The sequence below is a fragment of the Sus scrofa genome, chromosome 9 (genome assembly GCF_054392235.1).
Source record: "Sus scrofa isolate SSC_HxYL_T2T_F1_AM1 chromosome 9, Sscrofa_HxYL_maternal_Yorkshire_Landrace_v2.0, whole genome shotgun sequence".
Taxonomy (NCBI): domain Eukaryota; kingdom Metazoa; phylum Chordata; class Mammalia; order Artiodactyla; family Suidae; genus Sus; species Sus scrofa.
Window position 1 is genome coordinate 4,647,447 of NC_139391.1, and position 126,618 is coordinate 4,774,064.

The 126,618-nt window shown below is 45.3% G+C and overlaps 11 protein-coding genes across 11 annotated transcripts; 3 read left to right on the plus strand and 8 right to left on the minus strand.

The window, feature by feature from the left end:
• Positions 1-1,858: 1,858 nt before the first annotated feature.
• On the minus strand, positions 1,859-3,887 carry HBE1 (hemoglobin subunit epsilon 1). Its single transcript, NM_214447.1, is given in 3 exon segments — positions 1,859-1,987; positions 3,417-3,639; positions 3,743-3,887. Coding segments are annotated over 3 exon segments (444 nt in total). The 5' UTR covers positions 3,835-3,887.
• A 24,824-nt stretch (positions 3,888-28,711) lies between these two features.
• LOC100520259 (olfactory receptor 51B2-like) lies at positions 28,712-29,599 on the minus strand. The gene has a single exon (XM_021062377.2). It carries the CDS (start codon positions 29,597-29,599, stop codon positions 28,712-28,714), a length of 888 nt encoding a protein of 295 aa, XP_020918036.2.
• A 6,173-nt stretch (positions 29,600-35,772) lies between these two features.
• Positions 35,773-36,710, minus strand: LOC100520442 (olfactory receptor 51B2-like). Its single transcript, XM_003129531.2, is given in 2 exon segments — positions 35,773-36,125; positions 36,128-36,710. Coding segments are annotated over 2 exon segments (936 nt in total).
• A 5,247-nt stretch (positions 36,711-41,957) lies between these two features.
• Positions 41,958-42,890, minus strand: LOC100520626 (olfactory receptor 51B2-like). The gene has a single exon (XM_013999047.2). It carries the CDS (start codon positions 42,888-42,890, stop codon positions 41,958-41,960), a length of 933 nt encoding a protein of 310 aa, XP_013854501.2.
• An 8,544-nt stretch (positions 42,891-51,434) lies between these two features.
• On the minus strand, positions 51,435-52,373 carry LOC100622230 (olfactory receptor 51B5-like). Its single transcript, XM_003360630.2, has one exon. The coding sequence runs from the start codon at positions 52,371-52,373 to the stop codon at positions 51,435-51,437; it is 939 nt and encodes a 312-aa protein (XP_003360678.2).
• Positions 52,374-63,099: 10,726 nt separating this feature from the next.
• Positions 63,100-67,596, plus strand: LOC110255364 (olfactory receptor 51B6-like). The gene is given in 3 exon segments (XM_021062366.2): positions 63,100-63,667; positions 63,670-64,058; positions 67,408-67,596. Coding segments are annotated over 3 exon segments (1,146 nt in total).
• A 3,829-nt stretch (positions 67,597-71,425) lies between these two features.
• Positions 71,426-72,373, minus strand: LOC110255372 (olfactory receptor 51Q1-like). Its single transcript, XM_084978280.1, has one exon. The coding sequence runs from the start codon at positions 72,371-72,373 to the stop codon at positions 71,426-71,428; it is 948 nt and encodes a 315-aa protein (XP_084834406.1).
• Positions 72,374-85,903: 13,530 nt separating this feature from the next.
• Positions 85,904-88,415, plus strand: OR51M1 (olfactory receptor family 51 subfamily M member 1). Its single transcript, XM_084978252.1, has 2 exons — positions 85,904-86,939; positions 88,249-88,415. The coding sequence occupies exons 1-2, from the start codon at positions 85,904-85,906 to the stop codon at positions 88,413-88,415; spliced, it is 1,203 nt and encodes a 400-aa protein (XP_084834378.1).
• A 12,177-nt stretch (positions 88,416-100,592) lies between these two features.
• On the minus strand, positions 100,593-101,531 carry LOC110255373 (olfactory receptor 52A1-like). Its single transcript, XM_084978206.1, has one exon. The coding sequence runs from the start codon at positions 101,529-101,531 to the stop codon at positions 100,593-100,595; it is 939 nt and encodes a 312-aa protein (XP_084834332.1).
• An 8,707-nt stretch (positions 101,532-110,238) lies between these two features.
• On the minus strand, positions 110,239-111,177 carry LOC110258220 (olfactory receptor 52A1-like). The gene has a single exon (XM_021081408.2). It carries the CDS (start codon positions 111,175-111,177, stop codon positions 110,239-110,241), a length of 939 nt encoding a protein of 312 aa, XP_020937067.2.
• Positions 111,178-122,193: 11,016 nt separating this feature from the next.
• LOC146399681 (olfactory receptor 52A5-like) lies at positions 122,194-123,192 on the plus strand. Its single transcript, XM_084975012.1, has one exon. It carries the CDS (start codon positions 122,230-122,232, stop codon positions 123,190-123,192), a length of 963 nt encoding a protein of 320 aa, XP_084831138.1. The 5' UTR covers positions 122,194-122,229.
• The last annotated feature ends 3,426 nt before the right edge of the window (positions 123,193-126,618 follow it).

The window sequence follows — 126,618 nt, forward strand, 5'->3', positions numbered from 1 at the left end:
GCTCCGATTAGACCCCCAGCCTGGGAACCTTCATATGCCACGGGTGCGGCCCTAGAAAGGACAGAAAGACAATAAAATAAAATACACATTGTTCTCATTTGTTGACTGACTACCTGACTGTGAAAAGGTTAAGTGCCATGAGGAGCCTCTGTTTCCTCTGTTTAGAGGCGTAATGAGAGACTGCAGGGCTCCGAGACCGGTGCTGTTGACAGTCTGAAACTTGTAATCATGGATTCCTCATCCTGGTGGTGGAGACAAAAGGTCACATTCAAAAGAAATTTACAGGACTGATGATTCTTTCCTTTATAGTAGGATGATGTTTTATTTTTTAGTGATTTTCATTTTTTCCTTTGTAGTTGATTCTGACCAGTGTGCGGGGAGCAATGAAATGCATATTCATGTTCCATGTGCCAGTTATATGGCCCTCTGACTGCAAGTGTGAAGGTTTTCATCCTTGATATGAGAGTGTGACTCAAAGTCTGAAGGTCATGATTCCCTGAGCAACCTGGGAGTACCTCCCTCAAGAAAGAGTCAGTTAATGCCAGTCTTACCTGGGACTCCTCGTGCCCTTGCAGGCCTCTTCTTGGTAGACCCAGGCTGGGAGCTTTCCTGGCTAGGTGTCACCTGCCACACCTCCTTCCTCCTCATCCATCCCAACCAGTCAGAAGACAGGTCCGCTTACTCTCCTTTGCCCACCCCTCACTTTCTGCAGACCTCCCTGCTCTTCCTGGGTTCAGGCCATTATGGGTGTTCCCCTGAAGTAGCACCCACATCCATCTAGTCTCTGAAAATTTTAATTTCTTTTGTGTGCATTCCGTAGCTTCCTTCCCCCCAAATCTTATTCCTTGCGTCATTTAAAGGTCTAAGAATATTTGTTTACTCTTACCGGTAGCATAGTAAGAGCTTTTATTTTTATATTCAAGGCTTTGCACTATTTAGTCTTTCTTAATACGCTGCCTGTGTTTCCCTCTCTCCTCTACTTCCAGAGACCCTTTTTCTGCAAGTTACCGAGCCTGCCCTGAATGGCTGGTTTTAGACTATGAGCCCTTGTTAGTGCCTTATCTCCTACATGAGGTCTTGGTCATCAGTCCCCCCCCCAGTGCACATAATATCCTAATCTAACTTTATTTTAATGCATGTTACATTCAATCAGGATACAATGCACAGTGGGTTCAAGTGTACAGCTGTGGCTCCGTCCGGAGACAGCAGAATCCTTTAGACAAGAGTGCGCTTTTGTCAGTTCATGGAGACACTGGGGGGAGACCTCAGCCATCCCTCAACTCATCGCCTTATCTCCAAATCAGTCTCATAAGACAGGTGACAGTGTAGCTGATTCAAAGTGTATATGAGAGAAAACGGAAAGAGTAACCCTAGCCCAGACCATGGATCCCCACAAAGCGTTCATTTTTTTCTCTCAGCGGAGCCCCCTGACCCCACAGATCTGCCTTGTTTTGTCCCAGGCTCTGCTTACTACCTCCTTCCTTCCCCCGACACTAAGTTCTTGTCCCATAACTCCCTGCCCGCTGGACTAACCATTTCCCGCCTCATCTCAGTTGAAAAACTTCTTGTCCCGTCGTGGCATCTTCCCAATCATCTAGACTCCTTCCCTGCTGTCTCTCTTCTGTTGATGAGACCCCACACACATCTCAAAGGGCCCTCGTTTCTCCCCATGTCCACCCCCCACCAATGAGCCTCCTCTCCTGCAACACAGGAGTAAATGATGGAGACAACAGTAAGTTTTGATCACTGAACAGAATGTACTTTATTAAACAGAAGCTGTGTTCTCAAGGCCGAACCCCAGTCCCCATGTGCGGAAGGAAGGAGTTGGGGACACAAATGGCTCTGGGGCACTGAAGATTCAGTGGTACTTGTGGGCCAGAGCAGTGGCAACACCAGCCACCAGCTTCTGCCATGCAGCCTGCACTTCAGGGGTGAACTCTCTGCCAAAGTGAGAAGCCAGAATAATCACTATCATGTTGCCCAGGAGCTGTTTGGTGAAAGACAAAATGACAGTTAGGCATGTTGAGTAGAAGTTTCCAAAAAGAATTACAGAAAATAATGGCTTAGTACCTATACTCCCTCCTAACGCCACATCTTAAATTGCTCCAAGGGTCATATCTTTGCAATAAACTCTGCTAAACTAGTCCTTAAATTCAATCAAATTTTATGTGCCTTCCATTCAACATTCTGTATACCCATATCCCACCCTCCCTTCTCACTTCACCTTTTTTTTTTTTTTTGTCTTTTTGTCTTTTTAGGGCTGCACCCACAGCATATAGAGGTTCTCAGGCTAGGGGTCTAATCGGAGCTGTAGCCCCCAGCCTACGCCAGAGCCCCAGCAACGCCAGATCCAAGCCACATCTGCAATCTACACCACAGCTCTCGGCAATGCCGGATCCTCAACCCACTAAGCGAGGCCAGGGATCAAACCTGCAACCTTATGGTTCCTACTTGGATTCGTTAACCACTGAGCCACGACGGGAACTCCTCATGTCTCTCTCCCTCCTTTTCTCATTTACTGATTTTTATTTACCTCTCTCCCTCCCTTTCTCATTTACTGATTGTCTAATTCTTGTAATTACAGGATTTCAGGGCTGCATGAGTTCTTAGAGTGAGCTTAGTAAAGTTTCCAACCAATGCAAGACTAAGCCTCCACTTAATCACAGTAATGGCAGGTAATTTAATATACCTAGAGAAGTTATTGTACCTTCCTTCCTTCCTTCCTTCCTTCCTTCCTTCCTTCCTTCCTTCCTTCCTTCCTTCCTTCCTTCCTTTCTCTCTCTTTCTTTCTTTTTGGTCTTTTTACGGCCGCATGTGCAGCATAGGGCAGTTCTCAGGCTGGGGGTCGAATCAGAGCTACACCTGCAACCTACACCATAGCTTGGGATCCTTAACCCACTGAGCGAGGGCAGGGATGTAACCCGCATCCTCATGGATACAAGTTGGTTCTTAACCCCTCTGAGCCACAATGGGAACTCTGTGTTGTATTTATTTTTGAGACAAACTGCCTAAAAATTATTCTCCAAAATCTCTTCCTAAACATCAGTCATCCAGAAGCACATAAAATAAGACATTTTTCCTTCCTTGAGTCAGGACTTCATCTACGAAAAGCCAAATTCCATTTGTCCTTGAACAAATGACTGTTATTCTCTGATATTCTCTAGGGTAAATATATGCTGTTCCTACAGAAGTTCCTGAAAAGTTTTAAGCAAACTCAGGCTGCTAGTAGCCCTTTACTGTCACTAGTTCTGAATCAAGAAGGTCTTGATTCTGCCCACTGGAGGTCTGTCCTCCTGACAGCAAGGTTGACCTATGATTTCTGAGATCTTTGCTGGTCTTTCCAATCAGATGCAACTTCCACCATTATTCTAAAGTAGAAAGCAAAACAAGAACGCATGAACACGTCCTGAACTCACCCTGAAGTTCTCAGGATCCACATGCAGCTTGTCACAGTGCAGCTCACTCAGCTTCGCAAAGGTGCCCTTGAGGTTGTCCATGTTCTTGACCGCGTCTCCGAAGGAGGTCAGCACCTTCTTCCCGTGGGCCTTGACCTTGGGGTTTCCCATGATGGCGGAGGGCGAGGACATGTTGCCAAAGCTGTCAAAGAACCTCTGGGTCCAAGGGTAGACCACCAGGAGCCTGTGAGATGGAAAATCAGCCACTCTCAAAAATCCTGAAAAATGTCCTGGTCAACTCGCCAGGCTCCAATGCACCAACCTCCCCCATGAAGTCCAGCTCCTACCTGCCCACAGCCTCGCCTCCAGTCTCTTCCACATTCACTCTGCTCCACAGGCCAGTGATCACAGCCTTCTCCTCAGCAGTAAAATGCACCATGGTGTCAGGTCTCGGAGCTTGCAGGTGCTCACTGAAGCGTCAGAAGCAAGTCTGTGCTGCTGCTGGAAGGTGTGCCCTTTTATGCTGCACGGCTGGACTTCTGGCCCCTTGTTCCCCCTGGTACTTTGAAGTCATTGGTCAAGGCTGAGCTGTGTCCCTCAGGGGTGGAGTCAGATCAGGAAAGGGTCAGTGGTGAGGATGTACATTAAGTTTGTGATAACGTGTTGGCTCCTGGACCTTCCTGTCCTGGCTCCTCCTCCACTCTCAACACAATTGTCCCCTCATTCCCCTTCTTCTCTTCCTTCTCTCCCGTGTCATCCTCCAGGATGGCATCCAGATCTCCTGTTCTTCTGCCAGAAAGATCCAGAGAGTGTGGCTAAGCCCAAGATGAAGAAAGAGTTCCAGGTTTCATATTGGGTTAAGGATGCTAACACGGACCAAAACGAGGTCAAGAAAAAAAATACAATTGTTGACAGAGAACCAGTCAGTCTGGCTCCTTGAGGAGTGGATTACAACCAAGGAGTCTGAAATGAATTAAAACCAGGACGTTATGATCAAACCGATGAATACATTAGGTGATATAATAGGCTAGGAGTTGGGAGTATGTTGGATATTTGTTGTAGCCACAAGTGTCGGAGACTTCAGACGTCTTGGTGTCCTGTTTTGTTTTGTTTCGTTTTGCTTTTTGATGTCCTTGTGGGCTCTGGGCTTCCCTAAGAACTCACCATGAAATAGTGTCTGCACCTTGCAACGTTTTCACTTGTAATCCACTGTCACTATACTGGAACCCTGCTGATACAGGGGTAAGGAATGGTGAAGAAGCAGCATTCCATAATTGCATAACCAAGTCTCAGCCTGTAGTGGAGCAGGTTACCTGGGCTGTGACCTTCACAAGTGTTTCTCAGCTTTTTCCCCTATTAAGAAAGAGGAAAGACTCCCTGGGCTAAACTCTAGCCTAGGACGACAGAATTTTAGGTTGAGAGAGAAGATATGTGGCCCCTCAAGTAGAGGACCAATCAAAGGATGAGAAACAGCCAGCTACTAAGAAAAGAATAAGAGTTTCTTTCTTTCTTAAGCGTAGTTTATTTACAATGTTGTGTCAGTTTTGAATGTACAAGCAAAGCGATTTAGTTATCCGTGTGTGTGTGTGTGTGTGTGTGTGTGTGTGTGTGTGTGTATACACATATATATATATTTCAGATTCTTTTCCCATAAGGGAATATAGTGTATTATAGGGTATAACAAAATGTTGAATATAGTTCCCTGTGCCTTAAGTAGTTCCTTGTTCGATGTCTATTTTATACATAGTAGTGTGTTTATTTTGATCCCAAACTCCTAATTTACCCCCCTTCCACTTGGTAACCATAAGTTTCATTTCCAAGTCTGCGAGTCTGTTTCTGTTTTGTAAATGGGTTCATTTGTATCATTTTCCTTCAGATTCTGCATATAAGTGATATCATATGATATTTATCTTTATCCACCTGGCTATTTCACTTAGTATGATAATCTCTAGGTCCATCCATGTGGCTGCAAAATGCTGTTTATTTTGTTCTTTTTTATGGCTGAATAATATTCCCTTGAAAAATGTATCACATCTTCTCTATCCATTCACCCATACATGAACATTTAGGTTGCTTCCATGTCTTGGCTGTTTTTTAAAGAGTGTTACTGTGAATATTGTGGTGCATGTATCTATTCAAACAATGGTGGATTTTTTTAATCAATAGAGACAGGGCTGTAGGTATCCAAGGAAATTACTATCAATCCACAAGTGTGAGGACAGTGACCCTTTGCTTAGACCTTGGGTGTGAGATCAGACCTTGCCAAATTCCAGGGATCAGAACTAAGCCCCTTAAGACCAAGAGTTTGGGAAACCAACCTCCCCTGATGGAGGCAGTAAGAGTGCGTCCGATCTCCCTCCAGGTTAGAGTGTGGACGCAAATCTTCTCTTAAATTCAGAGGGTGGGGTTGAGCCCCCTCCCCTCCCCCACACCTATTTCAGGGCCCATACATCCTCCTCTAGCAACAGCCTTTGGGGACAGAGCTGGCTTGCCTCCAACCATCTGGACCATCCCTTATGTCTTACTAGAAAATGCGGTGGGAAGGGGCTTCAGGAAAGATCACAGATTGGAAGGAAGCATGCGTGTGGCCTGTGCAAGGCTTGTGAATTCTGATCCTGAGGTCACTCAGGCTGAATAGCGTGTCATTGTTGTTTAGGCACTCATTGGGTCAAGCTCCATTATCTCAGCTGCTCGTGTTGAAATATTTTGCTTATTTCTCCTGTGAAATCCCATGATGGTTGACTCTTGGATCTTGTTCTGGATGAAAAATCCAAAATTTAGAGCGATAAGTTACATGGTGAATCCATGAGATATCAGAAAGGTTAAATGGCTGGAAAACAAAACAAAACTGAGACTATTCGTTTATTTCTTTTAAAATTTAAATTAATAAAAATTGATTTTCTTTCAATAAAAAGTAGTTTTTAAAAGAAAATCCAAAATTTGATAAAGATTAACTCCTGCCTCTTAGGCATTTGTGCTTTGGTAAACTCTGTGCAGGGTTTTAGGAAATGTAAGATGACCGTTTTTAGCAGGGAAAAATAAAATATTTTTTCTTAAATCTTGCTAGCTAATTTATGACATATATATGCTAATCCTTTAAGTCAAATATTGTATTATCTTTAGATGTTACTAGTATGGATAATAGATGAAATAGGTCTTTGATCCCATTGCATATTTTTCATAGGACTAGATGAAAAAAAAATACTTCAAAAGTTATTCACCACCACAAATGAGGTCTTTTATTCTTAATTTGAAAATGGATAAATTATGGGTAGGATTTATAAAGCACTGAAGTACAAAAAGCTGCTAAGGATTCTTGATTAGAGAGGCTATAATTTAGTCTGATTTCACTATGCATCTGAATTTATCTTCTTAGACCAGAAATAGATGGGATCAATTGTTGCCTTAGCCTAAATTAAATTGGGTAACACCAGTAGCAGGAAATTCTAGTAGCTTCCTGGAAGCACTAATGATTATGGCTGGACTCCATCCATTAAAAAGATCATCCACCATGAGGAAGTATGAGAAGCCAGCACCCTTTGTACTACATGACCTGGTGGGGGCAGTTAATGATTGCTCCTCTCCCAAACCCCTTTGGCATAAATCTAGCCCCAGATGTGTTCTTTCTGAAACCAAATTTTCACACCCCCTATCTTCATGAGTCTGAGGTGTCTGTGAGAGAAAGGAAAACCCTTAGGTTCCTAGACCAACAAGCTCCTGTGACCCTTCTCTGTATTCTAGCCGCATTCAGGGCTTGATGTCACCAGTTATTTCCTGCACCTGTTCTGCTTTTCATTTGTTTTTCGTCCCTTCCCCTTTCTCCTTCCCCTTCTTCTCCTCTTCCTCCTTCTTCTCTGTACTCATTTGTTTTCTGGGACTTGGGGGCATTTATTTTATTTTGTTTTGTTTTAATTAACAGAGGTAGACAGATCCAGTGTTTTTCTCCTTCTGGGGATGCGGGCTGCTGATAGCTGGGTGGGGTTAGAAAATGTGGACATAGATAAGGGCTCAGGGCTGCCCTGAACCAGGGCAAACAGAGGACTAACTCAAGACAGTGAGAGCCAGAGTGCTCCTCTCACTGCCTTCAAAGAGTCTGTCCTTGGTTTTCATACAAGGAGATAAATGGAAGATACTGTGGCTCAGTGCTTGAGGGGTTGGCATGCTTACCTGCTCAGAAGAGCCCAGTAAACATGCTCTGTGTAACATATATGTGTGTGTCATGTGTGTGGGTGTGTGCCTGTGTGTCTCCACAATATGGGACTATTGCTAGAATATAAAGGCTACGATGACTAGATAACATGCAAGACCTCAAAACAAGGGGGACAAATTTCCCTCTAAATTCAGTTGAGATCAAAAGTAAATTAACTGATAAGAAAAGAGAGACTCAAAGTCACCTGAAAGATACAGAATGACTCCCAGGCTGGAAGCTCTTAACTATAACATGTGGAGTGTCCTGGTGTATAAGGAGAAGTGTGTTTATCATTGGGGAGTTAGCCAGCAGGAAAGTATGTGGAAAGGAAGGTTGCTCCCCTGGTTACAGTCTAGAGACGTTTTGAACCTCATGTAACATTTATGTCCTGGCCAAAACTCTCCTTCCCTTGAAGATGGAGGAAAAAGCCATACGTGACCCTACTGGCAAGATTCTTATTGCCAAGATTGCATCCAGCTCCTGCTTTGACACAATTGGTTTCCTCTACTTTGACCTAATCAATACAAGGAAAGAATTAATTGTGCACAAAGACATGAGTATTCAAGTTATGAGTATAAATTAATAAACACATACACTGGTTTTCTATTTTTAGACTTGTCTGCCTTTTATTTTGACCAGAATAAGCCTTCAAGGGTCAACCTCCTCCTGTGAAACAAATGGACCACATCCTGGCACTGAGTAATTCGAATAAGTCCTGCCCACTGAGGCCTCAAGGTCTCCAGTTGACAGACCTCTCTTAGCATACCTCTACTGGCGGCGGCGTGTGTGTGCGGCAGTGGACGCGTGTGTGTAGGTTGTTGTAATTGTAGGCGAGCATGTTTGGCTCTTCAGTTATTCATTCAACACTGCAAAAAATGCTAAGAATACAGAAGCAAAAAAAAATCAACAAAGTCTCTCTTTTTGTGGAGTTGACAGTGAGAGAAGCTAAACAATAAGTAGTAACCAAGTAAAAGATGTGGAAGATGCCACACGATGTTTGGTGCCGTGGAGGAAAAGAACCCTGGAATGGAGACAGACCAGGATGGGGACAGGCGTGGAAGGGCTTTGCTACTTGAGTGTCTGCGGCAGGGATTTCTTTACTGTAAGGGGATCCTTGAGAGCATGTCTGTAGACGATAAACAGCCAATGCATATGGATTAAATAGTTCGGGCACAGGGAACTACACATACAAATATCTGAAGGTGGAAGGATGCTTAGACTTGTCAGGGAATGACAGTGAGACCAGCGTAGGAACAGATTGAGAAGGAGAGTAGGTTTGTTCATCATGGAGATATTAATGTATTGAATTTGGGACAATAATAATAACACCTGTATCATTAGAGTCTGAATAAGAAAATGCATAGGACTATATATATTGTTTCTGCATATGTTTGTAAATGTATCATATCTGCACATATAATACCTGTATGTGTGTATATATATATGAAATACACACCTATATTTAAGGGTACACACATATACATTTGCAATTGTTGCTGTTATAGTGGGAAACAATTATTGCAGTAAATTTGGCCTTATTATGAGTCATGCAGGAAACAGAGAACTTTGGACAAAGAGGCTACTGTACATGATGTATACACTTTCACAAGTGTATGTTGACTGCAGTGTTGGGGAGAAGCTGTCAGAAGGCAGTGGTGGAAATGGAAAGATCCGTTAGGGGTCTGCAGTAAGAGTGGAGGTGGAGATCATGGTTGGTAGCAATGCTGGTTGGTAGCAATGCAGGTCGTGGCGAGGGGTCAGCCTCTAGATCAGTGTTTAAGGTAACGTCAAAAGGATTTTCTACAGTTAGGATGTAGAATTTGTGAGGGGGGTGTGTGTGTGTGCACATGCTCGTGTACAGGCTACCTTCTGAATGTGAGTATGTGTCACTGTGAGGATTTTGAAGCTGGACAAGGAGAATCCTTCTGCTGAGTTTTGTCAATTCCTTTGTCCATCACACTAATTGCTTTACAATGAGGAGAGTGGTTGGGTAGAGAGAAAAGCCAGAAAGCATCTCTGGAGTGTGTTCACACATCAGAACTTTAGCCAAAATGACAGGACAAGTGAGAGCATCTCTTGAATGCGGATCAGAGGCTTATAAGGTAAGACACTTTCCTACCAGAGTGGTGGCACCAAGACCGGCCTGAGATGTTTCCTTAAGTCAGGGGTTCCCAGGGGGTGTCCCTGTCACATGCCACAGGGACACTCACAGCATGTGAGTGTGGGCCCTCTAAGAACACAGGCCCTTTGTCACCAGATGTCTGGGGGGGGGGCAAAATGGTGAACAGTGCTTTCCTTTTCATCTGTTTTGTTCCTTCTTCCATCCTCATAGCTCAATCCATACCTGCAAGGTCCCTTGCAAGGTCAGGATGTGGGGTCTTAGCAAGGTGAGACCTGGACAAATTATTTAGCCATCAGCTCTGTCCCGTCTTTACATCCAGGAGGAAATTCTATTAAAGGTTCTGTCCTGGGTTAATGGTACATGAGAAACCGTCAGGAAGAGGTTGCGAGCAAAGGCCTTATGCTTCCAGTTACTCTGATCACATTTGATTAATGACTGCATACTTTGTAAATTAAAAATCCAGGAGTTCCCGTCGTGGCGCAGTGATTAACGAATCCGATTAGGAACCATGAGGTTGCGGGTTCGGTCCCTGCCCTTGCTCAGTGGGTTAACGATCCGGCGTTGCCGTGAGCTGTGGTGTGGGTTGCAGACGCGGCTCGGATCCCGCATTGCTGTGGCTCTGGCGTAGGCCGGTGGCTACAGCTCCGATTCAACCCCTAGCCTGGGAACCTCCATATGCCGCGGGAGTGGCCCAAGAAATAGCAGCAACAACAACAACAACAAAAAAAAGACAAAAGACAAAAAAAAAAAAAAAAAAAAAAAATCCACACACATGGGGTTTCCATCCTGGCTCACTGGTAATGAATCTGACTAGTATCCAGGAGGACGCAGGTTCGATCGCTGGCCTTGCTCAGTGGGTTTAGGATCTGGTGTTGCCATGAGCTGTGGTGTAGGACAGCAGCTACAGCTCTGATACAACCCCGAGCCTGGGAACCTCCATAGACCATGGGTATGGCCCTAAAAAGTATATTAAAATGAAAATATAAAATAAAATATAAAAATCCATGCACATGTACTTCTAAGTTTGGGGGGTTTTTTTGTTTGTTTGTTTTTTGTTTTTTTTCCTGCTTCGAGGTGTGAGAGACTAATTGTAAGATGAATGTTTAATGAACAATAACTGGCCACTCTGTGGAATCTGTGGGACAACCAGAAATACCTTTTGAATGAGAAGGGCACACCTTCTGAGACAGGGTACACTTTGCCTCAGGGTTCCTGTCTCTTCCTGAGGCTGGTTGGGGTGGAGTTACAGTCAGGCTGTCAACTTCTCCTTTCTTGTCATCTGTCCGGTAAGCCTCCTGCTGGGGACCCAGATAACAGTCATCATGCAAGGCTGAGGACATCTGGCCACACACCCAAAGCTTCAGCCTGACTCAGCATGACTCAGCAGGGCTGTGCTGGGGCCAGATCCTGGTCTATTAGGCTTCACAGACCAAGAAGATAGGGGGCAGGGCATTGACTCAGACTGGGGCCCTGGCAGAAATGGAGAAAAGGCAGCAATGGAGACTTAGACAAAAATGAAATGTGAATTAAGGGGACACTGGAGCTTATTTCATCAGCGAGGAGGTGGCTGGAGGGCATAGAGGGGTCTGTGCTCGCAGGCATGGCAGTCATCCAGTCAGTGGTTGCGGAGCAGCTGCTCTGTGCTAGACACGCATCCAGTGCCTGAATCAGAAAGAAGAGGAGATGGACCTTGCCTTCCAGGAGTCCTAGTCAGAGACAGGGGTCAGGACTTCCTGCTGTAGTGCAGCGGGTTAACGATCCGGCTAGTCTCTGTCGCGTTGCGGGTTCACATCCGGCCCAGCACAGTGGGTTAAGAATCCAGCACTGCCGTAGCTCTGGGGGAGGTCGCAGCTCTGGCTTGGATTCTGTCCCTGGCCCAGGAACGTTCATGTGCTGCAGGTACGGCCAAAAAAGAACAACAACAACAAAACAGTCGATAATTATATGTACTATTAGAATACCTTTTCCACACTTAAAAGAGAAATATATGGGAGGGGAAATTACCACCCTCAGTCTGGGTTCCTTTTAGGGAGGGAGTGAGCTACCAAAAGATCTCATGGAACCAAAGGAACATAAACTGGGCCTTGAAAGACGCAGTGGATTTTCCATAAGGCAGGATATACCTGTCCTCCACCTGCCTTAAGGCCGGGCGGGCAGAACTGGCTACAACGGACGACACCGTGAGACAGAGCCACGTAGCCTTGGAGGGGAGCCCCCCCGCCCCCCGTGTGTGCTCACAGACGCAGACTTCCTCGCTCCCCACAATCAGCCCTTCCTTCCTTCTCGCTGCTCCCTCAGAGGGTGCATAAGGCTTCTGGGGTCAGGGAGATCACAGAGGAATCGGGTGTCGGGGTCTGCGATGAATACGAGCCCATTCCTGATCACGCAGGGCATCAGCGATTTAGCCACATGTCGCCTTGCGGGGCTGGAGGGGGCTCTGTGATCCCAATAGCACCTCCTTCTTCTGCCACTTTGGGCAATTCCTTAAGACCTCCCTGTCTCTGAAATACAGGACGAGACTGTGGCAGAGCTCATAGGGTAAATCATGAGAATTATTTTAGTTTATTGTGTAAAGAGATAGAGCTATCATACATGCTCCCTAAATATTATTTGCAGTTACAATATTATGTCAAGCATGTACATGTAACTCTTAGGCTCACATCTCACCTCCAAAGGATGATTAGAAATATAGCTATTTTGAATACTTTCTTTTTTGATGCAACTCGTGTAATGCGAGGTGTATGACATGGTGATTGGATGTACACAGACACAGGGAAACGGCTCCTCAGTCAGGTTACTTAACTGTCTTTTCCTCACAGTTGCCACTTTGGGGGGGTGTGATGAGAACACCCGAAATCGTCCCTCTTAGCACATGTCCAGCGTTCGGTGCTGCGTCATTACAGTCCGTAAGCATTAGACCTCCACGTCTTACGTCACTGAAGATGCTGAAGACGTGTGCCCTTGACCCAGATCTGAGTGGTTCTCCCACTTCCCCATCCCTGCAGCCACCGTCTACTCGCAGCTCTATGTATTCAACTTTTTTAGGTGCCGTATATACGTGAGATCATGCTTTTTTTTAATTTATTTTTTATTGTTATTTCTCCCAACACACTTTTTTTTCCCCCCACTGTACAGCATGGGGACCCAGTTACGCATACGCATATTTTTTTTTCCCCTTTCTGTGTCTGGCATTTCTTGAGTGAAATGTTGATGGCAGATCCAGTTTCTTTTCAAACACTCCTCAGGCTTCGCAGAACAGTGCAGTGGGAGCTGTGTGGGCATCAGGCCATCATGTGGCAGCTTCATGCGGACATCTTGCTCTCGGACCCTTCTACCCACCACGCCCTGCACTGCCCTCTCATAGCGCCCTTCTTCCCAGGTCTCGCTTTGACCGATGAGTGTCTCCCCAGGCAATCTAAGACCTTCCGTTCTGACCTAGAAGGAAAAACACACATGGCTGATCTTTAAGAGGAAGTAGAAGAGCTTAGCCCCACGCGGGACACAGAGGACTTCTGGAGGATTGATGCTGAGCGCTTCCATTCCGCTTGTAGAAGAGGAAGACAATGTGAAGCCCAAACGGATTGGGGAGACATTGACATCGAAAGCCAGGTCCTGCAATGGGGACATTTGCCAGGATGCTCACCCCAAGCTCTGCAGAGGGAGGTACAGGGAACTTGCAGAACAACTTGTCACTTGCTGTATTCTTAACCCAAGACCACGGCACTGCCCCAGCACGGTAGAGTGCCCCAGTGCTTGGCACAGGTTAAGATGTCACACCGACTCAAGTAGACGCATATGCATAGGTTTTGGGCACAGTGGCTGTCTGGGTCAGCAGGGCAGAGAGGAAGGCAGTGGGTTAGGCCTGATACGTAACTAAAGAACCTAATATATTCTATTCCTTTGCCAAATGTGCTGCTTGGCCGAGGGGTGAAGTAGTCCTTTGGGCCAGTGCGGCCCTCCAGTGTTCTCGGAGACCTACACGAGACCTGAAGTCCGGCCATCCCTGTGGTCCAAGCTTAGAACCTCTTTTTATTCTGAACTTAGTTCTCAATTTTTTTTCTGTACCTTCTTTCTCTTTCGAACTTTCTCAAGGAGGTGAACCCATGTTGAGTAGGTATGGCCTCCATTTGTGGCTTGAAGCCTAAATCCAAGGTACAAAAGTGGGCAGTCGGGGTTGGTTTAACCTGCTCCTGTTTCTTGGGTCCGCAGGGGGTGTCTGCTGCTGTTTTGTTGGAGAAGGAGCACAATCTTTAGCAGCAGCAGACCTGGGCCTGCCTCCCAACCTCATTACTCACCAGCTCTGCGACCTCAGACAGTTATTTCATCTCTGACCCTCCGTCTCCCACACTGAAAGAGACAGTCACGTAGCCAGGAGGCGAGCCCAGACCACCGGGGTTCAAGGCGCACATTGGCTACTCAGTCAAGAAAGTTGCTTACATGTTCTGTGCCCTGGTGTCATCGTTAAAAAATATCATTGGACGTCCGCATACTGATATGAGGATAAACGAAGTTAACTCATGTAATGAACTTAAATTGTAACTTAGTATATACTAAATAATCGAGAAATATCCCTTCTTATTACAATGAATTACAATACGTTTCAAGATGTACATTTCACGGAATTACCGTATAAAATGAGATGATGACAGTACCCTAGAAGAGGACCTGACGTACAGAAAGATTTCCTAAAGCAGTCACTCCTACCCCTTTTAACTTCTCTCTAAATTCCTCTATTTCTTCAAGGGCCTCTCCTGTGGTCTCTAGTTTCTAACCCTCCTGTTTCCTGTTCAACTTCTGGTCAGACCCTTGGTGGACCCTCAGTGCTTCAGAATCCCGGGAGGTACATGTTCTGTGTAGGTGACATTTTTCTTAAAGTGCGACATTGTGGTCAGCTGCCTTCGTCTACATCTATGCGTCCGGGTGTTTCAGCCCTAAAGCTAAGTACTGGACTTCGACTACCACCCCGAGGAAGATGGCCCCACTGGGGACGGGAGGGTTCCTGCTGCACAACGTCTCAGGCCATTGTCAAGTGCTCTATTGGGCTCTGCAACCATTGCTGCATCGTTAAGAGTGGTTGGTGTTGTTTTCTAGAACCTGCTGCCTTGAGATATCTGGTCTCTCGGGAGCCTATAGCTCTGGCCTGAATTGCAGTCACCAGTCCAGACTGTGTGTCTCTCTTTTGAGCCTCAGTAGCCCCATAAGATGGATGCAGTGATCACCCTTGCTTTATAGACGCCAAGGCTGAGGTCAGAGGAGTCAAGGCAAGGGGAAGGGGAGTGCTATGAGGTGGGAGGTATGAGAGGCTGTGCCCCCCTCCCCTTTCCCGTGTTCTTCCCGCCCCCCCCCCAACTCGTAGTCTATCTGCCCTGAGACTCATGGCTCCACCCAGAGCCACCATCCTGACCCAACCACCTATCTGAGCCCACAGACCTGTAGCCTTGCTGGGCTCCGATAGCTGGCAGCTAGTCCTGGCCCTGCCCTCTCTGTGACCTCTGATAGACACATCTTGCACACCAGCTCCCAAAGTCCCTATGGGCACCTCAGGTTTGCTGAGTCAGTGTTCGCCGAACTCCAAGCCCTACGAAACTCCCACTCTCAAAGGTATAGTCGTGGACTTCTGCACGCCTGCCTCCGTCCTCCCCAGCCCAGTTCCCTGCTCCCCAGGCCTGTTCGTCTAATGCTCCTCAGCAGTGCAGCAAAGGGCCTGGGAGCAGGGGATTCAGAGTCTGACTTGAGTCCAAGCGTTACCATTGTCTCTTACACGTCTGACCTTGGACAAAGGCCTTGACACCTCTGAGCTTAGTCGTGTCATCTAAAAACAGGGATAATGATTGAATCCACCTTGTGGAGTTGTCAGGAGGTTGGAAGGAAATATGACACACTGTCTGTGATGAAGCAGCTTCATCGATTAGGCTTTAAAATATAAACGACCTCAGTAAATAGTGGAGATTGTACCAGCCGTTAATCCTGTCTGTTTTTTCCCACCCTCTCCTCCACCCTCTGCATCTCCTTATAACCCTTCACTCCCCTTCCTTCTCTCTTCCTTAGCGTGATTTCAGACATCACGAATGGGGCTTGGGGATACTCTGCTAACCAGTGGAGTATTTCTCAAAGAAGCCATAGTCATCAAAGGGACCATCTCAGCAAGGTTCGGGGAGAGGAGGGAGAATGAAGGTCAGTGGTTGGAGCCAAGGAAGGAACCTGGGGGACCAGACTCAGGAAGCTGAGCAGAGGATGCTAGGACCAGCCTCTGGATGCTGGGAGGGCCCCCACAGGGGACACAGACCAGGAAATACAGTTTCAACTCTAGGGACAGAGACCCGAGAAAAGGTTTCTGGAGGGAGGTGATGGCCTCCTGATGGGAGAGACGGAAGAGTGGGGCTCTGGAGGTTTGCAGCAGGGGCTGCCTGTCACATGCAGGAAAGCTGCTCTGGTCTCTGACTTCCCCAAGCCCTGAACGCCCATCTGCTGGAGCCCTGGACGGGGAGCGAGCTTTGCGGTTTTCCCTTCACTTGGGATTCTTCCTTGCTCTGCTTCCCTCTTTGCTTCAACACACCTGCTTGAGGTTGTTTTTTGTTTTTTGTTTTTTTAATTTTAGGAAAGTATAGGTGACTTACAATGTTGTGTTAGTTTCAGGTGAAGGCAAAGTCAGTTGGCGATACACATACGTATGTCCATTCCTTCTCAGATTATTTCTCCATATAGGTTATTACACAGCACAGAATAGACTTCCCTGTGCTACACCGTAGGTCCTTGTGGCTTATCTATTTTATGTATAGAAGCACGTATAAGTTAATCCCAAACTCCTAATTTATCCCTCCCTGTAACATTTCCTTTGTGGTAACCATACATTTGGTTTAAAAATCTTTGAGTCTGTTTCTGTTTTATGAATAAGTTCTTTCGCATCATTTTTGTTAGAGCCAACATATTAGTGACGTCACATGACGTTTGTCTTTCTCTGGCTCATTTCACTTAGTATGATAATCTCTAGGTCCATCCATATTCTGCACAAGGCTTTATTCCATGGCTGAGTCATGTTCCATTGTGTGGATGTACCACATCTTCTGGATCCACTCCTCTGTTGATGGACATTTAGGTTGCTTCCATGTCTTGGCTATTGGAAATAGCGCTGCAGTGAACAGTGAGGGGGTGCGTGTATCTTTTCAAATTAGAGTTTCCTCTGGATGGATGCCCTGGAGTGCACTTGATAATCTGATTCATCCCATCAAGAAGTGTGTGGAGAGCCTTCTCTCCTGTGCATCCATCGTTGTATGTATGATGGGGAAGCAGAGGATAAAATGTAATGATATTGTTACGGCAGATACCCAGCAGCCCTGCGCTGCAGCGTATCAGCTCTGGCGACAGCCCCGTGGCTGTAGGGTACCAGCTCTGGCAGCTTTGCGGCTGCAGTGGATCAGCTCTTTTACCCGGCGAGAAACCAAGCGAGCACTCGGAGAGTTGGAGAACTCAGTTTTATTACGCCGGCGGGCTCAGAGGAGATCGCCCTCCAGAGTCTGAGCCTGGAAGAAGGGTTTCACAAGGCTTTTATGGGCTACATCTTCCAGGTCCAAGCTTGGCTAGTTGGACTGGAGTGACGTCAGGCAAGGTAGTAGATGTGGAAACAAATTTACAGAAGCAGATGCATGGGGGAGGACTGGTTGGGGCAGTTGGCTAGACTTTGCTTAGTCATCATGGCTGGGGTCTCTCCTTTCTACATTTTATTGGGACATTTTCTCCTACAATATTGGCCTTCACAAAGCTATGGGAGTCTAGGAATTCATCAAGAACAACCTTCCACTTAGGGTAGGAAACCCCTCTGAGACACTCTTGTTTCACACAATTACGAGTGAATCACTTTCTGTCACAGGCAGGGCTCATCCCTTTTCTACAGAGCCTCTGTTTTTGTTAGCATGATATTTACAAAGTCTGAATGCAAATGAAAATCCTTTAACCTTGTGTCACATGGTATAACTCACATCTCCCTTCCAGAGGATAAGTTTTCCATGTTGGAATATTCATATATTTGTTAAAACCAAATTGCATGTACTGTAACATGTGCTGTGACATAACACGGTCCTGACACCACAGAGCCAACCGTTTAACCCAAGACACCAATCACAATGGCCGTCCTTTCTCCACTGACCTCAGAAGAATAAGTTAAATGATGTAAGTTATGCAAAAATCCTTACCGCAGTGTCTGGCACACAAGTAAGTCTTCAGTAAAATGTCAGTTATTTTATTATTACTGATATAAATGGACTGTTGTAAAGTGCAGAATAAAATGATTTCCAGCTGCAGCAAGAATGTTGGGCATTCCCATCATGGCTCAGCAGAAACAAATCTGACTAGTATCCATGAGCACGCAGGTTCGATCCCTGGCCTTGCTCACTGGGTTAAGGATGAGGTGTTGCCATGAGCTGTGGTGTAGGTCACAGATTCGGCTTGGATCTGGTGTTGCTGTGGCTGTGGTGTAGGCCAGCGGCTACACCTCTAATTCAACCCCTAGCCTGGGAACCTTTGCCCTAAAAAGACAAAGAAAAGAATAAGGAAAGAAAAGAATGCTGGCAGTTAGACACAATGAAAAGAGCAACGTTGATGGCGTGCTTAGCATACAAAAAGCCCTACTTTAAATCCTTTGCATATGTTAACTCACTTGATATCAGAACAACCTTGAGAGGATGTTAAAATCCCCTTTTACAGGTGAGAGAACTGCATCCTACAAGGACTAAGAGTCACAAAGCTAGTTAGGGTGCTGCAGCCCCTCAGGCCGTCTGGCCCCACAGTCTGTGCGCTCTAGGCGGCCTAAGCCTTCCCTGCACTTTGGGCCGAGTCGCTGAAATGAGCTGGGGAGACGGCTGCGTGGGGCGGGTGTCCCGTCGGTCCTCGAGGTGTATGAGAAATGAACAGAGAGGGGCCCCCTCTCCGCTCCCCACGCTCCCCAGGGCCCCGGTGGGCTTGGTTTAGGAAGAGAAGGCCCTCCCTGGATGAGAGGACCCCAGGATGTCGTGCAGGCGAAGAAGTGATAGATGTAGGGACAGTCCCGGTTTGAGCTGAGGGAGCCTGTGTGTTTCAGCAGGAGAAATTCTCCGGCGGCAGAGGGGCCCTTTGCAGGCCCTTTACAGAAGAGGGGGCTGAAGCGCAGAGAAGGACGGGGACTTTCTTGGGGTGATTTAATCGCCGTGGACAGGCCCTCAGCCAGGACTTGGGGCTTCTGACTTGCCTCCAGAGCTCTCTCACCGAGCCCCTTCCCTCCAACCATGCTCTTCCTGAGAGAAGGAGCAGACGCGGTCTGAAATACCCTAGCAAGCGTCTGTGCCGCAGCCTGGGCTGGGTGGCTGCCTGCTTATTTCTTTAAAAATAAATATGCCATTTAACTACAGGAATAGGCAGACCCTACTCAGGCGCTGGGAGGGAGAGGCTGCCCCTCCCGGGTCCTGGCCCTGCAGATAGGGCTATCGGAGCCTCTTCCGCGGCTGGGCCTTGGAGTGAGTCAGGCCAGCACAGGGGCAGGGCCAGGTATCCTTCCGACCTGGCTGCGGAGAGGGAGCAAGCAGAGCGGGCTCAGCGTCCACAGACTCAGGCGGTGACTCTTCTCCGCCTAAGAAAGGTGATGACACCCGGAGGCCTCGGGATGCGCTGCATCCCGTTCTGTGTGCCTGAGCCCCGGAGAGCTGTCTGCTCTCAAAGTGATGGCGAGGGCTTTGCTCCGCATGCAGTCACCTGCAAGCCCTCATCTCGGGGCCGCACCCGACACGGACAGCCGCCTCCTCCCAGAGGGCCCTGTGCTTGTCTTTGCATCAGAGTAGAGGGATCACTGAAACACATAATCTTTCTTTTTTTTTTTCTTTTGTTCCTCTTACTTCAGCAACTTAACGGGAAAAGCACATGATTTTCCCCCCAGGAATGGACAGTAGGTTTAATTTCACAACAACTTTGTTGTGTTTGTATAAATTCACGTTAGCTTTTAACTCTTAGTGTCTGGAAAAAGTTACATTAGGGCAAATAAAGGAAAGTCATATGAGTTCAGAAAATTAAAGCTATCACCTCTAGGCCTCAGTTTTTTTAAAAAAACAAACAGTAATATAAATATTATTAAACTAACGCAGTTATTGTGATAATGCATATTTAGCACCTGGTCCGAACCCTGGCACTGGTAGAAGATTGAGGAAAGGCACTGCAGGGGTTTTCGGGGCGGCCTGCTGACCCTGACCAAAGGAGAGTCCCGAGCAGACAATACCTAGTTGCTGTTTCTCCCCAAAAAGTGACTAGGGTAGGGTCTGGATGGAGATCAGAATTCAATTTTAATCATCAAGAAGAACTTAAATCAAGAACAGACGCTTGGGCCTCACAGTGGGGACTGGGGCGGACCGAGGAGTCGGCCCGGAGTCCAAGCCCCCTAGCTGCTGTTTCTCTGTCCTCAGGTAGGAACCCCTGCGAAGAACTGGTGGTCCCCAAGTCCCCTGCCGGGAGGTAAATATCAGTCCTACGGAAAGCGGAGACAAGTCCTTTCCCTGGAGTGGACAGAGAATGACCCCTGCCCACCCTCGGGGTGACAGAGGACTTGGGGAGTTTGACACCGTGACGTTGGGGGTTGACAAGCTCTTCTTTGTCCACCAAGTTCAACTCTCCTGTTTTCTTCCAAAGACTGTCACGGTTGGAGCAAGACACAAAGCACTGAGAACCTGGGATCTCAGCTTCAGGGAAAGAGGGTTTGAGCAAAAGCGGAAGTATGACTCTGCCGCCCCCTGGTGGTCGCTGTACTACCCTGCAAGGTTCTGGTCTTTGTCAACAGCTTAGCTTAATTTTGAGCTGCTTTAGAGGGAGTAAGCCCTAACGCCTTTGCATTTCAATAGCGTCACGGTAACAACAGAGTAATAATTTTCAAAATAGAAGAAGAGTGTCAAGTGTAAGAGGGTGGTATCTAAAACTGGACAAACTGCAGCCTGACTTTAGTCTTTGGAACATATGTAGGACATCGAGAGATTTAATTAATGTGTATGAGTCTGGAGTTCAGTAGGAAATTGGGTTAGTGTAGTGTCTCAATCAGAAAATGCAAAGACATAAAAGGAATCCAAATTGGAAAGAAAGAGGTAAAACTGTCACTGCTTATACATGACATGATACTATACCTATAAAATACTAAAGACACTAGCAGAAAACTGTTTAAGCTCATCAATGAATTTCAACAAGGAGCAGGATACAAAATTCATAGAAATAGATTGCATTTCCATATGCTATCAATGAAAGATCAGAAAGAGAAATTAGGGAAACCAAGGGAACCCTTCTGCACTGCTGGTGGGAATGTAAACTGGTACAGCCACTATGGAGAACAGTTTGGAGATACCTTAGAAATCTATACATAGAACTTCCATATGACCCCGCAATCCCACTCTTGGGCATCTATCCGGACAAAACTCTACTTAAAAGAGACACATGCTCCCACGTGTTCATTGCAGCACTATTCACAATAGCCAGGACATGGAAACAACCCAAATGTCCATCGAGAGATGATTGGATTCGGAAGATGTGGTATATATACACAATGGAATACTACTCAGCCATAAAAAAGGATGACATCATGCCATTTGCAGCAACATGGATGGAACTAGAGAATCTCATCCTGAGTGAAATGAGCCAGAAAGACAAAGACAAATACCATATGTTATCACTTATAACTGGAATCTAATATCCAGCACAAATGAACATCTCCTCAGAAAAGAAAATCATGGACTTGGAGAAGAGACTTGTGGCTGCCTGATGGGAGGGGGAGGGAGTGGGAGGGATCGGGAGCTTGGGCTTCTCAGACACAACTTAGAATAGATTTACAAGGAGATCCTGCTGAATAGCATTGAGAATTATGTCTAGATACTCATGTTGCAACAGAAGAAAGGGTGGGGGAAAAATATAATTGTAATGTATACATATAAGGATAACCTGACCCCCTTGCTGTACAGTGGGAAAATTAAAAAAAAAAAAAAAAGAAATTAGGGAAACCATCCCACTTACCAGCACATCAAAAAGGAACACATTACGACCTGCATGTTCCTCCAGCCAGAACCAGGCACGTGGCCTGCTTAATCCCCGGGGCTGAGGGAGCAGACAGAGGAGCACAGAGACTTCTGGGATCTTCACTGTCTCTGCCATTCTAGTCACTAGTGATTAGTGTTATCTCAAAACTTTACGTCCAAGAACAACAAGAGTGCTGACTGTGAAATCAAAAGCATAAAAAAGTATTTATTGTGCTTTAGGAGTGAGAATAAGACCTGAAATGCCAAAATATTACTGAATTCCATAGTATTTGGCTATATCGCTCTTCTCTCACCTCAAACTGTATCTTATTCCAGAACAAATAATTGAGGATTTGAAAAAGTTTCTTATGAGCTCTTATTGTAATAGAAGCATCCATTCTGTTGTTCAAAGCATATATGCTGGAGCAAATTAGGTGGGTTGGATTTTCCCTACACTATTTCTTACCTGCTTGATGTTGGGACATTACTCTGTATCTTTGTGCTTCTGTCTCCTCATCTGTAGAAAGGGGGGTTACAAAAATACCTGACTCACTGAGTTAATAACAAGTTAACATATGAGCAGTGCTTTGTACTTAGAGTCAGTCAGAATAATTATATTATGATTGCTGTGACTAGTGGTGTTGTTAGTATTATCGTCGAATCATCCTGACGTGTAAGCTGAGGGTCTGAGGAGTTGGAGCAGAGACATGAAGATCATATATGTGGGGAGACGAATAGAAGAATGGAACTGTACTGTCAAGTGTTTCACACAGGTCTTTCTCCGAAAAGAGAGAGAGAAGGTTAGTCCCCTCCAGAAAGTAGCATGGTGAAAATAACATTTTTTTTTTAAGAAAAGCCATTCATTCTGTATCCATGTGGTGAATAGCAGAATGCTGAGGAGAGCTCTGACCCAGAGCTTTTGAGAACCGTGTGCCAGTGGATCGATACGCCACTCTATTGGTTGGCTCATGGGAACATGTGAGATAAACCTCCCCTTTTTCCCACATATACCAAGACCTGGTTAGTCTAGATGTATTTAGAAGTCTAAGTTCTAGTTTTCATGGATATGTACTCTATGTTACAATCATTTGGAGCATACACACACACACACACACACACACACACACACACACACCACACACACACACACACACACACACACACACACACATTATGAGGAAGAATAAAGTTTTTTTTCCATAGAAATAAAGTTCAATGAAAATTTGAAAGAGTAGAGAACATATTGGGTTTATTCATTTGAAGCAGACTCTGGAAAGGACATTTCTAGCAAGTAAATAAAAAACAAGAGCTATTTCTAAAGAAAAAAAAAAAGCAGCAAGAACAAAGTCACAAATGGAAAATTTCCAGTAATGTGTAGAGATTTCTTTTTTTTTTTTTTTTTGTCTTTTTTTGTCTTTTGTTGTTGTTGTTGTTGCTATTTCTTGGGCCGCTTCCACGGCATATGGAGGTTCCCAGGCTAGGGGTCGAATCGGAGCTGTAGCCACCGGCCTACGCCAGAGCCACAGCAACGCGGGATCCGAGCCGCATCTGCAACCTACACCACAGCTCACGGCAACGCCGGATCGTTAACCCACTGAGCAAGGGCAGGGACCGAACCCGCAACCTCATGGTTCCTAGTCGGATTCGTTAACCACTGCGCCACGACGGGAACTCCGAGATTTCTTACTGGAGTATGACATATGTTAATATATAAAAATTGTGCCAGTAAATTAAGTCATGAACGATCTGAGAATCTCAGAGTTCATGAAATATTTAGAGGCTTTGTACAATTAGCTGCATTTTGCCTGGATATTTAAAATACTAGTACATAATTTTGCAGTTTTTTCTCAGGTATTTATGGTGGTGGACATAGCCTGTTCCATTAGTGTACAACTCTGTTGAAAATGTCTTTCCCACATTGATCTAAAAATGTACCCCCTTGTAACTTCCCACAATAGATTTTAGTTGTTTTATATAAAGGAATGCGGAATATAGATTATTATGTTTTCTCAGAATGCCACTTTTATACAGAGACATTCTCTACCCTTCTCATTTTCTTTACATAAACTTCAGTTCTTCTAATCCTTTCTCAGTCTTTATCTCCCTTGCTTTGCTTTCCTCCCTCCAATTCTCTTGTGTGTGTGTGTATATATATATTCTTACCTCAAGTCATACTTAGTAACAAGTTAATGAATGCATTTTTAGCAAAGACGGATGTATGTGAAAACATCTAACAAGCATAAATACTACCTTTTCAAATATAATGTATACCTGCGTAGGCACTAAGATTATAAAGTCCGCATCTTAATTTATTTGAGGAGAAGAATTTGAGTTAGGATGTCCATCTCATTGCAGGTATTATTTATGGGCAGTAGACGCTTCCACTCATGGTATGCTTGATGAAACTGTCCACTAGAAAACGTGAACATATAGAGAAAAGTCAATCTTCTTTAGAGTTATATAGCAATATTCCAGTGAACAGAGAGGTAAGAGAGGAAACGGGCTAGACACATGCAGAATGTTCTTTAGGAGTAGCAGTGATGGGTAAAACGTTATGTTAGTGAGCGGCTCCATCATGGCAACAGGTTGAGGAGACGTGGAAAGAGAATCTCCGTTATATTTTCTCTGTACAATCCCTTCGTATTAGTTAAATTTTTCTCATCTGCCCCGACAGTGCGAGCTTCTTTTCTGTGATCCCTAAAGCTTCTGATGAATACACTGCATTTCTTATAGCTCATGTCCACATGTTGGAATCCGCGGGTGCACACCTTTGTTGCTAACTAGCCGGCACAGCCCTTTAAATTAGGGATTATGTTTTATTCATCTTTGTTTCTCTAGGACCTATTGTGGGACCTGGTGCAATTTAGACACTTAATGAATTTTGGTGAGGGGATAAAATAATCTCTCAGGTATTTGTTACATATTTACTATGATACACACTCACCACTAAGATTCAGGAAAGTGAATAGAGACAGCCAGGCACAGAGATGTGGTAGAGGAATACACAGCTACGCACCAAACGTAGGTGACACTTCTGGGCACACCTGAGGACCCAGAAGCAAAGAGGCACACTTTCACACATGCACTATTCATAAATATGGTCCATCCACACATACGAGCACAATGTGAATCTTGCATATACTCTTCTAACTGGAGCCTTGCCCACCTCCTTCTCCTCTTCAGGGTCACCCGCTCTCAGGCTCCTCCCAGATGGAGCTTGAGTTATGTACCCCTCACCCATGCCATCAGCAGATGCGAAAGGTCCCTTTAAACGTGTGATAGATGGGCTGAATACTCTCCTTGTTTTCATCCACCCAGAACACCCAAGAGAGCAAACCCTCCTCTCAACTGCACTATAAACTCTTTTTGTGTGGATTTCTTTTATAAAGTTCCACAATGTATGATTTTGGACAAAATACTTGACTTGCCTAAGTAAGCTGCCTAAGCCTCAGTCTCTTTATCTGTGTATGAGGAGTTACCATAAAAAGTAACTCCATCTGTATATGAGGAGTTACCATAAAATGTAACCTAAAGTTTGTTTTGTTTTGTTTTTTTGCGGATCAATTCGATAAAAGTTTGAAGCTCCCCAACAATTGCTTTGAGTAGCAGCAGTAAGATCTCACCACCTAATTGACTTTATTCTATTATTGATATAACCTGAACGCATGGGAGCATCCAGCCTCCCTAACTGAGCTTTTCAAGCCGCCTTAAAAATACCTGTATGTCCCACTTAGAGTTATGGAGTTGAATCTTAATCAAGGGCGATCCCTACGCTTATCGCTATGACCGTTCATTTTGCTAGATTTGTTCCCCTGCCTCATCCACCAACAATACGCTTGGATCCAGCTGTTCAACAGTGATAACATTCGATAGTCCGGCCAAGAGGCTTGGGTGGGATCTCCGATGAGACAGGGCTAGAGAACGCCAGGAGGGACCCAGAAAGAAGTCAGATAGAGGGAGTGGCAGGGGAAGCTGTCTCCTGAACGAGCAGCCGTAAGATGGTCAGAAAATAAAGAAAGGAGGAAAAGGATAGACACACTATGGAGACATCAAGGTACATGTGGTCTCTATAAGGTGTGGGAGTAAGCGAGGTACAGAATTCGGAGGATCTGGCATCTAAGGTTTGGATGTGGGAGATGTCGGGCCGAGGGAAGTGTCTTAGGAGCAGACATGGACAAGCTGGTCACAGTGGAACTTATGTGGAGGTAACACCAACCAGTGGCCCCTTATCAGGAAAATGCAGGGAAAGTTCATATCCATGTGATGCAGCATCCGTCTGGGAAATGCCACCCAGTGGTTCCAGGGGAAGGCGCCGTTGATAAACACAACAACTTAGATGCTTTTCACAGGCACTTCGGAAGTGAGGGACATTAGTCTCAGAACATCACCCACCGTACGCTTTTTGTCACGTGATATTTTCGGAAAGAGCAGTGCGATGGGCAGGGGTTAGGGTAACTCTGAAACATAACGAGAGGGAAGTAGGTTAAGGATGTTGACAATGCTCTGCATCCTCAACAAGTCAGTTTTACGCTCTGCTCCTCAAGACAGAGAGACGGCTCGGGGGCCCAACAGCCTTGCGGCGTCGATGGAGAACCTGACCTGAGGCCCGGACAAGGTCAATGTCCAGGGAGTGATTCTGGGGACACCCCACCCACCTACACCCCACCTTCCTGCCACACACACACAGACACGCCCCCCCAAACACACACACTCACACACACATACACACCAAACACACACAGTCACACACGCATACACACCACACACACACACACACACACACACACACACACACACACACACACACACACACACACACACACTCCCAGGCCCGCAAACCACCCATGAAAGAAGACGGAGGGGACCAAACCCAGAAAAAGAAACTTTTAGGAGGCCTAGTAAAATGTTTGGAAATGTGGGGATTAAAATATATTTTTCAGATTCCAGGCAAAAATAAAAGGAAAAGGAGAGAAAACGTGGACATCTTCATTATCACGTTTAAGTTAGGAAATGCCTGCAATGACCCTCTTCATTCGTAAATCGGGACTGGTCAATATTGCCAAAGTCTGTGTCCACACACGGGACACCGTTTGAAGGTTGTGTGTTGCTTAGATTTTTGTTGTCGCGTCTTAAGAACTGCTAAGCGGGCAGGAGCATGTAACAAATTAATGCATGTAAAGCTCTTGGAACGATGCTTGAAAGAGGGTGTTTGCTATGACAGCAAGAAATTGAAGTCTGTCGCACTGAATTAGATGCACCAGCCCTCGCCACACCCCCTAAAGAACTCTGTTTATTCTTTAAAGGACTGCATTAACAGATTTGGAGGCTTAGAGAGTGGCAGGCAGGCATCTTTGGGAAGACCACAAGCTGACGGGGAAACACAACTGCTGCCTTGGCCGAACTCATGAGATGACGGAGGATAAATTGTTGGGACTTGATCATCCTCAGGAGGAAAGCAGAGATGTGACTCCTGCTTTCATGTTAGTACTAACTCTGGGTGGTCTGTGTAGGACAGACTGAGGTTTGGCAAACTCCGGGTAGAGGTCAGAGTGAAAATGGAGACTAAAAGCCTTGTCTCAAAGCTGCACTTGCTTGGAAAGATGCTATTTTTTACTAAAATTGTACTGGAAATATCCTTATATGTGATTGGATCAGTAGGTGAATTTATTGATTTATTAATAACAAGGTTTTTTTCAAAGCAAGGAATTATAAAAAGAATGCATATGGTATTTAAAATTGAAATCTATACACGCACATTTATTTTAAAAAATCAGTAATTTCAATGTTTGTCCTGTTGTTGTTCATCATTGAATTTTGACATTTGAAACAGGCTGTTTAAAGATCAGCAGAGTGTAAAATCCTGTTGTGGCATCCTTTGCACCTGCAAGAGTAAATCTGGGTTCTCAACTTGATCCCATTTGTTGATTTGTATTTAGATTCCTCAGTTTCTTTTTCTGTTCTTTTTTTTATGGTTGCACCGATGGCATAAGGAAGCAGGCCTACACCACAGCCACATCAACACCAGATCTGAGACGCATCTGTCCATTAGCAATAGACTGTAGACTATGGCTCAGCCAAAATGAGCAGCATAAAGACTTTGAAGACAGTGGAAGGAAGAACCTACTCCATTGGTGTATAATATTACTTTTGCCAGGTTTTCTGCCTTGATCAGCAGAAAAACTTCATAAAATAAAAAAAATCCCTGAGGTCTCATATGTGAAAAGCAAGGAAAGAGAGGTGGACACAGGAGGTGAGGCATCAGAAGTGACGTGGAATGCTAGAAAGAAGAGAATGTGGTGTGTTGAAGCTGTGCCGCCATTGGGCAGAAGGAAATGAGGGCTGGGGGTCCAGCTTCAGCTAGCTCACAGGAAGCTGGCTGGTTGCTGCTGAACCTGCTATTGTATCAGTTTCCCTTTTGAAATAAAATACAGGAATGTGCTACGGGAAACCGAAGTGTCAGGAGGAGGTTTCCTAGAGTTCTGTACATGGGCTGGTTTTCCTCACCAAGGCTTGTTTATTTATAAAGCAACATCATTGCCAGTACAGTTAGACTCAAAACATAGGTATGGGAAGATGATAAACACATCATTCTAATTCTGTTGGATGAAACACACAAAATGTACCTCCAACTGCACATCTTTTTTTTTAAGATCACCCAAGCTTGAGCCAGGCTATTTTGGTCAACTTCTCTTGACATTTTAGAAAATTTAGTAGAATTTCTTCTTCCTTTACATATAGAATCTGAAAAGGCCCATCTCACCATTTCTTATATCTCTTTCCCCAAGATCACTGGCATGTATTTTTTTATTAGAATCTATGTCCTGATATAGTATAGTATAATATATGCATAATCTGCTCAAGTCAATTTCTAGCTTTGTGTTATAGTTAAAATCTCATCTATCTCTGGAAAGAACATTTGAGCATGAAACCAAGATTCTCTTCCAATAATGGGAAAGACCAAAACATCCTAGAGATCTCAAGAGGCTGAAATGAAGGCTCAAGCCCTACCGCGCACAAAAAAGAGGCGAATGATGCGCCTCTGAATCTGCTTGGTCTTGACGCTGTATATCAGGGGGTTCATGAACGGAGGAAAGAGGAAGTAGACGTAGCTCATGGTCATGTGCACTGCATGCGGGGCAAAGACTAGGGCGCAGCTGACGTGGGAGACACACGTGTGGAGCGCCTTGGCTCTCTCCCCTCCAGAGGCGATGCCCATCACAGTCTTAAGGATGAGGATGTAAGAGACAAGGATAATCAGAGCATCCAGGAAGAAAGTCAGAGCAACCAGAATAACGGGGTACACACGATTAAAAGTAATATCAGCACAGGCGAGTTTCATGACATCTTGGTGGAGGCAAAAGGCGTGGGAAAGGACGTGGGAGTGGCAATATGGGAACCAATAGAGGGACAGAATAGGGGGCACGAGGGACACAAAGCCCCTCATCAGTACCCCTAGGCCTACCTTCACCACCCGGGATTTGGTAAGAATGGAGCTGTACCGCAGAGGGATGCAGATGGCAATGAAACGGTCACAGGCCATGGCGAGCAGGATGCCCGACTCGACGATGGAAAGGGAGTGAATGCAGTAGGCCTGCAGGAAGCAGGCTCCGTGGCTGATCTCTCGCTGATTCAGCCACAGGACACCCAGGACAGTCGGCATCGTGGCCAGTGTCACGGTCAGGTCCGTGCCGGCCAGCATGGCCAGGAAATAGTACATGGGTTGGTGGAGACTGCGCTCCGCCCTGATGAGGGAGAGGAGAGAGCCGTTGCCGAGAAGCACCGAGCTGTAGACCACCAGCAGGGGGATGGAGGCCCAGGGATGAGCTGCCTCCAGACCTGGGAAGCCAGTCAGCACGAAGGGGGCAGCACTGATGTTGGGCCACATGGTCTGTCCACAGCTGGGGGCAGCTTTCTAGAACCTTTTACCCAAGAACCCAGATGTTTCCGTTTGTACCCTCTCCTCCTAGGAGTGCACCACTGCAGCCTCAGTCAGAAGCTCAGATAGGATCGTCAATTTTGTGTATGGTTTTACAAGTATCTCCTTTAGGAAGAATAAGAGATCTATAAGCTGTCCTAAGGAAAGGAACGATGGCCTTTTCCTAAATGAAGTGCAATATTAAGTTAATTGCTAAAATGTTCTCAATTTAAAACAAAAAATTACAGAATGCCAGTACTCATTCTTATATATAGGCTGAAAGGTGTTTGAAGCTGTGAAGGTAACAAAAATAAGATAGACATATACAAATGGATAATAATATTGCTTCACTGGATTATCTTTTTGTCTGGCTATGCATTGTTGATACATGCAATCTTTATTTTACTTTTATATTACGCAATTCTGATAGAGGCACAGTTCTTGTAAGGAAATGGTTCCTTGTTTTGCTTGGAAATTGAGTGTCAGTGGTTTATGGAATTCTAACAAAAGCCATAAACCTTCTATGCTGAAAATGGACCAGAACAGACATGCCCCCTTTAGACTAAATGCATTCCCAGTTTTCCTGAAGCCTGCCCGTGGTTCCCCACTGGAACCTCCCCACCTGCCTGAACATGCTTGTCCTGATGAAGTCTTGGTCTCGGAGGTGACCATTCTGGGGGCGGAGGATAAGCCCCTCTACGCAGACCTCGAGAACAGTCTCTCTAGCTTCCTTTGACTGCATCTAGCCTCAGCAGGGAGAGGAGTCGTGTCCTCCCTCCTTCTGTGCCTGGTGCTCGTCCACACCGCAGTCGTGCTGCGGCAGTCCTTTGAAGGCTGAGTCCAGGTTCTCCCACCTCCAGCACCGAGGAAGACACGAGGTGGGAGAGACTTTGTCTGTAGAAATCACCTCCCCAGGGCTTTCCCTTTCCAGCCCCTGGGGAGAGTCTTTGATTTGCCTTCCCTTCCTTCTTATTCTGGGAGAAGCTGGGCTCCTCAAACAGTGCCTGCAAGTCTGCAGTTCCCTAGGGGTCTAATGAGAAAATGGAAATTCAAATGTTAACACAGGTGCGAGGAGGCCAGGCTTCCCCTGTGCAGGGTCACCACACAGGTGTGGGGATGTGGCTTGTGGTCCTGTCATCGGGACTTAGGAAACTGATGAATGGGTTCCCATTGTCTGTCTCAAGGTCAAGGTAGTAGTTTTACTCTCAGGAGTCATATGTGCCTTTGCTAATCCTGGAATTAGTGAATCCCAATTGCCTTTGTGTCTTTCTTGTTTCTTTGGGGAAATCTGTTCTGATCTACAGAATCCTCAATGGCTCTGTGCATAAAGGACATCTTATACTATGTCTTAAAAGTCCTTCATTGTCTGATTCTTTTTCATTTGTGGCAAGTTCAGGGTGATGGACTTGTTCTTTTCATTAGCAGAACTTAAAGATCTAGCTGGGGCTGGGCTGGAAATCTCCCCTTAAATTTACATATCACACTCATCACTGCGTGAAAGTCAGTGTGCTGGGGGAGGAGCATAGACGATATAGCTGGCATCCAGAAACCTTGAGAAAAAGTGCTATTTATGCCGAGAATTGAATAATGCCAAGAGTAAGGAATGTATTAGTTTTGGGCCCAGCACTCCTTTCATGCAGAGGAAAAATAAAAAATAAAAGACAAACAAACAAAAGCATCTGCCCTGGTCATGGGACAAGAGAAAACATGACGACTTTTGAAAACGTCATTTTGTATTAAATGTGTGTGGACGACTGAGGTATAGTATCATTAGAACAGGACATGGAACAGAGCTTGACCTCAAATGAATCTGTGTCAGCAGGTTCGGATCACATAGGGTCTTACAAATCGGGTCAGAAGTTTAGACTTTATCGTATTGGTATGAGTATGAAGGAAACGATAGGGCCAGGCTTGCGGTGGATGGGTCATTGTTTACAGCTCACGTTGCTACAGCATGAAGAGTCCATTGGAAAAGAAGTGGGAAAAGGGAGAAAAAGAGCAGACAGTCATCTACTGAGACATTGTGCTGGTGTGGCTGTGACTGGGTATTGTCCGTAGGGCTGGATGGCAGTTAATGCGGAGAGGGTCAGGACTTAGAAAGACTGGAGCCTGGTATTTGACTCAGGTGGTGGATTAAGGGAAGCGTGGCACCTGCATGTCTGATTTTAGCCGAGTGGGGGGCGTTTCACGGACTCAGGGAAGGAGCACGGGGGATCGTTACCTAATTCGTCGATGGACAGCTCTTGGTTGAGTGGCTCTTTTCCACTAAGCCTTGTTTCACACACTAGATTCTGAGAAAGAATGACCTGAACGCGTTCAGCTTGGGGCATTCCGTGCCTGTAAGCAGCCGTCCCGGAAGGCAGTTCCTCTGGGTGGACCTCAGCACCAAAGTTAACACGTCAAATGGGACGCATCTGGGTCGTCATTTTTGCTGAGGTCTTTAGGTGGACTGTAGACCTATGGGCACATGATGCGGGACAGAGGGCACCTGTGGGGGATCATCAGACTTTAGGGTTTTCGTATGTGTTCAGCTCAATGGCTCAAACATTTCACTCTGCGGTACATTTTCCCTTTATGAAACCAGTGAAGGAAACATCCAGTTCCCCAAGTAGATGGGTCTGAAAACCTTTCCTGATCAGCCATGCAGAAAACGCCTCCCAACCCCAGTGTTTTAAGCACTGCAGGGGTGATACCCCATTTCCTGCCGTCATGTTCTGTTGTCCCATAAGCTCCTTGTACAGACGGGATGAGCAAATATTTGTTGCAGAGAAATCATCCATTCCGCTCTGGCCTTGAGGGACCTGCACAGCGTCAATGTTTTGTGTTTTTGACTGGGGGTGGGGGGGCTTCTATTTTCTTCTCTCTTCATAGTCTTGACATTTCTTTCCTGGCATGAGGACGAGGGGAAGGTTGATGTAAATCATGGAGCAGGAAGGATTCTTCCTCCAGGAAGCATGTCGTGTTTTCTCTGTCAAGAGTCTAGTTTGCACAATAGAAGGTTCACCGTGGGAAGAGGTGCGGCAAGGTGTTTTCATAGCATCTGGATGGACATCCTGCGGTGAATGCTTCGACAACGTACAGAGGCTCTTTTTAACTTCTCTATCTGTACGTGACTCGTGACTTCTTTGGAAAATTTAATACGCGAAACATGGTCAGGGAGAGTCTCGGAACTCAGGCCAGAGGGTATTCAAAGGGTCATCCCGACACACTGATTTAAAAGTAAACTTAAAAGACTGATTTATTGTCATTAACTTTATCACAAGGGCCATAAGAGGTTCAAAATTAGAATTTACTTACAGAGAATAATGATCCCCCAATTATGTTTGCTCACAAGCATATGTGCATCAGCACCTGTACCCGCCACCGTGTATGCTCACAGGTGCACACACACAAGATGCACACACACACACACACACACACACACACACACACACACACAAACACACAAGACCCCCACACACACATGCACACACTGATGCAATGCTTCTTCCTTGGAGATGGATTGTTGTACTTGTTTTGAGAACTAAGGTGGCTTATCTCCCGGTGCACATGAAGTAAGGATTTTACATGACCGTTTCCAGTTCCGTGTGGTCTTCCTCAGAAACCCGTGACCAGGCATCCGTAGGCTGTGAGCCAACCCTGTGATAACTTGTTTAAGCCCTAGTGGAAAAATCCCTTCCAGTGTAACTCAGCTCTTTGCTCAGAGAGGAATCCAGGTCTTTCTTCTATCTTTGCATCTGTGCCTGTATCCAATGCTCCACCTCCAGCCCGTTGTTTCTTATCATAAGTTATGGATTTCTTGAGTATTTCATTTGGCTGTCGATTTACGACTGGCTCCTATTTTTTTTTTCTTTTTTGGAAAACCGCCAGTAAAAGCCACTCAGTAGAGACCCTAATCTATCCATTTCTCTCCCAAATAGGGTTGCAAAGACCTGTGTGTGCTGTGATTTTTTTTCGGTCAACGACTTCCGTTTTATTTCCATTGTCTTGTACTTCCTAAACTTTGAGCACATACTGAAGTAGTCCTAGCTTTTACTATAATTATTAAGAATTAGACAAAAAATACACATACTGACATTTATTTCTATATGTCTATTTAATGAATATGTTATTGCCTTCCCTTAAAAGCCTACAGTACAGAATATTTCCAAAGGTCATGTTCATAGGTCACCATTTCATCATTTGGATTTGGAATCATCTCCAAGTTTCCAGAATATTTTTTTAAATGGTAATTTTTTTTCTGATGCATGGATTTGATACATAGTAGATAATATTTGGGGAGTTAATGGCACTAATGTTCTTTAATAATCCGAAAATTTAATATCATATTTTTCCTCCCAAACTTTTATCTGCTGTTCTAAAACACCCACACGTCCTGTTAAATGGTAGGTCTTGACAGTATCTCATGTCTATCCACTCTGTTCACCTTCACTTTACATAGCTTCGCTCCTAGGCGCTCTTTCTCAAACTGGTACGCAGTCTTCTTTCTGATTCTCTTGGTCCCCTGTTGCCTCACTCAGGTCCACACAGTTCCTGAATTTACATCTTGTCACCATCACTGACGTCACCTCGCCCCCTTGCCTAGAACTGCTGGGTAGCTTCCCGAGGCTCCTGGGTGAACACCCACACCCTTGCTGTGGCCACCAGGATGCTCTTGTCTCGACCCCTTCTCCTCTCCACCTCCGCTTAGGACCGTCACCCTCTTCGTGTCAGCCACGTCCGTGGAAGCTTCCATCCTCCATCCCACGTCCAGCCCCCTCCCCCATGCTGCTTTCTGCTTAGAGCGTTCTTATCCCTGTTTACCCGTTATTTTCTAATCCATTTTCGGATCTGAGCTGAAGGGACACTGCTCAGGGGACTTTCCCTTTCCTCAGCTTGAATGTGATCCTTATTGAGTCCCATACCTCCAAGCAGTTTGCACTTTATGTGTTGTCACTAATCACAGGGATTATTCTCAATGTCATTGTTTTAAAATATTTGATTCTCCAGTGGGTTGTGATACACAGAAGGCAATATTTTACACCTGTTTGCTTGAGGTTAGATCACTTTTGTTTAGCATCATTCCCATCTCTTGTCTTAAAATGGAAAAACAGTAGTGCTGCTACCTTTGAAAATGGATACAATGGGGTTCCTACTGTGATGCAGTTGGTTAGGACTGCAGCAGCTCAGGTTGCTGCAGGTGCAGTCCTCAGCCCAGCACAGTGGGTCTAGCGTAGCTGCAGCTGTAGCTTAGGTTGCAGGTGCAGCTCGAATTTGATCCCTGGCCTGGGAACTTCCATATGCTGCAGGTATCGCCATGAAAAAAAAAAAAAAAAAGAAAAGAAATATATTGAAGTCTGATTTAAATTCTTTTCTCCAAATATTAAGTTACTATGAAATAGAATAAACAAAAGAATTTATGCACAAAATAAGAAATATATAAATCAACCTGGAATCAGAGAGGTCTTTAATCACATGGCCCCCAGATCTCAACAAAGTAAGTAAAATAAAGATATTTGTTTATGAAATTCCATATGTAATAAAGATGAAAAAGGACGTATTTTGGGATCCTCTTGTGGGTCAGCAGGTTGAGGACCTGGCATTGTCTTTGTGATGATACGGGTTCAATCCCTGGCCTCAGTCAGTGGGTTAAGGATGCAGCACTACCGCAGGCTGTGGTGTAGTTCTCAGATGTGGCTCAGACCCAGTGTTGCTGTGGCTGTGGCATACACTCCAGCCGCAGCTCTGATTCGACCCCTGGCTCAGGAACTCCCATATCACGGGTGTAGCCATTTAAAAAAGAGAGAGAGAGAGACAAGTCCAAAGTTAGACATGAAAATCATTACAAGCTGAACATTTTTCATGCTTTTAACAGTAAAAAGTAACTGAATATGCAAAAAACAAAATATCATATTGCACTGAATCCTCCAGACATTCCAAAACTGTTTCTAGCCTCTACTTAGCACTTGGACAGAAGAACACAGGCTAATGAGAAACGAAGCAACCCAGGAATTTAACAAATGGCATCTCCATCAATGATGTCGTCTCATCTGGGGAAGTGGAGGCTGCCATGGAAGTGCTGAGATGTAGCGGGATCCCGTGGCCCTCTGTGCAGAGGGACCTCAGATCCCCCCATCCGCCCTGGTCAACCCCCCAGAGCCAGGTTAACGTCCAAGCCTATGTTTAGATAAAAGGCGGAGAATGCCGTGCTGAATCTGCTTGGTCTTGATGCTGTAGATGATAGGATTCATTAAGGGGGGGAAGAGGAAGTAGATGTAGCTCATGGTCACGTGCACCACTTGTGGCACATTCCGCCCAAACCTGTGGACGAACGACAGGCCGATCACAGTGACGTAGAAGATGAGGACACAGCCGATGTGGGAGATGCAGGTATTGAGGGCCTTGGATCGCTCCTCCCCGGAGGCGATGCCCACGACTGTCTTAAGAATGAGGATGTACGAGAAGAGAATGATGAGAGCATCCAGGAAGACTGTGAAGGAAATGAGAACTACGGGGAAAGTCTGTTGAAAGTGGTGTCAGCACAGGCCAGGGTCATGACTTCCTGATGGAGACAGAAAGCATGGGCGAGGACGTGAGAGCGGCAGTATGGAAAAGAAAAAAGACGCAGGATTACAGGCAGGATGGATAGAAAACCTCTCACAAAAGCTCCCATCCCTACCCTGACCACGCGCGTGTTGGTGAGGATGGCCGCGTATCTCAAGGGATGGCGGATGGCAATGAAACGGTCACAGGCCATGGCGAGCAGGATGCCCGGCTCGACGATGGAAAGGGAGTGAATGCAGTAGGCCTGCAGGAAGCAGGCTCCGTGGCTTATCTCTCGCTGATTCAGCCACAGGACACCCAGGACAGTCGGCATCGTGGCCAGTGTCACGGTCAGGTCCGTGCCGGCCAGCATGGCCAGGAAATAGTACATGGGTTGGTGGAGACTGCGCTCCGCCCTGATGAGGGAGAGGAGAGAGCCGTTGCCGAGAAGCACCGAACTGTAGACCACCAGCAGGGGGATGGAGAACCAGGGATGAGCTGCCTCCAGACCTGGGAAGCCAGTCAGCACAAAGGGGGCAGCACTGATGTTGGGCCACATGGTCTGTCCACAGCTGGGGGCAGCTTTCTAGAACCTTTTACCCAAGAACCCAGATGTTTCTGTGATAATGCGTCACAGAGGCCTCCATCACAATCTTCATAGTTAATTGGTGTGATAGATGCAAGTGGAAAAGTATCTTCCTGCAGAACAAGAGTAGAGGTTTACAGGTTACACTGCAGATGAGTAATACCGGTCTTTTCCTAATTAGAAGAAAATAGTGGCTAATGGTTAAATTTTTCTCCACTTAGAAGAGTACGTTCATTAACTTTTCCTAAAACGTCAGACCCTAGTATTGTGTGTATGGTTAAAATTTTTTTGCAGCAATGCCGACAGCAACAACCGTAAGGGAATTAATTGCACATGGAGAGAGATCCTAGTTAACTGCTTTCTTGCGGTGATTGCCAACTTTGGGGACCCATTCGGTTTTGGTTTTGTTCTTCGATCTCTCACAGGCATGGTAACTACACAATCTGAGCTCGAAGAATTTTTCTTTTTTTTTTTTTTTTTGGTCTTTTTGCTATTTCTTGGGCCGCTCCCGCGGCATATGGAGGTTCCCAGGCTAGGGGTCGAATCAGAGCTGCAGCCACTGGCCTACGCCAGAGCCACAGCAAGGCGGGATCCGAGCCGCATCTGCGACCTACACCACAGCTCACGGCAACGCCGGATCGTTAACCCACTGAGCAAGGGCAGGGATCGAACCCGCAACCTCATGGTTCCTAGTCGGATTCGTTAACCACTGCGCCACCACGGGAACTCCAGAATTTTTCTTTGTTTTGGAACTTGAACACCAGCGTTTGATGGCGCGTGCTAAGTAGCACTGTCACTTCCAAGTGCTTTGCCACTCCAGTGATTATTACCCTTTTGTGGGCTTGGCCCCCAGAGGTGTGGGCCACTTACCAGCCACAACTCACCAGTATGAGGACTTGCTGGACACGCAGCCTTAGACTCCACTTCCAACTCAGTCAAAATGTGCCTTTTATTACAACCCCCAGGTGATTCAGGTGCCGGGCAATGTCTGAGAGGCCCCAGGCTAAGCAAGCCTTCTGTGGTCCATCTTTGGAGAGAGGTGCTTTTTCATTCTTCCACCGGATTGCTTACCTGATGCATGCCTCCAGATATCCTCACGCAATATTTTTCATTGCTCTCTCACCACTCTTTCTGCCTCTTGTCCTTTCTGCCTCTTGTCCTTTCTGCCTCTTGTCCTGTCCAAAGCTATTTGACACAGGTGAATGTTCAGGTTCCGTCTCATGTCCCCTCTTATCTCTCCTTTCCCTCTGGTGCTTAACTCCTGATGAGCGGTTGCTCATGTGACTGGTCACATTGCAAGGATCCCACGGCCTGAGGTGCCTCAAGACCGTCCCATTTCCGTTTGCTTGGTCGCCTCACTCAAAATAAAGAACCTGACACCTTTTGGGCTGAAGTCTTATTTTACCATAAATTCAGGAGCATCGAGGCATATCTCCTTAATAAGATACTCTTAATATCAGAAATATCAATATCAGAAATATCAGAAATACATCGGAATCAAGACCAATCACAAAGAATCTAACACTTGTGTAAGAAAATGCTTTGCCGCTGCCTCTGTGTGAGCGCGGTTCTCATTGAGATGGAAATCGCCAACACTGCAAGTTGCCCAGATTAAGTCACAGAGAGATTTAACCTGTGATTGTTGTGCAAATGCTGCTCTGCTCCTGAAATTTTCTTGCTTGACGATATGGATGAGAGAGTAACGTGTAAGAGGAAGAGAAAGACAGTTTGGTGAGGTAGCGAATTGGAGATATATCGATCCTGATGATGAAAACATGCAGAAATAATAAAGTCCTGGACTCACTTAAGAAAAGATACGCAGAATATATTTCCAGACTGTATAAAACTTCGGCCAGCTCCCCACTGAAAATTAAGTAGGTTTTGTAGATGATGCTAATAAAACATTCAAGACCAAAATGGATACATGTTTTTACTTTTTTCATGAGAAGAACGGTGTTTGAGAAACAGGGAGGCTGTATTTCTCTCTGTAGTTAGGTCAGAAAAATAAGAAATAGAGAAGGCCATGGTAGTAGCTCTAAGTATGTAAAAAGCAGGTCATGTCCCTGAGCCTTTTGAAATAAAGAGAAAACTTAACAGACCTAAGAGAGGACCCTGACATTTGCCCAGAAGTGGGTTTGTGGATTTCTAAGAGTACGAGGTACTGTCCTCAAGCTGAGACCCACTATAGTCAGATTCTTCAGACCTAGGACCACGCTGCATGCATCTTTCCAAGCTTATGTTATGGAGCAGCAATTCCAGGAACAAGGCTTGGCTGTGTATGGGTTTATTTATTGACACAGGCTAATAAAATTACCTCAGTGGCCTAAGAACCAGTCTGTCTGGCTATAGATGGGGGACTATGATCTTGAAATTGATCGACAGCTCCCAAACACATGTACTTTATTTAGCGACATCCTAAGATTCTCATCTTATCAACATCTGACGAGTTGTTCTATAAGGGATACCTTATTCATGAAGGTATAAACAGCCAGTAGAACTTCTCAGTATCCTGTGGGACTAGTAGAAAGATTACTATTTCAACTCTGCACAGAATTCATGAGCACCTGCCATGCACCTGCCAATGTGTTTATGAATGGGAAAACCACTTAAGCACAGTCTCTGTTCTGAGGAAGCTCACAGGTGAACAAGGAGTTTATAACGGGGGTATGATCATGCTGCAGTTTTATGCAAAGCGTTGTTCATATGTGTCTTAATAGGGTCTCTAATTCTAAAAGCATGAAAAAGCATAGGTAGATCTGAGCCATGTTCCTGGCCTCATTTCAGATCTCCTACCAACTTGATTTTCATGCGAAGGCATTTATCTAGGCAACACACAAAACACATCCATGGAAACAGCCCAAAGCACTCAATCCGAGAGCGTGAACTTGATGGGAGAAGAAGGGACGGAGAGGGGACTTTGTTGTACGAGGAAAGAAAGAGGAGGAAAGACACATGGCCCTCGAAAGAAAATAGAGAATCGACCACAGAATCCAAACGAGCACTTGGATGAAGAAGACAGAGTCACTTCTCCTCCCTCCCATTTCATCTTTTACATACACTCCAATCCTCTCAAACGGGGTGGAGCAGAGGCCCCCCATAGACTCGAGGGTGCGGAGCCAGGACCGGGGTCTCGGGGGTCTTCCTGCTGAGTCTCGCTGTCATTACCCGAGCCCTTTCTGAGAGTAGTTCCTCCAGTAAACACACAGACTGCTGTTAGGATCTAATAAAACCTATAACCCTACCCAGCAAGTGGATACGCGTCCACAATGTCACATTTAACTTGGGGCGCACGCAGTTATCCTGGTGCCAATCGGGGGTTCCAGATTAGAAAGCCGAATCTCTCCGGGTCCCTTGAATACCCTCTTTAGAAGGAGGGAGAGCTCTGTGCTGTAGCCTTTCCCACCTTAGCGGGGACCTGCCCTCTAGACCGGCTTCTGGAAAATGTTCACGTCTCCCTCCATTGCCTCTAACATCAGAAGGGAGAGGCGTCCCTTCCACACGTCTGCTCCTCACACTTACCCACCGCAGTCTTGTTGCAGGAATAGGGTCTCCTCACGGCCCTATTTGAAGACCCCGTCCCAGGGGTTCCTCACTTAGCCTCCTCCAGAGGCCCCATTAGAACGCTCCTGTATGCTGGGACACTGCCCCCGAGTCTCAGCTCCACAGCCACCCAGGGGACCCCCTGATTTCTCTACCCTCTGTCCTCTTTCTGGGAGAAGGTGGGTGCTCAGTCAAGGCCCTTGGGGCTTGATTCATGTCCTCAGGAGACAATCAGTTTCCCAAAGGGTGTGAGAAAAGCTGCAGACTGCAGTGCCAGCTGAGGTAGGGATGTCAGGACAGGCCCTGGCTCATCCCCTCCCCTCTCCCCCAGCATCCTCGGCCTCAGGATGGAAGAAATCCAGGCATGACCTTCCTGTTGTTTATTTCAAGCGTCAAACACTTGACAGTTTCCCTCAGGGATCACATGTGCTGTTGTTTATCCCAGAATTTAGGAGTCCCAGTTGCATTTTTGTCTTTCCTGTTTGTTTGGAGAATTAAGTTCTGGTCCAGGCGAACATCAGTGGATTTCTTCATAGCCGTGTGTATGGGCCCTGTCCACTTATTCTTACCATCACATTAGCTTTAGATCACTGGCCACTTCGTGTCAGGTTCACAGTGGGACGCACGGTCTCTTATGCACAGCGTGTGACCGTATAACCAGTTCTAGAGATAAAATATTCACCGTGGATGTTTGTAACATGCCATGGCTGTATGAACAGCGGGCACAGGAAGAAGCTATGAATGGCAGAACATGGGACAAAAACTCAGATGTGTGAGAAGTGGAACTTTATTATAGGTGATTTGGCGCCTCAACCCATTCGGTGGAAGACGCCAGGTGTCGTCACTCAGAATCTTTTTAGTAACCCCTGGCCGGCATCTAGGTTTCTGGTTTTGGCGGCAAGACCCCCTCAGACTGAGTATCGTACTCTCATCTGCTTGTCGTCCACTCTAAATCCATGTGGCACCAGGGGGGTTGCCTAAGACCCGGCCTCACATGATGCACCGCTGGGCATAGAGAACAGTCAGTTTAAACTGCTTGCCACTGAGTAAGGAGGAACTCTACCCAGCTCAGCCTCCTCTCTCTCTTTTAAATAGACTCTGCAACCATTTCAAGTGTAACTGACTTCGGGTAACTAGTAAGACAAGTGATTCTGCTCGAGTAGAAAATTATAGAATGAAAGAGACATTCTACCAAGTAGAACGATGGAACTCAGGTCAAAGTCATTGGCACTGAGCAAGGGGTCAGGGGCTGAGAGTCAGAGCAATGGTTCTGTGTCTTTTATGTACTTAATTAATTGGTTTATTTATATATTTTTCTTTTTACGACTGCACCCACGGCATACGGGAATTCCCAGGTTAGGGGTCAATCAGAACTGCAGCTTCCAGCTTACACCACAGCCACAGCGATGCCTGATCCAAGCTTAATCTGTGACCTATGCCGCAGGTTGCGGCATCACCAGATCTTTAACCCACTGAGCAAGGCCAGGGATCAAACCTTCATCCTCATGGGTACTATGTCGGGTTCTTAACCTCCTGAGCTACAACGGGAACTTCTGCTTTGTGTCTTTCAAAAGGCAGGAATCCAGCCTTCTGACTCTGAGCTGCACTGACACTATAGAGTCTCTTCTGCCAAGAAACCATCCTGCAGTGGGGAGAATGCCCAGAGTCAACACCTCATGCTCAAAGTCTCTGGAAAGAGAAAAGGCGAGTGAGACCATTCTGTATCTGCTTGGTCTTAACACTGTAGATTATTGGATTCATAAATGGGGGGAAGAGGAAATAGACATAGCTCATGATAATATGAACTGCTTGTGGCACGTATTTCCCAAATCGATGAATGAGGGTCAGCCCAGTCACAGTGACGTAGAAAACCAGAACACAGCTGATATGGGAGACACATGTATTTAGCACTTTAGCCTGCTCTTTACCTGAAGCAATTCCCATGACAGTCTTAAGGATTAGGATGTAAGAGATAAGAATGAGCACAGAGTCTAAAAATCCAGTCAGTGAGACCAGGACTATAGGGTAGAGTCTGTTGAAGGTGATGTCGGCACAGGCCAGTTTGATCACATCCTGGTGCAGGCAGAAGGCATGGGAGAGGCCGTGGGATCTGCAGTAGGGGAATCCAGAGAGGGTGGTGATTATGGGCACGACAAGTATAAATCCTCTCAGTAGAAGCCCTAGACCCATCTTCACCACCTGAGCATTGGTGAGAACGGAGGTGTATCTCAGAGGATTGCAGACGGCAACAAAACGATCATAGGCCATGACAAGCAAGACTCCAGACTCCACAATGGAGAGGGAATGGATGAGATAGGCCTGGAAGTAGCAGGCTCCGTGGCTGATCTCCCTGTGATCCAGCCACAGAACACCAAGCACGGTGGGCATCGTCGTCAAGGTCACTCCAAGGTCTGTGGCCGCCAGTATCGCCAGAAAGTAATACATAGGCTCATGAAGCGTGTGGTCTTCTCGGACGAGGAAGAGGAGGGTGCCATTGCTGAGGAGTATGGAGACATAGATGACAAAGAAGGAGATGGAAATCCAAGGATGAAACATCTCCAGACCTGGGAAGCCAGTCAGCAGAAAAGGGGCAGCACTGATGTTGGACCACATGGTGGGTCCCTGGGAGGAAAAAGTTAAAGCTTTCTCTAAATTAGCCCTGCCAGTAGACATGTAACTTGAGCCACCAAGGTGATTTTTAAATTTTCTAGCAGCAACATTAAAAATAGTAAAAAGGTAGAATTACAAATAATTTAATACACACTTTATCTGCTCTAAAGTAGTATTCCAAAATGTAATCAGTATAAAATCATGCATGAGATATTTTACATTTCATTGTACATTTCAAAATTCAGAAAGTAGGGAGGTCCCCCTGTGGCTCAGCAGCAACGAACTTGACTAGTATCCATGAGGATGCGGGTTCCATCTCTGGCCTCACTCAGTGGGTTAAGGATCCGGCTCTGATATAAGCTATGGTGTAGTTCACAGACATGGCTTGGATCTGGTTTTGCTGTGGCTGGCAGTTAAAGCTGACATTCGACCCCTACCCCTGGAACTTACATATATGCTGCAGGTGCAGCCCTAAAAAAAAAAAAAAAAAAAAAAAATCAGAAAGTAGTTAACACAGAAATTCCTAACTCAAGCTAACCATAGGGTACAATATTCAAAAGCACACATCTAGACAATAAAGTTATTTTGCCATATCATTTGAAAAATAGGAAATTACAGTATTTGTATAGAATTTTTCTCAACTTGTATCGCTTCATAAATTTTTCACCCCAGTTCTCTAATTCTGATTATTTTCTCACAGCTCATTTTCTCGGTCAGAATCCTCTGCTAAAGTTTACCGGAATATCTGACCTGATCTCACCTGAAATCCAAGATGTTTTGTCAATTTCTAGCTGTGTCTTCTAGTTTCTTCTTCTCTCAATTGTGAACATATTTTATATTGTAGGAAAGAAGTCAGCACTTTGCTTTTGGAAATATATATGTGCATTGATACTATGAATAAAAATGGATGATTCCTGCATAAATGAAGAGCCAACTGAGCATTAGGGATGCAAAGTTCATGACCTTGCTAGTAACAAAAAATAAGCTTTCTTCGGGTTAAGCCCTCTTTACTTAAATTGAAGATCACATTATAGTTATTTGTATGGATAAAACTGTTACATCACCCCACGGTGCCGACCCACTCAGGGAACCCCGAAGAAGGGTGCCTGATGTCTGTTCAGGTACCTGCTGATCTCATGGGATTGTTACTACTAAACTTACGGAGTTCACAATTTTACGCTTCAAGGAAGCATTGCCTTTGTCCATAGGGGACAGAAGATAGAAACTTGGAGATGATTCTTTTTTTCAACTTCTAAAATTTAAATGAGTGGCAATCATATTTGTCTCTGTTACTCAATGATGATATTCTTGCTTCTATGAATTTCATTGTTTGTGCTAAATGCAGTGAATATATTTGTAAAAAGGCAGATGTTTACACACTTATTAGAATGGCCAAAATCCTGAATGCTGACAACACCAAAAGCTGACGAGACTATGGGGCAACAAGAACTTTCACACATTGCTTGTGGAGACACAGAACAGTGTAACCACTTTGGAAGACAATTTGGTGGTTTCTTACAAAACTAAAGGTACTCTTACCGTACAATCTAAAACTTCCACTCCTTGGTATTTACCCAAAGGCGTTGGAAACTTACGTCCACACAAAACCTGCACCCAGATGTGTATAGCAGCATTATTCATGATTATGCAAACTTGGAAGTAAGGAATTCCCATCGTGGCTCCGTGGAAAAGAATCTGACTAGTATTCATGAGATGCAGGTTTGATCCCTGGCCTCGCTCAGTGGGTTAAGGATCCAGTGTTGCCAGGAGCTGTGATGTAGGTCATAGATGCAGCTCAGATCTGATCTGGCATTGCTGTGTCTGTGGAGTAGACCAGAGGCTACAGCTCCAGTTTGACCCCTAGCCTGGGAAACTCTATATACCATGGGTGCAGCCCTAAAAAGACAAAACAAACAAACAAAAGAAACCAAACACTTGGAAGCAAATGAGATATCTTTTAATGGATAAATAATTGTGATATATCTGACAATGAAATATTATATGGCACTAAAAATAGCTATTAAATCATGAAAAAACATGGAGGAACTTTAAATGTATATGAAAGTAGCTAGTCTGAAAAGTCTACATATTGTATAATTCCAATGCTATGACAGTCTGGAAAAGACAAAACGTTGGAAACATTATAAAGATGAGTGGTTGTCAGGAGTCAGGGTGAGGAGATGTGTAGGTAGAGCACAGAGGACTTGTAGAGCAGCAAGAATATTCTACGAAATATGTGAAACACATGAAATTCTAATGATGTATATTTGTTATTATTATTTTAGTCTGAACCCATGCAATGTACACCACCAAAGGTGAACCCTAGGTAACCCGATGATTGAGATGTCAATCAGGTTTATCTCTGGTTTTAAAAAAAATCATTTTGGTAAATGATATTGATCACAAGGAAGGTGATACATGTATGATAACAAAAAGCATGTGATTAACATCTGTATTTTCCTCTCAATTTTGTTGTAAATCTAAAAAATCTGCTCTAAAAACTAAAGTCATGTTTTTAAGAAAGCAGAGAGTGGAGTTCCCTGTGACTCAGTAGGTTAAGGATCAGCATTGTCACCGCTGTGGCTCTGGTTACTGCTGAGGCACAGGTTCAGTCTCTAGTCTGGGAACTTCCGCATGCCACAGGTGCTACCAAAAAAAAAAATGCAGAAAAGAGAATTTCCCTGAACTCTTACAGTTTATAGTCTAACGGGGTGGATGTCAGTAAACATTTGTCAAAACAGTCTTATATACAAAAAGGGACAGTGAATGTCGAGTGCTTAGGTCACAGTAAATGCAAACTAGATGTTGCCGAGCATTAAATGTAAATATCTTGCCCCGTCTTTCTTTTAAAAATGGTGTTTCTCCTCAATCTTGACAATTGAGCGTTTAGTTCTTGATCTATTCTGACTTTTACTTTTTCTAAAAACTCTCATTATTTCATTCTCAGTGTCTACTCTAGCTCATTCAGGCTCTTATTGCATAAAAAATAGAAAAATAAACATTTTGCAGGTACTGTATAAATAACACACATATTGGATGGAAACAGACGTCTCTTTCACTAACAGATGCAGTAGTCAGAATTCTAAAACTCCTTCCGCCACGCACATCTGCCAAGATTCTCTGTCCTAATCCCTGGGCTGTTAGGTTGTGTGTAGGATGAAATGCCGTGCTAGTGACTACGCAGATGAAACTAAGATTCCCGATCAGTTGACTTTTAGTTAATCAAAGGAGATTCTATGGGTAGACCTAATACAATTATATGAACCTTTAAAAGGACACAAAGCAATTCGAATTCGAGGACTTGACAGACAGTTACTGGTTTGAAGGTGCAAGGGGCCACATTTGAAAAAATTCAGGCAACCAGCCTCCAGGAGCAGAAAGAGGGTCTCGGCTGACAGCCTGCAAAAAAGTAGGGACCTCTGACTTATTACCACAAGGAACTGAGTTCTGCCAACATTATCAATGAGTTTGGAAGTGGAGTCTTCTCTAGATCCTACAGATAAGAGCCCAGCCCAGCCATTACCTTGATTTTGGCCTTAGGATGCTCTAAGCAGAGAACCCAATGAAGCCTACTGGATTTATGACCACAGAGTCACGCTATTATGAACGAGTGTGGTTTTGTAGTACTATAAATAGAAACCAGCACAGGTTGTAGTAATCTGTTGTTCAGTGATAAAAAACTAGTGCTATTTTCCATATTTTACTCTTAACAAGAAGTTCTCTTGTGGTGCAGTGGATTGAGGATCCAGCATCGTCTCTACTGCGGCTCAGTACGACCCCTGGCCCGGGAACTTCCACATGCCATGGGCAGGGCCAAAAAAACCCCGAATAAACTAATGTTTAGAGCGTTGATGTAAGTTAATTATTATGTCAATTAGATATAGCCACAGAGTTGGCACAGGACAAAGACCTCTACGGCACTGCACGTTTATTTCTCACTCATGTGCGGGGTTCCTCTCATTTTGCCTGGTCTTAGCTGGGTACCTCTGGTGAATTCTTTCCCTCTTGCTCATGCCTCTCACTCAGCTGGACGTCACCTCCATCCTATCATTTTTTGCTTCTTCCTCACGTCCATACCCTTTTCTTGAGTTTATTACAGTTGGACCCCTCACGTTGCCTTCTCCTTCCCGCTAAGTCCGCTAAGTCCTGGACGTCTTTGCTGCATCACCCAGTCTTCAGAACAAAACACAAAATGTTGTCTTTTACATTATATCACTTGTTTCTCAGGCCGAGGGGCTCTCATGAACTCATTCTAATTAAAATATGGATGAGCTCCCGGTCCATAATGAAAATAATGACGCCTTTTGACATACTGATGGTCAGCTCACTTATGAAATTTTAATTATTATTTTTTTGTGTGAAAACACCAATGCACTAACTGGCTGGTATGCTGATGGTTAAACTGATGCAGGTAATGACACTGAGTTCCAAATCATCATTCGTGATGCCATAATTGGCTAATGTATAAGCTGACTGATTCATACTTTTTTTTTTCCCAAAGAAATGTCCAGTTAAGAATCACCAATAACTCACAAACTGCCTGCGTCTTTAGTCATCATCAAGCCCTCCAGCCTCCATTTTTTTCCCCCAAAGGTAGACATCACTTTGTCTTTCTCTCTGGAGCTCTCATTGAATGATCATGAATGAAGTAGCAGCTCTTAAGTATTGGCATTGAAGCATGGACACGTGCACAGTTTTGTCCTGTAACTGAGACTTAGTCATATCACTGAAGGCAAATGGCATAAAGAAGGGAGACTGTGTAGAAAGGTAACACCCAGATATGTGAGAGAGAGAAAACTGGACGCAGAGAACAGCACTTGGAGGAGGAGATGTAACACAGAGACCTTCACGCGTCTTGATCACGCCCTGTCATCACTCAGCATCCACCTCTCTCCCCCTGCCTACCTCTTGTAAAGAATATAGCCCTGTTGGAAAAACAGCTTGATAGTCAGTCCTGGGTTAACAAGAGAGTCTATGTAGAAACTTGGATCTCTTAATTATTTATATAAATACTGGGGAGTTCCCATTGTGGCGCAGTGGAAATGAATCCGACTAGGAACCATGAGATTGTGGGTTCGATCCCTGGCCTCGCTCAGTGGATTAAGGATCCAACGTTGCTGCAAGCTGTGGTGTAGGTTGCAGACACGGCTCGGATCTGGCATTACTGTGGCTCTGGCGTGGGCTGGCGGCTGCAGCTCCGATTAGCCTGGGAACCTCCATATGCCGCAGGTGCGGCCCTAAAAAGACAAAAAAACAAAAAAAAATTATTCTTATAAATACTCATGACCAAAAAAAAAATCATTGCTTATTTCTGAAAGTCAGTATTTTTCAAGGAATTGAAATTTTACGTGATACTCTGTTACACTGGACAGAATTCATAAAGGCAAATAGCTTTCCTCAGTGTTCTATTTATTTTCTTGCAACAAGTCTTTGAAGAAAGTGTGGTCCAAGACAGGCAGTCAACTCTATTTTCCTCTCTAGTCTCCCCATTCCATTTTCCCAGGGTTATCAGAGCCTTACCTGCGGCATCAGGAATAAAAGGGAAAGGTAATTGCTGGGTCTTGATGTAGGACCTGGTATTATTTTTGACAACTGATAACAGCATCAACTGGTGAAGTTATTTGTATAGAAAAATGGTTCCCCAGGGTCCCTCTGGCTGCAGACACTTAGGCTTCTAAAATATCGTTCTGGTCGCCTCTGAGGAAGGGGAAGTTCCCCAGAGCTGTGTCCTACAATTACACACTTTTGTTGCATCCAGAAGGCATTATTATAACCACATCTAGCAGGTGGAAGGCATGCGGTCAAATCGCCTTTGTCCTTTCTGATCCCCACCTCAGCAGAGAAGATACCATCAAAACCACCCTTGACTTTGTTTTCATTCTTAAATCCTGGAGCGAGTAAGGGCACTAAACTCAGAAGAAACGTGAAAATTTTCTGATGCCTTTCTTTGGTTTCAGATGAGATCATTCACTGAATACTCAACATACATATTCTTAAAGTAATATTTTCTCACAAGTAAGTGCAATTTTTGATAAATTCCAGTAGGCAGTGAGGGTTTGTTTGTTTTTGTCTGTCTCTTGGTCATATACAGAGGTCACCATTCTTGCCTCTAGAACAAATGGTAAAAAATTCCTTTTACTCTAAGTATGAGATAGTAAGATGAAGTAGTGGACATGGAGAACATGTCCTTCTGACCTTGACTTTCTCCAACAGTTTGTACCTGAACAGAAGGGACTACCCTCACTCTCTGGCAGGGAAAAAGATCTGAGGGACTTTGTTGTTGTTCTCAGCCTGGTCTCCTGAATCTGTCCTGGAGCTTTAGCCCAACTGCAAGCCTTTCGCATGAGTATGAGCATCATGTGGTCAAACACGCGGGTCACATTTTGGCTTCTGACATTTCAGGTTCAGTTTAGCTCTTCCTGAACTCTCTCCTCTGCTCAAAAGTCCTTCTGAAAGCCAGTAAGGTGGGAATTCATGATCAGAGTCCGTCCCAGGGGATGACTTGGGTCTGAGAATGTCCTTGAACCTGGAAACTCTTTGTATTAAGTATGAATGTAGGGGTGCCTTGATTTGGGGGAGCTACGTCGAAAGCTCAGAATGAGGTGGAAGTAGATAGAGAGCACCTGAGATAACCTACAGTTTTAAACTGCCCCCCTCATTGCAATCGGAAGTAGACTTGCCCTCTGATTTTCATGGCTCTCCTACCCTTTATGTGTAGCACCGTTCCTGGCACCATGAAACTCCTATAGTTCCATCTCCTACTCGCCTAGATTTTTTTCTCTGCTCTGATTGAGCTCTCACGAAGACATAATATATACCCTTTGAGGATATCTTAAGTCACAAGTCCCTTTCTAAGTCATCAGAAAATTTCAGTCAAAAGAATAACGATTTATTCCTTGAGACATTCACACTTTTAAAATGCAATTGGGACACACTTATAGAAGGTGACTCTCCCGCCCCCACCCAAAAACACGGAACTCCCCTCCATTCCCTCAGGCCTTGCTCACAGCAAAAGGAAGGAAGGAGCTGGAACTACCTTTCCCACTCAGGTGGACTAGTTAGCCACTGGAAGATGCCCTAACGTCACAGCTAAAGACGGGGGAGTAGGGTAAGGATGAGGATGGAGATGGGAGGAAGTGTGCCACCTATGTCCACTTCCTCTCCTCTGTTCTTAAGCAGGTACTTGTCGGGAGACATGTTTCTACAATCTTTTCTTAGCCTCTTTGCTGAAAACTCCATCTTGTCCTGCTTTACTTTACCCCATCTTCCTGCTTGAAAAACAGTCCTAGTGCTGGTCAATGACTTAAGCTTAGGAACAAAGACCTAAAGGCATAAGTTATTCATAGGGTCGGCTGAATGAGGATATAATGTGTTGGTCTAGGCACGCCCGGACGTGTGCAGATTGGCTCGCTGTTTGCACAGCATGATAGGTCCTCTAAAGAATAAGAAAAAGGAACCTCAAGTGGTTTATGAGGGGTCATTAGCAGAATATGCTTTAGCAAGGAGAAGGAGGTGCAAACATAGGCACGCCAGGTTGCTGCCCATAAGCATACAGTTTTTTGGAAGCACAGTGATGATTCTCTAGATGCTATGCATAGATAGCTGAAGCCAAGCTTCCTCAAATGCTAATGATTGTTAAGTGCCTAAAGGTCAGAGTAAAAGCTTAACCAGCTATTGTGACTTTTAGAATAATAAAAGAACTTAAACAAAACAAAACAAAACAAAACCTATATCCCGCACCTACAACCCCCTCCTCATTTGAGGTAATCCTAAAGAGCACAATAAAAGCCATTTCTTGAGGCGGTGCTCTTGGTCCCTGAGACCCCGAGTCCCCTGGTTCCCACCTTTAATTAAGATAAATGTCTTGTTTTATGTTAACTTTTCCCTTAAGTTTCACAGCACCCGTTCTTTAGCCCTCACCTGCTGAGCTGGTCTCGGCAGGTACTGCCTTGGAAAATAAGTGTCATCTACCAGTTCCTGAGAAAAAATCATGATCATTTAATGTGGGGGGTGGGTAGAAACCGATGAGTTGGTTGAGAAGATCACATTTGTCAAGGAAGAATGCATATTCTTTTAGGGAAAACTCCTGCTTCGGGGACCAGTCATATGGGTTTCCACCATTTCTGTGGATGTCTGTGAGGGGTTCATGATTAGAAATTGAATCGTCTATAAATAGACTAAACTTGGTCCATTTTGCCCAAGCTGACGTATAATTCTGATCCCTGTAATCCCTTTCCCCTCTTCCACCTTTCAAACCCTGAATATATTGTATTTTACTTAGAGACACACCTCTGCACACCAAATGTATCATTATCACAAGAAGTGATGGTAAAGCAGACAGAGATACCTATATACAGAATTTTATGTTTTAATTGCACAAAGGAGACCAAAGATCTGGGCTTCCAGAGATCCCTTGGGCAATGTGTGCTCCACTTTGACAATTGTTTTATCAAGAGGTCTGATCATGGGTGGTTGATAGGAAACTTCTTTGCTCCCCTGCCAAAAACCAGAGTTACATTCTGTGTGAGGGATTGCAGTGCTCAGAGATCAGGCTCTAACTCTCCAGGTAGCAAAAAGGCGAAGAATGCCTCTCTGGATCTGCTTGGTCTTGGCGCTGTAGATGGCAGGGTTCATCAGGGGAGGGAACAGCAAGTAGACATAACTCATGATGAGGTGGACAATCTGTGGGACCTGCTCCCCAAACCGATGGATCAGAGACAACCCAGTCACGGTGACATAGAAAACCAGGACACAGCAGATATGAGAGACGCAGGTGTTGAGGGCCTTGACCCTCTCTTCTCGGGCGGCAAGGCTCAGGACAGTCCTGAGGATCAGCACATAGGAAACAAGGATGACCAGAGAGTCCAGCACAAATATAAGAGCTACAAGCACCACTGGATACAGTCGATTGAAGGAGGTGTCCGCACAGGCCAGTTTGATGACATCCTGGTGAAGGCAGAATGCGTGGGAAAGCTCGTGGGAGTGGCAATATGGAAAAAAGTACAGGGGCAAGACTGGGGGGACGACAGAGACAAACCCCCTCATCAGAATGCCCAGCCCCATCTTCACCACTCGAGTATTGGTGAGTATGGAGGTATATCTGAGGGGGTTGCGAATGGCAATAAAACGATCACAAGCCATAGCGAGCAAAATGCCAGATTCTACAAAGGAAAGGGAGTGTATGAAGTAGGCTTGCGAGAAGCAGGCTACGTGTCCGATCTCCCTGTGGTCCAGCCAGAGGACTCCCAGCACCGAGGGCATCGTGGTCAAGGTCAGCCCCAGGTCTGTGGCTGCCAGCATGGCCAAAAAGTAGTACATGGGCTCGTGAAGACTGTGGTCTTCCTTGACGAGAAGGAGGAGGGCGCCGTTGCCTAAAAGGACAGAGAGGTAGACGAGAAAGAAGGGTATGGAAATCCAGCGGTGAGCTGCCTCCAAGTCTGGAAAACCCGTCAAGAGGAAGGAATTGAAGCTGCTGTTGGGCCACATGTGGGGTTTATCCAGAAGAAATGTTCTTTTTTCTCCGTTATAACCACAGAAATGCAGCTCTACTTTCAAGGTATCACTCCAAAGATCCTGGCTTGGAATTCTCTCTTAAAAGTAAGAATGACATCCACGTAAGGCATTGTTTATGAAAACGTATTCTCAGGACAACCTGTATTTTTTGAGTTCTTATCCACTTATTCTAGGGGCCATCTCCTACCTACTTAATCAAATACTTGGAGTTTCATTGGTCATCTGCAGAGTAACAAGCTCCCCAAGGAATTTTTGAGGCACACTGCAACTTAGAAGCCATCTGCCTCAATGATGCTGATTTCACAGAAGACTCCATCCTTGAGGGATTTCAGGGAACCCAACTCTCACCTTATCCCGATCCACTATTTGAAGTTTAATTGCCTTTACAGTGGTGATTCCTGGCACATGTTATCCTGCATAGATGTATGATTTCTCTGAATTCTCAACAAAAGTCTCCAGATCTAAGAGAAAAGGCTTAGGAGAAGCCATACGACTCCCACTGTCGCTAAGTAGGTGGATGTGAAGAATAGACACTTGGCTTCTATTCCATGGATTCGGGCCGGGAAAACATGAAGGGTTTACTAGCCTTGCCTGGACACTAAGAACTAGTCACTGCTCACAACAATGGCCCAAACTAATTGGAGCTTAGATGATCCTGGAGGCCAGCCGAGGCCCTGGCTCCTCCTAATGTCTCCTCGCATTTGAACAGTTGATCTTCTCTTATTCCCACTTAGGTTCTTTCTCTTTCCCCATTATTTTTCTGTTGGCCACCGAAACAACTTCCCAGAGCCTGATCTCTCTCCTTCCTAGGTACCCGCTTGTACTGTAGAAAACGACTTCCTGGCCTCCTTGGCATCCAGCCGCAGGCTTCTGAGTGTGTCTTAACCAACACTCAGTGAGGGCTCGCTTGCTGTTTGAGCAGAGCCTTGTCCGTTAACGGAGAAGGACTTAGGTCCTCGAAGAGGCCTTTGACATCTCTTCTGCCATAGACAAAGGGCTTCTTGTTTTAGTGCCTTGCTCAAACCTCCTAAAATACGGAACGTATGTTTAGGCATAACATGTAGTCCCATTGTGGCTCAGGGGAAACAAAGCCAACTAGTATCCATGGGGATACGGGTTCAATCCCAGTGGGTTAAGGATTCAGCGTTGCTGTGAGCTGTGGCGTAGGTCACAGATGCTGCTCACTGCTCGGATCTGGCATTGCCATGGCTGTGGCTGCAGCTCCGATTTGACCCCTCGCCTGGAAATTTACATATGCTACAGGTGCGGCCCTAAAAAAAGCAAAAAAAAAAAAAAAAAAAAAAGGTATGTATACATCAATCATACATATATACAGGTATACATACATACCTCTATGTACATATGTACATCAGTGCATGTGCATATATATACACACACGCGTACATATATTCATTAATTTCCTCAATATTTTTTGAACACCCACTATTTGAGAGGCATAACATTTTAAGCATGGGAAGTAAATGGTAAAAAGACAAAGTCCTCAATCTTACAAACAATAAATTAAGTTTAAAAATAAGAAAATGTTATGTTCCTACAATTTTAAAATAAAACATTGAGCTGGCATTGCAATCAGAGTGGTTTGGGTGATCTGAGACTGCATCTCTGAAGACGTGACGTTTGAGCTGCGACCTGAGTCACAGGGAAGAGCAGGACAGGTGGGATTTGGAGGAGGATTCGTCCACGGAGAGGGCAAATTAGCATGCCTGGAGCTTGGTGAGCAAATAGAAGAGAGACAGCGGTAATATCAGAAACCCAGGCAGTGGTGAGCTTTCCTAGAGCCTCAAAGACAGCAATAGGAGTTTTGTTTTAGCTACAGCAGCAATGAGAAGACACTGAAGAGTCCTAAAAAATCTCAGTGGAGGAGGGGCAATGGCATAGTCTGATTTGCATTTGAAATTTTCACTCGGACTGTTAGGTGAAGAATGGATAATCAAGAAAAAAATAAAGGGAAGGAGAAAGCTATGAAATAATTCAAATAAGGGGAGATGATGACTTTGATAAAGAGAGCAGCAATGGAAATGGAAAAAAATACTTAAACAGGTAAGGAAGCGTTTTTCAGGTCCTGTAAAGATACTGACATGTTGGAAATGAGAATGAGGGAAAGATGAAATGAGACTGACTCTAGATTTCTAGCTGGAACTAATGGGAGAATGGTGAAGTCTTGTACTCAAAAGGGGTAGTCTGAGACAAGTATATATTTTCCTGTGAAAACAATCAGGAGTCATCTGTAAATATTACTGAATTAGAACCAGTGGATGTTCTGCTCTTTTCCTGTCACATACTAGAACGGTTTTTTCAAGCTTTTTTTTTTTCTTTCAAATTAAAACATGTTCTTATTCAAACCTGCTTTTTGGAAGGTATTTTGCCAATGTAAGCCACCACCTTAAGAGATTCCCAAAGAAAACCATCCTCTTACCTTGTACCTGTACAGGTGAGATCTATTGCAAGTTTCCAGCAGGGAAGAGGTGCCAGACAACTGGGTGAAGCTGTAATTCGGCACTTTTGACTTGACCCCAAGGGATGGAAAATTGACCGAATCACTTCTTGTTCTCCCTCCTCTGTCCCCAGGAATGAGAAACAAACCAACATTTAGTGCCGACTGAAAATATAAGTGATGTGTAGTCTTCAGTCCCTTTTGTAAAGATAACCCCGCATAGCTGCCCCTCCGTTGTGTTCTCAGTACAGCTCCATTCCCCTTTTTTCTCTGCCCCTTCAGCAATGATATCCTTTAATCCAATAGTTTCTGGCCATGTTGTAAGACTCCCCTTTTGTACAAGAATATGTAGCACAAGTAATGAATCAGTCCAGACAAATCTATGCAACGTGGAAGGATCACGTCTGCTCTGCTAATAACCTTCAAATCAGTTCCCTCTTCTCTAGTCCCAAGAATTTCATGCAGATTCTTAGTGTACTTCATGCTGTAGGAAATTCATATGTCTTCAACTGGGAGCTTCTCTAGGTTTATGAAAAGGAAGATCATGAAGGAAGAGACAAAAGGTGAGGAGAGAACATGAGGAAGGAAAGAGGTTCCGAAGGTGGAGGGTAGAACCAGGAGACTAGTCGATGCCCAAATTGAGGAAACCTAATGCCATTCACACCCATAACCCTGTCTGCAGCACTTAAAAATCTGGTAAATAAGAGGTGCCCCTGTATTCATCCCCTAGAAAGAATAAAAGACGATTGAAGAGGTCAGCCATATTTATGTCATGGGGTGTGGCACGTCTTAGATACTCTTGCCAAAATCCTTTCCAAGTGCTACAATTTCAGACTAAGATCTGTTCACTTCTTGAGAAGTGTTGGCTATGCAGACACTGCCCTTCTTCCCCTTATCTTTCTGGCCAGCTTAGAGAGGCGTTACAGCAGTGGAAATGAAAACAAAAACAAACAAAACCAAAAAAAGAAAGAAAAAAACCCCAAAACTTAAACAGGTAAGGATGCATTTTTCAGGTCCTATCAAGACACTGATATGTTGGAAATGAGAATGAGGGAAAGATGAAATGGGACTCACTCTAGATTTCTATCTTGGACTAATGAGAGCATAAAGTCCTTTGCTCAAAAGGGGTCGTCTGAGACAGGCATCAGTAGAGGAGACGTAGTGCCCTCTTTCGGAATCTCCTGGGTGTTTCCCACCCACACGTACCGCAGCTCGTTAGGGACGAGGACCAAGGTTTTGGGGTCCAGCCTAAAGACTCAGATATTATGACTGCTTCTCAAATCTGCTAAGAGAGCCAGCCAGTGAGGTTATTAATAAAGAAACATCTCCCTAGAGTTCTTCCTTTTCCAGCCAGTTGGGATCTTAAGAAATATCTTCTCTGTCTTAACCTTCCTGTGAAGGAAATGAGACACTTAATTAATCTCCCCAGGGTCTTAGGACATTTTCTCCAAATAATATATGAAGCTTATAGAGCCTCAGGGGACAGCCTTGTGTGTGAGGAGCTGGAAAGCTCGTCCTTATGGCCCCAGCAGACCCTGGGGTCACCTGTGGGAAGGTATTTATCCTCTATGTCTACCTTAAACATTATTTTTTTTCCTAGTTGTTCTCAGGAGGAAACTCAAGCCTCTTCTTGGCCTCTCTTTTGAATGCTAATTATGTTTTCTGCTTGGTTTATCCCAAAGCTAGCTTGGAAAGTGGGACTAAAGTCAATATGGTGAAAGCTTCTCCCAGAACCCATCATAAACCCACAGTCTGCAATACCCACCATTCCTTTGTTGTTTATCCTGCCAGAATTGTTCTCTTTTCCTAGAAATGCAGGGAACATGATCATAACACAGTATTTCAGCGGAGCACACCCCTCCCTTCAATCCTAGGGATGTTTGTTGTTCCCTCCTCCTCTTACAGAGACCATCCTGCCTCTTACCAGTTTTAGAGGAAAATAAACATGTATCACCGGAAGAGCAAATTTCCTATCCCTGAAGAAATGTTTTGGTTCTTATCAGGCTTTGTTAGGATTAAAGTAATGTTTATTGTAGGCCTGAGACTCAGCTAAATCTTGCTAGAATCATCAACTAGCTGTTATGGGCTAAACTGTGCCAACTCCCTAAAGTCCTACCCCTCAGCATCTCAGAATGTAACTATATTTGGAGAAACCACTTTGAGGAGGTGATTAAGTTAAAGGGAAGTTGTTAGAATGGGCTGTATCCAATCTCACTAGTGTTCTTATAAGAAGAGGAAACTTAGGCACACAGAAAGATACTAGTCAAGGAGTTCCCATTGTGGCTCAGTGGTTAATGAATCTGACTAGCAACCATGAGGTTGCGGGTTCGATCCCTGGTCTTGCTCAGTGGGTTAAGGATCCGGCGTTGCCGTGAGCCGTGGTGTAGGTTGCGGACGCGGCTTGGGTCCCGTGTTGCTATGGCTCTGTCGTAGTCTGGTGGCTGCAACTCCGATTAGACCCCTAGCCTGGAAACCTCCATATGCCAAGGGAGTGGCCCAAAAAATGGCAAAAAGACAAAAAAAAAATAAAAGATATCAATCAATATACACAAAACAAACAAACACCTGTAGACACAGGGAGACAGCTGCCATCTGCAGGTCCAGGAGAGGGGCTTCGAAGAAACCAACACTGTTGCCACCTTAAACCTGAGTTTTCAGCTTCCAGAACTTTGAGAAAATAAATGTCTGTTGTTTGAGCCATACCGTCTGTGATACTTTGTTAAGGCAGCCCCAGAAAAGTAATACTCTAGCAATGCAACATGAACAAGTTACATAACCTTTTAAATACTGAATGTGTATTTAGGCATAAACTTAATTTAAAAATATGCAGGAGTAGATGCTAAAAACTACAACATCAAGGAGTTCCTGCTGTGGTACAGCAGGATTGGCGGCATCTCTGGAGCACTGGGATGCGGGTTCAACCCCTGGCTGGGCACGGTGGATTAAGGATCCAGCGTTGCTGCAGCTGTGTCCTCGAACCTGATCCCTGGACAGGGAACTCCACATGCTGTGGGGTGGTCAAAAAAGAAAAAAAAATTACAAAGTCATGATGAACAATAAAAAGAAGATCTACCAGAACTGGAGACACATGCTGCGCTCATGGATCAGAAGACTCAATATAGAAAGATGTTAATTTTCCTAGAATAGAACTATAGGTTTCATGCAGTTCCTAGTAAAATTCCAGCAAACCTTTAAAAGACGTAGCTTGTTCTAAAATTTATATGGGGAAAAAGGAAACCCTTGTACACTGTTGGTGGGAATATAAATTGGGGCAGCCATTGTAGAAAACAGTACGGAGCATCCTCAAAAAATTAAAAATAGAGCTTCCTTGTAAAATTAAAAATGATCTAGCAGTCCCACTCTTAGGTATATATCCTAAGAAAATGAAAACACTAATTCAAAAAATATACACACACACACTACAGTGTTCATAGCAGCATTATTTATTACAGAGATATGAAAGGAACCTGTACTCAATAACAGATAATTGGAAAAAATGATGAATTATATGAAATCAAATATTAATTTAATTCCCTGTCTCAGCTCAGTGGAAACAAATCTGACTAGTATCCGTGAGGACGCAGGTTTGATCTCTGGCCTTGCTCAGTGGGTTAAGGATCTGGCATTGCTGTGAGCTGTGGCGTAGGCCAGTGGCTTCAGCTCTGATTTGACCCCCAGCCTGGAAACTTCCATATGCCGCGGGTGCGGTCCTAAAAAAGACAGAAAAAATTATATTACCGTATTACTCAGGCCATAAAAAGATTAAAATTTTGGAATTTCCAGTGACATGCATGGACCCAAAGGGTTATTATGCTTAGTGGAGTCAGACAGAGAAAGACAAATACTGTGTATTTTTACTTATATGTGAAATCAAATAAATAAAACAAAGGAATGAATGTTACAGAACAAAAACAGACGTAGATACAGAGAACAAACTAGTTCTTACTAGGTGGGGGGGGCATCGAGGGACAAGATATGCAAGGGAGATTAGAGGTACAAACTGCTAAGTATAAAATAAATAAGACATAAAGATGTAATATACAACACAGGGAATGTAGCCAGTGCTTTACAATAATTTTAAATGGAGTATAATCTATAGAAATATTGAATCCCTAGGTTGTACATCTGAAACTAGAATATAAAGCAACTATGCGTGAACTTAAAAAAATGTTCATTGAGTTAGACCTTTATGAGTCATTCACATTTCTTTATGTAAATTAACTTCAATAATATTTTTTTACTAAAAAACATGTTCGTTGAAGCTTTTCCTGATTGTCAGTTTAGGCGTATCTAAAAATACATTTTCTCAGTTCTGCTTTCTTTTTCATTGTATCAATAATTAAATAATTACAGGAAAGATTATTGGTAATTAATTTAAATTGAATCTCTAATTTGCTTAACTAAAAAAGGACTACCTCTGTGTGTTTATGTCTATATGCTCTATACATAGGTCTGTGGCTAAAATCTAATGTAGCAGATTAGCTGTTTGGCTCAAAAAGCTGTTTGGCTCAATAGAATGGTGTTTGTGAGAGAGTTGTTTTAAGAGGGAAATGAGGAGTTCCCTTCGTGGCTCAGTGGTTAACAAACCTGACTAGTATCCATGAGGACTCAGGTTGGATCCCTGGCCTTGCTCAGTGGGTTAAGGATCCAGCATGGCCATGAGCTGTGGTGTAGGTCACAGACATGGCTCGGATCCTGTGTGGCTGTGGCTGTGGCTGTGGTGTAGGCTGGCGGCTACTGCTCCGATTCGACCCCTAGCCTGGGAACCTCCATATGCCTTGGGTGTGGCCCTAAAAAGAAAAAAGACAAAAAAAAAAAAAAAGGAAATGAAAATTACTCTCCATCAATCAGACACATTGTAACAAATTGCCTGTGATATCATCCACCGCCAGTAGCAGCAGTCAGGGAATATGAGGTTGATTCTATGATTTAATCACTTGGACAGCTATGTGCCATTAAATGGTGAAAGATGGAGTCTATTTCTCAAACAATTCACTGTTCAGTAGGGAAGCAGACTAATTCCAAATGAGTAAGTGTGACTGATCCTGACAGGTGTAATAGCTGGGTACTTCTTACAGGTTGCGGACTCTTCTAAGTGATTTATATTTAAACGTCACAACAGCTTTCTGGGGTGTGAATCATCATGGCATGTATTTTGGCAACAATAAGGAACACAAAGTTCAGGGAGGTTAGACAGCTGGCCCAACGTGACATAGCAAAGCCACGGTCACGGCGTAAACAAGGTACTGGGGACCCAGCGTCAGTGCGCCCCATCTCATGTCCACTGGGCTGCCATTTCTCTGGGGGAGGATGGGAGGACCCCTGGCCTGCTGACAGCTGTCCCCCATGTCTTACTTATGACTCGACTCCAAGTGTGCCCAACCTTCCCTGTCTCCTTGTAGAGAAGCCAGGAAAAGAGGACACAGACAGAGGGAGGAGGGGAAGCTTGGGACTGGAAAGAGAAGCTCTCTTCCATAAGACAGGGCTCTGGGATCCCACTGGCTGCAGCCAGACATCAAAACTCGGGAAGAGAGGGTGGGGGGTGAGGGCGTTTACTTCACCGAAACCAACACCCTGCTCTCTAATGTGCACACACTCCTCACTTTACGGACAGAGTATGAGAGTTCTCATAGACGGCTGGGCAAAAGTGCTCCCTGAAAAACGCCATTTCAGAGTTCCCTGGCGGCTCAGTGGGTTAAGGATCCAGTATTGTCACTGCTGTCATGTGGGTTTGATGCTGGCCCTGGAACTTCCACGGGTCATGATGGGTGCCGCCAAACCTCTATTTCGTTAAAGATCCATAACTAGCCTACTCATTTTTCCCCCTGCGATGATAGATATAAGTGACTAATCACTCTCCTGGCAACAGGACTTAAGTAAAAGCTGGGACAGAGCCCTTGGGGACTGCTGTTCAAAGCCCCAGATCTCCAAAGCCAAGGGCGCAAATAAGGATGAAGAAGAGGAAAGAATAGAGGCATAAAAGGAAGGAGGGAGAGGGAGGACAGAGAGGGAGGACAAGGAGCTGCTGAAATCCAGAATGCGCCCCTAGAAGGCTTCTAAAGTGAATGTTCCCACCAGCCAGCATTGCGTGGAGATGATGCCAAGAAGGCATTTTGACTAAATCCTTGATGAGGCTAAGAGCTCTCTATTGCGTGACTATGGCCCTGAAGAAGGGGAAAGAACCAAAATTCAGGTCAGTGAAGGGACCTACAGCATCTTTCCGCTGAGGTCTCACTGCAGGCAGGAGGGTAGAGAGGGCAGAAAATGAGGATCGTGTTTCTCCGCAAGGAAACGCGGTACTCTTCCATGTCAAGAAGATGTGGAGCGTGGGCATGGGGCCCTAAGACTGTCCAGCATCCCCAAAACCTGGCTTCTTGAAGCTTTACCTCCTCAGATGTGTAACAAAGTCAAAGATAGATTCTGGAACACATGAGGCAAAGGAGAGTTTATGGGAGCAAACCAGGTGATGAGTGTAGACTCAGAGATCAATTACCCGTTTCTCCTCCTTGCTCTCCTCAAGCTGAACATTCAGCCTCGCTGGCTCCCACTCTAACCCTGTGAATTCCTGCATGGCTTTTTCTTTTTCCCTGGAGGTTCAGATACGCTCAAAAGATAGGCTCTCTTCCAAAAGTGTGAGGAGGGGTAGCTCCGTAATCATCAGAGACTGAAATACTTGGTGGAGAGAAGTCACTATTTGACTGTCGGCCAGGACTGATAAGCCCCATTAAATTAAAATGAATCTTGGATGGAGCCTGGGATGTATGTGCATTTAGATCAAGGGCAGTGATTTACATAGTTGTGTATCTTCAGCATCTGCAAAAGTACACAGCGTGCAAAACTTATTCAATACCACCTGAGTTGAAAATAGGGAGGGATTCTTCTTTCTATATCCTTTAGAACAACCCTCGAGGCATTCCCAGGTGCAGAGCAAGCAGCTGTGTCTTGAATCAATCAACCACTGGGTAGGGTGTGCCAGTCAACACATATGCTTTGATGATTTGAGAATCTGCTCAAAATCAGAAATTAATTGGCTGCCTGTTCTGGAGGATACCTTAAAATTTGAATGTTACAGTGCCTTCTCACTTTTTAAAAACCAAGATTTCTTTCAAAGTATGTGAGATGTGCAGTCCACACCAACCATAATAGAAAGCAGCCCCATTTTTCTCTGGCTGATGCCACCAGTGCACCCGCTTTTTTTAACTCCCAGAGATTGACTGCCTGTACCGGAGGATACCTTAAAATTTGAATGTTACAATGTCTTCTCACATTTTAAAAACTTCATCAGACTCCATAGCTTTTAAAAAATATTCTGCTGAACTTGCCTAAATAACTAATTTGTATCTTTGCATCTCCAAACAGGTAACTTGCCAACACGAATGTGTCTTGTGCTGTTAAAAACTACTGCTTTCCAGTGTCTATCATAAAATCTACCTTTTACAGCTAATTTTTGCATCTATATGCTAAAATGATGAATTCTTTGAGGCACAGCAGCCCCATAGCTAAGGCATTACGATGCTGGGCAACGTGGGTTGGTTTTCAGGTCTATGTGTTTGGGAGATGAACACATAATTAACGCATTACTTTTGCAGCTTCCCCAAAGTCTCCAGCGTGTCAACTGATTCCCTCCAGGAATACTGAATGTTAGTCATTCCCACAAATCAAATAAGTCTGCCTTATTTTATTTGTTGGCTTTTTAATCTATGTATTATTTGTTTGCGTGTCTTACCATGGGATGTCCATGCTTGCCCCTCTAATGTTGTGTAGAACTAATTTTTTCCTGATCTTTTAGGTCTCACACACTCTGGGGATTTTCCGTCGACCCTTGATGTCACCAGTCAAGATGAGCCCCATGAAGAATGCCCTGTAAGTTGCAAGGCTCTTATGGCCTTATTCAGATACACTGATTTGTTGTTGTTGTTGATTTTGTCTTTAGCTTTGGGCTCTGTGATCTATAAGGGCATCCACCAGGTCTATTCTGCACACACTGTTCCATCCCTAGTATTTTGTCCAAAGCCTTATCTATATAATCAACCCTGAATGATATGTAGATTTTTCTTTATACATTTTATTCTGCCATACCTTGGAATTGCCAGGGAATGACTGAATTACCTTCCTTGCTGTCACTGGAAGTCAAGACTGATAAATATCTTGTGAGCTGGTAGCACCGTCGAGGGCAACTTCTCTAGGACTCGAGTTTCTATTGCCTTATCTGAAGGAACTTGCTTCCTCTCTGCAAAGCTCACCATGTGGCTCAACAGCTCTGCTTCCCCCTTTCTGCTCACTGGCTTCCCGGGTCTGGAGAAGGCCCACCGCTGGCTCTCCATCCCGGTATTGGTGGTTTACGTCTCCATACTTCTTGGTAATGGCGCCCTTCTCTTTCTCATCAGGGCCGATCATAACCTCCATGAGCCCGTGTACTCTTTCTTGGCTATGCTGGCAGCCACTGACCTTGGAGTGACCCTGACCACGATGCCCACGGTTCTGGGTGTGCTGTGGTTGAATCACAGAGAGATTGGCCACAGGGCCTGCTTCTCTCAGGCCTACTTTATTCACACGCTTTCTGTCGTGGAGTCTGGTGTTTTGCTCGCCATGGCCTATGACCGTTTCATTGCCATCTGCAACCCCCAGAGATATGCTTCCATCCTCACCAACACCAGGGTCCTAAGGATTGGGGTGGGGGTCTTGACAAGGGCTGGTCTGTCAGTTATGCCGGTAATCCTTCGCCTTCCCTGGTTTCCCTCCTGTCGATCCCATGTCCTCTCCCATGCTTTCTGTCTGCACCAAGATGTCATCAAGGTAGCCTGTGCCAACGTCTCTACCCAGTGGTGGCTGTATTTGCAGTGGTCTCAGTGCACGTTCTCATCGTCTTCTTCTCCTACATTGTCATCCTCAAGACTGTCACGGGCATCGCTTCTGGAGAAGGAAGGGCCAAGGCCCTCGACACGTGCGTCTCCCACACCTGCTGCATCCTGGTTTTCTACATCACTGTGGTGGGGCTGACCTTTATCCACAGGTTTGGAAGGCACGCGCCTCATGTGGTGCACATCACCATGAGCTATGTCTGCTTCCTTTTCCCCCCTTTTATGAACCCTGTCATCTACAGCATTAAAACCAAGCAGATCCAGAGCGGCATGATTCGCTTCTTCTCTCTGCCTCATTCTAGAGCACTGCATTCTTTGACACACTGCCCTCTGAAGCATCAGGTGGGGAACCCAGACAGACTGACAGCTTTGTTGGTGGCAGCAACTAAAGAAAGCTGGATTAATGGAAACCAACCTCTCTGCTGTTTAGATCCTCGTACCCGGCCCATTTGTTTTGTTGCATTGTGTGTTAGTAGCATATACACAATATTAAGCATATGTCTCAAGGGCCCAGCTGATGTTTGTGCTTTTCCCAGGTAACTCGCCCTGTCTGGTGAGCCTATGGCACCTGATAGATGATTCTTGGATGTGCGATATGGGTCCCTAGTATTTAAGTCAAAGCTCATTATTTTTCAATATGTTCTGTATGTATCAGCTTTGATTGTACCTAGCAATAACACACTCTGGACCTCAGGCATGTATCTAGGTTTTTTCTTCTTTTCTTTTCTTTTAGCTTCTACAGAGCTAATGACTATTTCCAGAAAATTGCACTAACTGAAGCAATGAGCTTTTTATTCTGTCCTCAGTTCAATGACAACTCTAGGAAAAGTATGTATATCTAAGTCTTTTCAGTAAAAATTGGATGAACATTTATTAATATTATCATTGTTAATATATGTAAATGCATAAATAATAAAACAGATATGATTACATCTACTTATTATTAACAACAATAATAATAAACAGAAACTCAATTTCTCATCCAGAGAACCCCTGCCTTGATGAGTTAGTCTTAGGACTGCTGAACTGAGATAACGGATTTTCAGATGGAAAAGCGGTATTAAAGTTCCAGTTGGGAGCGCGTTGCAGATGCGACTGGACAGGTGTCCCTGGAACGCACAAAATACCAGAGTGGATGTAGAGGTGGCCATGTGTGTGGGGTGGAGAGAAAGAGAGAGGATGGAGGTAATGCTTGTGACTAGAAGGAAAAATGATCCAGCTCCAGATATCGGCCCAAGTTGATCTTGTTCACAGTCGAGGCATAAAGGGAGGGCGTTCCTGGTCCTGTGACCAGCTGAAGAGCCAGGACCCGTGACTCAAGCGGCAGGCTTTAAAGTGAACCAGAAACGCATGATTTTGAACAGAAGATAGAGGGTGACATGATAGGATTACCCAAGGGCATTGGAGGAACGGAAGAGACCACCAGTTGACCAGAAGGCTGGACCTGGGCAATCAGAGGTTTCTGCTTCTCGTACTTGGAAGCTGCATTCCTCCTGCCGTCCCCACACTAGGAGCTGCGTAAGGACGTAGGCCTGCGATAGCGATAGATGGTTGAGACTGTCCAGGTGGAATATGGCACTCAATCCAGTTAAGATTAGCCCTTAAGATCCTGGCAGATAGGTGCTGAGATCTACCCGTCTTGCAGCCACCCAGGACAAGCTCGCATGTAAGTTCCCGTGTCTACTAAACCTGCCACTTCCCGATCTGCAGTGCTTTGCCTTTTCTTCTGTCTCTCCCGCCCTTTGGGTGTGATGGCCAGTTTCAGAGTTTACCTGGGAACCTCCTGAGGTTGCGACCAACAAAGGGGCCACCCAAAGACTAGTCCCTTCATTCACATGGACAGACGCTGTCTCTGGGTTTTGTCAGCTGGCATTCACGGGGGTCTCTGACGCCTGTGCCTATTCTCGGTCCCAGAAAGGTCAAGAATTTCCCAGAACTTCTAGGACTTATAAGTAACAAGCATGAAACAAGATCTGTGGCCCCTTCCAGGCTAGCAGATAATCTTAAATGGATCAGCCCAAGGGACTATTTGATTTTTTTGCTTATTTATTTGTTTATCTTTGATCATCTCAGCTGTGTGTCTGCCTGTAATTATGTGTCATATTTGTGTTTCTTCTTTCCTAGCTTCTGGACTGTGTACTTTAGGAGAAGTATGATAACATAGGACTTATTTCCTCCTGTATTATGGGAACTGCTCCATGGATCATCTTTAAGAAAACACAGCTCTTTTCATAGAGACAGCTGTTTTAAAGTAGGAGCAGAGGGGCTAGGGTGTGGAGATTTCTTGATAAATCACTTTACTGTTCTTCTCTGATTCTTACATTCACATATATTTCAGTGTAGAGACAAAGTCCTCCACAAAAGCTGGAGCCAAAAGACTCTCCTGCCAACCTTTTCTTTCCTGCTTCTCTGTGATGCTTACAATTAATTGATTCCAGTGTACATATAAGACACCTGGAGATCTGAACTATCAATGCTCAGTTTTTGCACAGTAACATGAATGAAAATGAAGAAATAAGTAAGCTCCTGGTCCAGAGGAAAAGTTGTATTCTAAATCTTGATGAGAGGGAGCCAATTAGAAAGTCTGTACATTTCTGTGTGATCAGAGCCTGAAGAGGAAATTAATGCAGATTGGAACCATACATGAAGGGAACGTGGCGTGTCTTCGTCAAGTGTGCCGAGCATAGTGGTCTGAAGGGCAAGCTACGTGCGAACAGTTAGGTGGGAAAGAGAGAGAAGAAAGAGAAGAAAAGAAGAGAAAAAGATACGTACCAGGGGCAGAGGAAGGCCTGGGCTGCAGAAAAGGCTTTCTCAGCAGGTGGTAGGGTAGGTGTCAACCACCTGTCAGATGAGGGGGACTTCTGGGCCAGGGAAGACCCCGTTTTTACTGGTGTCGGGTGGTTACAGATTCAGTAGAGGAGGATGAGAGGGTAACACCCCCAGGGTTCAACAAGCTTTGTGCAGCCCACCCAGAGCAATGTATCTCCTTAAAATTGATGAAATCTGGTCCCTTGGTTCTGTCTAGACGTAGATGGACTTCTGACCTCTGCACACGCCTTTGCCCTTGAGAAGGAGAAGAACCTCATAGAATCCCTGGAATCTGGGGTCATATGGACCCAAGGCACACCTGCAACCATGGGGCTACGGCCAGCGCTCTGGGGGCAGTTTACAGGCTGCACGATGTGTCATGTCCTGACAGGCCAGGAGGTTGGCGTGTCTTTCTGTCTGGAGTACTTGTCACTTGAAACTCCCCTTCCACATTTAGCTCTTGCCTTCCCCCGAGGGGCTCTGAAACCCACTCCAAGCACAATGCTTTGAATAGAGTAGGACCTTAATCAAATGTTCTTTATTAAATAAAATAGTGCACTAAGAGTGGATGACATTCCTGAGTCCTTCTCTTGTTTCTGCATCTCCCTGTGTATCTCCGGATGCCTCTGTCACTCTGGGGCAGGGGTCCCCTCTAAGCTGTGTGTCCATCCGCTGTGTGACAGGAAAGTCTCCAAAGGGAATAACCAAAGCCCCTTGCGTCTGGGGTCTGCCTGTCCTTTCCTGAGCGTGTGTGTATTCTGAGTATACTGAAGCCAAGCTTTCCTACGTTTCCATCGGTGAATTTAATTTAATATAGTTCTGTGAAAGGGGGATGTTTAGTGAATGATTTTCAATGACTGTGGTCTGCACGGTTTCCTACGAGCTGCCGGCTGCCCATGGACAGAACAAGAGGTACAGAACCGTGGACTCCAGGGGGCGGCTCACGCTACTGCTGGCTGCTTTTCCTCCTTGTCCCAGCTGCCCACCCAGCAGGGAGCAAATCAGAGACCCTCCAAGAACCAAGAATGTCTTTAATAACGCTGGCAATACCCTTGATTTCGAGTGGAGGTGAACTGAGCGCCACATGTTTTATTTTTTGTCTGATGAGGTATTCTGTAGACATTTAGACCAACAGAGCCATCCACTGGGCCAGACCTCAACTGTGTCCCACGTCTCAGAAGCATCTACTGAACCTGAGGACCAGAGGTCACCCAGCAACAGCTCCAGTGCCTTGAGAGCTGTGTCATAGCTTGTTATTGGTGTTGGGTTGCTATAGAAACCATAGGATTAGAGCACACGGTGACGCCCAAGACAGAACAATGCCAGGCTGCTTCCAGCCTGGTCATGTCACCAAGGTCACCTTCACCTCCTCCCAAGAGGTAAGCATGTGCTAGAAAATACGGTAAAGACATGCCTTTAGATAAAGAATAACAACCCAATGAATTCTGACTTTCCAGTCAGCCGCCAGCTTTTTCTGTGATCACAGGAGTGGGTATAGGTTTACTCTCCTAAAAATGTCCTTCCCAAGCCCACTCATGAATTAACACATTAGCGAGATACCCATGTCACCTGGTGCCCTGACAGGGCTCTGGGTGTGACTGCGACTCCTGGCCTCACGCCTTTTCAAGGGTACTGAGACCCTGGAGAGACTCAATATTGACACAAAGAAGACATGATTTCATGCATCACAACCTTATACATTTAAATCATATTGTGCAGTTTTTAAAAAGTCTGCAGCAGTAACCTTTGAGGGCAGGCAGGGGTTATGGTCCAGGCACCACCTCCACTTCCATCAATATTCTCTAGCACATCAAAGATGCTCAAGGAGTTCCCGTTGTGGCGCAGTGGTTAGCGAATCCGACTAGGAACCATGAGGTTGCGGGTTCGATCCCTGGCCTTGCTCAGTGGGTTAAGGATCTGGCGTTGCCGTGAGTTATGATATGGGTCACAGACACGGCTCAGATCCTGCGTTGCTGTGGCTCTGGCATAGGCCTGCTGCTGTAGCTCCAATTGGACCCCTAGCCTGGGAACCTCCATATGCCACGGGAGCAGCCCAAGAAAAGGCAAGAAGACAAAAAAAAAAAAAAAAAAAAAATTCAAAATATGCTGGCTTGATGGCGGGATGAAGTTTATGTCCCTAACATTCGTGGAGGACCTCTGTCTGCCTCTCTGGGGGTCCGAGGAGTCTGAATGTGGCTGTAGAAACAAGAGAGGCTTGCAGACGGAGACCTAGCACCGCCACCCGCAGTGGGAGGCAGACAGGCTGAAGCACTGCTAGGAGCTGGGTCAAGGGGACTTCCAAGCAATCGCCGCCCCCCCCCCCCCCAGTAGAGAAGCATGTCTGTGGGCCAGGGGACAACACAGGCTCCCAGAGGGGCTGCGTTAATGCTTTGTGCCTGTGCTAAAGATTAGGTGGCAGAGGTCAGCCCAAGTGGGCAAGATACACCATGAGCAAACGGGACAGAGCAGACCTTAGGTGGGTGGTTTAAGGTCGGTGGGACAACGGGGAAAGGAAGTGAGTGAAAGAAGCACCGAAGACAAAGGAGGAAGGGCCCCCGCACCGGAGTGAGGATCAGAAAGGGCTCCGAGGGAAGGTCTCCCTGTGGGTAGGATGTCGGAGGGGTGATAAGGGGCTTCCTCTGGGCCCCCAAATCTCCGGGGCAGAATTTTAAATTCAGGACAATAATTGACTAACCCCTCTCCAGCCCCAGGCAGGAGATCCTGTGCAGGCTCTGGAGGGTTCAGGCGGGGCTCTTATCGGAGCCCTGAGACTCTGGCCCAAATGTTCGCCCCTCCCAGGACTCCGAGTCGTATCTCTTAGGCACAGACCCTGTGGTCTCCAGCCACTCCCCTCCCAGGCTTTGCCAGTAGAGCCCCTGCCCCTGGAGAGAATGAAGCAGAAGAACATTCTGGGAAAGCAGCATAGAACAGTCTCCAGAGTCTGAATAGGGTTCAGGTGGAGAGAAGCTCTGCTGTACGTAGGTCTGTGCACCTGCAAAGTCCTTTAACTGCTGGGATGTAGTTCTTTCATTGTTAACTGGAACGCAGTCCTTTTTAAAGGAGCTCTTTGAAGTGGAAAATGATGTTTCCGACGGGCCGGCCCCTCATGGTAGAGACCCTGGCACAATACGTGTTCGCAAGAGTTCTTTTCCTTAAGCATCTTCTCCTTGCACCTGTTCCCATCATCGAAGGCCTCACGGCCAACGCTTGACCAAGACTAAGCGTTTCCCATTCTTACTCAGCCATGGCTCAGGAGTCAGACATTCTTCAAAGCTTTAATTCTATGAAGGCAAAACTACTCTTCCAATTACACCTCACACGTCATCCAGGCTTCTCTTGGCTCTTTGCTTCTACGGAGCCCTCAGCTTGCTCTGGTTTGTTTCATTTTCAACCCACTTACTTCATTATGGCCCAGGCCGAGTAGTCCAGTTATAACGTCCTCAGCTGCCTAACACCTCGTCCTTTCCTGCTTCCTTGGACGTAAGCTCGTGCAGCAGTTTGGGAATCAGCGCTCTGGTTTAGAATGTGCCAGTTTCCACTTTGAGGCTGTGAACTCTGGCCCATGGTTCCGTCTTTCTCTGTGTTGGTCTGAGGTGTTGGATCTTTTTAATGATTAAACATATTCATACATGTAGTGAACCCCGTCGTTTCTGGCCCAGCGTAAAACAGTAGACGTTTTAACTGTTATTCTTCCTATTATTCTTACTAGACATTTTGTGCAAGGGGGGTCATTTTATGATCAGTGAGGAGAGAGCGGGTCTGACTTGCCGAAGCCAGCGAGGATGTTGTAAACACTTGTTTACCGCGTGAGGCTGGGTCGTCTGTAAGATGTTCCAAAGGGGAGACTAGTATTCTCTTCTCACAAGGACGCTGTGAGAAAACAGGACCTGCTGGAGGTTTTAGTTCTATTTATCAAAAGATGTTGAGGTTTCCAGAGACTGAGTGACTTAAGGTGTTATGCGTAGAAACAGGAAGAACCAAACACACAGAGCTGGTGGTGCCTTTCCTCCGTAGGCCAAAGTGCTCTTGGTCATAGAATGTTGAATTTGCACAGTCTCATGAGGATTCAGAGGCACTCTCTCCCAAGAATGCTGGAAGCATCTGCTCAGAACCCTCCGCCTCCCCCATGGCCCCACAAATCTGGTACCGACCTCCAAGAAGCCCACACGGTGGGTCAGACGAGTGGACCAGAAGCTTCTGGACAATCCCTGAGATTAAACCTTCATTTACCAATATTTGTTAAGTTCCTTTGAAGTAGAATCTGTGCTAGAGCGTTTGGGCTCTCAGACTATGTATGGCTAAAAGGTGACACAACTGATTTTTCTACCAATGGATGAATGGAAAAGGAATGGTGAGCTATCTATAAAATATAACATTATTCAGCTCTGGACAGGAATGATGCGCTGATATTTGTGACAGAGTGAATATAGCTCAAAAACAGTAACTGTGAGGAGGTGGTTCAGCTTAATTTAAATAACAAAGTCAGGAGTTCCCATCGTGGCGCAGCGGAAACGAATCCAACTAGGAGCCGTGAGGGTGCAGGTTTGATCCCTGGCCTCGCTCAGTGGGTTAAGGATCCAGCGTTGCCATGAGCTGTGGTGTAGGTCGCAGACGAGGCTCGGATGGGGCGTTGCTGTGGCTGTGGTGTAGGCTGGCAGCTGTGGCTCCAATTTGACCCCTAGCCTGGGACCCTCCATGTGCTGTGGGCATGGCCCTAAAAAGACTAAATAAATAAATAAATAATAAATAAATAAATAACAAATTCGGGGAGTGCAATCATGTATTTAACTTCCTTTCTTTTTTTGTGATTCATACATGACTAGACACCCAAAGCAGAATTTTCCAAGTTTCCCAAATTATTTTTTTTAAGGCGTAGTACCGAAAACCCACTGCTCCGGACTCTACTGCAACTGTCTGTGAGCACAGAGGTGAAGGATCCCCTGACGGACCTGTTTGGTTTTAACACTGTAGATGATGGGATTCATCACGGGAGGGGCCAGAAGGTAGATGTTGGCGATACTGATGTGTACAATTGGAGAGGCACGCTTGGCAAAGCGGTGCGTCATGGACACCCCCACCATGGGCACATAGAAGATCAGAACAGCCAAGATGTGGGACAGACAGTTATTGAGAACCCGCAGCCTTTCAAGCCGGGAGCCGATCCTCAGGACGCTTCTCAGGATGAGTACGTAGGAGAGCCCAATGAGCAGGGGGTCCAGTACGGTAATGAGCAGAGCTAGAACAAACCCGTGCCAGTTATTGCGAGTGGTGTCGGCACACGCCAGGCGAGTCATGTCTTGATGGAGGCAGTAGGAGTGGGAGAGACGACGGGAGCCACAGAAGGGGAGCCGTTTCAGCAGGAACAGCGGGGGGAGAACAGCCAGAAGACAGCGGCCGATGATGGCTAGACCTATCCTGCAGATCACCTCGTGGGTGAGGATGGTGGCATAATGCAGGGGGCGGCAGATGGCCACATAGCGGTCAAAGGCCATGGCCAGCAGCACGGAAGATTCCATGAAGGAGAAGGCATGCAGGAAGAAGAACTGGGCAAAGCAGCCCTCAAAACTGATCTCGCGAACGTCAAACCAGAGGAGCGGCATGACCGTGGGCAGAGTGGTGAGGGTGAGCCCCAGGTCGGTCAGGGCCAGCATGGAGAGGAACAGGTACATGGGCTGGCGGAGGGCTGGCTCTGTGCCGATGACCGCGAGGATGCTGGCGTTTCCCACCATGGAGATGGCGTAGAGGCAGCAGAAGGGGATGGAGATCCAGACGTGGGCGCTCTCGAACCCAGGGATGCCCGTGAGCAGGAAGGAGAAGGACACTTGAGTGGAGTTAGTGACCAAAAACATGACGGGAGGAGACAGCCGCAAGACCGGAGTTCACTGGCAAATCTACAGAAAGTGGAAAACACAAGGACCCGAGTCAATGCTCCACGGCCACTTGAAATCACTGAGTAAGAGAGCACCAGGGAAGACCTGGGAACGGAAATACCGGGGAGATGCGTTTACAAATGTTTTATTGTCCTTGCTTGTTTTACCTCAGAGCTTGTCATCTCTCCACCTGCCAGTTACTTAATTAAGATCATAGGTGATATATATACATGTATATGTATTTATCCAAGGATGTCTTTATCTGTCCTTTACAGCAGGAAGATGTCGGGGTGTTTCATGGCTATTGGGGACAACTGCTGCGGAGAGAAGGTGACTGTAGGACACTCTTCCCTGCCATTAAGCTAGGAAAAAGAGAGCTAAGACCAGCAATTGTACAAGGCAACCCTACATACCTTATTCACTCTTTTGAGTGGATTAAACCACAGAGAGAGAAAGGAACGGGGTGAGGAGTGGGGAAACATAATGCCCGAGGAACTGAGGAATCCTGAGAAACTCGGGACTCCTGAGAAAGAAGAACTTTTAGAGGCCAGGTGGTAAGGGACCTCTGTCGATAAACACACCAGCAGAGGACCTTAGATGAGCAAAATGTGTAAGGCTCTGGTGCCCAGACACCTGTCGGGAGGACCTATGTTAAAAAGCTGGGCTGGGAAGCACTCTCTGGAAGAGGCTGCAACCACAGGTAGGCGCATCTCTGTGGGAACAGCCTGGCAGAGCTGGATTCAAGCAAAGGTTCCTTTTGTTGCGTGAAGCAATTCAATCCTTTGCATCAACCAATAGTTTTCTGAAGATTTCTAAGTTCCTGAAGTGCAGGGGAGCAGAATTGCACCCTGAAGAATGCCTCTGTGGCATAAGGATTATCTTGAGCTGGTGATTTTTAAGAAACAGCAGGCATGGGAGATTCTCTGAAAACTGAGCAGCAGTTGTTCTTCTGGAAGAGATGTTGATATTTAGAAGGAAAAAGGTGGATTTGTGAAGATATCTTCTCTGCTCAGGGAAAAGGAGAGGAAATCTCTGCAAACTCTCATCAATGGGCGAGGCCAGGACCTAACGCTGCGTAATCACCTTCCTCTTACTGACCGTGACTTTCCTGATGACCCCCCAACAGCCTGCCTCCCAGCATCTCTGTCTGTCTTCAGCTTCAGCTGGTATTTAAGGTTATGGCTTGCGCTGTTTGAAGGAGTTACTCAGTTTTCTGCATATCTCCCGTGTAGACAGAAAGCATAAATACTATTAAACCTTATTTTTTGCCTGTTAATCTCTCTTTTATTACAGAGAGAACTCAGTCAAAAATATAGAATCATAAAGGGGAATTTCGTTTCCCTTCTCTACAGCTGTTTGGAGAAACTTTTTTTGTCTGTTTTTAATGTTGATAATCAGGTAAAATGTCCTTATATTTTCTCTAAACTTGCATTTGAGACACTCAGACTCTCTTGCTATGTCTGCCCTCCCCTAGAAAATACAAATTGGTACTTGGGGATCCCTAAGCGACTGGGGGTCATTGTAAGTATTACCCAGTGGCTGTGAAGACTGGTGGACTGAGGAAGCGGGAGAGAACAGGAAGGGAAGAAGTCTCGGGCTATGGAAACCGGAAACTCTTTCTGTTTGTCCATCACTATCCTGTCGCTATCCTGATGGTCTCAGAGCTCCAGTAGCTTTTCCATACTTTTTTTTTTTTTAATATTTCTCCAATACACTTTTTTTTCTCCTGTACAGCATAGTGACCCAGGTACACAGACACGGACACAATCTGTTGTCTCACATTAGCTTTTCCATCCTTAAGAAACCTTCTCCTCGGTGCCGTTTCTCCCCAAATAAAGTTACCCATAGACAACGCCCCTCCAGTAGCCTGTGCCTTGGCACCGTCCAGGGGAATTTGTAGGCCATGATCTAGGCAGCGCCTGTCAAGCTCCTCCAGCCCTGTCTCTCCTTCCCAAGGCTCTGCGGTGGTACATCTTTCTTTGTTCAGTTCAGAGAACTCACTCTTCCTATCCAGCCTCACTTCCTGTCCCATCTTTTTGGCCTTCTGTGGCCATGTACTTCACCTGTCTCTGCTGGCCAGTGCCTTCAGCTCTCTGTAGACCTTCTCAGCCTGCTGAGGAGAAGGATTTATGTGGGCTCCTGCAGGTCCTCAGGGAGGGAAGTAGCATCTTTGTGTACAGGATCCCAAGGGACAGAAGCAAGGAAGGTTTGTGTAGCATCAGCTGCTCTGGACCACATAAGGGACAAAGAGAACTGCATAAATCCCAAGCTGATTTTCCAAGGGCACTGTGAGCAAAATCAAAACCAAACCAACCAACCAACCAAACCAAAAGCCTTGTGCCCATAGCTTTTCTAGAGATGTTTCTGACAGAGGATTTGTGGAGTTCTTTCAAAAGGGAAAGTTTATTGGACAGAAATTCTCTTTATGAAGTATCTATCACATAAAACACTGAACCAGGAACTTTCCAGCAACCTTTTACATCCTGCGTCTTTATTTATTTTACCACTAATTGTAAAGTTAAATAGACTTAGAATCAGGCAAGTATACTGATAAAAGGTAACTATTCATTTCTTTATTCATTATGTAATAAAATAATGCTAGTGTTTTTCTTTGTAGAATAGAATTTAAAGAAAATGTAATATCCTTCTCCGTAATATAAACAGCAGTCTTCTGAAGAAAGCTCAACTGTTGCACTTAAAGATGATAGTCTGTTTGAGACTGTCCCTTATGCCTCTGAGGTTGTGTACATTTTTTAATATATTTTTGCTTTATTCAGTATTTCTATGTGGATGAATTATATTGATGTGTCTTCAAATTCCGTTAACGAGTCTTTCCTCTGTGTTGTTCAATCTACTCTGGATCCCATCCTATAAATGTTATTTTTTTAAATTTTTTCATTTTGTTGGTTTCTCTCTTTTTTTTTTTTTATTACTCAATGAGTCATCCAGTAAATTTTAGATTTTAGTTGTTTTTTTCCCCCTCTCCTAGGATTCTCCTTCTCTTTTTCTTTTTTACAATTCCCAATATTTCCTGAAAGTCCTCCTCTTATCTGTCGCCAAACCCCCCGCCCCTCCTAGCCATATGTTAGGGAACAAGACAGTGTTGGCTTAATGGAAGACGAGTGGCTAGGTTCCGTCAAACTTTCGAGCAAAACACTGCTTGGCTGGGGAGAACCAAGGCGTGGGCATTCTTGGGTATCACCCCAAATGCATTCCCTCTGGGTCGAGGCTGGCGTGTGGACTGCACCTGCAGATAGTCCATCGACAGCCGAAGAGAAGACAGTGGTCACCATCCCAAGACTCTCTTGGTGGCTCCTCGTGGCATCTCGTTTCCCTGTGGTCCTTCGGTGTCTACAGAATGAATGGTTTCCATGAGGTCTTCTGACGCCGGCTTCGGCGCTGGCTGGTTGGAAGGAGGCATTGTTCTCGAGGGGCTAGAACCGTAAACAGGAATGTGTGTGGACAGGTGGGAAAAGACAGAAGGTCCAGATGGACCCGTTAATGCTGGGAGCCGCCAGGAGGACTTTTGGCCTAATTCAGAGAAGGCCACTCTTGGTTTTCACAGCTTCATTTTGCATTTGTTGTGCCTCTACAGCTCGGATGTGACACAGTCATACTTCTGTAACTTAGAGGATCCAGAGCACAGAGACCTTAACGTTTCTGTTTGTTTGTTTGGCTGCACCTGTGACATGCAGGACCAGGGATCGAGCCTGAGCCACAGCAGTGACCACACTGGATCCTTACCCCACTGGGCCACCAGGGAACTCCTGGAGACCTTCACATTTATCCTTCACTGTATCCTAGAACCTCCTACAGGCTCTGCCATGTAAGAGGTGTTTAATAGACATTGTTTGGGTAAGTGGGTAAACATGCAGCTCTCTGAATATCCCCAAGGAAGTCTTCATGTCTCCGGGCATATGGGTGTGATCCGTTGAACTTGTCAAGTCTGACTAAAGAAGTATATTCATTTACCAACATTTAACAAAGGGTATTGTTCTTGTGGCACATATAGGCAGCTTCCCTAAAGTAAGTCCTCAGGGTCCCAGGTCGGCAGTGACGCTTGTTCCAAGTGATGAATAAAGACCATCAGCGTCAGCCTCAAAGTGCAGCTGCTGGCAGAGGCCAGCTGACCAACTGGAGCATCAGGATTGTGGATCAGGCAGGGCCCCAACAAGCCGTATATTGCTATTTTGAAGGCAGCCAAGAAGTTAAGCCTCAAGACAGGAGGAAAGATAATGCAAAGCCAGTTAGATAACAGGGTGACAAAATGTTGTCACAGAGAGGCTTGGTAACAGCCCAGTCCATTGTCGCCAGCACATAAACTCAGATCTTTCCTCTTCCTGTGAGACAGAGATGCCCTGTCTAAATCCTACCACAACTGCCTACTTAGTATAAAACCTGCATGGCTCAGATAAGAGAATTCACCCTCTGGGCTTCCTCATTGCTCTGAATAATGAAACACAAAATCAGTGTGAGAGTCTGGGAATTTTCTCAGGTTTCCCGAGAGGGTATATGTGGTGTATTTTAAGTTGGACACAGATAGCTCCTTTTTTCCCCCAGAATTAGTATGTCTTCGTCACACATGACCCTCTCAGTACGTGCCTGAGTCATGTACTGATATGAACATATTTTACTGAAGAGAGTGAAACTGGGAGAAGTTAAATCACTTGCTTGATGTCATATGGGTCCACCAAGTGATCAGACTCTGAATTTCAAAGTCCTGTGAACACCTGCTGTTTCATGCCATCTTCCAAGAGTCCTAGAAGACATTCCAGTAGCCAGCTGAAGGTCTGGAAAGCTCCAAGCTCCTCCTCTTCCTTCCCTGGCTAATGTGCTTCTGTAACACACTGATTTCTCTGATGACTCCTTTCCAAAGGTTTTTCCTGGGCCCTTCAGTCTGGTTTAACTCCTTATTTCTTTGGCAACACTAATATACTTGGTTATACCTGACTGTATCTCCGTCTGTCGCATCCAGGAACATTTGAGTCCCTAAGACAACATCGAAATCATTGCGTATCCTGAGCACCCTCTGTCACGAGCAGAGAGAGACCAATAAGAGAGACAGGCGAGCTTAGCTCATGTTTCCTGGGAGGAAGAGAGAGACGCTTGGCTTTCCAAAAGGCGGTGTCTCTGAAAACTTCCCACAGTAAGAATGAAAATCTGTTCCTCTTCAGAAAGACCGGACAGAGGTAGGACAGAGGGAAGGAAGCGCGTTCTAAAGGGATTGCTATGGAAGGATGCAGAGCCTTCCTCTATGAATATATTCCAGTCTTTCTGGATTATGGGTGTCTGCATTCACACCACAAATGCATTTACATCCATCCTCTCTGTAAGTGCAGACATCCAGGGAAGCAGGAACAGGGACCAGATTAACTACAGCTGGAAACGTCTTCAAAGGCGCTGGGCCAGGACAGAGGACGCCTTTGGCAATCTCAGCCTCTGAGATTGGACGTTTTCCAGTCAATTACAGGAAAGCCGAGTTCGTCCAGGGAGCACATCGTCCCACTGGCCTGGGCCTTGGATTAGGCGAGGAACGAGATGAGCCTTGCAGGCGAGGAAAAATGATTTTGCTTCTGCCCTTCTTGGTTCTTGGCAGAAACCCCCCACAATAAAAGATAGATTAATAGGAGAAAACCAAGCAGGCGTTTAACACGTACACCACCCATGTCCATGGGAGAGGCCGGGGAACACGAACTCCCTGAAGCGGCCCGAGCCACCACCTTCGACCCCAGCTCCAGCCGAAGCCGAAGGATGTGGGGTGTAGGCAGACAGCTGTGGGGGGGTCTGGAAGGGCAGAGAGAACGGGGTGAGGCGGTGAGGCAGATGTCAGCCCTGGCCTCCTGCAGGGCCGGGATCTAGAGGTTTAGTCCTTCCCCACTTGCAGATACGGAGGGAGGCAGCCGGACAGTCGGAGGCTCCCCTCACCAATATAATGTCCCTTAGGAAAGGCTGCCTTCTGCAGGGAACTCAGAGCTTCTCCTGCGTATGTATTTCTAAAAAATCATCACGCTTAAATAATGCTGAGGCCACAGAGGCGTATTTTAGGGAGACAGATTCTGCTCCCTGTCAACCTAGAGCCATTTTCTGGGACAGAAACCCTCTCACTGAGTCTGGATGAAGCGGCGAGAAGTCTGAGGGTTTTGTTGAGGCTTGTGTCCGTTCGGAACGGGGATCCAGAGGTTGGCCAGTATCCGCAGGACTTCCAAGTGCACTGAGATCTGTGTCCTGTGAAGTTACAGTCGTTACAGTTTGAGAAAACAAGGAAAATTATTTTCTCTCGCTGTCATTTTCAGGGATTCATGTGGGTTTGTGCAGGTGGTGTGTATGCCCCAGCCAGAGACCCTCGCCTTCAGAGGAGGAGCCAAGCGGCTGGCGGCTGTCAGGGCCTTTTGAGAGGTGTGGAGAGGGTGGGGGGCCAGCGCGGGAAGGAAAGCTCCCCTTTCTTGACCTGCTGGGGAGGGTGTGGGGGATGGGGGAGAAGACACTGAATTCAAGCCCATTTGGGGGCACAAGGCTCCCCCTGGTGGTTGTATGGAAAACTACAGAATGTATACTGACCCGGCTCTTTCATCTCTGCTTCAACCTCATACCCCACCAAGCCTGATCCAGTGGGCTAGGTATTGATTCTGGGTAGAAAGCCTCTAAACATAACTTGCACTGGGACCCAGAAAATCATTATAGGATCAAATATGTCTCTGTCTCCTTCTCCCTCAGGTTTCTTAATCTCTGATTCTGCATAGGCTCAGTTGTGCTCCTTGTGGAAGGGGCTGAGTGTGTCAGTCCTGATCTCACACACACACAGAGCCAGAGCCAAACTATCCCGCCGCTGTGTCTCTCTTACACACACACACACACACAGAGACACATGTGAAACAATATTACAAGCACTAAAATCCACCAGCACATATACAAATAGCTACACTCTTGTATTGCATTGATATTTTATTTTATTTTTTGTCTTTTTAGGGCTGCACCCATGGCATATGGAGGTTCCCAAGCTAGGAGTTGAATCAGAGCTGTACCACTGGCCTACACCACAGCCACAGCCACAGCCACACCAGATCGGAGCCGAGTTTGTGACCTACACCACAGCTCATGGCAACACTGAATGCTTAACCCATGGAGTGAGGCCAGGGATTGAACCTGTGTCCTCATGGATAGTAGTGAGATTCCTTTCTGCTGAGGCCCCGATGGGAACTCCTGCATTGATATTTTAGCGATGGATTTAGATGCTTTAGCAGCTGGGTTCTAATACATTCACACCCAAGGCCTGAATGACTCACCCCGACATATTGATACCCCATCTTCCCAGCCATCACATACCCATGCTCAGCCCATTGATACTTATAATATTTCATCGTTACCCAAGGACACAGAGGTGCAGCCATATTCTTTGTCATTCCCTGCCTCCAGCCTCCAGAAACCAACCGTCTTCCCAGCCTGGGCCAGTCACCCCTCTTTGGTAACCTCTGTTTAACAATCTGTTTATTTAACTTGAGCTTCATAAAGGCCAGACCGTATCATGCTTACCTATGTAGCCGCAAGGCCCTGCTCAGGGTTTTTTAGAGTGGACGCTTACTAGAGGCACAGTGAATGGAAACTGATAAGAAGGTTCAGTGCAGTTCAGTCTTCTTTCACTGAGGATTGTTTTGTAATATGACAAATCTAAAGATCTTTTACAGGTATAAAAGAGCAATAAGAGCGAAGAGTTCTATCTCTTATCTACAAGTGACTGTTTATTTGACTGTGGTCCTTTGATTCTCATATAACTCAGAGAAGCAGAATCCAGAGTTGATTATAGATGCCAGGTGAAAAAATACTCAGGCAGCTCTTCCAAGTTCCTCGAGAAGCGTAGTTGTGCATTAAACCACATCGCTACATGAAATTGCTAAGTATCCTTACTGAGCTCCACACAGCAAATACTGGCTACCCCCAGGCCAGACTTTAAATCTTTCCTGCATGTTGCTAACACTGTACTCTCCAAAAACATAAGGCCACTCCCTGCTTCCTTCAACCCAATGTTCATTATTATATCCTGTCTTTGACGTGTCATGTAAACCCTTCCGGAGTCTTATCCCCGACACCTCCCCTGTCTCATTCTATAGGAATAGCTCTCTTAGATTTTATATTTGAGTATGGACACTTTTTATAGTTCTCGGAGCACATAAAATTTTCTTTCCCCCTATGCCCTAGCTTCTACTTCTGCTACTCATTTTTCCTGGAAATTCTTCCTTTCTATTTGTATGTGTTTGTTTCTTTGTTTTTGTTTTTGTTTTTTTCCGGCTGCAGCCGTGGCGATGTGGAAATTCCTGAGCTCCAGCAGCTGTGACCTTTGCCCACTGTGCCCCAGCGGGAACTCCGGGAAATTCCTTCCACACAGCTCAGTTTGAGTGCCTTCCCTGTGACCCCCGGTGGGCTGGTTCCCACCCACCCAAACTCCCACAGTTGCTGTGTCCATCTCTCAGGTAGCACTTTTGATCATTGGTACATCGTCTCGAATGTGATGGATGGGCCCCAGATTATAGCAATAGTTGACGGGAGTAAGGGTAAGATTGTGGCTACTATACCATACCTATACCTCAGCAAGAGTCTTTCTAGGTCATGGCCAAAATGATGTTTCAATAAAGGTGGAATCTTCTCAATTTTTTTCTGATGGGGATTTCGTCTCCTACAAGCCTAAATGAGGCTTGTGCTCAAGCTAGAACCCTCTTTTTTTAACTAGCACTTAGTGAGACGTCCTGTGGCTGCCGCCCTGTCACCCTGACTCTGCCAGGCTGCACTCTGGCCAAGACCACTCATTATGTACTGGGTCAATGTCTGTGCCACCTCTGATCTGGATGCGTTTTGGACACATCTGCCCCGTTTGGGGGGGCTTATCCAAACGCAACTCTGGTCAATGATTCCCAATTTGAAGAATATAATAATGTGATGCCTTATTCATGGGAATCTGTGTGTGTGTGTGTGTGTGTGTGTGTAATGGTAAGAGAAATCTGTGTACAACCTGGTCACATGGATTCAGGCTCATAGACACAGGAGAAAAAAAATGGTTTTTCTAGGAGATGATGGTGCAGGCTGCTGAACAGTGAAGAAGGCAAGAGGAGAAGGAATGGTGGGGAAAGCTGGCGGATTTGAGGGCTTTTGAAAAACTGTCCTTAAGGGTAAATGAGTGATCTTTTAAAAGGAAATGCAGAAGTAGGCATGAAAATGAGGGCAAGAGTGAGAGGGCCTTGGGGCAGTGGGCACTGTGGGGCTGCAAGGAAGAGGAGCCCTTTATTTTGAGCTGATGTCGGGGTTGCATATCGTATATCATACAACCAGCACATCTAGCAAACTGTGGCTTTATTCTAATGAGCAAAGGAAGGGAAGAAATGAGGTGACAGGTGCGTGGACTTGCCGTCTTCATTAGCAGGCACAGCAGGTAAAGAAAGGACTGCCAGGTGCCTGCAGCCCGCATCTGTCAGCAGCCAGAGCCTGGAGGCTGCACCCTGCCAAGTTAGGGCTCCTCAGCCCCAGGGGAGGCCCTGAAGGGAGAGAGGGGCGAAGGCCAAGGAGAGGAGAGTCGTGAGGACTCCTGCCTTTGGGCCCCCAGCCCTGGGGAGTCCGTGCTTGTCCTCGGCTCCTCCCCGGTGGAGCCCTGCTGTGTCACCTGCACAGAGGAAGAAAAAGGATAAATCCTTCCCTGGCAGACACGGTCCAGGGCCCCCCACTGAGCCTGCTGTATCCTGCCACCCTCTTCCTTTCTCAGGACAGATGACCTGGCTGCACTTTTTAAAATCTAGCAGCTGCTGGTGATCCTTCGCTGCTGCCCTGGGCTTCAGCCGTGAGTGTTAGGGGGTCAGATGAGAAGAAAGGGAGGGACTGCAGGCAGAGGGGGAAGGTAGAAGCATCCATGAGAGCAGTGGTCCTGGGAGGAGGGGCCTCAGGTCTCGCCCTTGACTGACCTTCGACATGTATTTCCCACAATGCACCCTGCTTAGGTTTTTCATTTGCAAAGTGGGATCCGGGATGGCATAGAAACTCACTACAGATTCTCTCAGCGTGTTTGCATAGACCCAGAGGCAGACAAAGGATCGGGGCTCGCTCCCCTAAAAAGAGGAGCCACCGTCTGCAGTACTCTGTGACTCAGGCCAGGAGAAAGGGCTCCTGTGTCCTCTGGGCCAGGCTGTCCATGGCCAGGCCAGGCCTCCGTGCCTCCTGTCTGGAATCAGCCTCCCACTGCCCTCAGGATGCTCTACCCCGCTGGTCTCCATACACCCTGGCGAGCTGGCTGGTTCCCTCAGCCTCCCGTTTCCTCTCATCTGCCAAAGGGCCATGCGCTTAACCACACACATATTAGGTGCCTTTTATGTGCATTTTATGGGCCAGACCAGGTAACAAGGCAGAGGAGGTCCTGCCCCCAGGCTTTGTGTGTTAATACAGACACCCCTGTGCCTCCCCAGGGCCCAGGGCACCCCTCCCCCTCCCACAGCCCTCTGCCTCCCCAGTCACCAGAGCGTGTTGGCCGCAGAGTGGCCACTGCGGGAACGTTCTTCCTGGCTCCAGAGTGAGGTTCTGATCCAGGTCCTTGAGCCTAGGCCGGGCTCCATCTGAGCTTCTCCTGCGCGTAAGAAACAGTGGTCTCCAGCCCCAATCCATGTTAAAAATAGAATATGTTCGAAGAAACAGAGAATATTTAGAACATAAGATAGAGATCTAATTGCTCGCTTTATAGTGAAAACCTCTCTTTTCAGGAATTTCCTCTTTAGGTCTCCCCTGGATCGCCTCTGCTCTGAATACTGTAATTGCAGTGTCATCAGCCATGACCCTGTGCTGATGAAGGGACCCCTGTTTTTCAATAGAAGTGGAGAAGCTTCGCTTGTTCCCTTAGCATAGAGCATCGTCTTTCATTTCCAGGAGAAACTCACTGGCACCTCCTCTCCAGGAGGAATAAAGACCTGCCCTGTCATGGTCTCTCTATGAAAATTCTCATTTCCTCCAGACCCCTCTCCCTGTCCTTATTATTCTAAAGTCAGTGAAAATAGGACGCGACCCCAAACTCCAGGCACAGCTGATCAGGGCAGGAGGTAAGCACTTACTCAGTTTTTCATGCAAGTCAGAGTGGGGCCCACCTTGCGTTAGACACTGCACCGGGCCCCAGGGGTCTGGCTGGTACCACAGAGTGGGTAAAAATGATAAGTCATAACACACCCAAACACATATAAGGACTACATATGGTCATATACAAGGAATATTTACACTGTATATGATAAACACTTGTACAAATATATAAATACATTTTCTGGCATAATTTATGCTTATATCTACTTATATGCAAAAATCAGTGTAGTATATAAAGTATATATGTATTGAAAGAACATGTATTCTATGATGTAATATCACTATTCTATATAGGTAAATACACATAGATGTGTTTATTTTTATACATATATGTACTTCTATGTAAGTATGTATCATAGGATTCTATACAAAGTATAAGTATATATACATATATACACACACAAACACACACACACAATATACAGGATGTATGTGTGCGAAGTTACACATTCCTAGTGCTGTAGCAAAGGTACTTTGTGCTTTTGGAAAAGGATTTGCCTAACGCTACACAAGTAAGTCAACAGAGATTTGTCAGAGCAAGTGATAGTTGTGCTCTATTGAAGGATTAGCCAGTGTTCACAAGAGACAAGAATGTTTTCCGTTAGAAAAGCAAAAGATATAAGACAATATAAAGAATAGAAACAAGAAACGTACATGTGGAGAATTCTAGAAAGAGTAATATGGGTTTTACTCAATGAATTTTATTTATAGTTGTACAACGATCATCACAACCCAATTTTGTAGCATTTCCATCCCAAATCCCCACCCACCCCCAACCCCCAACCTGTCTCCTTTGGAAAACACATGTTTTTCAAAGTCTGTGAGTCCGTATCTGTTCTGCAAAGAAGTTCAATGTGTCCTTTTTTAAGATTCCACACGTAAGCGAGAGCATTTAATGTTGGTGTCTCACTGTCTGACTGACTTCACTTAGCATGATAACTTCTAGGTCCATCCATGTTGCTAAAAATGCCATTATTTCATTCCTTTTAATGGCTGAGTCATATTCCATTGTGTATATGTACCTCATCTTCTGGATCCATTCCTCTGTCGATGGACATTTAGGTTGCTTCCATGTCTTGGCTATTGTAAATAGTGCTGCAATGAACATCAGAGTACATGTGTCTTTGTGAGTCATGGTTTTCTCTGGGTAGATGCCCAGGAGCGGGATTGCTGGATCAAATGTTAACTCTATGTTTAGTTTTCTGAGGAATCTCCATACTGCTTTCCACGGTGGTTGTACTAATTTACAATCCCACTAAGAGTGTACTAGGGTTCCTTTTCCTCCACACCCTCTCAAGCACTTATTGTTTGTAGACTTTTGGATGATGGCCATTCTGGCTGGTGTAAGGTGGTACCTCATCGTGGTTTTGATTTGCATGTCTCTAATCATGAGTGATGTTGAACATCTTTTCATGTGTTTTTTGGCCATCCGTATGTCTGCTTTGGAGAACTGTCTGTTTAGATCTTCCGCCCATTTCTTGATGGGGTTGTTGGTGGGTTTTTTGGGTATTGAGCTGCAGAAGGTGTTTATACATTTTGGAGATTAATCCCTTGTCAGTTGCTTCACTGACAAATATTTTCTCCCTTTCCGTGGGTTGTCTTTTCCTTTTGTTTAGGGTTTCCTTTGCTGTGCAGACACTTTTAAGTTTAATCAAGTCCCATTTGTTTACTTTCGTTTTTAGTGTCATGTCTCGAGGAGGTGGCTCTGAGAAGATATTGCTGTGGTTTATGTTGGAGGTGGGTTTGTTGACTAAGGTAGAAAGAAGATGAATTTGGAAAGACGCCGAAGCAGGAAGGGGCTTGCTAAAAGGACGGAATCTCTTATTAGGACTGGACCCCTTTGGAATTAGGTAAACATGGGTTCAGATCCCATCCCTGATACTGATTCACTGATAACTCAGGGTGTGAGTTCACGTGAGGTAGGGGATTAGCTCCCTGATGAGAGGCTTGAGCAAGTTATTTGCCTTTTTTGTGGTTTCATCTTCTGTGAACTGGGAAAGAAATGCTTCATAGTCAAGATAAATACACCCAACTCCCTAAAGTTTGACGCGGTACTGCATCATGCACGGGTTTGGTAAACTGGAGCTGTTGCCATCGCTCTCTTACAAGCTGGGACTGTCTTCTGCGGAAGGGGGCGATACTGGAACAGTTCAGTTACTGAAGTAGCAGTTCGGTTACTCCCAGTACCCCTGTGACTGCGGTGGGGAAGGGACCTAGGAGAGGGGGATCAGGCTGTGCAGGTCAAGTGTCCGGGAGGTCAGTAAAGCAGGAGAAATAGGGGCGTAGTGGATGGGGTGTAGACCAAGGAAGGGATGCCAGCGATATGGGGGAAATACTTAAGTCACGCGAATACGCTCGAAACCGAAGGGTTAATAACCAGACACTTCCATGTAGTTTCAGCTCCGCCCTGAAATGCCAGCCCAGTACCCCCTCAGCCCTCACCTCACGCGCCTGTCCAACCTCACGCAGTTTAGTCCCACGCTCTACCTCACTGGCCTCCCTGGGTTGGAAGCCATGCAGCCCTGGATTTTCATCTTCCTTTTCCTCCTGTACCTCGTGGCCATCTCAGGCAACTGCCTCATCCTGATGATTATCAAGACCAGCCCTCACCTGCACGCCCCCATGTACCACCTCCTCTCCTTTCTGGCCCTCACGGACCTGGGCCTGTCCGTGTCCACCCTGCCCACCACGATGGGCATCTTTTGGTTCAACTCCCGTGGCATCTACTTTGGAGCCTGCCAGATGCAGATGTTCTGCATCCACTCCTTTTCCTTCATGGAGTCCTCAGTACTGCTGGTCATGTCCTTTGACCGCTTTGTGGCCATCTGCTACCCCCTCAGGTACTCGGCCCTCATCACTGGCCAGAGAGTGGTCAGGGCCGGCCTGGTTGTCATCCTCCGGGGACCTGTAGCCACTGTGCCCATTGTTCTCCTCCTGAGGACGTTTCCTTACTGTGGGTCTCGCGTCCTCTCCCATTCGTTCTGTCTACACCAGGAGGTGATACACTTGGCCTGCACGGACACCACCTTCAACAACCTGTACGGGCTGACGCTGGTCATGTTCACTGTGGTCCTGGACCTGGTGCTCATTGCTCTGTCCTACGGCGTCATCCTGCACACGGTGGCGAGACTGGCCTCCAAAGAGGAGCGGCTCCGAGCCTTCCAAACCTGTACTTCACACCTCTGCGCTGTGCTGGTGTTCTTTGTGCCCATGGTGGGGCTGTCCCTGATTCACCGCTTTGGGAAGCAGGCGCCACCTGCCGTCCACCTTTTTATGGCCAACGTCTACCTCTTTGTGCCCCCCGTGCTGAACCCCATCATATACAGTATTAAGACCAAGGAGATTCGCCATGTCCTCTGCAAGCTCCTGGGTCTTAGAAACCAGGCTGAGTCCTGGGGCTCACCAGTCTCTGGGATGCCCAGAAGAGGGTCCCGAATCAGGCCAAAGGGTTGCAGCAGGTAGTAACTATTTCCCTATGTTTCCCCAGTTCTCTTTCACGGCCCTAAATAAAACACGGGGGTATTTCTTGCTTGAGTTCAGGTTAGGAATGTGACCTTCTCTTGCTTAAATTATAATACCTCCTCCTTTATAGGAGGACTAGATATTTTGAGAGCAATTCTGCTTCTTGTAATAAATTGTATATTGCATTTCAGACTTGGTGCTAATGGTACATGGTGTGCCATTAAAACACATCCATCCTTTGATTAGGAAATACTGTTATCACTAAGGAAAACACAGCCATCCCTTGATTGAGTAGGAAGTACCGTTACCGTTCATTAAAACACAGCCATCCCTGGAGTAGGAAGTACCATTGTCTTTCATTAAAACACAGCCATCCCTTGATTGAGTAGGAAGTACCGTTACCGTTCATTAAAACACAGCCATCCCTGGAGTAGGAAATATCATCATCATTATTTTACTGGGGAGAATGTAGAGGCAAGTAACTATATCAGACCCTTAGATCCAGAATCGCAGGACTTGTCTTTGGAGCCTCCCTCCAGGCACCCCTGGATTTTAGTATGTAATAACCTGATCTGAGCAGGGAACAGGCTTTGTCGTTGTTTCTGCTTCAAGGTACACATACTGATCCGCACTTTTCGTCATACCTGCTAAGGAAACGTTGCTCTAGAGTTTACCTTGTTAAAGTTACACAAATGGTATCAGGCCTCCAGCCTGGTTTCTGACGGGGAGATATCTTTGAAAACACCGAGACCAAAATAAATAATAATAATAATAACTAAACAAACAAAAAAATGAAGGAGCAGATCAGTCCATCATTCCACTCTTAGATTAGACTTCAAAAGAAAGAAATATCAGGAGGTACAGTAAAGGAAGCGGCTTTAAAGATGTTGCTTCCGTAGAATGAACTAGTATGAGTCTGTGAGAGACACCCGAGGATGACCCCAGAGGGACCCGGGGGACCTGAGAAGATGCGTGACGCCTGGGGTTCCCAGTAGTGAGACCTGGTTCCATGAGGGGCTCAAGTTTAAAGAGGAGTAAGATAGCACGTCTCCTGGTCTACCGACATGTAGAGGGTTTCACGTGACGGCAATGAGGAGACCTTGGCTTCCCCAAGGGTGCACGAGGAAACTCTGTGGGCATCCTTCCCTGGTTAGAAAAATGAGCGGTAATTCCTTCTATAGGAAAGGCTTCACGAGGTAAGGTCGAAGAAGACAATTTGGGAGTGACTGTATTTCTGGGAACCTGGGCATTCTGTTAACGGTGCCTCCGTGCCGTGCTGCCCACCGCCTCCGCAGGCCAGCAGCTCCAGGCCTTCCGCACCTGCGTCTCCCACCCCCTGGCCGGGCTCTGCTTCTCCGGGCCCGAGCTAGGCCTGTCCATCATGCCTAGATTCGGGCACCATGGCCCAGCCCTGGCGCGCATCCTCACGGGCCCTGTCTCTGTGCTCTCCCGCCCCCGATGAGCCCCGTTATCTGTAGTGTCAAAAGACCCAGCAGATCCCCAGGGGTCACCCTCAAGGCGGCCTCGCTGGGGAGGCTCCAGGGAGACAACGGGGATGGACCACGGCGACGGAACCTGAGCAATGAGTTCACGCGTCTTTGCAGAGCGTTCTTACCACCAGGGGATTTCGGCTTGCTCATCTTATTTTGTTCAATTGGTCGTATATCATGAATTCACGCGAACGTTAAAATAAAGTTGACCTTTGTGGCTCCTTAGGGGTGTATTTCTAAATGTAAGTCACCATTTTCTTACACAGAAATGATGATTGTTTTTACCCACATGTTTGCAAGTTTAAAGAGGTTTGTATTTCCTCTTTTATGATTTATTGCAACACTCTTTCTACGGTCATATCATTAGTGACAAGTCACTCTGGTGATGTGGAAAGTTGAATCACTCCTTCGCATTCTTTGGATTCACCAGTGGGTTTACCAGCACGTCTCATGATAGGATATGTCCACTATATCCTTTCATCAACAACAAGGGGTCCTAAACGACACTCGGTGTATGAAGGCACCCTGGGAAGTATGATGGTTGCTGCGTCCAAATGAATCTCGGAAGCTGATGAAGGAAAACCTTGGGCGTTTCTCTGTGCAACCTGGCTGGGGCAGGGATCCGACTCAGGAGTCTGTGACTAAGGACACTGCTGGGAGAGGTCTCTTAGGCAACAGCGAGGCTTTCAAGAATTTGGTGGTAATTCAGACCACAGGAGCAACTGAGCCGCTGACAAGGAGAAAAATCAACCCAGTGGCTCTGGCTGCCAAGCTCTGCTTGGTCTGCGTGTGGGGAATTCTACCTGAGGGGAGGCTGGGTGAGACGGCATCTCTTGAGAATGCATCTCTCGAGAACGCCATCAGGACCAGACCTCAGAGTAGCAGAGTCAGGGCCTGACCCAAACAAAATCTCAGCGCTCCCATTGTGGTGCAGTGGTAACGAACCTGACTAGCATCCATGAGGATGTGGGTTCAACCCCTGGCCTCGCTCGGTGGGTTAAGGATCCAGCATTGCCACAAGCTGCAGCACAGGTAGCTCGTATCCCACGTTGCTGTGGCTGTGGTGTAGGCCAGCAGCTGCAGCTCCAATTCGACCCCTAGCCTGGGAATTTTCATATGCCACAGGTATGGCCCTAAAAATCAAAAAAATTAAAAAATATCAAGGGCCATTCCCAGGGGCAAGAGGAAGAGGAGAGTTAGAGAGGGCCAAGTGTTGTGTGTTTTTAAAATTTTTGATTATAGATGATTTACAGTGTTCTGTCAATTTCTGCTCTATAGCCAAGGGACCCAGTCATATATATATACACACACACACACATACTTTTTTTCACATATTTTCTTCCATCAAGTTCTATCTCAAATGATTGGATATAGTTCCCTGTGCTATACAGCAGGATCCCCTTGCTCATCCACTCTAAATGTAATAGTTGCATCGATTAACCCCAAACGTCCAGTCCACCCCCTCCCTCCCCCTGCACCTGCCCCTTGGCAACCACAGTCCGCTCTGTGTGTCTGTGAGACTGTTTCTATTCTGCAGATAGCATCATCTGTGCCGTATTTTAGATTCCACATATAAGTGATATCATAGGGCATTCTGTCTTTCTCTTTCTGACTTACCTCACTCAGTATGGGAATCCCTAGTTCCCTCCATATTGCTGCAAATGGCCTTCTTCTGTTCTTTTTTATGGATTAGTATTTCCTTGTGTATATATATCACCTCTTCTTAATCCATTCATCTCTTAGTGGACATTTAGGTTGTTTCCATGTCTTGGCTATTGTGAATAGTGCTGCCATGAACGCAGGGGTGCATGTATATTTTGAATTATAGTTTTGTCTGGGTGGATGCCCCGGAATGGGATGGCTGGATCGTATGGCAGTTCTACATTTAGTTTTCTGAGGACCCTGCACACGGTTTTCCACAGCGGCTGCCCACCAGCAGCGAAGGAGGGCTCGCTGTCCTGCACACTCTCGCCAGGACTCGCTGTTTGTTGATTCGCCACTGGTGGCCGTGCTGACCATTGGGAGGTGGCCCGCAAAGTAGTTTTGGTTTTCATTTCTCTAGTAATTAGTGACATTGAGCATTCTTTCATGTACCTGCTGGCCATCTGTATGTCTTTGGAGAAATGCCTATTTAGGTCTCTGCTGAGGTTACTTTGAAAGAGAACTGGGAAGGAGTTCTTCGACAGGGGGATTCCGCTGGGAAGAAAGATGCACACTCGATGGACATTTTGAGTCCCTGCTACTGTGTAGATTTATTCAATTAAGGTTTCAAATTATTACTATTATTATTTGCCCTTTGAAACAAATGCAATCATTCCCGTTTTTAGGGGGGAGGAAACAGGTCTGGAGGCCATTGAGGTATTCACAACGAAAAAGGTAAACTGAAGAGAGAAAACAGACAGTGAAATCAGGTGCTTTGACTTCAGGTTCTGTGGGCGACTCAGGAAAGGTCAACGCAGGTGCAAGACGTCCCGTACTCAGAGCCAGACGACACAGTGAATGAGGATCCTGCTTTCTGAGTACAAACAACAGGGGGCTTTTAACCAGGGGAGACGTTACTGAAGTGAGAAAAACTGTGATGGAGAGGCTAGCGGAGCGACAGGTGGTAATATGGCAGAGGTATGTCCTTACGTGGCCAACCAAAGGAACGGACCCCAGGTCCGAGTGGAGGGACAAATCTAAAGGGCCTCTTAGATCAGACGTTAGCCGCTTCCGCCCAAAGCATTTCTGCTGAGCTCACAGGACACAGGACTATCTCTGACCGATAAGGTTTAGGACACGAGACCATTATCAGAGTATTTTAGAAGGCTCTGCACGTAATCATACACTTTTATACAAGACATGTGTGTCTACAGAAATGCCATACATGCGTTCACAAACAGACATGACGGCACCATAGCTGATGATAAATGTCTGTGTGGGAAGACAGGCAAGCTTAGAGATTCACGCAACCTTCCGGCCTCTTTTCTACATATGGTTGTGCCCATACCTGCACTCTTAAGCATGTATGGACGTGTGTTCGTTAACATAGATTTACACACTATCATGTGTACATTAAAGCATGCTTACACACACATGTACATACACATACATGCCCCCACATACATCAGCTTATTCTTTGTTTTCTCAGAATTTGACTTACGGTTCCCCAGAGGGTTCCTCTGGGCTCTTCTTCTGTCGGCCCAGTTAACCCTACAGGCCCAGAGGCAGCATGCTTTTCTGAGGCTGGCTTGTCTGAATCCCCCAAGGGACAGACTGACAAAAATCAGGGAGGGAGAGGGCGAGTTAGGATCTCAGTGAATAAGAAGACCCGTCAACGCCTCCCTCCAGGCGGGGAGCTAGGGTCAGGCCTGAGACCACCGCACGCTGAAAAGCGGCTGGGCCTCCCTAGGGTGAGAACTGTGCCCAGAGGTCCAGCCTGTGGGAGCAGGAGGATGAAAAGGAGTTCAGAAGAGCGGAACCCGAGGGTTTTGTTCTGAGAGGCAGCTCATTCACGTCCAGCACATGATTCATCTCCTCTGTCCTCAGGTCACAAAACTCTCCTCGCTGGAGGACAGAGACTTTTGTCCAGAAAGTCTTATTTTGGCAGAGGAACATCTGGAATCTGTGTAACTATCTCCTCTCTGTTCATTCAGGAAACTTGAGGGCAGGGAAGCCTCCATCGTGTCCCCACCCTGGCTCTTTTATAAACTAGATGTGTCCCTCTGGTTTTAAACCGGTCTTCATTTCTTAGGCCTATTCGCCCTCCTCTTTTTCACCTTCCACACCAATGGTCTTGTCCCCCCTGGTCCCTCTCAGGCAGCTGCACGACCTTTAAGGCCTGGTCACTTTTCATCCGTCCCTCATTTCTCTCCGGCTGACCAGCCTCAACTCCACTCCCATCTCATTTGTTGTCAAGGGCTTCCCTGTATGGCTCTTCTTCCGGCCTCTTTTCTCTCCCAACTTTAGTTTCAGTTTCACCACTGTGACCTTGACAAGTCACTTGAAATGCCAATTTCTTTCTTTCTTCCTTTCTCTTTCTTTCTTTTCCTTTTCTTTTTTTAGGGCCACACCCTTGGCAGATGGAAGATCCCAGGCTAGGGGTTGAATTGGAGCTGCAGCTGCCAGCCTACACCACAGCCACAGCAACAAGGGGGCTGAGCCACATTTTCGACCTACACCACAGCTTGCAGCAATGCCAGATCCTTAACCCACTGAGAGAGGCCAGGGATGGAACCTGCATCCTCATGGATACTAGTCAGATTCGTTACCGTTGAGCCATGGTAGGAACTCCCTTGAAATGCCAATTTTTCACTCTCCGAAGTGGTAAATTGGGTATGATTAGGTCATTTTGAGTATCCGAAGGATCAATAAGATGACATACATGAAGATAACCTACACAGGACACACGTGCAGTGTGCATGATACATACATAGCACGAAATCCCTGTCTTTTCTTTTCCCATAATTCCTACTTGCCCTCTTCCCTACCAAACAGCAGGCTTTACCCTCTGCTGATAAGATTCCCCCTCAACCTGCACACCTTTTTCATTAGCATTGATCTCTGGCTTCCTACAATAACCACTTCTCACGCATAATGAAGTAAAAGGATAGTACCAGCTGACCCTTGAAAACCAGAGGGTTAATCTGAATATAACTTATAGCTGACCCTCTGCATCCAAGGTCCCGCCAATCTGCGGATGCAACCAAGCAAAGATGGTGTGGTACTGGAGCACTTATTATGGAAAAATATTCACATGGAAGTAGACACAGGCTGTTCAAGGGCCAGCTGTAAGGAATTTCCTCTCCTCCTAGAGACTCTCCTGTGATAAAAAGAAGACACGATCTTTGTCTCCCCAAACCCCAGCCTAGAACATCATCACGGGACATCAGCAGGCACCTGCTTCCCTGTGCGCTCCCTCCTGCCCTCCTGCCTATTTATTAAGCCCTGGCGATAAGCTTCAAGTACAGGTGTTAGGTCTTCTTTGGGAGGGCTTACGGATGACCAGGAGAAGTCACACAAACAGCCACATTGCAGCGAAGGGGACGGAGCACTAGACCAGGAGGAGGGAGGCTGCCGTAGAAAATGACTGCATGCGCCAGTGAGGAAAAGCATCACAGAAGGGACGTCTGAGCCATTTGTTATAAAACACTGATGGAGGTTGTGTCTGTTTTAAAACATGGGCGTTCACATCGTGGCTCAGCGTAAACAAACCCTGCTGGTGTCCCTGAGGATGCGGGTTTGATTTCCAGCCTCGCTCGGTGGGTTAAGGATCCAGTGTTGCCTTGAGCTGTGGCGTGGATCTCAGATGCGGCTCAGATGTGCTGTGGCTGTGGCTGGCAACTGCAGCTCCACTTCAATCCCTATCCTGGGAACTTCCATATGAGTCAGGTGTGGCCCTAAAAAGCAACACAACAAACCATAATTTTAAGTGGAACTGCATGTCAGAGTAGTTATTAAAGGAAAAGATAAGAAAAGAAAAAAAAGCAAACAGCAATAACAAAAACAAGACAAAACAAAAAAAATAGATACCATAAGAAGGATCAGGCGGAGAATGGCAAGGTGTTTCAGGATTTGTAGAATCAAGTGAGATAAATCTTCTCATTGGAGTTTCATAGGCATTAAGATGTAGTCATTCACAAGGATGTATGTCCTGGTTGTAAGGAATTTTCCTTCCATCTTTATCAGTGGCAGAAGGAACAAGGGCCACTGCTCCTCTTATTAATTCAAACTGATGGGTGATGTTCAGATACCACTGACTTCCTCTCCATCAGAAAATTTTCAGGTACTAGGAGATAGCATATATTTTAGAATCAGTTTCCTTCACTTCTTTCTTGATGTCTCTCAAATTAACACACGAGCCCACAGACAATGAGAATGACAAACCCAAAGTTTAGGCTGCATCCCAGACCACTTTTCTGTCCCCACAGCGTGTGCCATGGCCAAGCATATTCTCCCGCAAACTTCAGATGCTTCCTTTTACCTGGCAGGTGACATTCAGACCAATAGTTCTACATAGGGACTCACTTCTCATGCAAATATTTTTGTGTTTCTGTTTTTTATGAATGTGCAGAGAAGCTGTGGGAAGTATCAGACCTTTTTGGTATGTGTGAGATGAAGTGGCCCTGATGGGTCAGGAAGCAGGGTCAAATGATTTCTCGGACTCATTCCAGATACTTACAGGGACTCACTTTAAGAAGGCTGGGATAAAGATACAAGGTTGCCGTTGTCAACCAGAAGAATTAAAGCAATTAAGAAAGTGCTTACTTGCAAATGAAAAATGGAATATTATACACAAGAATTGGGAGAGAAAAGCTTGAATGAAAACTAATTTTATAAAAATAAAGGCCTGGCTTGGATTGATGATATTATTATTGGTATTAATTCATCATCAACAGTAACCTGTATTAAAAGTGCATTGTATGGGAGTTCCCTGGTGGCCTAGTGGTTAAGGATTTGGCAACTGTTATCACTGCTGTGTTATCACTGCTGTGGCTCGGGTTCGATCCCTAGCCCAGGAATGCCCCATCAAAAAAAGTACACTAACTGATTCATATAATGGTCACTTGTTTAAGCCTCAAAACAAGCCTAAAGAGCTACCTATTATAATTATCTCTGCCTTACAGTTCAAAGAATAGCCCACTAGAAAATTGAAATCAGGAGCTAAAAATCAAATGTCTGCAGATTCAATCATACTCCACCTTTCAATACCTCCAGCTTCCTCGTCTCCAATACATGTTCCCCTGCAGCACGTATTTTTTGTTTCTAGTGGGGAGTCCTACCTGTTTTCTTAACCCATGGGGAGAAACTGTATTTGTCTCTCCTATTTTTTTCTAACACAGAGATTTTAATTGACCTTCCATCCTGAGTGTGGAATCTGTTTCCTCATAGATACATCTCCTTGGTAGGCAGAATTATTTTCCTCTGTCCGAGCAGATATATGTCTCTTGGATAATGTAAAGGATACAGGCTGCCTTCCCAGGAAGGGTTTCAGAAGGCATCGGCGCTATTGAGGTGGGCCATCGAGGAGCAAAATGTTTGCCATTATTCCTGCAGTTTCGGAATTATGGTGTGTAGGAGACACCCAGCTCCTGTATTTCTGATGAAAGTAAAATGTTCCAGCAAAGGAAAAAAGACAGAAAGGAAACACAGTGTCAAAGACTCCCGCCCACTGAACCCGTAGACACAGCAGCCACTGACGGAGCTCACTGCAGTGCGTGCATCGACAACAGGAGAATTTTCCAGTGGGCAGAATGTCTCCTCCCATGAAGAAGAATTCTCATGGCAAAAACCTTCTTTTCATTCTCCCTTAGAACACTGGCCTTTCCCCACATGCTCTCCCACGGGTGTAAAAAACCAGGTCATCCCCCGGGAGGCTGTGGAAGAATCTGGAGATCTGGGCCCTTTCAGGATGTTTTCTTCAGTGAAGCTAGATAATTCTGTGTCTCCTACAGAGAGCTGGCTTGGATGCTGCCTGGAGGGGCAGGCCTGGCCGTTTGGGATCTGGACTCTAGATTCCCTACTAACACTGAAGCAGTTTTATTCTTCACCCCTGTTCCCAACAGTCACTTAAAATCCAGCATGCTCAGGGAATTTACAGAATAACTGATCGATTACGGCTTTCTTGATGCCGGTGTCTTTTCTTTAGATGCTATGTTACCACCTCTCCGTAGAGACAGACATCCCATTCTCACAGATACACCCAGTGGAACCGCAGTGGGGATTGGCTTTAGGTTCGAATGGTGAAATACTGCGCCAGGTCGTTTATTCTGGAACTCACCTATTCGCGATTTGACTCCACTCTTTGATTTGGTACCGAAGACCAAACGGACCTGCTCTTAGATGGGAGGAGGGTCACAAGTTGGCAGAGAGAACCAGGCAGAGCACTTTGCAGACTCCTCCGTCTCTCCTAACCTTTCTGCACCTCACCCCGGGCTACATCTCTGGCACTTACCTAGGTCAAACTCGCCAGACTCTAGACACATGAATGGTCAACAGCAGCCAGTTACTGTAGATGTGGCATATCTACACAATGCATACTGTGCAGCCATTGAAAAGAACCAAATATTGCCACTTGCAGCAACAGGGATGGAACTAGAGACTCTCATCCTGAGTGAAGTACGTCCGAAAGAGAAAGCCTAATAACATATGATGTCACTTCTATCTGGAATCTAATACATGGAACAAATGAACCTTCCCACAGAAAAGAAACACAGGCACTGGACGAACAGACTTGTGGGTGCCAAAGGGAGGCGGAAGCAGTGGGATGGACTCGGAGTCTGGGGTCAAGAGATGCAGACTCCTGCATTCACAGGGGATCAGCAATGAGACCCTGCTGTACAGTACAAGGAATTACATCCAGTCACTTTTGATGGAACACGATGGAGGACGATGTGAGAACAAAAATGTGTGTATACATGTATGACTGGGCCACGTTGCTGAGCAGGAGTAATTGACAGAACACTCTACATCGAGTATAACGGACAAAATAAAAATCATAAAAATAGATGAAATGTTCTGAGGGTCTGGGGTATCATAGAACAGTTACACAAAAGAATATCACTTTCCTTGGTAAATACAGGTAGAATTATTTAGGAAGAAAGAAGCACCATGTCTTCAACTTAATCATAAATGATTTGGAGCAAAAAAAAGCAAAAATCGATCTCTCTCTCTCTGATCATCTATCTCTCAAATGAAAATGGGGCAAAAGAGAAGTAATTTGTGACTCTGGCCAAGTGTTACATAGGAATCTCCTGACCTATTCTGCAATAGTCTATGCAATGAATGTTATATCAACATGAACCAATTTTGAGCACTGTTCTTGAAAATAACCTCAATTCAGAAAAGCTCACCATGAGTCACACACTTGACCCATCCAGAAATGTACTCATGTGCTTCTCATGATGGCCTGTACCAGTTCCTACTCAAGCAAAGTCCTAGGCATTGTCTCTTAAAAACAAAAGAAAAGAAAGCAACAACTCCAGTTATGATGCCCCCTCTCTATTAGTTCTTACTCACTCCAATAGTCAATCGTACAGAACGTCTCATGAGAAGGAAAATGTATTTTTCATGTTTTACTGCTTGGTATTTCTTACGTATGTCCTACTTTTCAAAATTACCAAACTTAGCATTCTAAGTCTAAACACTAGTTTAGCATCTTCATGTATTACACATTGCTTGTTTTCAGGGGGTGCTTTAAATTACTTGACTTTGTATAGAAAATGGGCTACTTGAGTATTCTGGACACTGTTCCTGCTATTATGTATAAAAACATGGGTGCTTCTTTGCTGGCCTAACTGCTGTCCAGCTTTTAGAACTTAGGTAGGTGTGTACGGGAATACAAGAACACTGGCCATTGTCATTCTTTTCTCATACCCGCTCCTAAAAGCTCCCACAACACATGCAACACTACCCGTCATTTTCAATTTATGTAACTACTTCATCTCCGTAGATCACGTCCAATTTATCTGTATGCTCCTGACCTCCATGGTATCTGACACTTGGTGACAGCATGTAGGAGAGGAAGACATGCGAGAATAACGACACATCATTTTAAGCAAATCTGTAAACTTTTTCTAAAAGTAAAGGATACTTTATTTACGATGTTTCTTCGAGTTTTGTTGTACAGCAACGGGACCCAATCACACACATTTCCCTGTGCTGTACAGTAGGGCCCCGTTGCCCATCCATTCCAAATATAACAGTTTGTATCCCCCAAATCCCCCAAATGCCCACCCATCCCACTCCCTCCAACAGGCCTCCCACTGCCCCCCATAACCAGGAACCCCAAGTCTGCTCTCCATGGCCATGCTCCATTAATTCTCACAGCAGGGTTATTTTTTAATTCAAAGGACATAGGAAGGAAACGATTATTTTGACATTTCAAACTCAAATACTTTGACCACAGACTATATTTATAGCCCCACAATAAATTTCACAAGGCCTAACATTAAAAACTGTTTAACCTAATTTAAAGTTCAAAACACCAGTCATTACAATCACAAATTCATTGGAGAAGGCCTTTATACAGCATAGTATTCTAAGTGCTTTATAGAGAGTAAGATCATTTAATTAACAGAACAAATATATGAAGCAATTATCAGAGGTATTTTCTACATGGCAGACATGTGGAAACAAAAGCAGAGGAAACGCAAAAGAAAAAAAAAACCCCACAAATTACATCACAGTTAGGGGCAAAATTCAGGTTGAAGGCTATAGTCCAATTCAAAAACTCATCTATATTTTCAATACTGTTGAAATGTAAAGCATGCAGGTGCTCCCCTTGTGCTTCAGAGGGCAAAGAATTGACTGGTATCCATGCGGATGCAGGTCTGAGCCCTGCCCTCACTCAGTGGGTTAAAGGACCCAGCACTGCCGTGAGCTGAAATGTAGGTTGCAGATGGTATCGGATCTGGTGTGGCTGGGGCTGTGGTGAAGTCAGCAGCTCCGTTAGACCCCTAGCCCTGGAACTTCAACATGGCACAAGTGTGGACATTCAAAAAATAAATGTAAAAAGGCATGTGAATACTGTTCATCACCATTATTAAAAAATGACCAATAAGCTGACGTTTTCAGGAAAAATCCACCGCTGGTAAGTTCTAAAGTCCTTAATCCTTAAACAGAGCAATCACATATTTACTGAAATTATAACTTAGCTGTTTAAAAGGCATGGTAATCAATATATGCTGGCACATGCCCAAGGAGATACACACAGAAACACACACACGTGTGTCCATCTCATAGAGAAAAGCTCTCATAGGAGACATAGTGGTTTTCAGAATAAAGTTCAACCATTTTGCACAATGTCCATGCCCATTCGTAATACTCATGTTGTTTCCTCAAAGTGCACCTTACATTGCAGAACACAACACAACACCACACCCTGTGCCCTGCCCTTCACCACTTTCTCTCGGTGACATCGCCTCGGTCCCGCACCTGGCATGGTGGGTCCTTCCGTCCGGGGTCACGGGTCATCCTGCCTCAAGAATCACACTCCCTACTTCAGAAACAAGAGCGAGGAGATCTATGACTGATGCTTTGGGCCAGATCCTCATGCTCCGTTCTCTTTGCTCGCTACACATTCTGTGGGGACAAGGACTACTTCCCTCCCCATTTCTCTGGCCCTCTCTCCCAGAAATGAGAGCTTACGACAGCTACAAACTCATGAAATAGACATACTGTGTCAAATGTACCACTAGGCCACTACTCTCTGGGAAACTATTTATAAGAGTATAGGCATGTGATAACCATGGATGAATTGATTAAGAAGGACAGGATGGAAGAACCAGAAAGAAGACTGAAGTTAAATGGGAACAAAGGGGGTTTCAAGGGTGTTGTGCTTATAACTACTTGAATGACCTTGGGAATGTAACGACACCTTCAGCCTTAACCGTCTCAGTAGATGCAAGAGTTTGGATAAGAATATGACGAAGATACACAGAGGCTGCTTTGTGTTTGTTGTTGATTTTTAAGATGAGCGATTGGATCAAGAAAGAAAGGGAGGCAGCTACTTGATTTCATGCAGCACCTGATTACTCTAGAACAATGAGTGTTTAAAATCACTGAGAAATCCATAATCTATGAAGCCTGCGGGAGGAGGGTGTTTGTTTTTTGTGTGGTTTTTTCGGTCGTTGCAGGTCTGCCTCCATGGCACATGGAAGTTGCAAAGCCAGGAGTCAAATCAGAGTTACAGCAGCCAGCCTAACCCACAGCCACAGCCACGTGGGATCAGAGCCTCGTCTGAAACCTACAGCACAACTCACGGCAATGCCAGATCCCTAACCCACTGACGGAGGCCAGGGATGCAACCTCTGTCCTCATGGATACTAGTCAGGTTCATCACTTCTGGGCCACAATAGGAACCCCTGGAGGAGGACTCTCAGAGAAGATAGCTCAACCTGGGATGAAAAACCACAGAGAAAAGGAAGCAAAACATGTGCACTGTTTTCCTCTTTCTGCGATTCTCACTCTACTTTCGCAGTGAGAATACAGAAACCCATTGCCGATTGGCCTCAGGGGCTATGAAACTCTGAAAACCAGCTTCTCGGAAAGCAATTACATAGAAACCTCAAAGATCTCAAGCAACGTGATTTCTGTAGCTTATTTTTCTTTGGAAAGATGGTTATCAGCACACAAAAAGGAGAGCAGAACAGTAGTAATCCTCGTTACTTTCACGAACAGAGCATTTTTGTCACTTGGATGCGGATCTGCTTGGTCTTTGCCCCATAGACAAGCGGATTGAGGCACGGAGGGACCACCAAGTAGATGCTGGAGAAGAGGATGTGGATGTAAAGGGGGATGTGCCCACCAAACCTGTGTGTGAAGAAGGAGAAGAAAGCAAGGAGGTAGAACTGCAGGAAGATGCAGATGTGAGGGACGCAAGTGTGGAACGCTTTCAGCCTGGCCTCCTTCTGGGGCAGACGAAACACTGCGATGAATATTTGGACATAGGACAGAGTGATGATGGTGAGGTCACACCCTACAACAGTGAAGGCCACAAACAAACCGTAGACTTTGTTGACTCGGACCTTTTCTGCAGCCAGCTTCACAATGGCCATGTGCTCACAGTAGGAGTGGGAGATGACTGTTGTATGGTAAAGGTGCAACCGACACTTTATCAGGACGAGGCATGGGGCTACAATAATGGCAGCCCTGAGTGTTACCGCAGCCCCAATCTGAGTGACTAGCTGCTGGGTAAAGATGGCAGCATGTCTCAGGGGAGAACAGATGGCCACATAGCGGTCCAGGGCCATGGCCAGCAGGATGCCTGACTCGATGCCCTGAAATGTGTGGATGAGCCACATCTGAAGCAAGCAGGCATCAAAATAAATCTCTGAGACATGAAACCAGAAGATTCCAAGCATCTTGGGCACAACGCTGGTACTAAGTGCGATATCCGTGACTGCCAGCATGCCTAGGAACATGTACATGGGCTCACGGAGGCTGCGTTCTGACCTGATGATGCTCAGAAGCCAGGAATTTCCCAGCACAGCAGTGAGGTACATGGCACAGAATGGAATCCCGATCCAGCTCTGCACAGACTCCAGGCCTGGGATCCCTGTTAGTGTCAACACAGAGGGCGTGAGGATCGTGACGTTGGAAATGGACATAGTGTCCTTGGACCTCCCGATGGAACCAAGAGAAGGTCGTCAGGGCTACTCTTCTTCTTCTACTTTCTAGGTTTATCGAACGCCGTCATAGTGTCAGAATTTTGTTGCACTCTACGATTATACCATACACTCCATCCACAGAACGAAAGGAAAAGACAGATCCTCAGAGATCCTTCACCATTCTCAGGAAGCGCATCCACACACACAGTCCTCAAGACGGCATGTGCAGGGCGAGCCACCTGCATCAGAACAAGCCAAACACCTGGGCAAGGGAGTAACTGCTGACTTCCGTTATGCTTTTCTGCACCTGAGGACAAAAGAGACTGGCTTGTTTCCTTTGTAAATCTCCTTTGAATATGAGTGAGTCTCTGTTCAATCTCTCCATCTCCCATAGCCAGGGACCTTAGGGCTCTATTAGTTCCTGTCGTCTTTCATTCACGAACTGTTGGTTTGGACTCGCAATTTCTCAGACTTCAGTAGTGTATTGGGAGAAAAGACTACCTATGTGAGAAAATAGAGATAGAAAAGTGGACACCCAAGAGTTCCCTCTGTCTGTCTGTCTGTCTGTCTATCTACGTATCTATTTGTATGGATAGATGTTCCTTCAAAAGCATGTGAAGGGAGAACTTTAGAGAAGATCATTCAAATCCATGTATTTTGGAGAGTATGGGTCACGGTGTTTACTAATTTTTACATGTCTAGTAAAATTACACTTCATTTTTCATGCACATTTCACACCTGAAACCCTTCAAACTAGTTGTGTCTTAAAATAGCTGGAATCCCATAATACACACTACAGAATATCCAGAGACGAGGAATCGCTAAGAAGCAAGAGAATGGGCAGCAGTGACATATGAGGTTACAGGACTCATGCTGGATGGCTATAGACTATGGGAGAACAGTGACGTGGGTGACCTGGCCAGATGGAGGCTGGTTCTTGGATTTAAACTGTTCAGAGCTACAATGAGCATGCGATTCAGCCAATGTCGTCTCATTCACTCTGAATGAAGTAGAGATCAAGAGAACCCTGGAATCATTTTATGAGCTGAGACAGAAGACATTAATAGAGAATAGAGGGCCCAGGGACAGGCTCCCCAAAAGGACAGGCTCCCTAAAAGGAGTCACATGTAGAAAGAGACGTGAAGGCAGAGCAGATCGTGGTAGACCTGAGATGACTCAGTACAGGGCTCCAGAGCAACTGACGACAACTGAATCCTTTCTCAATTCACGGACTACGGGTTTTTTTTTTCATAACACATGAACTCTTAGGCTTTACATGAAACTTCTTTTCTGACCAAACTTAGTACCTTTAAAAAATGACACGTTTTGAATCAAGATGCTAAAGCTATACACCTGAGAAATGGGTGTGATTATGTGAAACATAGAGTTAGGTTATTTTCTTGTTTTGTAAACTCTCCAGAGTGTGGCTTTGTGTCTGTAAGCTAATGATCCGCCAGCTGTTCACTGCATGTCACCAAACAAGCCGATGATGCAGGAAGCAGTTGGGATTTATGGTGCTTTAAGCCTTACATGATTGAATATAGTCAACGGGAGTCATTCTAAGACAGAAGGCTGGGCTGGTTGACATATATTTAGGACAGACGAGTCAGTTAAATAAGGACCTTGATTTCCACCGGTTTTCTCCCCAGAGCTTAATTCGATGATGCTGCAATTCATGGGTCATGGCCTCTTCCTGAGAGCAGTAGAGGTTTCCCTCTCCCAAGAGGGGCAGAATTAGAAGAGGAACCTTGAATAAAGACCACATTGTCCGACTCTCTTAAGGGGTCAGAAGATGACTTGGGAGCATTCCCTGCCAGGTACAGGTAGTGGGATGGCAGGTTGAGAGCACATCACTGAACGCACGGCTTTTGAGATGGAGTTACTAGTATTGTAAAAACTGGTAATGAAAACGCATGGGATTCCACGCGGGGACACCGAGAATTACTTGCCAGTTGCTGCTGGAACCGGGTCTCCTCCTACCTGACTCCCGAAGAGTAATCTTAGTTCTTCCTTTTCCTGTCACTCATCATGTCTCACTCAATTGCTCTTCTCCTGGGAGGTCAGCCTCACTTCCTTGCATTCCGTGGGCCGCGTGGCCTCTTCTATCTCTGCCCCCTCGGTAGCAGAACCCAGTGAAAGTCAGCAACTCCAATCCATTTGGCGCTGGGACCGTGTGCCCATGGGTGGACACCTCCAGCATCGGCTTTCAGGCGTCTCTTTTGCCTCCGCAAGACAGACACGCTCCACCTTCTGCACGTCTGCCTGAGGTCACGGTGGCATGTCCATCCTCTGACAGAACGCACAGCACTGGCTGTGCTATTCGGAGACACAGCATCAATTTAGGGAGCTCCAATTGGAGAAGAAAGCTGCTAGGCACCAATCTCAGGGTTCCCTGATGAGCAGGTGAAGAAGAGGGACTTAGAGGATTTATTAGCCCCTAAGGAAAACCACAAGGGACCCATCCGATTTTAACTGAACTCTCTGAAGCTCATCTGCACCAAATGTCCCTGATGTCATTTGTACTAGTTGCAGAAATCTCCTGGCTGTGCTTTTCTCCTTTCCCACAGCCTCAGTGCAGACACATTCATAATATACACAAGGTTTCTTTCCACAAGTGGTGTTCTTTTTGAGCTGCCCTTCTTTGCCGACCATTGACGTCCTCTTAAACGTAGACATGTTCCTGTGCCAGGAGAGCTCTATCTACATAAGTGCTCTTCTGACCCTTCCTTTTACTGAAGCACTTCTGGAAAGAACATGTTCTACCCGTAAGTGATCATGTGCTACATTTTCCCATCTAACTCTCCTGCAGGGTCATTACTCAGATCTGTTTAAATGAAGCCATTTCTGCAACTTCCGGCATTTCTCAGAACGACCAACTCTGGTGCCATTTCTGTTTCTTCCCATACTGAGCTCTGATCAAGGTGTGGCATATATGAACATTTTTCTCTGGCTCCCTCTTTTCCCCTTCAACAGACTCTCTGTATGAGTGACATACGTGGATGTACCTTGCAGTTTGAGAAGGAGAGGTGTTAGATCTTCTCTCAATGTTTGAAGGAATTCATCACGAAGCCATCTGGTCTTGGACTTTTGTTTGTGGAGAATGGTTGATTACTGAGTCCATTGCATGACTAGAAATTGATCTGTTCATATCTTCCATCTGCTTGCCAGTTCAGCCTCAGGAAATTGTATATTTGTAGGAATTTCTTCCTTTCTTCTAGGTTTTCCATTTCATTGGTGCATAATCGTGCATCACAATCTCTAACGATGCTTTGTGCTTTTGTGGCATTGGTTAGGACCTCTCCTTTTTCATTCCTGATTTTATCGATTTGGGTTCCATTCTTTTTTCTTGTGAGTCTGTCAAGCAGTTTATAAATTTTCTCTATTTTTTCCAAAGAAACAGCAGCTAGTTTCACTGATTTTTTTGTTTGTTTAGTTGTTTTGGAAGTCTCTATTTCATTTATTTCTGCTGTGATCTTTATTATCTCCTTCATTCTACTAACTTTGGGTTTTCTTTGTTTTATTTTCCTATTTTCTAAGGTGGAAGATGAGGGTGTTTATTGGAGATGTGTCTTGTCTCCTGAAGTATGCTTGTGTTGCTATGAACTTCCTCCTTTGAATGCTCTGCTGTAACCCATAGATTTTGAATCATTGTGTTTTACTTTCACTTGTCTCCACAACGAATGGGACTACATTGGCCAAATCTCATGATCTTCGTAGCTCTGAACAGGTGAAATCCAAGGAACAAGCCTCTGTCTGCTAAGCTGCCCATTCCACCACTTCCCTATATTCTGTAGTCATCAGGAAGGAAGCATCTTCCCACACAGGTGGCTGCTGCCTCTTCTCTTGCTTTGTAGCAATTCCTCCGCACAGACATATTCTGCAGTGTATACTGTAGAGTTTCATTTCCTTCAAGACACAACTCATTTTAAGGATTTAAGAAAACATTTAGGATTAATGCAATCCTTGAAGAATTAATGACTATCAAGGAGAAGGGGAGGGTTTGTTCAGGGTTGAGAAATGTTATGTTTCTCCATAAGACAGTTACACATTTAGTCTACCTTGTGAAAGGTATTTAATAAGTCATATCACATAGCATTTTTACATATGTTAGGATTCAACGAAAACATCTAAAAATGTAAGGTAAATAATTGCACAGAAACAAAGCCAAACAAGCAAACGAAAAACATAAGGAAGCAAAAGAAATTCAGAGGAGCTGCGGCAGATGAAAGAACTCTGAAGATCCGTCCCTGTTAAGTCACCGTGCGGTCCTGTGTTGGATGCTGGGCAACAAGAAAATGTCGCTAGAAGTAATGTTTGGACTCTTATCCAACTGTGACTTTGAACTGCCAATTAGCTTAGAGTATTATCTCAGGATTAACAGTTCTGATGTTACCATATGACCCAGCAATCCCACTCCTGGGCATATATCCAGACAAAACTTTCACTGAAAAACATACATGCACCCCTATGTTCATTACACCATAATTCACGCAGCCAAGACACGGAAACAACCCTGAATGTCCACCCACAGATAAATGGATTAAGAAGATGTGGCATATCTACACAATGCATACTGTGCAGCCATTGAAAAGAGCAAAATAATGCCACTTGCAGCAACAGGGATGGAACTAGAGACTCTCATCCTGAGTGAAGTACGTCCGAAAGAGAAAGCCCAATACCATACGATGTCACTTCTATCTGGAATCTAATACATGGCACAAATGAACCTTCCCACAGAAAAGAAACACATGCCCTTGACGAACAGACTTGTGGGTGCCAAAGGGAGGCGGAAGCAGTGGGATGGACTCAGAGTCTGGGGTCAAGAGATGCAGACTCCTGACTTCACAGGGGATCAGCAATGAGACCCTGCTGTACAGTACAAGGAATTACATCCAGTCACTTTTGATGGAACACGATGGAGGACGATGTGAGAACAAAAATGTGTGTATACATGTACGACTGGGCCACGTTGCTGAGCAGGAGTAATTGACAGAACACTCTACATCGAGTATAATGGACAAAATAAAAAACATAAAAATATACGAAACATTCTGAGGGCTAGGGTATCACAGAACAGTTACACAAAAGAGTATCACTTTCCTTGGAAAATACAGGTAGAATTATTTAGGAAGAAAGAAGCGCCATGTCTTCAACTTAATCATAAATGATTTGGAGCAAAAAAAAGCAAAAATCGATCTCTCTCTCTCTGATCATCTATCTCTCAAATGAAAATGGGGCAAAAGAGAAGTAATTTGTGACTCTGGCCAAGTGTTACATAGGAATCTCCTGACCTATTCTGCAATAGTCTATGCAATGAACGTTATATCAACATGAACCAATTTTGAGCACTGTTCTTGAAAATAACCTCAATTCAGAAAAGCTCACCATGAGTCACACACTTGACCCATCCAGAAATGTACTCATGTGCTTCTGATGATGGCCTGTACCAGTTCCTACTCAAGCAAAGTCCTAGGCATTGTCTCTTAAAAACAAAAGAAAAGAAAGCAACAACTCCAGTTATGATGCCCCCTCTCTATTAGTTCTTACTCACTCCAATAGTCAATCGTACAGAACGTCTCATGAGAAGGAAAATGTATTTTTCATGTTTTACTGCTTGGTATTTCTTACGTATGTCCTACTTTTCAAAATTACCAAACTTAGCATTCTAAGTCTAAACACTAGTTTAGCATCTTCATGTATTACACATTGCTTGTTTTCAGGGGGTGCTTTAAATTACTTGACTTTGTATAGAAAATGGGCTACTTGAGTGTTCTGGACACTGTTCCTTCTATTATGGGATAAAAACATGGGTGCTTTTTTGCTGGCCTAACTGCTGTCCAGCTTTTAGAATTTAGGTAGGTGTGTACGGGAATTCAGGAACTTTGGCCATTGTCATTCTTTTCTCATACCCGCTCCTAAAAGCTCCACAACACGTGCAACACTACCCGTCATTTTCAATTTATGTAACTACTCCATCTCCGTAGATCACGTCAAATTTATCTGTATGCTCCTGACCTCCATGGTATCTGACACTTGGTGACAGCATGCAGGAGAGGAAGACATGCGAGAATAACGACACATCATTTTAAGCAATTCTGCAAACTTTTTCTAAAAGTAAAGGATACCTTATTTACAATGTTTCTTCGAGTGTTGTGGTACAGGAATGGGACCCAATCACACACATTTCCCTGTGCTGTACAGTAGGGCCCCGTTGCCCATCCATTCCAAATATAACAGTTTGTATCCCCCAAATGCCCACCCATCCCACTCCCTCCAACAGGCCTCCCACTGCCCCCCATAACTAGGAACCCCAAGTCTGCTCTCCATGGCCATGCTCCATTAATTCTCACAGCAGGGTTATTTTTTAATTGAAAGGACATAGGAAGGAAACGATTATTTTGACATTTCAAACTCAAATACTTTGACCACAGACTATATTTATAGCCCCACAATAAATTTCACAAGGCCTAACATTAAAAACTGTTTAACCTAATTTAAAGTTCAAAACACCAGTCATTACAATCACAAATTCATTAGAGAAGGCCTTTATACAGCATAGTATTCTAAGTGCTTTATAGAGAGTAAGATCATTTAATTAACAGAACAAATATATGAAGCAATTATCAGAGGTATTTTCTACATGGCAGACATGTGGAAACAGAAGCAGAGGAAACGCAAAAGAAAAAAAAAACCCACATATTACATCATAGTTAGGGGCAGAATTCAGGTTCAAGGCTACAGTCCAATTCAAAAACTCAACTATATTTTCAATACTGTTGAAATGTAAAGCATGCAGGCGCTCCCCTTGTGCTTCAGAGGGTAAAGAATTGACTGGTATCCATGCGGATGCAGGTCTGAGCCCTGCCCTCACTCAGTGGGTTAAAGGACCCAGCACTGCCGTGAGCTGAGATGTAGGTCGCAGATGGTATCGGATCTGGTGTGGCTGGGGCTGTGGTGAAGTCAGCAGCTCCGATTAGACCCCTAGCCCTGGAACGTCCACATGCCACAGTGTGGACATTCAAAGAATAAATGTAAAAAGGCATGGACACCTTCACACATGTGAATACTGTTTAGCACCTTTATTAAAAAATGACCAATAAGCTGACGTTTTCAGGAAAAATTCACCTCTGGTAAGTTCTAAAGTCCTTAATCCTTAAACAGAGCAATCACATATTTACAAAAAATTATAACTTAGCTGTTTAAAAGGCATGGTAATCAATACATGCTGGCACATGCCCAAGGAGATACACACAGAAACACACACACGTGTGTCCATCTCATAGAGAAAAGCTCTCGTAGGAGACATAGTGGTTTTCAGAATAAAGTTCAACCATTTTGCACAATGTCCGTGCCCATTCGTAATATTCATGGTGTTTCCTCAAAGTGCACCTTACATTGCAGAACACAACACAACACCACACCCTGTGCCCTGCCCTTCACCACTTTCTCTCGGTGACATCGCCTCGGTCCCGCACCTGGCATGGTGGGTCCTTCCGTCCGGGGTCACGGGTCATCCTGCCTCAAGAATCACACTCCCTACTTCAGAAACAAGAGCGAGGAGATCTATGACTGATGCTTTGGGCCAGATCCTCATGCTCCGTTCTCTTTGCTCGCTACACATTCTGTGGGGACAAGGACTACTTCCCTCTCCATTTCTCTGGCCCTCTTTCCAAGAAATGAGAGCTTACGACAGCTACAAACTCATGAAATAGACATACTACGTCAAATGTACCACTAGGCCACTATTTTCTAGGACACTGTTTATAAGAGTATAGGTGTGTGATAACCATGGATGAATTGATTAAGAAGGACAGGATGGAAGAACCAGAAAGAAGACTGGAGTTAAATGGGAACACAGGGGGTTTCAAGGGTGTTGTGCTTGTAACTCCTTGAATGACCTTGGGAATGTAATGAGACCTTCAGCCTTAACCGTCTCAGTAGATGCAAGAGTTTGGATAAGAATATGACGAAGATACACAGAGGCTGCTTTGTGTTTGTTGTTGATTTTTAAGATGAGCGATTGGATCAAGAAAGAAAGGGAGGCAGCTACTTGATTTCATGCAGCACCTGATTACTCTAGAACAATGAGTGTTTAAAATCACTGAGAAATCCATGATCTATGAAGCCTGCGGGAGGAGGGTGTTTGTTTTTTGTGTGGTTTTTTCGGTCTTTGCAGGTCTGCCTCCATGGCACATGGAAGTTGCAAAGCCAGGAGTCAAATCAGAGTTACAGCAGCCGGCCTACCCCACAGCCACAGCCACGCGGGATCAGAGCCTCGTCTGAACCCTACACCACAACTCACGGCAAGGCCAGATCCCTAACCCACTGAGGGAGGCCAGGGATGGAACCTCTGTCCTCATGGATACTAGTTAGGCTCATTACCTCTGAGCCACAATAGGAACCCCTGGAGGAGGACTCTCAGAGAAGATAGCTCAACCTGGGACAAAAAACCACAGAGAAAAGGAAGCAAAACACGTGCACTGTTTTCCTCTTTCTGCGATTCTCACTCTACTTTCGCAGTGAGAATCCAGAAACCCATTGATTGGCCTCAGGGGCTATGAAACTCTGAAAACCAGCTTTTCCGAAAGCAATTACATGGAAACCTCCAAGATCTCAGACAACACGATTTCTGCAGCTTATTTTTCTTTGGAAAGATGGTTACTATCACACAAAAAGGAGAGCAGAACAGTAGTAATCCTGGTTACTTTCACGAACAGAGCATTTTTGTCACATGGATGCGGATCTGCTTGGTCTTTGCCCCATAGACAAGCGGATTGAGGCACGGAGGGACCACCAAGTAGATGCTAGAGAAGAGGATGTGGATGTAAGGGGGGATGTGCCCACCAAACCTGTGTGTGAAGAAGGAGAAGAAAGCAAGGAGGTAGAACTGCAGGAAGACGCAGATGTGAGGGATGCAAGTGTGGACCGCTTTCAGCCTGGCCTCCTTCTGGGGCAGACGAAACACTGCCATGAATATTTCGACATAGGACAGAGTGATGACTGTGAGGTCAAACCCTGCAACAGTGAAGGCCACAAACAGACCGTAGATTTTGTTGACTTGGACGTTTTCTGCAGCCAGTTTCACAATGGCCATGTGCTCACAGTAGGAGTGGGAGATGACTGTCGTATGATAAAGGTGCAATCGACACTTTATCAGGACGAGGCATGGGGCTACAATAATGGCAGCCCTGAGTGTTACCACAGCCCCAATCTGAGTGACTAGCTGCTGGGTAAAGATGGCAGCATGCCTCAGGGGAGAACAGATGGCCACATAGCGGTCCAGGGCCATGGCCAGCAGGATGCCTGACTCGATGCCCTGAAATGTGTGGATGAGCCACATCTGAAGCAAGCAGGCATCAAAATAAATCTCTGAGACATGAAACCAGAAGATCCCAAGCATCTTGGGCACAATGCTGGTACTGAGTGCGATATCCGTGGCTGCCAGCATGCCTAGGAACAGGTACATGGGCTCACGGAGGCTGCGTTCCGACCTGATGATGCTCAGAAGCCAGGAATTTCCCAGCACAGCAGTGAGATACATGGCACAGAATGGAATCCCAATCCAGCTCTGCACAGACTCCAGGCCTGGGATCCCTGTCAGTGTCAACACAGAGGGCGTGAGGATCGTGACGTTGGAAATGGACATAGTGTCCTTGGACCTCCCGATGGAACCAAGAGAAGGTCGTCAGGGCTCTCTTCTTCTTCTACTTTCTAGGTTTATCGAAAGCCATCATAGTGTCAGAATTTTGTTGCACTCTACGATTATACCATACACTCCATCCACAGAACGAAAGGAAAAGACGGATCCTCAGAGATCCTTCACCATTCTCAGGAAGCGCATCCACACACACAGTACTCAAGACGGCATGTGCAGGGTGAGCCACCTGCATCAGAACAAGCCAAACACCTGGGCAAGGGAGTAACTGCTGACTTCCGTTATTCTTTTCTGCACCTGAGGACAAAAGAGACTGGCTTGTTTCCTTTGTAAATCTCCTTTGAATATGAGTGAGTCTCTGTTCAATCTCTCCATCTCCCATAGCCAGGGACCTTAGGGCTCTATTAGTTCCTGTCGTCTTTCATTCACGAACTGTTGGTTTGGACTCGCAATTTCTCAGACTTCAGTAGTGTATTGGGAGAAAAGACTACCTATGTGAGAAAATAGAGATAGAAAAGTGGACACCCAAGAGTTCCCTCTGTCTGTCTGTCTATCTACGTATCTATTTTGTATGGATAGATGTTCCTTCAAAAGCATGTGAAGGGAGAACTTTAGAGAAGATCATTCAAATCCATGTATTTTGGAGAGTATGGGTCACGGTGTTTACTAATTTTTACATGTCTAGTAAAATTACACTTCATTTTTCATGCACATTTCACACCTGAAACCCTTCAAACTAGTTGTGTCTTAAAATAGCTGGAATCCCATAATACACACTACAGAATATCCAGAGACGAGGAATCGCTAAGAAGCAAGAGAATGGGCAGCAGTGACATATGAGGTTACAGGACTCATGCTGGATGGCTATAGACTATGGGAGAACAGTGACGTGGGTGACCTGGCCAGATGGAGGCTGGTTCTTGGATTTAAACTGTTCAGAGCTACAATGAGCATGCGATTCAGCCAATGTCGTCTCATTCACTCTGAATGAAGTAGAGATCAAGAGAACCCTGGAATCATTTTATGAGCTGAGACAGAAGACATTAATAGAGAATAGAGGGCCCAGGGACAGGCTCCCCAAAAGGACAGGCTCCCTAAAAGGAGTCACATGTAGAAAGAGACGTGAAGGCAGAGCAGATCGTGGTAGACCTGAGATGACTCAGTACAGGGCTCCAGAGCAACTGACGACAACTGAATCCTTTCTCAATTCACGGACTACGGTTTTTTTCCTTAACACCTCCACTCTTATGCTTTACATGAAACTTCTTTTCTGACCAAACTTAGTACCTTTAAAAAATGACACGTTTTGAATCAAGATGCTAAAGCTATACACCGGAGAAATGGGTGTGATTATGTGAAACATAGAGTTAGGTTATTTTCTTGTTTTGTAAACTCTCCAGAGTGTGGCTTTGTGTCTGTAAGCTAATGATCCGCCAGCTGTTCACTGCATGTCACCAAACAAGCCGATGATGCAGGAAGCAGTTGGGATTTACGGTGCTTTAAGCCTTACATGATTGAATATAGTCAACGGGAGTCATTCTAAGACAGAAGGCTGGGCTGGTTGACATATATTTAGGACAGACGAGTCAGTTAAATAAGGACCTTGATTTCCACCGGTTTTCTCCCCAGAGCTTAATTCGATGATGCTGCAATTCATGGGCCATGGCCTCTTCCTGAGAGCAGTAGAGGTTTTCCTCTTCCAAGAGGGGCAGAATTAGAAGAGGAACCTTGAATAAAGACCACATTGTCTGACTCTCTTAAGGGGTCAGAAGATGACTTGGGAGCATTCCCTGCCAGGTACAGGTAGTGGGATGGCAGGTTGCGAGCACATCACTGAACGCACGGCTTTTGAGATGGAGTTACTAGTATTGTAAAAACTGGTAATGCAAACGCATGGGATTCCACGCGGGGACACCGAGAATTACTTGCCAGTTGCTGCTGGAACCGGGTCTCCTCCTACCTGACTCCCGAAGAGTAATCTTAGTTCTTCCTTTTCCTGTCACTCATCACGTCTCACTCAATTGCTCTTCTCCTGGGAGGTCAGCCTCACTTCCTTGCATTCCGTGGGCCGCGTGGCCTCTTCTATCTCTGCCCCCTCGGTAGCAGAACCCAGTGAAAGTCAGCAACTCCAATACGTTTGGTGCTGGGACCGTGTGCCCATGGGTGGACACCTCCAGCATCGGCTTTCAGGCGTCTCTTTTGCCTCCGCAAGACAGACACGCTCCACCTTCTGCACGTCTGCCTGAGGTCACGGTGGCATGTCCATCCTCTGACAGAACGCACAGCACTGGCTGTGGTATTCGGAGACACAGCATCAATTTAGGGAGCTCCAATTGGAGAAGAAAGCTGCTAGGCACCAATCTCAGGGTTCCCTGATGAGCAGGTGAAGAAGAGGGACTTAGAGGATTTATTAGCCCCTAAGGAAAACCACAAGGGACCCAACCGATTTTAACTAAGCTCTCTGACGCTCATCTGCACCGAATGTCCCTGATGTCATTTGTACTAGTTGCAGAAATCTCCTGGCTGTGCTTTTCTCCTTTCCCACAGCCTCAGTGCAGACACATTCATAATATACACAAGGTTTCTTTCCACAAGTGGTGTTCTTTTTGAGCTGCCCTTCTTTGCCGACCATTGACGTCCTCTTAAACGTAGACATGTTCCTGTGCCAGGAGAGCTCTATCTACATAAGTGCTCTTCTGACCCTTCCTTTTACTGAAGCACTTCTGGAAAGAACATGTTCTACCCGTAAGTGATCATGTGCTACATTTTCCCATCTAACTCTCCTGCAGGGTCATTACTCAGATCTGTTTAAATGAAGCCATTTCTGCAACTTCCGTCATTTCTCAGAACGACCAACTCTGGTGCCATTTCTGTTTCTTCTCATGCTGAGCTCTGATCAAGGTGTGGCATATATGAACATTTTTCTCTGGCTCCCTCTTTTCCCCTTCAACAGATTCTCTGTATGCGTGATATACGTGGATGTACCTTGCAGTTTGAGAAGGAGAGGTGTTAGATCTTCTCTAAATGTTTGAAGGAATTCATCACAAAGCCATCTGGTCTTGGACTTTTGTTTGTGGAGAATGGTTGATTACTGAGTCCATTGCATGACTAGAAATTGATCTGTTCATATTTTCCATGTGCTTGCCAGCTCAGCCTCAGGAAATTGTATATTTGTAGGAATTTCTTCCTTTCTTCTAGGTTTTCCATTTCATTGGTGCATAATCGTGCATCACAATCTCTAACGATGCTTTGTGCTTTTGTGGCATTGGTTAGGACCTCTCCTTTTTCATTCCTGATTTTATCGATTTGGGTTCCATTCTTTTTTCTTGTGAGTCTGTCAAGCAGTTTATAAATTTTCTCTATTTTTTCCAAAGAAACAGCAGCTAGTTTCACTGATTTTTTTGTTTGTTTAGTTGTTTTGGAAGTCTCTATTTCATTTATTTCTGCCGTGATCTTTATTATCTCCTTCATTCTACTAACTTTGGGTTTTCTTTGTTTTATTTTCCTATTTTCTAAGGTGGAAGATGAGGGTGTTTATTGGAGATGTGTCTTGTGTCCTGAAGTATGCTTGTGTTGCTATGAACTTCCTCCTTTGAATGCTCTGCTGTAACCCATAGATTTTGAATCATTGTGTTTTACTTTCACTTGTCTCCACAATGAATGGGACTACATTGGCCAAATCTCATGATCTTCGTAGCTCTGAACAGGTGAAATCCAAGGAACAAGCCTCTGTCTGCTAAGCTGCCCATTCCACCACTTCCCTATATTCTGTAGTCATCAGGAAGGAAGCATCTTCCCACACAGGTGGCTGCTGCCTCTTCTCTTGCTTTGTAGCAATTCCTCCCCACAGACATATTCTGCAGTGTATACTGTAGAGTTTCATTTCCTTCAAGACACAACTCATTTTAAGGATTTAAGAAAACATTTAGGATTAATGCAATCCTTGAAGAATTAATGACTATCAAGGAGAAGGGGAGGGTTTGTTCAGGGTTGAGAAATGTTATGTTTCTCCATAAGACAGTTACACATTTAGTCTACCTTGTGAAAGGTATTTAATAAGTCATATCACATAGCATTTTTACATATGTTAGGATTCAACGAAAACATCTAAAAATGTAAGGTAAATAATTGCACAGAAACAAAGCCAAACAAGCAAACGAAAAACATAAGGAAGCAAAAGAAATTCAGAGGAGCTGCGGCAGATGAAAGAACTCTGAAGATCCGTCCCTGTTAAGTCACCGTGCGGTCCTGTGTTGGATGCTGGGCAACAAGAAAATGTCGCTAGAAGTAATGTTTGGACTCTTATCCAACTGTGACTTTGAACTGCCAATTAGCTTAGAGTATTATCTCAGGATTAACAGTTCTGATGTTACCATATGACCCAGCAATCCCACTCCTGGGCATATATCCGACAAAACTTTCACTGAAAAACATACATGCACCCCTATGTTCATTACACCATGATTCACGCAGCCAAGACACGGAAACAACCCTGAATGTCCATCCACAGATAAATGGATTAAGAAGATGTGGCATATCTACACAATGCATACTGTGCAGCCATTAAAAAGAGCAAAATAATGCCACTTGCAGCAACAGGGATGGAACTAGAGACTCTCATCCTGAGTGAAGTACGTCCGAAAGAGAAAGCCCAATACCATACGATGTCACTTCTATCTGGAATCTAATACATGGCACAAATGAACCTTCCCACAGAAAAGAAACACATGCCCTTGACGAACAGACTTGTGGGTGCCAAAGGGAGGCGGAAGCAGTGGGATGGACTCAGAGTCTGGGGTCAAGAGATGCAGACTCCTGACTTCACAGGGGATCAGCAATGAGACCCTGCTGTACAGTACAAGGAATTACATCCAGTCACTTTTGATGGAACACGATGGAGGACGATGTGAGAACAAAAATGTGTGTATACATGTACGACTGGGCCACGTTGCTGAGCAGGAGTAATTGACAGAACACTCTACATCGAGTATAATGGACAAAATAAAAAACATAAAAATATACGAAACATTCTGAGGGCTAGGGTATCACAGAACAGTTACACAAAAGAGTATCACTTTCCTTGGAAAATACAGGTAGAATTATTTAGGAAGAAAGAAGCGCCATGTCTTCAACTTAATCATAAATGATTTGGAGCAAAAAAAAGCAAAAATCGATCTCTCTCTCTCTGATCATCTATCTCTCAAATGAAAATGGGGCAAAAGAGAAGTAATTTGTGACTCTGGCCAAGTGTTACATAGGAATCTCCTGACCTATTCTGCAATAGTCTATGCAATGAACGTTATATCAACATGAACCAATTTTGAGCACTGTTCTTGAAAATAACCTCAATTCAGAAAAGCTCACCATGAGTCACACACTTGACCCATCCAGAAATGTACTCATGTGCTTCTGATGATGGCCTGTACCAGTTCCTACTCAAGCAAAGTCCTAGGCATTGTCTCTTAAAAACAAAAGAAAAGAAAGCAACAACTCCAGTTATGATGCCCCCTCTCTATTAGTTCTTACTCACTCCAATAGTCAATCGTACAGAACGTCTCATGAGAAGGAAAATGTATTTTTCATGTTTTACTGCTTGGTATTTCTTACGTATGTCCTACTTTTCAAAATTACCAAACTTAGCATTCTAAGTCTAAACACTAGTTTAGCATCTTCATGTATTACACATTGCTTGTTTTCAGGGGGTGCTTTAAATTACTTGACTTTGTATAGAAAATGGGCTACTTGAGTGTTCTGGACACTGTTCCTTCTATTATGGGATAAAAACATGGGTGCTTTTTTGCTGGCCTAACTGCTGTCCAGCTTTTAGAATTTAGGTAGGTGTGTACGGGAATACAAGAACACTGGCCATTGTCATTCTTTTCTCATACCCGCTCCTAAAAGCTCCACAACACGTGCAACACTACCCGTCATTTTCAATTTATGTAACTACTCCATCTCCGTAGATCACGTCAAATTTATCTGTATGCTCCTGACCTCCATGGTATCTGACACTTGGTGACAGCATGCAGGAGAGGAAGACATGCGAGAATAACGACACATCATTTTAAGCAATTCTGCAAACTTTTTCTAAAAGTAAAGGATACCTTATTTACAATGTTTCTTCGAGTTTTGTGGTACAGCAACGGGACCCAATCACAAACATTTCCCTGTGCTGTACAGTAGGGCCCCGTTGCCCATCCATTCCAAATATAACAGTTTGTATCCCCCAAATCCCCCAAATGCCCACCCATCCCACTCCCTCCAACAGGCCTCCCACTGCCCCCCATAACCAGGAACCCCAAGTCTGCTCTCCATGGCCATGCTCCATTAATTCTCACAACAGGGTTATTTTTTAATTCAAAGGACATAGGAAAGAAACGATTATTTTGACATTTCAAACTCAAATACTTTGACCACAGACTATATTTATAGCCCCACGATAAATTTCACAAGGCCTAATACTATTTTTTTTTTCTTTTTTGTCTTTTTGCTATTTCTTGGGCCGCTTCCGCGGCATATGGAGGTTCCCAGGCTAGGGGTCCAATCGGAGCTGTAGCCACCGGCCTACGCCAGTGCCACAGCAACGCGGGATCCGAGCCGCGTCTGCAACCTACACCACAGCTCACGGCAACGCCAGATCGTTAACCCACTGAGCAAGCGCAGGGTCCGAACCCGCAACCTCATGGTTCCTAGTCGGATTCGTTAACCACTGCGCCATGACGGGAACTCCCAGTTTAGCCTATTTTAACGTTCAAAAACACCAGTCATTACAATCATAAATTCATTACAGAAGGCCTTTATACAGTATAGTATTCTAAGTGCTTTAAAGAGAGTAAGATCACTGAAATAACAGAACAAATATATGAAGCAGTTATCAGTGGTATTTTCTACATGGCAGACACATGGAAACAAAAGCAGAGGAAACGCAAAAGAAAAAAAAAAAAACCCACAAATTACATCATAGTTAGGGGCAGAATTCAGGTTCAAGGCTACAGTCCAATTCAAAAACTCATTTTTTAACCAAATGTGGCTGGACTTAACCCCAAAGCAAAGTTCAAAGCCAACTTAAAATTAGAGGCTGAAGACTAGTAGGGGGTTACGTAAGTTATTTTTCCATTTGAGATTCATAAGGACACTTTCTCTACTTATAGTCAGGTAATCATGACATCTAAATGCTTCTTTTTCAAGAAGATCTTTATGAAATGAGTCTCCATTTAACCCTAGTCTAGCTGCTAAAGGATTCTTCTAGCCTTCCTCAACCCCCACACCATCAGAAATGTCACATTAAGAGCCTGGGCAGCAACTTTCATTCTTAAGTTGGACAACAAAATACTGGAAACAGCAACTTCATTTCATCTATTGCATTTAGTACATAGCTTTCATTCTACGTTCCCTTCATAGATGTCATGGACTTAGTTCCCTCTTAGGATCTCACCGAGACTCGGCCTCATCCCCTCATTGTGGTGCTACATGCCAGTGCTGCCTACTCTGTGCTGCAGGAACCAAGAGTCCCCGTGGTTCATGGATTAAAACATGAAACTCCTCCCTTTTCCTGAAACATTTAAGTGTGTGCCGAGGATCGAGGATGGGAGTCCCTCGATAGGTCTATACTGAGAGCTGTATTATACACAAAGAAGAGTGCACAGAGTTGAGAACCTGTGGTCCTCAACTCCGCCTGCTTCCTAGTTTATCTGAAGAATTCATCTTGTCTTCCCTGAAAATATTTCACTTTGGTTTGGTCCATCTCTTTCTGGCGTGAGGCTTTGGCAATCTGACATGCACTGGTTTCTTTGTCTCTTTGTTTGTGTGTTTTGGGTTCCCTGATGTAGAGACTCAGTTCCACCTGACTTCAGCCAGCCAGTGGGAATCACTGAGTGCCCAGCTAGGAAGTGATGCCCACGTGTACTCCAGGGTGAGCTGGATCCTCCATTTAACTGCCCTCATTTCTAGACCACTGCTTTTTCTAGGATGATTATAATTGCGTGGGAATTTCATGAGAAAAGGTGGCCAGGGAGCTTTTCCATTCCAAAGGAACAGAACGACTCAATAGGGCCAGAGCCAGTGACCCAGGACAAAAACACTGTGACTTCAAGTAAGATGACCAGGTCTCTCAGGCAGAGGCACGTCATCCAGGGTTGGCGGCCTTTCTCTTGTCCTATGCGGATAAGAGACATCTTATTTCCTCCTCTTCTAGGTGCTAGAGCTCCAAATCCCTACTGTAAAGCACCAACCCTTCTTCCAACCAAGTAAACAGCTGCCATAGATAACAGTTTCAGGTTGGGAAGTTGATAGAAGGTGTATGACTGTCACTAACACTCCTGAAAATACATAGCATCCTTTTATGGAAATGCGGTGGGCGCTGGTTTGGATAAAAGAAAGAATTGTGTCACCCACTTTCATATGGAAGAAGCTCAGAAAGTGACTGGTACCTGAGACCCTGAGGTGAATGTTCCCAGGTAGGTCCCTTTCAAGCACCTAAAGAAGAAAGCACTGCTTCTCCATCTAGAATTCAACTAAATTTTTTGTTGAATCTCTCTGTCACGAGGTCCATGCTCATTAGCCTATATTCACACTCTTATCTCAAAAGTTTAAATGTACCTTGGTTGGCTCAGTATCTTGGTGAGTCAGTAACACTGACGTGTGTTATCTTGGGACACTGCCTTCTCTTAGGAATTTTTGAAAGGAGGCTCCTTTTGGTTCCTGTTCCCAAGGTGAAACCAAAGTTTGAGCACACTTTTAAAATGGAGAAGCACGTTCAGACGATGTATCTTGTACATTCTGAACCATATTATGCCTCTTCCTTGTCTCCAGGGACCCTAAAAGCTCTCCAGGGATTGGTGGAACCACATTCCCAGGTGCATCCTACACTATAAAGCATCCCTCCTGCACCATCGGAAACATCAAGACGATTGCCACTTCCTGGCCTCTATGCGAGTTAACACAGATGGTCCCTGGTAGGTCTTTGGGTTTGAGATTCTGCACGGGCTCTAAGGAAATGAAGGGTTGGTTTCAGAAAGTGTGGCTGTATCATGTGATCCAAAGGAATTCCAGGATAAGAAAGAGCAATATGATCTTAGAGTGTTTGAGTTTTTAAACACTAGGAAGACTGTGTTGCATATTTGCACAGTATTTCTGAATCAGCTAACGTCACAAGGGGCGACAAATTGCAAAGAGAGGTTGACAAATAGAAAAAAAGATCTAGAGAATGACATCTGTGGTGATGGATGAATGGAAAGCGTATTTGCCAAAGGTATTATACATGTTAAGACTGGAAAGGATGCAAGAAAAAAGTTGCCCTTCAGCTAATTCAGTAGAAATGCTCATTGGAGCAAAGTGCTCCTCAAATATCTCGAGTTCTTTGTGAGCCGAAGATGAATGTCCATTAATTAAGTGCGGACTTTTATTGACGATCAAACACTTTATGTTTCTTCCAACTCTTTAGAGGGATTATGTCCTTTAATGTGCACAGTCACACTGTGATGTGTTTTTATCCATGATCCATCCTTGTTTCACCAACACAGAAACAGAGACAATGAGATGCTTTAAAATTGGCTTTAGAGCCTGTAAAGCAAAGTGGTGGCATCCAGGATTTACCTTCTCCTGGCAGACTTCAGATCCCGTGCCAATAACTGCCAAGATCCACAGCCAATGGGTCTCATTGGAAAGCAGATCTGGGGTTTAAGGAGACATTAAGACATTAAGGCATTTGCTGCTCAATTCAAAGACGTAGTCCACACTTGCAGCTGTCTTGCACTGTGGCACACGATCTCAGAGTACCAGGAGGGTCCTCACACTGGAATTTATATATATATACATATATATATAAAATCTATATCTCATATATATATAAATATAATCTATATCTCATAGATATATAAATATAATCTATATCTCATATATATATATATGTATTGATTGATTTGGAGAAGAGATAAATACAGGTTGTAGGGAATTGGCAGGCAGGAAAGTCCCCACGTTTGGGAAAATGATAAGGCAAGCCACTTGCAGGAGGCCCTGGAGGCGCACAGTCTTATGCATGAAGGAAGCAGTGAAGGGCACAGAGGAAGAAGGGCATGGAGCCAGTCCTGTGAAAACCAGTGTGTAAAGGAAAATGTTCACCTGTATAGAAAGTGTGTTTTGAGTGGATATAAGATGCATAAGGCTATACGTAAACACTACATTTAAAGGGGAGTTTTGTTACTGTAAATAGTTATGAAAACATAGGTATTCAGGCCAAAGGACTGTGGATAAGGAGAGAGAATAACTGAAGACAGAGGTTGATACTGGAACACAGGTGATGTGCCCACAGTCGGGCCTCCCACAGACAAATCTAAAAGAGACTGGTAAGGATAACACCCATGAATTTAAACGTGTGGATTTATTGTCTCAGAGTTTAAGAAGGAAAAGTGTAAGATGTATGGCTGGTTTTGGGAGAAACACTGAAAGTTTGAAACATTGAATTGAAAGCATCCGGGGAGAATCTTTTGCAGAGTGTTCAGACCATGGAGAGACTAAGCTGGCTAAAAAAGTTAGGGAGTTGCAAACCTGAAAAACATTCTTTTCACAGTTGCTAATCTGGTTATGATCAAGCAGAACAATTTTCTACCATTGCAGATTCCTCATAGCTAAGCTGGCTATAGAGTCCAGTTCCTGAAATACCTTTACTCTGAATTCAATGAATTTTGTCCCTCACTTCCAATTAGCCGGTGATGAAGAAGCATAGAAGATGATAAGCAAAGATGAGTTAAAGGGATCTTGTTTGTTCCTGTAGTCAGGGACCAAAAGGAAACCATCAAGTCCACTTAATACATTTCATTGAAAATTAGGACGACATGCAGAAACATAGAACCGGAGGACTGGTCACATAATGACATTGGAAAAAGAGACAGAAAATTAGCGAGGAATAGTTGGGATAGAAAAGATGAGACGGGATACTCCTAACTAAGGTCCATTTTACTACAATAAACTAACTTTGTCTTATCTTTAACTTATGAAGGCTTCACAGGCAATAGAAGATGAAGCAGCCCTAGCCCTAGGCACCAGATGAGCATGCTCACCTTCAACGGCTCAGTCTTCATGCCCTCTGTCCTCACACTCATCGGGATTCCCGGACTGGAGTCCGTGCAGTGCTGGATCGGGATTCCGTTCTGTGTCATGGACCTTATTGCTCTGAGTGGGAATTCCCTGATCTTAGTGATAGTCAAACACGAAAGCAATCTCCATCGTCCTATGTACATTTTCTTGGCTATGTTGGGGGCCACGGACATTGCACTTAGCACCTGCATTCTCCCCAAAATGTTAGGCATCTTCTGGTTCCATTGGCCAGACATCTCTTTTGAAGCCTGTCTTCTGCAAATGGGGCTTATTCACTCCTTCCAGGCCATTGAATCGGGGGTCCTCCTGGCGATGGCCCTAGACCGCTACGTGGCCATCTGTAACCCCTTGAGACACGCCAGCATCTTCTCCCGACAACTCCTGACTCACATGGGAGTTGGGGTGACACTCAGGGCTGCCATTCTCACAGCACCGTGCCTGGTACTTATCAAATGCCGTCTTAAACACTATCGAACTACCGTCATCTCCCACTCTTACTGTGAGCACATGGCCCTCGTGAAGCTGGCCGCTGAAGATATCCGGATCCACAAGATCATTGGTCTGTTTGTTGCCTTCACCATCTTAGGGCTTGACATCATTGTCATCACTGTGTCCTATATTTCGATCTTTATCACTGTCTTTCGGCTGCCCCAGAAGGAGGCACGATGCAAAGCCTTTAACACCTGCATCGCCCACATCTGCGTCTTCCTGCAGTTCTACCTCCTCGCCTTCTTCTCCTTCTTTACACACAGGTTTGCTTCTCACATCCCGCCCTGTGTTCACATCCTCTTATCCAACCTTTATTTGCTAGTCCCACCTTTTCTCAACCCCATTGTCTATGGCGTGAGGACCAAACAAATTCGCGACCACGTCCTGAAAATATGTTTAGATCCAAAACATCCTGATCACTAGTGGCTCCTTCTAAAGAGATTTCACGTTAGTACAACAACGTTGCCACATCAATGTGCTAAAAGCTGAATCTGGCCTAAACTGTGAATCTCAGAGTCTCATAACGGAAGTGAAATGTATAAGGCATCAAATCCCAGGAACCTGGGGTTCCTCCTCTGAGAAAGAGTAAAATTCTCTTACGCTGTGATTTCAAATGGTGGGAAACACGTTTCCATTATTCTTCTGTTTCTGGCCTCCCTCTTCAGACTTGGGGCTTTCTCTCTAGCAACGCTTAGACCTCCCTTGAGAAGAAAATTGCAGAAACCAACACTCAATTGCAGACAAGTTTCAGGGACCATGTCACACAGTCACACTCTCATACGGCTAACCCAAACCACAGGCATAATTTTGTCCACGTCTCTTTTTCTAATATCTGCCTATGAATCTCTCTTTTGACACATTTGGAACTACTGCTCTATTTTTATCTCCTTTTCTGAAATACTGATACCTACAACAATAATATACATACGTAATACCAACATCAACAGAAAAAGTACTGCGAGCTAGAGTCTGTACACATTGTTATTTGCACAAGAAAGACAGCACCAAAGAAGGCTGATAAAATAAATTAGGCATTTCCACAAATGTGCTTTTTAGGAAACACAAGTGTCGTCAGTACTTAAATAGAACACCCCCTTCCAGAGGCACATTTTAATGAGTTGACCCAGTTTGTGTTTTACCCAAATTTGGAGGTTTCATCAACAGATAAATGCCCCTGCATTTAGCAATCACCCATGGCAAGTATCTACAGTGTAGCAACTGTGTCTTATTTACAAGGATAACGCCTGAGACTTCTTAGAACAGGAGTAAAAAGGGCCTTGTCTAATGAACACTTTAAATGTTTCCCTGTTGGTTATCAATGGTCTTCAACGGCAACTCACCTGGAGGCTTTACGGTCACACATAACATCCATTTGCAGGGACTATGCCCACTAGAATGTTTATGCCACTATTATTGCTGTAAGCAAAGATAATGTCTTGAGTGAACCCATCTATGACCCTGAAATAGAGTATGAGCCGAAATCACACCTCTCCTGCGAGAAACTCTCTTCCACAACAAAGACTTCACATCTCCTCACTCGTTACTGTGCCTCTGCCCTCACACCTTCCTGCATCTGCTCTCAGGATGTTGCACCCGTAGAGACCAGGTTGAAATATTCTTCAATTTACTTTCCACACGGGGGACTACTAAGAATTTTTCAGAATGCTCAAGTACACAGGGAAAGACATCTGGTCTGTGATTTTAGACGGATGCATGGTTCATGAAAGAAATAAGCCAAGGACACATTCCATTCCAAGAAAAGGAAGGGAGCATGTTATGAATGATGCATACGTAGAGGAAATTTTGGATAGACACCTGGCTGAGTAAAGCAGAAAGAAATTTGATCCATGATGTGTGTGGGCTTTAATCAGATTTGTAAACATGAACTGCAAAAGGCAAGGAATGGAACAAAAAATAGAGAAGGAATACAAAACTTGTTACCGGATAGTCAGAGATACAGAGAGGAGATAAGAGACTTGATGAAAAATGAAGATCTAACTCTATGCCATCTACGAGAGACTCATAGGATTTAAGATTTACAGACACACGAAGGCTGACCGTGAAGGGACAGAAGAAGAAATTTCATGCCAATAGCAGGAGTGGCCATCCTTATATCAGACAAAATAGACTCGAATGACCTTAAAAGTCACAAAAAGCAAAGATGTTATACCATATTAAAAGGGTCCGGTCACCCTGAAAGTACATTATAAATATGAGAACACCCAAATAGAAGAAGCAAACCTTGGTACAACCAAAGGGAGAAACAGACGACCCCACAGAAAGAGGAGCGTTGAATACCTCAATGTCCATGGTGGACACAACGTGCAGTTCACATCAGAACTGCCTCACTGAAGGGAAGGGTCACAGGATACATGTAAGGATAACCTGACCCCCTTGCTGTACAGTGGGAAAATAAAAAAAAAAAAAAAGTACCAGGAGGTTGAATTAAATGTCAAAGCCATAAATGAGAATCCAGATGTCTTGGCTCCCAGTACTGAATGTTTTCCAGTAAATAATAAATATGACTTTAAAGAACAAAAATAAATAAATAAATAAATAGGATGCACTGGCATAGGAACATGTTTCCGTTCACGTAGACTTTAGACTTAATTTGTAAAGGAGGACAACATAAAAGGAACTCAGCTTATTAAAATGTGTATAAACTTCGCCCTTTTTTAGCCCATGGAAAAGAGAAACTAGAAGAGCAGGGGGTGTCTGCAAGCTGTAGTCATGATCTCTGGGACACCAGGTGTGAAAGAACCCTAGAGGCCACAATTAAATCCTTCTGGGCCCCTGGTGGGTTAGCTAGGGGCTCATCAACCCCTCGGTGTGTATTCCCAACTCCTCTCTCGTCACAAATCCCTTAGAAAACATTACAGGAGGTGGCCAGCACCTTCGTTCCTCAAGCCAAGCTGAATAAAGGATGCTCTGCCCCAGAGGAACACAGAGCTTGCTGTTAGTCTTGTTGGAGAACAAACACAAAACCGTGATCTCTGAGAGACTTACACAAGAGGGAGGGCGTCGGCATTGCAGAGAGAAAAGAGAAGCGTGAAAGGCCGTCCCTTAGATGCCCACCCATCGCAGAAGGCTCCGGCACCCCATGGACGAGGGCCCCTGGCACTGACTCGGTGCTGTTGAAGAGGTTCCAGACAGGAAGAGGAGGCACTGCAGGAGACATCACGGAGGACTAAGGACTGACAAGAGGTGAGCCACCAGGGACGGTGATCAGAAGAGCTTTAGTGCTCTTCGGGTCCTTGGGAAGAGTAGAACCAGCTCCCAACAACTGGCAAACAAGTCTCACTATGCCCAAGTCTACCGCCATACCTATGCCCGTAAGAACCCCTCCACCTCTTCCACCAGGCTCACAAGCTTCTCCCCTGCTATTCCACTATCTGTACGTGTCAGACCATCCTCAAGTGCTGCTCCTGGTCCCTGAAACAGGCAGACACAGCGACTGTTCTTCAAGCCTTCCTATTCTGATCTCATTGTCTTTGAGAAAGAGAAACTTCCCTACTATTAGAGTCAGTGTTGTAATGATTGATCATAAAATTAGTCCAACCTACGGGTATCCAACTGCTTAGGGAGTGACTAGTCCATCTGAACTATATGTGAACTGACACAGGCTTCCTCCCTTCAAACGACCTTTTGATGCTTTCACTTGAGGTTTAGCAGCACAAACCACAGCTGCATTAGTGACTTTTTTTTTTTAATTTCGTATGTGCATATTCTAATGTATCGTGAACATATGGGACTCATCATTTATAAAATCTCCATGGATCTGTGGTATGCCTACAAAATTACATCAATGTCTTAATAGTATTGCAAAAAGCCAGAGTTCAAGTTTCCTCA

Excerpts from the sequence above, each read along its gene's own strand:
- LOC110258220 (XM_021081408.2), bottom strand. The coding sequence starts at position 111,177 with ATGTCCATTTCCAACGTCACGATCCTCACGCCCTCTGTGTTGACACTG.
- LOC146399681 (XM_084975012.1), top strand. The coding sequence starts at position 122,230 with ATGAGCATGCTCACCTTCAACGGCTCAGTCTTCATGCCCTCTGTCCTC.
- LOC100520626 (XM_013999047.2), bottom strand. The coding sequence starts at position 42,890 with ATGTGGTCCAACATCAGTGCTGCCCCTTTTCTGCTGACTGGCTTCCCA.
- OR51M1 (XM_084978252.1), top strand. The coding sequence starts at position 85,904 with ATGCCAGCCCAGTACCCCCTCAGCCCTCACCTCACGCGCCTGTCCAAC. Across the intron at positions 86,940-88,248 it reads GTCCCGAATCAGGCCAAAGG|GCCAGCAGCTCCAGGCCTTC; the intron begins GTTGCAGCAGGT and ends CCGCCTCCGCAG.
- LOC110255373 (XM_084978206.1), bottom strand. The coding sequence starts at position 101,531 with ATGTCCATTTCCAACGTCACGATCCTCACGCCCTCTGTGTTGACACTA.
- LOC100520259 (XM_021062377.2), bottom strand. The coding sequence starts at position 29,599 with ATGTGGCCCAACATCAGTGCTGCCCCCTTCGTGCTGACTGGCTTCCCA.
- LOC100622230 (XM_003360630.2), bottom strand. The coding sequence starts at position 52,373 with ATGTGGCCCAACAGCAGCTTCAATTCCTTCCTCTTGACGGGTTTTCCA.
- LOC110255372 (XM_084978280.1), bottom strand. The coding sequence starts at position 72,373 with ATGTTTTTGGTCACTAACTCCACTCAAGTGTCCTTCTCCTTCCTGCTC.